The 140026-nt window shown below is 39.9% G+C and overlaps 4 protein-coding genes across 14 annotated transcripts in view; 2 read left to right on the forward strand and 2 right to left on the reverse strand.

Moving 5' to 3' along the window:
• The first annotated feature begins 27229 nt into the window (after positions 1–27229).
• On the forward strand, positions 27230–50845 carry Acsm3 (acyl-CoA synthetase medium chain family member 3). 5 transcript variants are annotated; one of them, XM_028764171.1, is made up of 15 exons: positions 27237–27324; positions 32460–32609; positions 33469–33742; positions 34354–34564; positions 39746–39953; positions 40567–40710; positions 40879–41035; positions 41275–41354; positions 42901–43027; positions 44338–44418; positions 45539–45640; positions 46642–46769; positions 46865–46964; positions 49756–49875; positions 50218–50845. In XM_028764171.1, the coding sequence occupies exons 3-15, from the start codon at positions 33542–33544 to the stop codon at positions 50302–50304; spliced, it is 1746 nt and encodes a 581-aa protein (XP_028620004.1). In that variant the 5' UTR covers positions 27237–27324; positions 32460–32609; positions 33469–33541; the 3' UTR covers positions 50305–50845. The 5 variants fall into 5 exon arrangements, with proteins under 5 accessions (XP_028620005.1, XP_028620004.1, XP_028620008.1 ...); XM_028764175.1 differs by having other exon boundaries at positions 45578–45640; XM_028764174.1 differs by having other exon boundaries at positions 42904–43027.
• Eri2 (ERI1 exoribonuclease family member 2) lies at positions 50809–60086 on the reverse strand. The gene is made up of 9 exons (XM_028764176.1): positions 60026–60086; positions 58327–58394; positions 58161–58244; positions 57173–57300; positions 56572–56728; positions 54069–54169; positions 53724–53805; positions 52683–52771; positions 50809–52482 (listed from the first exon to the last, which is right to left on the reverse strand). Exons 1-9 carry the CDS (start codon positions 60046–60048, stop codon positions 51169–51171), a joined length of 2046 nt encoding a protein of 681 aa, XP_028620009.1. The 5' UTR covers positions 60049–60086; the 3' UTR covers positions 50809–51168.
• Positions 60087–60155: 69 nt separating this feature from the next.
• Positions 60156–112831, forward strand: Rexo5 (RNA exonuclease 5). 5 transcript variants are annotated; one of them, XM_028764236.1, is made up of 19 exons: positions 60156–60172; positions 60506–60626; positions 63253–63365; positions 65190–65316; positions 66517–66613; positions 69816–69959; positions 74780–74868; positions 75823–75938; positions 81441–81824; positions 83233–83335; positions 87346–87419; positions 88148–88262; positions 96745–96849; positions 98145–98282; positions 106971–107063; positions 107578–107794; positions 107993–108180; positions 109078–109196; positions 112579–112831. In XM_028764236.1, exons 2-19 carry the CDS (start codon positions 60510–60512, stop codon positions 112658–112660), a joined length of 2421 nt encoding a protein of 806 aa, XP_028620069.1. In that variant the 5' UTR covers positions 60156–60172; positions 60506–60509; the 3' UTR covers positions 112661–112831. The 5 variants fall into 5 exon arrangements, with proteins under 5 accessions (XP_028620069.1, XP_028620072.1, XP_028620070.1 ...); XM_028764239.1 differs by lacking the exon at positions 60156–60172 and having other exon boundaries at positions 60222–60626; positions 81441–81579; positions 81730–81824; XM_028764237.1 differs by lacking the exon at positions 60156–60172 and having other exon boundaries at positions 60222–60626; positions 106989–107063.
• Positions 112832–119515: 6684 nt separating this feature from the next.
• The window catches only part of Dcun1d3 (defective in cullin neddylation 1 domain containing 3), a 39517-nt gene continuing 19006 nt past the window's right edge, over positions 119516–140026 (reverse strand). For all 3 annotated transcript variants that reach the window (XM_028764214.1, XM_028764213.1, XM_028764215.1), the window contains exons 2-3: positions 123740–124275; positions 119516–121807 (exon numbers count right to left, since the gene is read on the reverse strand). In XM_028764214.1, coding sequence (XP_028620047.1) covers positions 121324–121807; positions 123740–124170 — 915 coding nt within the window. In that variant the 5' untranslated portion in view covers positions 124171–124275 and the 3' untranslated portion in view covers positions 119516–121323. The remainder of the gene's footprint in view (positions 121808–123739; positions 124276–140026) is intronic.

Consider the following 140026-nt stretch of genomic DNA (forward strand, 5'->3'; position numbering starts at 1 on the left):
CACACACACACACACACACACACACACACACACACACACACACACACACTCAATACACACCTCACATTCTCTCTTCACTCACTCCACATTCTCTCTTCACTCACTCTTCACATTCTCTCTTCACTCACTCTTCACATTCTCTCTTCACTCACCCTTCACAGGCTCTTTCATTCACCCTCTCATTCACTCTCTCTCACCACATTCACCTCAAATGCATCTTCATCTTTCTCTTGCCCCAGTCTTTTATTAATACTCCAAAAACAGATAGAAAAAAAAAAGACATTGTATAATCATTGCCAAATCAAATTCAAAAGAATAACCACATCCCACAAAGAACTAAGAATTACAACTGTTCCCAAAGTTTCAAGCTTCCCCATTCCCAGGTCTGTAGCCAAAATAATAATAATTGCAAACTTATCATTATTTAAACTTTAACTTTTAACTTATTATACTTCAGAGCTCAGAGCTCTGAAGTCAGCTACTTGCATTTTCCTGAGAAGCTCTAATGATAAATGACATGGCCAAAGCTGCCAAGCAGTGGCCGGAAAGAGTCAAATTAACCCTTAACTCAGTAGTTCCACTAGCTTTCCACTTCTGTGCATTGCACACAATGACTCTCCTAAGAGTCCCAGCATTTTGACTTAGTTTTACTAGTATAAGATTTTATATAGTCTATACTTCCTTATCTAGAAACCACTCTTAAATGTTGTGCAAAACTTATTTCATAACTTCAATAGATTTTTCCTTTCTTGGGGTCCCAGTGTTGGCTCTATTTCATTTTCTAATAATTTCTTCAAACTTTCTTTGCAAGTCAAGCATTAGTCTGGAACTACCATTGTGCAGTTATTGCATTGTTTCCAAGATGAGAACACACAGCATGTGCCTGGGCCATTAGGACTGTGCTGTGCTCTATGCCTCAATTTTTAATTGTTTAAGAATCATTACAACAAGGAACATCTAGTTTCACAGAATTCACCAGAGCAGAAGGAGGAAGAAGTAAGAAAGTCAGATATGATAGAATAATTATGCCCACCAAGGCCAATTGAAAAACAGTCACCCACAAATGAAATCTATACAGCCATTGTCCATGGCTAAGGTTAGAAGAAATGGGAACAACTGTTTTTTCCAAAGAGCTGCCTCGGACTACTGAGGTGTCTCCATCCAGGCCTATTGCAGGCAGTCCATTATTTCAGATGGTGGGTCCCCTGGAGGGATGTGTCTCCTGCTTCTCTGGGTCCCAGACACCATCCTCTTTATAAGGAGCTGCTGCCGCAGGCTTCTAAGATCTCTCCATCCTGGCCTACAGCAGGCAGTCCTTGTCATTGTATGCTGTCCCCAGCAACAACTGGCCTGGAAAAACATACAATAGTGGCATAGACATCATGGAAACATACAAGCTCTTCCTGATTGGATTTAAATCCACTCCACAAGATGAAATCCATACCTGCCACCACTATTAGGCCAAGAACCCATAGCTAGAAAGGTTATGGGCCCTATGTGAGAATCTGCTACTGTTATTCTGCTAAATGTACATAGCATCAAATTGACACTTTATGACTTATTGTTATACCCATAGATTAGTGAGTAAGCAGCTAGCAAGCAGGTCATATAACAACATCCATCTTTCTCTGCTCTTGACTGTGTAGGCAGTATGAAAAGCTGTCTCAAGTTCTTGCCTCTGTGTCTTCCATGAAATGATGGACGTTAATTTGGAATTATGAGCCAAATAAACTGTTTCCTCTACTATAATTTTTAATTATAACTTTATTTTTTTTTTGGTTTTTTCGAGACAGGTTTTCTCTGTGTAGCCCTGGCTGTCCTGGGACTCACTCTGTAGACCAGGCTAGCCTCGAACTCAGAGATCTGCCTGCCTCTGCCTCCCAGGTGCTAGGATTAAAGGCCTGCGCCACCACCACCCAGCGTTAATTATAACTTTTAATAAAATGAAAATAAATATGTGTCAACATTTTTTTAAAAAAAATCAGTTAAGATTGCTGTATGAAAAGCTGCAATGTCCTTTTTAGAGAGTTAGAAAGAGTTCTGTGGTTTTTTTTTTGGAAAATATTGTAATTAAACTTATCCCAATCTAGCTTCAAATGAATGAGACTCAAACGATGATATTGATGTATTAGGCTCTGTGCAATTACTTGGTGATAACCCCTAATCTAAATCTCTAATGCTAGTCTGGTTACTACCTCAACTCTGCTCCCCCAGTACTTGCTGTTTGAAATTCTCTGTGTTATCTCTGCTCCAGCAGTCTGGTGAGACATGACTCTGGCACAGGCAGCTGGTCCATCATGAGTAACAGAGACCTCCTGTTCTCTCTGTCTTCCTCTCCTCTGAGCTCCCCACCTCCTCTCTCTTTCTCTTTGTGGTCTCTACCTGCGAATCCCAGCACAGTAACTCATACTCCACCTCTCTCTATTCCCCAAGTAATAAGCTGTCACAGTTTTATTTAATCAATAGTTTTAAATTGGGGAGCAAGGTTTGCACAAAGGCAGGCATATGCAAGGATCTGCTAGTCTTGGAACATCTAGATCTTGGGGTATGGAATTTAGTATTTGAATATAAGCCACACCAGACCAATCCCCTACAATTTCCCCTTTGACCTGCTCCAGTGAGTATATGGACAACACAAATTAGATTTGTTTTTTTTTTCTTTTTGATAGGCACCTCACTATGTACCCAAGGTTACCCTCAGAATGAAATTCTCCTGGCTCCCTACCTCTTCAGTGCTGGCATTGCAGGTGTGTGCCAATGGCCCCTGGTGTTTCTAAGTTATCATAGTCTCCTTCCTCCCAGCATATTATAGCTGGGGCAGGTCTGCAGAGTTCTTTAGTCTAGATAGGGAAAAAAAGGAAGGCTCAGAGAAATTGTCTTTATAATGATTTCTATGACTCATTAAAGCCATGTGACTCATGCCTATGGCCTTGATGTTTGGGAGTCTTAAACAGACGTGCAGGCCTGCCTGCACTGCAGAACAAGATCCCATCTCAAAGCAACAACAGAAGCAACAACAACAAAAAAAAAACAACAAAACCTAAACCACAGAAAAATCAGTAAAGCTTTCAATGCAGGTATGACTGAAAGTTGTCAGAGTAGAGCTGAGAAGAGGAGACTCGGGTGATGCTACATCCTGGGAGAATAATTCTATGCAGTTGCCAGTGCTTGTCCTCTCGCCTAAAAAACAGCTCATCTATACCAAGGGTCAACTTCAATTGATATGGGTCTCTACACCAACTAGTTTATATACATCAGCCTAGTTAAAACTCATACAACTGTTTGCATTAAGGCTTGTATCTTATCCCTTTCACATATATGGAATGTGTGGCTCAAAGGAAGTCTGAATGAAAATGGCCCCCTTAGATTCATAAAGAATAGCACTATTGGAGGTGTGGCCTTTTGGAGGAAGTGTGTCACTGGGGTGTGAGTTTTGAGAAGCCAGGCCTAGTGGTCCATTCTCTCTTCCTGATGCCTGTGGGTCAAGAATGTAGAACATCTCCAGCCCCATGTTTGCCTGCATGCTTCCATGCTTCCCACCAGAAGATAAGGGATTAAACCTCTGAACTATAAGCCAGCCCCAATGAAATGTTTTCCTTTATAAAAAAGGAAGCCTCAAATCTCTCAAAGGGTTCACAGAGTCTCTGCACTTATTGTCACACTGTACAGATAATAATTTTTAAAGTCTTGATAAACAGCCTGGCACCGAGCTGAGTAACACTGGCCTTGGCTGTTTATTGAAATAATCTATATCATTCACTCATTTAACTTCTGACAGCAGTCCAGGAGCTCTACTTCCACTCAGTAGGATAAAAATGCTGGGAAGGCTCAGAAAGGTATGGATCATGGGTTTAAGATAACAAATTCAAATCATTTTATTAAGATTTGTTTTTTCGAGGTTGGAGTGATGGCTCTGCAGTTAAGAGCACTTGTTGACCTTGAAGATGACCTGGGTTGAATTACTAGGACCCACACAGTGGCTCAAAACCATCCATAACTCTAGCACCAGGAGATCTGCCCCTATCTTCTGACCTCTACAGGTACTAGGCATGGACATAGTACACAGACATAACCATGGGCAAGACACTCAGATACATACAAATAAATGTGTAAAGAATATTTTAACATTTCTTTTGGGAGCTGCAAAGATGGTTGAGTGGTTAAGAGTATACCCTGCTCTTTAAGAAGATCCTGCTTTGGTTCCCAGCACTCATGTTAGGTAGTTCAAAGCTGCTCAGGGGATCCAAGCCCTCTACTGAGAGCACTTACCCTTAATGCGCACATAGACCCACACAGACGAGCACATACATGTTTCTAAAAACTGACTTACATTTGATTTTTATTTATGTATATGTGTGTCTTTCTGTCTGCTGTATATGCATGTACATACACATGCCCATGAAGGACAGAGAGTATGTAGAATCTCCTGGAGGAGGAGTTACAGGCAGTTGTGACCTGTCAGACAAGGGTGCTAACTTAGGTCCTCTGTAAAGGCTGCAAGCACTCTTGATTGCTGAGCTATCTCTCCAACCCCTAAATTCAATTATTTAGCAAATTCTACTGGGCCTGTAGCACACACTTCAAGGAATTCTTCAATAGAGCGAGCTTCTTCATTAAGCTTTAGTCCAAGAAACGCATACTTCCCAGGGTTCCATTAGACCTGATTTGCTTAGAAAAGTACAGAAAGGACAGAGATCAAATAGGACTTTGGGATGGTTCTAGCTTACAGTAGGCATTGCACTTTGAGAAGGAGTGGGGACCTGGTAAGAGAAGTGAGGTGCATGGGCTGCTGGCAGATGAATTAAGGTGGAGTTAAAGTTAGGTATGATGACTATAGCCTTCCTGAGGGGCATTAGAGACAGCACTTTGACACAAGCTGGAAGCTCAGACATGGGAGAATGTAAAGGACTACAGCTGCTGACTAGCATAACTGATTCAGTAGCAGCAGCAGCCAGGACAGGGCAAGGATCAGGCAGCTGCAGTGGCAGCAGAGGGAGCAAAGTGGATACCAGTCAGCAGCAGGCATCAACGCAGAGAAAAAGCAGCAGCTTAGATTACTGTTAGTTCAGAGATCATCTGTTTGTTATTTATGGTCTGTGGGAGGCCATTTTTTTTTCTGAGCTGAATTTCAAAGAGCCATCGAAAAATAAACTTTCCCTTACATTTTGCCCTCTCTTAGTAAAAGCTTGGGGACCCCAAAATGATTTTGAGTTAAAAGCACGAACACTCTTTCCTCTATCCAGAAAGCTGATGGACATAGATTGATTGTTCAGAGATGTCTTAGCACAGTGAGAAGCACTTTTAAGTTTACATTTAGAAAACAACCATAGAAAATTTAAAACAGTCTCTTAGACCTTTGTAACTTGTATAAACTTTAAACCTTTTTGTATCTAATCATTTACCATGAGACACAGGTGTTGAATCATTGTGCACTCACTGTGAAGCAGATTAGTTTAAAAGAAGATAGGAAGCATTACTTTGAAACCTGTTTTGTGAGTTTATATCCGTTCAGTCTTGTAGCTATCTTTCTCAGCTGGAGGCCGGGGAAGGTGGGGCTTGAGGCCTGGTTCTTACATAAGAGGAGAACCAAGAGGGCAGCTGAAGCCACCCCACCTCACCCCACTCCACCCGACTCCACCCCCTATGCTTGTGGCAGTGAAAGCTACTGCTAGTCAGTCAATATCAGAGACCTGAGAAGGATAAATTACAGCTGGAAGTATAATCCAAATGATCTCTAACAGTTAAAATGACAGACTTCCGCACTACCTAGAGCAGTTACATTAGGCCTGTCTAGGTTCGTTGGAACAGAAATGGTTGGTCTTTGGCTGTGATACAGGACGTTCAATCTTCAGTTGTCAGAGCAGCCTAGGCCTTTGCCTGTCAGACCCAGATCTGAGAGGTTTTTCCTGTAGTGGAATTTGGGGAAACTGAGCTTACTTTGAGCAGGCAAAGTGCAGCAATAAACCCCAAAATGTCCACTTTGTGCGGAGCTCTGGTGGCAGTTGAGGCACAGGGCAGTTTTGGTGTTACCACAATTCAGGTGGAGTTGTTGTGCCCCATCTGTCTTATTAGGGGTTCCCGCTAGGAAGGGGCAGCTCTATTACGGGAAACTTTTTAGAGTCCGAGAACCATCCATCCATTAAATATATCTGATCTTAGGTTTAACCTTGAAAGCACATATAGAAAGCTAAATAAAGTTTTCCATTAAGTGGATTACATAATAGTAAATCAGTTAGTAACTTTTATGAAATTAAGAATTTATACCTTTATTCCTGCTAAGTTTAAACTTTAAAATTTGAGTTAAAGATTTAATTGAATTACCTTTAGCATCAAAATAGAATATCACAGTTTTCTGTATGACTTATTTTACCTAAATAGCTAAAACTTAACAAAGTGAACAGAGACAAAGGAGCTAGACAAATATTACTGTGACCCTGAGTAAGTCTTAGGAATTTATAAATCTTATTTATCAAATATACCTTATTTATTAAACATATTTTGTTACTTATCCAAATTTTCTAGAAGTCTGGTATTGAACAGTTAGCAAATACATAAGAAATCAGATATACATCTTAAAACAGCTTTTGTTAATTTGAGTAAACCTTTATAACTTTAAATTTTTATCATCATACAAAAATCCATGCCAATCCAAAATATTTAAGACCTGCTGTTGTGTCCTTGGTCAAAATGAGACTTGATTGTGGCCTTCCCCAGCCTTGAGCAGGCCAGAAAGACCTTGTTTACCACAATAGACTTTGCTACAATAGGTGGAGTTATCTGACCTGGCTGCCCCTTCCTACAGGAACTTAAAAGAATAGACTTCCCGCTGAGCTTGCCTTGCAACACAATCCAGCTGAAACAAAGGATGGGTTTGGGGGCTATCCCCCATATATACAAAATACTAAATATTAAACTTTGAGCCTTGATCAGAAAACTCTATCTTGGCTCTGTCTTTCTCTCGAACCTCCATCTTTTTTCATTTCCAGCCTCCCTTTCAGGTGAACTCAGTTTGTCCAGCCTGGGCTCCTACGCACAATGATAAACAGAGGGCTCAGGAGGACTAGGAAGTTGTATAATTGTTGCTTTATAGCATGTGGTCATCTTAAGATGGTGAAGGCATATGACATGAACTCTTTAACCTTAGTAAAGAATGCTGCCAACCATGTGGCTGGTGTTTAAAATAATCTAGTTTCCTAAACAAAAGTTCAATCAAAGTTATACATACAATATTAGTCTAGACAAGAGTTCAATCACATATATAGTAAATATTTAATTTTAAATTTTAAGACAAATTTTGTTACAGATTTTACAGATTTTAAACCATATCCAATAAATTTACAAATCCTGAAAGAGTTAACAGTATAGTCTTTTTTTTTTCAGAGCTGCAACTTTATTTGACGTTCAGCAGGTTAGTTCTCATCCACACTGACCATCTGTAGATTTTTGAATGTGGTAACAGGCAATGTGTAGAGCTTGTTTGGTGAATCCTCATCTGCACTATGTTTTCTGGACAAACATACTGGGATGTGATATGGAACATTCCTTATTCCCTTGGCCCAGAAGGCTTTATTGAGCCTGGTGTCAATGCGCACATCTGGAGTCCCCATGTCCTTCAAGGCAAACTTCCAAATTTCTTTGAGTGCCCAAGGAGCACACTTCTTGAAGCCTACTCCACGGATGCATGTTCTGCTGTTGGACACATTTGACGGGCCAAAAGGACTCACTCAGGGCTTGTCCTCCCAATTTCCCAGGTGATCTGACTAGAACTTGAAGACCTCCGCAGAGGGGAGACCCTCTCTCAAGTCTCAGAAAGTCGCAACCACCCAGTAATCTGCTCGAGACACCATGTACCAGAGCAATTGCGAGGTTTATTAGGGTGTGTGACAGCTAGCTGCCGGTCAATTCGTATGCCCACTCAGGAGCTGAATTGACCCCGACAGCAAGTTTGAGAGGAGTTTTTAAGGGGAAAAACCACAAACCAAGGAATGGGGAGGGGGCTCATGGTTGTTAGGTGGCATAACATAAAAATAGCAGAACATTCCAAAGGAACCCAACCTACGTGAGTCAGGGTCATGTGAAAACTCTCTGTACGCTTATCTTTCCTCAAGAATGTGGTCCTGCCCTGTTACTTCGGCCTTGCCCTGTCACTGCGGTTCTCAGCTTGGTTCTACCTGGCTATCTTGCATTCTAGCCAGTTCCTGTAACTAGTCTGTCCACATTCTTAACTTGTTTCATGGCTTGGTTTCTCCATGTCTTTATAAAGAAAGCCTAAAGAATATTTTATATGTCTAAAAAGAATTCTATATACCCAGTATCTATAATTTTTCACTCTACATCCCCCCTTCTCCTAATGATAGTTTTTAATCTTAAAAACGTAATCCCACTTCTAATGTAAATCTGATTACAGATCTTGTATTTCAGTATCTTCATAGTTTCCGTTTCCCTGTCCGAGGGTTTGATATTGATGGCATAGTAATAAAAGCTGAACAGCACTAACTCTCTTTCTAACAAAGGTAACTAATCTGTTTAAGAAGCAAAAAAACAGAATCAAAAGGGGACCAGGGAAAATATCGGAGTGGTAATGTCTAATTCCTGAAGCATATCCTGAAAGGCTGCCTCGTGGTTGTGCTGCACTCCATTGGCCACACGCCGCAGGGTTTCTAGTGTCCTCTGGAATGCTGCACCGGCCTCACCCAGGGGCTTCAAGTCCCTGGAGCTGGTCACCTGCTCCCACAGGTATAGCTCGTTTCTCCACAGGCCAAACATGGTCGGACACCGCAGGCAGCTTGGTGGTGTTGAACTAGAACCACGTCTTTCAACTGGTGTGGCACACTTGGGTCTCCAGTCTCATAGGCCCTTTTCAGCTGTTCCCAGACCTCACGTCGGACCATTTTAAGTGCTTTTATGTAGGCAAACAAGGATTTAGAAAGGACAGCATCAGGATCATTCATTCTGCCTGCCCCAGTGGTACCCCACACAAAATCTCAAAGGGTGTAAGCTTAAATCACTCTAGAGTGTTCCAAACTCAGAACAAGGCAAAGGGAAGGGGGGTTGTCCAGTCATTACCACCGGTCTCCAATGTTAATTTGGTTAAGGTCTCTTTAATTGTTCTATTTAACCTCTCTATCTGTCCTGAACTCTGGGGTTTATAAGCACAATGTAATTTCCAATTAATCCCCAGCTGTGTGGCCAGTCCCTAACTCAGCTGGGCAACAAAGACCATTAACAGACCCAGTTAGTTACCTTGGGTATTACAAACCTTGGAAAGATTTCTTCCAGGATCTTCTTAGCCATCATGTTGGCAGTGTCATTCTTCCTGAAAAATTGTCTACAAAAACTAAAAGATATTTATTTTGCCGGTTCGACTTCTGGGAAGTCCATCTCCTAGTAAGCTCCAGGCCAGTTGCCCCTCAGTCTCTTTCCCATTGGTTAAGGCACAAGCTCTATAGTTTCTCACCACAGCTTTCGCCAAATCAGACAGTCCTTCTTCTTGTGAGAGGATTAATTTACCATCTCAGTTTTTATTACCCCATAAGGGGTTTCAGAGTGAAAGCCCAATTTGTCCATCACTTGATGGTCGTTGGTGGCATATCTGAAACTGGTATCTCGAGTGTCAAAATAGTCTCTGGAACCCTTACTGCTAGAATCATTGCTCCCTGGGCAGCTTTCTAGGAAGCCATGTCAGGCATCTGATTTCTTTTTGCAACAGTGTCCTGAGCCCTCTGGCTTTGGTTCAAAGAGGCTGAGTATTTCTGCAGTTGTCAGCAGCCCTCTTTGTCTGTAGATTGTACCATGTATATGAGCCGTGGCAAAGGCATATAGGTACTCGCTTTCCATCTGCCACTGAATCTCCTGCCATTCGCTTACCTTCTACCATGAAACTGCTGCCATCTGTATACCAGTTCAGACTTCCTGGCCAGGGCTGGTCCTTCAGGTCGCTCCGAGTACCTGTTTCGTCTGCCAGGATATCAACACAGTGATGAACGGGAGAAGAGTCGTCAGTCACAGGCAGCAAGGTGGCAGGATTCAAGATGGCCGGGGGTGCAAAGATCACCCTTTCAGTCAACAACAGGCTCCGATAATGTATCATGCGAGCATTAGTCATCCATCAGTCAGGGGGCTGCCGGAAAGTTGATACTGCCAAAAGTCCTCTCTGGTGGGAGCGAACTGAGGAGGTTAAGTGTCTTGTACTCTCTTATTGACTTTTCTTAGATCTTGTACTTCTGTTTTTTTTTGCTTCTTAAACAGATTAGTTACCTTTGTTAGAAAGAGAGTTAGTACTGTTCAGCTTTTATTACTATGTCATCAATATCAAACCCTCAGACAGGGAAACGGAAGCTATGAAGATACTGAAATACAAGATCTGTAATCAGATTTACATTAAAAGTGAGATTACGTTTTTAAGATTAAAAACTATCATTAGGAGAAGGGGGGAATGTAGAGTGAAAAATTATAGATACTGGGTATATAGAATTCTTTTTAGACATATAAAATATTCTTTAGGCTTTCTTTATAAGGACATGGAAAATTTTCTGAGAAACTGAGCCATGAAGCAAGTTAGGAATGTGGAAAGACCAGTCACCATTACTGGAACTGGCCTATCTGCAAAGAGAAAGGAAAGAATGCAAGTGAACTAGGTGGAACCAAGCTGGGAACCAAGCTGAGAACCGCAGTGACAGGGCAAGGCCACAGTGACAGGGCAGGACCACATTCTTGAGAAAGATAAGCGTACAGAAAGTTTTCACATGATCCTGACTCATGTAGGTTCCTTTGGAATGTTCCCGCTATTTTTATGTTATACCACCCTAGCAACTCCCTCACCCCCTCCTCATTCCTTGGTTTGTGGTTTTTCCCCTTAAAAACTCCTCTCAAACTGGCTGTCGGGGTCAATTCAGCTCCTGAGTGGGCATACGAATTGACCGGCAGCTAGCTGTCACACCCTAATAAACCTCGCTATTGCTCTGGTACATGGTGTCTCGAGCAGATTACTGGGTGGTCGCGACTTTCTGAGACTTGAGTGAGGGTCTCCCCTCTGCGGAGGTCTTCAAAGTCCTTGCTCTTCCTTGACCCACCTTTTCCCCATCTTTCCTTGCAGCCCTTTTACTGGGGTCTGGCCTAGATCAGAGCTGGGAACAGTGTCTGTTGCAACACCTAAATTCCGAGGAATGTCACCTTACATGGGGCTCCACTGTCAGCATCAGGAGCTAGGTCTCAGCTGCCAGAAGTTAGGTGTTTGTTCATTTGTTTGTTTTTCCTTGCATGGGGAATTACTCAAAATGGATTGACCAATAAGTCCCTTAATGGGAGGAAAAGTAAAAACAAGCCTAACTTCTAACACAGAGACAATTGCAAATAGGACATAAAGCACCTAAGCCAGGGCTGATTAAATTCCCTGAGGTATTGGTCATTCATTACATGGGTTATTGTATGACATTCTCTTCTCCTGCTTACCTAATCAATATTTAAATTAATGCTTAATTTTCATGGTTAATAAACTAAAGAGCAAAATTTTAAATTTGGCCCATGTCAGTTTGGTACATCTTTATCTTCTGAGTCTTGCATGGCCATGGAAAGGTCAGTGTGACACAGTTTCCCGCCCCTGGAGCAGAGGCTCCAGGACATGGATCTCTGATCCATGGAGTGCTGATGGTGGCTGTGGGTGTGAAGCTTGTTTGTATAATAGTGTACATAATTTACTGTATGTTCCTCCTTTGGGAAATGGTCTCTCTGCCAAGGTTAATGACTCCATGATAATTAGAATCAGTGAGACTCTGGGAGGTAAGGGTATGTCTAATGTTCCATAGCAAAATGGTAAATGTTGTGACCTTCAGGACAGCCCTTAAGGCAGTAGGAAAGAACTCTCTGAAAACATGAGTTCAAGAACATATAATTTCTCAACTATACAAAATATAAAGATACAATATGAATTATATGAGGGGCTTCACAGACCCAAAAGAACAGAGGCAGCTGCACTATGAACCAGCTTGTCAGAAAGATACAAATACAGATTCCTGAGTTCAAGGTCAGTCTGGGACAGAACAAATTTAGGTTCAGGTGTGGTGGTAGTGGTGAACTCGGAGCTGGATCCCACCTAACTAGCTTATTGTCTGAGCTTAAAAAGGCAGGCAGATCTCCGAGTTCATTTGCTATGTTAAAAAAAAAAGTACATGCTGTCTTTTTCTTTTTCTTTTTCTTTTTCTTTTCAAATTGTAATTTATTCTCATTCACACAGGGGTTATAAACACAGAAAGGGAGAATGTGGGGAAGGGGATGACACTGGAGTGTGGGTGTTCAGGGGGAATACAGATATCTTTCAGAACAGAGTATCGGCTGGGTAAAGGGTTCAGGGGACAGGTCGCTATGGCTCTGCCTATGATTTGCTTATCCTTATCTAAGTTGGTATTATCTGCCAAGGCTACCTATTTGCAAGGTCTATGACTACTCAGGCTGGTAAATTGTCACAAAAACTGCCTGTTTACAATAGCTTATAGCCATCTGTTTCAGTATTTATCCACAGAGACCCAAGACTTGGTGTTAGTATACATGTATGACAGGCCTATTGCTGATTTTAGGCCTATGGCTGATTTTAGGCCTTCAGTGTGTAAGCAGGGATGCCCCTGACATCTCCTCCCTTCTCTAAGTATAGAAGGGCTGTGGCGAATCTAATCTTGCGAAGGCGGGGTAGAGGCCTGACCTCCAGTAATTGAAGGGGACCTTGTAGTGGCTCTGGTCCCCCTGTCGTTGTCCAGTGAGGCATGAGGGCCATACCCGTCCCGATGTCTTTTTCCTGGAGAGGGGATACTTTTGACATCAACCCCTATGCAGTCAGGCTTGTCCCTCAGGGAACCCAGATAGATATTTTTATCTTTTATTGATATTCCCTTGCAGTGCTTAGCCTTGCAGCCTAAGCAAGAATCCAGATCGCCTGTCAGAGGGGGTTCTGGGTGGCCCCTCTCAGCTTGGTCTAGGGGCAGAAGTCCCCTCTTTTAGGTTGGGTGGAGATGGGTTTTGGGAACACCCTGGATAAAGTAACAACCTCATCTTGAGTCTCGTGGTCCTCCATAGCTAACTTATGAAAGTGTATCTGAATAAGTTTTGCTACCAAATTATTTATCTGTTGTTTCACAGAGTTAGTCAGCCTATTTGAGGCCCAGGGACCAGAAGAAATAAGCAAAAAGAACCCAAATAATGGTCCCAAGATGAGAGGAGGTAGGGTTGACAACCCTGGAGAGGCTGAAAACCAATTCTTGTACCAGCACTCATCTTTCTCTTTCTCTCTCTGACTTTTTTCAGGGCCTTCTCTGACTTTTTTCATGCTTTCTTTAACCATCCCTGTCTTGTCTATGTAAAGACAACATTCTTCTTTAAGGGCTGTACACAGTCAAGAGCTGTACACAGCCTTTTCTATTATAATAGAGTAAATCAAGTCCAATAAGGATCTTTGTGATTTTTGGAGGTCTCTTCAGACAGCAAAACGAGGGATTTCTTCAGATTAGTGATGTTAATCTCTAGCTGTTTGCTGTTCTTGTCAGTGGCCCTTCGAAGCTCTGAGTAGCATAAATTCGGAGGCCAGCATCTGGATTAGAACTTCTAACAGCAGACATCACGGGTGATTCATTTTTACCTGGAAAGGAAGAATGGTTTGATTTGGTTTTTCGAGACAGGGTTTCTCTGTGTAGCCCTGGCTGTCCTGGAACTCACTCTGTAGACCAGGCTAGCCTTGAACTCTCAAACTCAGAAATCCGCCTGCCTCTGTCTCCCAAGTGCTGGGATTAAAGGTGTGCGACACCACCGCCCGGCATGCTGTCTTTTTCTAAGAATCAGGGGTCAAAAAATGCTGATTCATGGGATAAGCAAAAGGGAACATGGGGATAATGATTGAATTGTTATGTAAATAAAAGATTGAGCTTTGATCTATAAGAGATGAGCAATCTACACAGCTGTCTGGAGAGCCAGCTCATACAGAACACAGAACTGCCAGCTTGTACCCAGGATTGACTTTGAGTTGTTTCTTCCATTGCTCCCAAACAACCCTTCTCCAAGCTGCGGTTTGTCCTTGGCACTTATCTGCCTAACACTACTAAGGATTTGGTTGGGCTCTCTAAGTAGCTTTCTGGAGACTCTCAGTTAAATTCTATCAGAAATGCAACCATTGGGCCCAGGGCAAGTGGCTGGGGTACAGATTTAACATAGCAAAGGAGACCTGGCCTTTAGGTTCTCCCCCATCTCTCAGTCTCTTGATTTTCTCTCTGCACCTCTCTTCTCTTATTGTACGTTCTCTTTCTCTGTTTCTCTTCTCTCTCTGCTCTGTCTTTCTCTGCATAGCGACTTCATTAAACCCCCTCCTGTGTGGTCTGTGAACTTGCCCTTAAGCTACCCCCAATAAACCTGCCTTTGTATTTTAATTAGGCTTGAATTGGCTAATTTTGTCAGCCAAGATAACTTATCAGTAACCCCTGAAGCATAGTGGAATATTAGCTTACTAAATAATGCTGGTGGTTAAAGCAATAGCTCAGAGAATTAATTAATCCCTTACTCCTTTATCAATTATTTATCCTTCCTTCTTCTTCATTTCCTACTTGAATTACATACTAACAAGATAATGGTATTATAAAAATGTATGCATGTCAATGATCTGTAACTCCATATTTAGAAGAAACTATACAATTAATAATATTGAAAAAAGTATGCCTTAACTTACTGGTAAAGAGCCTATAAAAATTATTGTGCCACTAAATAAAAGCAGGTTGATTATTTGTTCTACACTGATAATAATTGGTCAAATCTCAGTTAAAAAAAAACACAAAACATGCTTCCAACAAAAACTACAGAGTAAAAATTTCATAACATAAAGGAGATGACTATAAAGGTACAAGAAACTTACAGAATACCAAATAGATTTGGCCAGAAAAAAAGTCCTCCCATTACATAATAACACTAAATATACAGACCAAAGGAAGACTATTTAAAAGCTACAAGGGAAAAAGGTCAAGTAACATATAAAGGCAGAGCTTTCAGAATCATACCAGACTTCTGAATAGAGACTCTAAAAGCTAGAAGAGCCTGGACAGATGTCTTGTACCCTCTATAACCACAGATGCCAACCTAGACTATTATGCTCAGCAAAACTCTCAATCACCATAGATGGAGAAAACAAGATATTTTCTATTTAAAAAAAAAAACAAATTTAAGCAATATCTATCCACAAATCCAGCCCTACAGAAAATACTAGAAGGAAAATTACAACCCAAGGAGACTAACGACACCCATCAAAACAGAGTAAATAAATAATCTCACATCAGCAAAACCAAGAGAAGGGAAGTGTGAAGAAGCAAGCATGTGCATGCAAGCAAGCTCGGGCACGTCTGTGTGCACACGTGCACAGACATACACAAACAAACACACACACACACAAGTGCGCACACACACTACCAGTACCACTACCACCAGAAACATCAATAAAACAGGAATTAGCAATCATTAGTCATCAATATCTCTCAACATCAATGGACTCAGCTCTTCAATAAAAAGACAAAGGATAACAGAATGGATGAGGAAAAAGGATCCATTACTCCATTGCACACAAAAAACACACCTCAACATCAAAGATAAACATTATTTCAGAGTAAAAGGTTAAAAAAAGATATTCCAAGCAATTAGACCTAATAAGCAATCTGATGTAGGTATATCTATAGCTAATATCTAACAAAATAGACTTCAAACCAAAATTAAACAAATGAGATGGAAAAGAACATTTCATAAGCATCAAAGGAAAATTCTACCATGATGTCTCATTTCTGAACATCTACACCATATTTGTTAAAACAAAAACTTACTAAAGCTTAAATCACACATTGAACCCCACAAATTAAGAGTAAGAGACATCAACACCCCACTCTCACCAATGGACAGGTCATCCACACAAAAACTAAACAGAAAAAGACTTAAATCAACGACATTATAGCCCAAATGGACATAACATATCTACAGATCATTTCACCCAAACAAAAAGAATGTCCCTTCTCCTCAGCACCTCACAGAACCTCCAAAACTGACCACATACTCGGTCAAAAAGCAAGCCCTCAACAGATAGAAGAAAAGTGAAATAACCCCCTGTATCCTATCAGACCACAATGGATTAAAGCTGTATTTCAACAACAATAGAAACAAAAGAGAATTTACAAACTAATGGAAAGTGAACAACTCTCTACTGAATGATACTGGATCAAGACAGAAATAAAGAAAGCCTTCCTAGAATTCAATGAAAACTAAGGCACAACATACAAAACTTATGAAATACAATGAACATGGTACTAGGAGGAAAGTCCATAGCAGTAAATGCCTTCATAAAGAAAATAAAGAGGTTTCATAATAGCAACTTCACAGCACACTTGAAAGACCTAGAACAAAAAGAAGCAAACATACCCACAAGGAGAAGAACACAGAAAATAATTTAACTGAAGGCCAAAATCAATAAGATAGAAACCAAGAGGATGAAATTAAATACCAGTGAAACAAACAGTTGATTCTTGGAGAAAATCAAAAAGATAAACAAATCCTTATCCAACTTAACTAAAAGAAGGATAAAGAAGATCCAAATTAAGAAAACCAGAAAAGAAGAGGGGACATAACAGCAGTGAGGAAATCCAAAGAATTATTAGGTTATTCTTCAAAAACCTGTACTCCACAAAATTGGAAAATCTAAAAGAAATGTACAATTTTTATTGATAGACATCACTTAGCAAAATTAAATCAAGATCAGATAAGTAGTTTAAATAAACCTATAGCCCCTCAGGAAGTAAAAACTAGTGATCAGAAAAAAAAAAAAAGTCAAGCCAAGCAGTGGAGCACACCTTTGATCCCAGCACTTGGGAGGCAAAGACAGGCAGATTTCTGAGTTTGAGGCCAGCCTGGTCTACAGAGTGAGTTCCAGGACACCCAGGACTACACAGAGAAACCCTGTCTTGAAAAACAAAAAACAAAAACAAAAAATAACTAGTGATCAAAAGTCTCCTAACCAAAAGGAGGCTCAGAGCCAGATAGTTTTTATGCAGAATTCTACTAGACCTTCAAAGAAGAGCTAATGCTAGCACTCCTCAAATTATTCCACAAAATAAAAACAGAAGAAATATTACCAGTTTAATTATATGAGGCCACAGTTACCCTGATACCCAAACCACACAAAATGCAACAAAGAAAGAGAATTATAGAACAATTCCCCTCATGAATATAGATGAGAAAATAAAAGATCGTCCACCATGACCAAGTAGGCTTCATCCCAGAGATGCAGGGATGGCTCATAAAAGTCCTGGAGAAATCAGGGATACAAGGTATATACTTAAATGTAATAATAAAGACAATTCACAGCAAGCTAGTAGTCATCAAATTAAATGGAGAGAAACTCAAGTAACTCTACTAAAATCAGGAACAAGACAAGGCTGTCCACTCTCTCCATATCTATTCACTATAGTACTTGATATCTTAGCTACAGCAATAAAAATAAATAAAAAATGAAATAAAAGCTACATACCACTTGGAATTAAATTTATTCAGTGTTAGGAGAAACGGTGTCCACTCTAAAAGTTCACTGGAATCCTGAAAAACTCAGAAGAGCACTATAAACATCAAGGTCAAGGGTTTCAGCTCAGTGTGAGGGTGCTTACCTAGGATAGGGAAAGCCCAGGGTTTGACCTCCAGAGAGAGTGTATTTTACAGAGCTAATAATGTAGCTCACTGTCTTTTATTTCTATGAAACTTTAGAGTTACCAGCCTAGTTTCTGTTACCATGGTGAATTCAAGTCTGCACTATTTCTTGCCTGTATCTGTTAAATCTTTTTACTAGATAAACTTTGTGAGTCAGGAGCTCCTCTGCTCTGTCCCCCACAGTGCAGACTTGTAGTAAATGCTCAGCGGCTCAGAAGTTCATTTGTTGAGTTCAGAGTTTGTGGCTCTCTTATCAGGTTCAAGTTGATGAAGGAGTCCCCCTGAAGATTTGCTTATCCCAGTTCTGTAAATGGATTCATAAGCTTCAGCAGCAGAAGAAAATCAGTTTTGCTACTGGGGATTCAGAGCCTTCTACTTCTGAAGTGAAACTGTGTGCTTTTGTTACTTGGTCAGGTAAAGCATGATTTATGCCTATAAATAACACTGGGTGGTACTGAGGCTGAGGAGGTGGCTCAGCAGGTACAGTGCTTGTTACCCAATCATGAGGACCAGAGTTGCCATTCTCAGAACCAGGGTCAATCCATACAGGCGTAATGGTCTATATGTACTCCAAGTACACTAAGTGGAGACAAGGAATCCCAAGAGCAAGCTGCCTTGCCAAACTAGCTAAGACAGCAAGTCCAAGGCTCAGTGAGGAGCCTGATCTCAGGTGATAAGGTGGAGAGCAATTGGTTCCTATTGTCAGTCTTGGACTTCCACATATATGTCCACATGTATGAACACATGTCTGCATATAGATACACATGCATGTGTCCACATACCTTCACGCCCACACTATGAATATGTGGCACCTACATAGCACACATACATACGCCCCAACCAGCAAAAAAGAAAAAAAGAATAGAGTATCACTTCCACTATTTACTACTTTAGATTCTAGTTTCATTCTTGTTAACCTAGAATTATATTTGTTAACCTAACTGACCAGAGAAAGAAAATCAACGGCCTCACAGATCCTAACCAAGAAAAGCCAATTAATTTCTACTTTTAAAATCATGATTCTCCAGGCCAATAAGGAGCCTTGTCTCAAAATAAGATGGGTGGCACTTGAGTAATAACACCCGAGGCTGTCCTCTGACATGCACACAAACCCACTTGCACCAACACACATGCACACCCACACATACGCACTTGTACATATATGGAAGACAGTATTTTGAAACAGTTGTCAGCATAATTTCTTAATGGTAATTTCTATAAAATGTAAGGTAATATAAACCATATGAACATTAGTTATTAGCACAGCAATTAAATCTCACTGCTCTACTGTATCTTATTTTGTAGAATTTATATGTAATATGCATAAGCAACCTCAAAATTTCTACCAGTGAACTTCTATTGTTGATAAACACCTTCACCAAAGTGTCTGGATACAAGATTAATTCAGAAATTGGTAGCCCTCCTAAATACAAGTGACACATGGACTGAGAAAAAACCAGGGAAACAACACCCTTTACAATAGCCAAAAACAATATAAAATGCTGGGCGCCAAGACTCCCTTCTGCCTATGAGCAAATATCAGTTAAGTAAACAGCCTGAGTTAAGGAATACTTTATTGTCCTCCTGCCAGGGAAAAATTATTAATCAGATAAGCAACTCGAACTGAGAAATGTTTTAATTGCCTTCTTACTTGTGAGAGAATATTTAGATAAGTAATTTGGGCTAGGAATTTTTGTGGGCTTAGAGAACTTTGCAATTACAGGATGACCCTGGACCCTGACTGCTAGATGACCCTCCTCTCTGCCTGCCTTTATAACAGAAACCCGAACAATAAAGTTTAAGCACTTGATCAGACATTCAGACTTGTGCTTCTTCCTCATGTCTCTTGTTCCATCTTTTGCCTTCCCCTTCCCTAGGGTCTCGTCGAATCCCAGCGGGCCAGGGCAATAAAATAACTTGGAGTACCCCTAATCAATCAAGTGAAAGATTTATATGATAAAAACTTCAAGTCTTTGAAGAAAGAAATTGAAGAATATATCAGAAGATGGAAAGATCCCACATGCTCAGGGATTGGTTCAATTAACATAGTAACAATGGCCATCATATTGAAAGCATTCTATAGATCCAATACAATCACCATCAAAATTCCAGCACAATTATGTACAGACCTTGAAAGTACAATACTGAATTTCTTATAGGAAAACAAAAAACTCAAGATAGTTAAAATAATCATGAACAATAAAGGAATTTCCAGAGGTATAAGCATCCCTGATTTCAAACTATACTATAGAGCAATAGTAATAAAAACTGCATGGTATTGGCATAAAAACAGACATATTAATCAGTGGAATTTAATTGTGACCCAGACAGACTTCCACACATCAATGGACACCTGATGTTTTATAAAGAAGCCAGAAATACACAATGGAAAAAAAAAGCATCTTCCACAAATGGTGCTGGTCAAACTGGATATCAACATGTAGAAGAATGCAAATAGATCTGTATCTGTCACCCTGAATGAAACTCAAGTGCAAATGCATCAAGGACCTCAACATAAAACCAGGTACACTAAACCTGATAGAAGATAAAGTAGAAAATAGCCTCGAACTCATTGGAACAGGAAACAGTTTTTTGAACAGAACACTGACATAGCATGGGTACCAAGATCAATAATTACTAAATGGGACCTCATGAAACTGAAAAACTTCTGTAAGGCAATGAACTCTGTCAATAGGACAAAACAGCAGCCTATGGAATGGGAAAAGATTTTTACCAACTACACATCCAACAGAAGGCTAATATCCAAAATATATAAAGAATTTAAAAAACTGGATTTCAAGAAAACAACCTAATTAAAAATGGAATACACATATAAACAGAAAATTCTCAATGGAGGGAAGTTAAACGGCTGAGAGACACTTAATGTTCAACACAGGGGCTATCCCAAAAGCTGTTGCCTACACATGGGATGTACTCTTCTAGCTAGGCTGCCTTGTCTGGCCTCAGTGGGAAAGAAAGCACCTAGCCTAGCAGGGATTTGAAGTACCAGGTTGGGGGAGATACCCATGGAGGTCCCCACCTGATCAGAGGAGAAAGGGAAGGGGGAGGGGGAAAAGATTGTGGGAGAGGGGCAATGAGCAGGATGTAAAAGTAAAAAAATAAAATTAAGTTAAAAACTAAATAAAACAGTAAATAAAAAAGTAATATTCAGATATCCTTATCTATCAGGGAAACGAAAATCAAAACCACTTTGAAATTTGTCTTAGTTAAGGTTTTATTGCTGTAAGAAGACACCATGACCAAGGCAGCTCCTATAAAGGACATTTAATTGGGGCTGGCTTACAGTTTCAGAGGTTTAGTCCTTTATCATCATGGTGGGAAGCATGGCAGCGTGCAAGCAGACATGGTGCTGGAGAGGGAGCTGAGTTCTACATTTTTATCTACAGCAGCAAGAGAGTGTGTTACATACTGGGCATAGCTTAAGCATAGGAGACCTCAAAGCCTGTGACAGGCTTTCTTTAAGGAGGCCATATCTCCTAATAGATCCATTCCCTATGGGCCAAGCATGTAAACACATGAGTCTAAGGGGGCATAGCTTTTAAACCACCACAAGATTCCGTATTCCTTACACCTGTTGGAATGGCTAAGCTCAAAAACAGCTCATGTTGGCAGGAATGTGGAGCAAAGGGAACACTCCTCCACTGCTGGCAAGAGTGCAAACTTGTATAGCCACACTAAACATTAATATGGCAGTTTTTCAGAAAATTGGGACTCCATCTACCTATATCACTCTTGGGCATATACCCAAAAGATGCTCCATCTTACCACAAGGATACTTGCTCAACTTTGTTCATAGTGGTTTTATTCCTAGTAGCCAGAACCTGGAAACAACCTAGGTGTCCTTCTACAGAAGAATGATAAAGAAAATATGGTACATTTATACAATGGAGTATAATCAGCTGTCAGAAAGAAATGGCATCATGAAATTTACAGACAAATGGATGAAACAAAAAAAAATTATCCTGATAGGCAACCCAGACCCAGAAAGACAAACACAGTATATATTCACTTATAAGTGGATATTAGCTGTTAAGTAAAGGCTAATCATGCTATCTACAGACCCAGAGAGACTAAGTAACAAGGGAGGCACTAAGGGCTATGTGTGGATTTTCCTGGGAAGGGGAAATAGAATAGATTTTGTGGGTGGACTCAGGGCTGGTGGGAATTGGATTAGGAGTTATCAGGTGGTAGGGGGAAATGGCTGGAAATGGAGGGCATTGGGGGTGCGCTTTGTAGAAACCTGGTACAATGGAAACTCCCAACAAGGACTATTACTAATGGAAGATATGGAGCCTGAACCGGCCACCCTCTGTAACCAGGTAAAGCTACCAGTGGTGGGACTGGAATATCAACCCAGCCACCAAACCTTCAACCTACAATCTGTCCTGCCTACAAGAAATTCTGGGGCAATGGAGGCACAGAACTCATGGGGGTGGCAAGCCAATGATTGGTCAAGGGATGGGGGCCATTCACCCATCTCAAAATTTTTAACCCAGAAACGTTCCTGTCCAAAGGAAAAACAGGGACAAAAAATGGAACAGAGACTGAAGGAAGGGCCAACCAGGGAGTGTCCCACTTGGGAATCCATCATGTCTGCAGACACCAAACCCAACACTGTTGCGTGATCAAGAGGTGCTTGCTGACAGGATCCTAGCGTGGTGGTTACTTGGAAGACCTGGTCAGCACCTGACCAATGAAGATGTAAATGCTGGGAGCCAACCATCAGCCTGAGCTCAGGGAACCTGGTGGGGGAGCTGGCAGAAGGACTGGAGGAGCAGAGGGGAATTGCAATCTCATTGGAAAAACAACATAGGCTGGCCTGACCACCCAGTTCTCCCAAAGTTTAGACCATCAACCAAGGAGTTTACCTGGAGGGATCCATGGCTCCAGATACAAATGTAGCAGAGGATAGGCTTGCCTGACAGCAACGGGAGGGGAGACCCTTGGTCCTGGGGAGGTTTGATGTCCCGGCATAGGGGGATGTTCGAGCAGTGGAGCAGGAGAGTGTAGGTGGGTGGGGGAGCACTCTCATATGGGGCAAAGGGGTGGGGAGAGGGCAGATGTGAGATGGGGGTTGGTGGAGGGGTAACTGGGAAGTGGAATATCATGGGATGGGGGGGTTGGTGGAGGGGGTAACTGGGAAGTAGGATATCATTTGAGATGTAAGTGAACGGAATGATTAATATACATAAATAAATAAATAAATAAATAAATAAATAAATAAAGAAAGAAAGAAAGAAAGAAAGAAAGATTGGCCTAATTAGAGCCACAAGAGGGAGCCCATGCCCACTACTGCCCAACAGGAGCCTGGATGGCCCAGAGACCTAGGATAGAAAATCATTCTTTTTTTTTTTAATAAATAAATAATTCCTAATGGTATTCTGCTTTACTCATAGATTGGTGCCTAACCCAGTCATCATTAGAGAGGTTTCTGGCAGCAGCTGATAAGAGCAGACACAGAGACTCACAGACAAACAGTAGACAGAGAAAGAAAAACTGATTTGGAGATCTCCATCCAGTCCCTCCTCTTGGAGCTAGGAGAACCCTGAGGAAGAATTTGTAGGAGCCAGAGGAGTGGAGGACACTACGGGAACATGACCCACAGTACCAACCAAGCAGGGCTCACAGAGGCTCACAGAGACTGGAGCAGCAACCACAGAACCTGCAAGGGGTCTGCGCTAGGTCATCTGCAAATCCGTTATGTTGTTAGCTTGTGTTTTTATGTGACTCCTAACAGTGGGAGTGGAGGTGATTCTGACTCTTTCACCTGCTCTTGAGACCCTTTTCCTCTATCGGGTTGCCTCACTTAAATTTGCTATGAGGTGTGTGCCTGGTCTTCTTGGATCTTGTTAGGCTATGCTCTGTTGATATCACTGGGAGGCCTGCACTAGAGAAGCAGTGGCCCTGGGGAGAGAGGAGTTGAAGGGGTTACTGGGAGGAGTTGGGGGAAGGAAAACTGCATTTGGGATGCATTAAAAACAGAAAAGAAGAAAGAGGGGGAAAAAAGGGAACATTAAGGGTTACTTTGAAACCAACATATCAGGAAAAGAGAGAGAGGGGAGGAATGAGGATAATGTGGTAGAAAACAAAGCTATTTTGATTAAAAAAAATATAACAAACAAAAAAACAAATTTCACAGATTTCACCTACAAAGATCGTTAATAACAAAGCCTACAGCTGGCAGAACTCACTATGGAAGCCTCAGTACCTCCTACTTTAGGAAGACACCAAGAACTCCACTTCACTGCTCCAGCATTGGATACTAGCCAGTGAAATAAGGCAAGAAAGCAAAGCAAAGCAAAGCAAAGCAAAGCAAAGCAAAGCAAAGCAAAGCAAAGCAAAGCAAAGCAAAACAGCATAAATATCTGAAAGGATGAAATAAAACTCACTCTTTACACACAGTGTGACTATTTACATAGTAAATTCCCAGAAATCAAATCTTTAAAACACCAATTTTTTTTAAAGGGGACCAATAAATTCTTTGCTTGCTTGCTTGCTTGCTTGCTCGCTCGCTTGCTTGCTTGCTTGCTTGCTTGTGTGACAGGGTGTTGGGAGCCGCGGCAGGTGCTGACAGCGCCACCTAGCGATGGCGTACTTTGCCAGCACCTGCTGCGGCTCCCAACATCGCGTGTAGTGGTCTCGCCGGCAAAAACATACACACACGCACACACACACACACACACCAGAATCCTTCCGTAGAAACACGTTTATTTCCCTAAACCAAAATGGTGGCAGAAGACGACCCCCAGCCCTGGGAAAAGCCCTTATATACCCTAGAGCGGCGTAATCACCTCTGATTGGCTGTATACTCGTAGCGCGCCAAACGCCGTGGGATGGGCTTAGCTTTGGCGGGCTTTACCATGGCACATGCGCAGTTTATTTGTTTACTAGGAAGAATTATGGCTGACAGCGCCACCTAGCGATGGCGGACTTTGCCAGCACCTGCCGTGGCTCCCAACAACAGGGTCTATCTATGAAAGCCATTCCTGTCCTAGAACTCACTGTATACACCAGGCTAGCCCCAAACTCACTGAGATTCACCTGCCTCTGCCTCTGCTGTGGACAGCATACAATGACAAGGACTGCCTGCTGTAGGCCAGGATGGAGACTTCTCAGAAGCCCACAGTAGCAGCTCCTTGTAAAGAGGATGGTGTCTGGGACCTTGAGAAGTAGGAGACACATCCCTCCAGGGGACCCACCATCTGAAATAAGGGACTGCCTGCAGTAAGTCAGGATGAAGACATCTCAGTAGACCGAGGCAGCTCTTTGGAAAAAAAAAAAAACAGTCCAGGTTAAGTTTAGGAGAAATGGGAACAACTGTTGTGCATGACTGTTTTTCAGTTGGTCTTGGTGGGCATAATTATTCTATCATATCTGACTTTCTTACTTCTTCCTCCTTCTGCTCTGGTGAATTCTGTGAAACTAGATGTTCCTTGATGTAATAATTCTTAAACAATTAAAAATTGAGGCATAGGGCACAGCACAGCACAGTCCTAATGGCCCAGGCACATGCTGTGTGTTCTCATCTTGGAAACAATGCAATAACTGCACAATGGTAGTTCCAGACTAATGCTTGACTTGCAAAGAAAGTTTGAAGAAATTATTAGAAAATGAAATAGAGCCAACACTGGGACCCCAAGAAAGGAAAAATCTATTGAAGTTATGAAATAAGTTTTGCACAACATTTAAGAGTGGTTTCTAGATAAGGAAGTATAGACTATATAAAATCTTATACTAGTAAAACAAAGTCAAAATGCTGAGACTCTTCGGAGAGTCATTGTGTGCAATGCACAGAAGTGGAAAGCTAGTGGAACTACTGAGTAAAGGGTTAATTTGACTCTTTCTGGCCACTGCCTGGCAGCTTTGGTCATGTCATTTATCATTAGAGGAAAATGCAAGTAGCTGACCTCAGATCTCTGAGCTCTGAAGTATAATAAGTTAAAAGTTAAAGTTTAAATAATGATACGTTTTTGCAATTATTATTATTTTGGCTACAGGTCTGGGAATAGGGAAGCTTGAAACTTTGGGAACAGTTGTAATTCTTAGTTCTTTGTGGGATGTGGTTATTCTTTTGAATTTGATTTGGCAATGATTATACAATGTCTTTTTTTTCTATGTGCTTTTGGAGTATTAATAAAAGACTGGGGCAAAAGAAATGAAGATGCATTTGAGGTGAATGTGGTGAGAGAGAGTGAATGAGAGGGTGAATGAAAGAGCATGTGAAGGGTGAGTGAAGAGAGAATGTGGAGAGAGTGAAGAGAGAATGTGAGATGTGTATTGAGTGTGTGTGTGTGTGTGTGTGTGTGTGTGAAAGGAGAGTGCATGTGGTGTGTGTGAGGTGTATGTGAGATGTGTGTGAAGAGTGTGTGAGAGTGAGAGGAAAACGTACAGAGGTGTGTAGGAATGTGGGGGTTCGAGAAAAGAAAAGCTCACAGGAGAAAAGCAGAGTTCGCAGGAGAATGCAGAGTGTGTGCAGCCTCAAGCTGCGAGCGAATGAGCGAGAAAGCAGAGAGTGAGAGAGAAGAGAAACTTTAAGCCTTGAAAAATTGCCTGTCAGCTTGTACCTCAAAAGTAGCCTGTGTATATTTATCATGTGCCTTCCGGATACCTGCTTCCATAGAGAACTCTGATCCTGTGTCGAGGCTGGACCTCGACATGCCTCCCAAGCACTGGGATTAAAAGTATGTGCCAACATGCCCAGCTTATTAACCCCAGTATTTAACTAAATTTGAGTTGAATTTTTATCATATACAATTGGATGAGCCATTTATTCACATATCACATGAAACATTTATTGGATGGCTAACATTTGCTACTAGTTAATGTACACACTGATGATCCATCAGTAAAAAAAAAAACAAAAAACAAACAAAGTTCTTATTTTCAAAGTTGGTGGTTAGAAATGCAAAAAGTTAAAAAAGAAAAAAAAGTTAAAAGCAGGGGAAAAAAATGAAGAGTGCTAGGTTAGAAAAGGTGAAGAAAATGCCTGGGATAGGGTTTCTCATCAAATGAGGATTTGGCCATGGGAAAAGTTACAAGTCGTGGGAGTTCAAGGATCTCAAAGCTGGAACATGCTGGTGTCTTAGGCAAGCAGCAGGGCTGCTACAGCTTCAGCACAGGAAGGCAGAGCAGTGTGGGTCAGTGTGGGTCAGTGTGGGTCAGAGAAGACACCCGTAGCTTTTTACAGTCCTTTGAATCACTGGCAAACTGAGAAACACTGCCTCCACCTCTGAAGGGCTGGGACAACGTGTGTGGGCCTCAGATTCCTGTTGCTTTTCAGCAAGTCTTTGGACACTTTCCCTTGTACTAAAAGCACACACATTGCCTTCCCAGACTACTAACAGTTTGCAGTGGGTACAGATCATTACTTGTTAAGAAGGTTAAGAAGGACTGGCCAGGGTTATGTAAACATTCATGCTCCTCCCTCCAATATATCCACCAATCAAGAAAAGGCACTCCAGGCCAGGCTGGCTCTCTCTGCTAGTCACACCCCTTCCACTTTGATCTACTATCAGCACTCAAGCAGAGGTGAGAAACGGGCTTTCTCTCCCGCTAAGCAGGTCTGCTATCACTCCAGCTGTGTGGGAAGCAGTATCTTCAGTGAGTATCCGATTTCTTTTTCTGTGTAAGACTTCCTGCAACGGTGCAGGCTTTCTTTATAAATGTTCAGCAAACACAACTAGCAACTTCAGAAAATGCTCTGTGAAGCCATGGATGGCAGAGGTGTTTCTCTCAGAATCTTTCAGCTGCTGTGGGAACACTGAGGAGGAGGTGGGGAGAGAGCACTCACAGGACATTGCTGGCAAGAAATGCTAAGTAACCTGCCACTGAGGAGACACTTCTGGTGCTGACTGTCTGGCTCTCACTGTTGCTTGGCCAGCTCACGGAGGGCAGTATGGGTGTAGGTTTAGGCTTTTTGATGAGATTTGGGTTAAATACTGGGTTCATATATTTACATGATAAAATGTTTTGGAAAGAAAATTAAGCGAGTAGAGGCCAAATGTTTCTCTGTTTTCTTCTGCTTGACTGAGCCCTGCTCAATGACAGATGGAAGTTCATCTTCTAAGTATCCAAAAGTACGCAAGACAAGGGATATTCTAACAAAGTATACCGAGGGTGGGAGTTATGGCAAGGTCTTTTTGTGGATGAGAACCATGGAGTTTTACATTGCTTTGAGGCTGTGTATCTACCAAACTACCATTATTATTTGGGCTAATCATGGGGAAGGGCTTTGTGGAGATGTGGGAAGATGGAAGATGCCTCTGCCCTGGCATTTATATGGACCCAAAGTTCATACTTCAGATGAGACTTTAAATTCTTTCAAAAGCATATCCATCCAGACAGTGGTGCCTTTCTTAGAATTTTTCTTAGCCACATTTTGTAGCTTGATGTAACAATCTAGATTTACCACGCAGAAATGATCTTTTCTTTCACCTGTAAGGGATTTTACAAATCTGGAAAGTGGACATTGTAAGACAATAATAGCACTGTAAAGGCAGGAACTGACTGAGCCTTGTTGGGAAGAAAGACATATTATGGGTTTGATGAAGGGGTGTTGATATTACTTTTTTTTTTAATTTAAAAAATGCTTAAGATCATTTTAAGTTCCAATTGACTGGTCAATTTTCTGTTTTTTTTTGTTTGTTTGTTTTTTGTTTTTTTTTTTACGTAACTTTTAAAACGTTCACTTGACATAAGTTTTTTAAAATAATATATACATTGACAATTGCATACATACCTAATGTATTTTGATCATATCGTCCTTTATTACTCTCTCCCATCTCCCTCCATTTCCCGCCAAGCCTTCTTTTCCTGAGAAACCCCTCCCACTCCTACTCACATCTGTTCTGTACTCCCTGAGTTTAATGAAGGTTTGAGGATGAGCATGGGCGGGTGGCTCTTTACCAGAACACAAGTAAGTTATCAGTGGCTACACCAATGTACTTGTGAAAGATTCCAAATGAAGGAGTTTTGTATGGAGCTAGGGGAGGAACAACAGACACTGAACTCTGGTTCTGCTTGGTATCAGCAAGGTGAATACACTGTATTTATCCCCAGTGTAAATACTTGCATAATTGTTTAATAGTCTGTAAACTTGGGGAGATGGGTGCCTTTAACATGTTAACAGAAGTATTCTCAGCATTTGATATAGACCTGTCTCAGGATGAATGGATGCACTGTTCAGTTGGGTGTGTGTATGTTTGAGAGTGGTGTGTTTCTCTGGAATGTAGAATAATAAATCAATCCAAAATGCTAGGCACAGTGTAGCCATTTGCTAGATCTCAGCAAAAATTGTGCATCCCTGGAGAGACTTTCCAAAATAGCCTTGCTTTCTCCTACTTAGCCTATTTTCCTTTTCATGTAACAGCACGTTTTTTTTTTTTACTTCATTTACATGTGTCAGTCATGACAGTAGGGAGGACCTTGTTTCTATTCCCCCAATATGTTGTCTATATATGCAACATTTTAAACATTCGAGCAATACGTATTGGGTAAATAAATGAACCATAGTAACTTTACTGGCTGGTTTTGTGTGTCAACTTGACACAAGCTGGAGTTATCACAGAGAAAGGAGCCTCCCTTGAGGAAATGCCTCCGTGAGATCCAGCAGTAAGGCATTTTCTCAATTAGTGATCAAGGGGGGAGGGCCTAGCCCATTGTGGGTGGTGCCATCCCTGGGCTGGTAGTCTTGGGTTCTATAAAAAAGCGAGTTGAGCAAGCCAGGGGAAGCAAGCCAGGAAGTAACATCCCTCCATGGCCTCTGCATCAGCTCCTGCTTCCTGACCTGCTTGAGTTCCAGTCCTGATTTCCTTTGGTGATGAACAGCAATGTGGAAGTGTAAGCTGAATAAACCCTTTCCTCCTCAACTTGCTTCTTGGTCATGAGGTTTTGTGCAGGAATAAAAACCCTGAGTAAGACAGTAAGCTACAAATGTGTCTAAACCAGACCAAATTGTTGCCCTTCCTTTGTTTCAATTGGACCCAGAAATATTTAGCATACTTTTTAACTATTTTTAAATAACATTTGTATTAGAAGAAATAGCTTCAGTTTTTCATTTAAATTGTAAAATAAGAGGGACAACTCAAGTGACTATCAGTAGGGAAGTAGATTAATGAAATAATGTGGCAGATGTTTGGTACAATTCAAGACAGCTATTTTTTTTAAGGAATGAATAAAGAGCTCTATGTACTGATATGAAAACCACATTATTGAAAATGGATTGGATGTGTGGATAGTGAGAATCTTAGGCCACCCACTGTACACGTACAGGTGGAGGGTAAATAAGAATCAGCGGTCATATTTGAGAAGTCAGGAAGAAGAGTGTCTCCTTGGGTGTAGAACTGCATCAAAATACAGCCATTTGAAGACATTGTACCAAACAGTAAAGACCAAGATGGGTTTGCTTCTGAGAACTTGGTGCTGGCTACCTCCATCAGTCCAACTTTCAGTCTCATGCACCAGGGCTGAAAGGCAAAGTTGAAAGAGACGTGATCCTAAATCTGTTAAGAAGATGGAACACAGCCAAATGGGCAGCTTTGAGGCCTTAACCCTGGGGAAACAGCCTCAGAGAGATTTCTGTTCTCTTTAAAAAGCAGGCTGTTTGTTTGGCCTTGATTTCTGTCATTGTTTTCTTCTCCACAACTATTAGATCAAAGAAAATTCTGGGCAGCCATTTTCCAACCCTGAACCTAGGAAAAGCTCTTTTTGTTTTGTTTTGTTTTGTTTTGTTTTTTGGGTTTTTTTTGTTTGTTTGTTTTTCGAGACAGGGTTTCTCAGTGTAGCCCTGGCTGTCCTGGAACTCACTCTGTAGACCAGGCTGGCCTCGAACTCAGAAATCCGCCTGCCTCTGCCTCCCAAGTGCTGGGATTAAAGGCATGCACCACCACTGCCCGACTAGAAAAAAGCTCTTACCTTGGGAAATTTTCTACTCAATTTTCCTATCTTTCAAACTTCTCGTTTTATGTGAGTTCAGTTCTGAGCCATCAGCCAGACAGATCCTCAGTACGTTCTGCAGCGACAGAAAGGTACTACGCCATCTCTTACCAGTGCACAGAGGCCAGAGCCACACTTGACTATCAAGCACTTGAAGTACAATACCTGTAACAAATAAACCGATTTTACTTCCTCATTCTATTAGTTCTTTGAGAATTTCAAACAATGTGTTTTGATTATTTTTTCTGCCATCAGCCACTCCTCATGAATCTACAAGGACACAATGTTTCCTAGACACAGCAGGGCAGGTGCACATAGGTATTCACAGTAATTTGTCACAGCATGCACGAGGTCTGAGCAAGTTCAAAAATTCCAGCATGCAGGAGGGAGGTTGGCACAAAGTTCCAAACCTTAGCTGAGGAGCTATTGGCAATGAACTGATTTGAAACTTGTATTTATATTAACAGAAACTGCCTCATGTGGATGATGCATGCAGTCATGTAACTTTTGCTAAGGCAGCAGAGGCACCTCTTAGGTCAATTGTAACTCTGCAGTTAAAAATTCCCCCTTCTGAAAAAGTCATTTATTCAGATAATAAATATAAATTATATATATATTCTCCATAGAAATGTGCCTGCCTCTGCCTCCCAAGTTCTGGGGCTAAAGGCTAACATTATTTTTCAGTTAGTTTTAATTTCAGTTAGATCAGAAAACTGGATCAAAACTCCATATACTATGAGTCAAATGTGGCTATGGTTCCTAGGGACAGAAGCATGAGTGTGACAGACAAGGCCTGAGTCCTCTCAGAATGTACAGTCTCACACTATCAGACAACTGTTGGCCATGAGTTATCCAGCCTCCTGCTCATTTTTAACAGCTTTATGGACTAACAGTGGTTTTCACATTTTTAAATAGTTGAGGGAAAAAAGTGGAACAATTGTAATACATGAAAAGTGCATGAAATTCAAGTTTCAGTGGTCACTAATAAACTGTTTGGAAGAACTTGACCACATTTGCTTTTTTATGTATTACCAACATCTATGGCAGAGTCCAGTATTACAATAGAGACAATATGACACAGGAAATTCACCATTTACCAACCCTCATTCCATTAAAAAGCAGAAGGTGCCATGAAGACCGTTTCACATTGCTGAGCTCAGTCTTGGGTAAACACACCTCTCTGACAGAGGTTCTTTCAGTCTCTCTGCTCATAAAAGGTGAAACTGAGAGTCAGTGACTCACTGTCCATATAGGGTCAAAATGACTAGGCAGCAAATAGACCCTACTCCATGATTGTCTGACTCAACAGACAATAGACTTACCCAACATGCTTAAGACTAGCATTTTACTCAGTTGAACGCAGAAACTTGTTGTGTGGAGAATCTTGTTAAGATTTAAATCCACTAATTCAATCGATCTTCAGTGGGACCTAAAGATTATACCCTTCTGAAAAGTGTCCAAGTACACTGTCACAAGTGCAGTGGTTCATAGATCATAGGCTCTGAATGAGTGGATCTCAACTTGGATCATGCATTACAACTCTCAGTAAAATGTTAAAAATATCATAGGCCCACTCCCCAAAATGCTAACTTCATTGGCCAAGGATCCAGGCATTACAGTTTTTATAAAAATCTTTCCTGGTGATGCAATGCATAAAAGGGATATCAAGTCACTGCTCTGCTGGAATCTTGTTGGCCCAAAGTAAAACCATTCAAATGAGAGTCCAAAGTCCCAAGTTCGAACCCTGATGTAATAGGGTAAAGCCTGCTGCTTACTTTGCTTGAGGTTCATTTTCTTTGCAGGTGAAAAACAAGCAGGCTCAAGCTGGATGATCTCAGAGAGCTCAAGATCACTCACTCGTTAGGTTCTCACCCAAGGAGGTGAGGTACCAGGAGCACCTGGGATTCAAATGCATCCAGTTCATCAACACAGTGCCTAACCACCAGATTCATGTAAGATAAAGCTGAACTAATATCTGGGGTTTTTTGTCTTATTTGAACACTTTATCATTATAGAAATGATTCCACATAGCCAGGCTGCCCTACTACACAGCTAGAATCACTTTTAAAATTATGGTTTAGTGATTGTGAGAGTAGTTATGTTTTACTATAGGAAAATTGTGGGAAGCTGAAAGAGCAGAAACTCAGTTACAGTACCTGTAACACTAAAACTGTATTTTTAATAGCCTCAGCCAAGTAACTGACTCTGTGATCAAATGACTTCCCACAGAAGAAAAGAAGAGTAGGTGGCTGGGAAGGATCTCGCCTCAGAAGCCCTATTATTATATCTCCAAGTGTGGACTGGATGGTAGTGTGGGCTCCTATTGGGAGCCTGGGAACCACAGCCTATAAACCAGACAGACTCTATACGCGGACAGCGCTTTCAGGCCCAGCTGGTACTGGCTACCCTCCCTTCCCTCAGCTGTACATAATCTGTGGTGTTTTCATATGACTTTAGATCAGACGCCTCTGTAGAGTCACAGAAAACTGAGAAGTGCATGTAGTATGCAACACTGGGGTAGTCAGGAGAATGGGTGGGCCCAGGTAAATCTGGATTTGAATCCAGATAATGCCTCTTATTACTTTCTCTATTTGTACAATTAGATAGTAACAATACCTACTTTACAGGGTTTCTCTGAGGATTTAATGACAACAAATAATAAAGCATCAAAGCACAGCATTTGGCACATAGGGATGCCCAGAAAATGATGCTGAGAGGGTACCGAACAATTATGATAAAACTTAGCTGCTTTGGGGTCTTTCTACTTTGCGAACTAAAACCAAATACATGTCATTTTTACCTGTCTTTTAGCTGGATTAATCTGCATGGAAATCTCATATGCCACAGCAACCAACAACACTGATACTAGCTAGTTCTTGTCACCATGGCGATGTTACTTCGTGCTAGGTGTTTTAACCGCCTAGCAATTCCTGATCCTATGAGAGTCTTGTATAAAGATTACAGAACAGCAACCCCTCAGAACTTTTCCAACTATGAGTCCATGAAACAGGACTTCAAAATAGAGATTCCAGAGTATTTCAATTTTGCAAAAGATGTCCTGGACCAATGGGCCAATATGGAAAAGGTATGGAGCAAATGACACTTGGACTACAGTGTCTCAACTACAAGCGATCCTAGCCCCCAGGGGTAGTCAGCAGTGGCTACAGAGAGTTTCACTGCCATGAGGGGGTGATCAGTGGAAGTCAGTAATTGCAAGAGACATTTGAAGGGAGAAGGGTACTGCTGAAGTCCCATAATGTATAGAACCGTCCCAGAACATGGACTTTTCTGGTCCACAATGCCAGTGGTTCCATCATGGCTGCTTGAGAAAGCCTAGGTTATATTAATGTATATCTTTTTGTTTCTTTCCCATTTTTAAACAAAAAAGGAATAAAAAGTGACTCTAAGAGTCAAAAATAGCAAGAAATGAAATATAGATACATCTATGAAGGGATGAAGGGATATAAGAATTTTAACTGTTGTGTGGAGGGAATCATGATAAATGAGAAAGGACCTGGTCCCAATGATCTGACATGGCCCTCATCATGTAGAAATAGGAACCTCAGTGATTTGCACTTACTCCATGTATGTCTTGACTTGTGAGTTTTCTGCAGAGAATTTGTTTCATTAAGTCAGCTGAAATACAATTTAACTATATAACAACCTCTAAGTCCACGACTGCTCTGCTTTCCTCAGGCTGGAAAGAGACTTAACAATCCAGCCTTCTGGTGGATAGATGGAAGTGGAGAAGAGGTGAGATGGAGTTTTGAAGAACTTGGGTCTTTATCCAGGAAATTTGCCAACATACTCACAGAAGCCTGTTCCCTGCAAAGAGGAGACAGAGTAATGGTAATTCTGCCCAAGATCCCAGAGTGGTGGCTTGCAAATGTGGCCTGTCTGCGAACAGGTTAGTATGTCACACTCCTGATCACATTTTAACAAGCCAGGCTTATCCTCACATCTAAGTAACCATGAGACATTTATCTGGGCACAGTGTGTTTAGCAGCATTTAGTAACTCTGCTTGCAGACATGCTCCAAGGGTCTTAGGTACATCTTGAGAGGATACAGCTATTTGCCCACCATTTCTTTCATGTCTCTACCATTAGGCTTCCTGACCCTATCATGACAAATACTTTCTGCTAATGTTTGTGGTCATTCCCATCTCGAGTTTTCTGCATGCTGTTTCCTATTCTTGGCATCTCTTTCCCTCAAAACTAAGTACATGTCCAACTCTTACTCAACTTTCTAGTACCAGATTATTATTATTATTATTATTACTTGCTGTTTGGTTTGTTTTTTAAGATTTAACTATTTTGTGTGTATGATTGCTTTCCCTGTATGTGTATCTGTGTGTTATGTGCATGCCTGGTGCCTATAGAGGCCAGAAGAGGGTGTCATCAGATTTCTGGGGCACTGGAGTGATGGTTATGAATCACTATGTGGGTACTGGGAATAGAACTTGGGTCTTCTGCAAGAGCAACCAGTGCTCTTAACTTCTGGCCAACCTCTCCAACTTTCTCAATCCTCAGTTTAATGTTGCCTTCTCAGACAACATTACCCTGATATCTCACCCTAGCTACTATTTTCTTTAAGCACCTGTTTTAGTTACTGTTCTTTTGCTGAAAAAAAAAAAGCATTTAACTCATGGTTTGCTTACAGTTCCAGAGGGTTAGTCCATTTTCATTATGGTGGGAAGCATACAGGTATGATGGTGGAACAGTAGCTGAGATCTTACATCTGATCCACAAGTAGGAAGCAGAAAGCAGGCAAGACTGGACCTGGCATGTTTGAAACCTCAGAGCCTACCCAGTGACATACTGCCTCCAACCAGGCCACAACTCCTCCAACAAGGCTACACCTCCTAATCCTTCCTGAATATTCCACTAACTGGGAACCAAATATTCAAATATTTGGGCCTATAGGGCCATTCTCTGTTACAGTATATTTGGTCACGCTGTGAACCCGAGATTGTGTTATTTACTGAAAAACAAAGCAAAACAAAACAAAACTGTTTCTAGCTGTGGTGTGGCTCAGCCCTTATCACACACTGTTCATCCCTCTGTCCCTTAGTACATACCTTTAATCCCAAACAATGAAGGTAGTTTGTGAAGGAAGTACCCATTTTTGAAAGTGATGTCTAATTGAGTGGCAGACAATGTGATGAATCAGAGAAAGATTTGACAGAATAGACTATGCCCAACTCTCTAGACAAGATGGAGGAGGGAGAGGCAATATAAGAGTGAGCAGAGCAGAGGGAGAGAGAGAGAGAGAGAAAAGGAGGCAGTTTTACCAGGGCAATTATAGAGAGACAGGTTGGAGAGAGAGAGAGAACAAGCTAGATACAGGTGAAAACAGACAAGCCAGAGAATTGAATCAGTCAGCTTAGAGAGGAGTTTGAGCCAGAATAGCTGGATTGAACCAACCAGCCAGAGTTCAGAAAGACCTAGGAAGGAGTGAGCTTATTCAGTAGCAAGTCTCAGAGGCCTAGATTAGATTGTATGGAGGCTAGAAGCTTCAAGGACTAGGTCTAGGTTAGCAGACAGGCAGTAAGCCTTAGAGATGATTGCATCAGATAAATAAAAGTTATCTTTACAATTTAAACATTGTGGGCATCGTATTTGCCTATATATAGCCTGTAATTTCCATGAGACTAGGTATGCTCTCAAAAGGCCATTACTATAGCATATCTCTGCAACTACAGATATAGTAAATGTTCAGTAAAATATCTGGTGAATTTATGTTTGATTGTCACAATATATAACAGTATTTAATGGCCACACTTTCATTAGAGAATAGCTAAAATATTTTAATCATATAAATATATAAATTATACATTGGGAAAGAGAGCCAATTTTTAGATACTTTATTTTTTAAAAAAATGAGTGAATACATTAACATTACTTAGGCTCACTTTCTTAGTAAGGCACTGTTTAACTGGCAGGATCAGGTATACATTCATATTAATTCAATAAAGGGAGCCAATTGAATGGCTGCTGGAGAACCTTACAGAGGGAAAAACAGTACAGAAGGAGCTCAGGGGTTTTGTAAGCAGACTTTAGCCAGAAGCCTCTTCCTCTGTTTGTTCTATAGCCAATGTGCCTCTTGTCTGCATTTTTCTTATGTGCGAACTCTTTAACTCCTCCCCGCTATCATTCCTGTTCACTTTGCTAGTGTGCAGCTTTGATTGCTATTCAGACGCTTCAGGCTCGGACCCACGTGGCCCATCTGATAATTCACTCGGTATCTTTAGTACTTGAGTAGAATCTGATGGTAGAATTTCAGAAGAAGCCTCTCAGAATAAGTCAGGGGCAACTATTCCTGATTCCAACATGATTCCTGGGGCTCCGGATAAGAAGGCAGGTAAACTCTTAGAGGATGAGAGGAAGACAATAAGCCATGAATTCAATAGTACAAGGATGTTAGTATTTGTGGCTCATAGTCATTTGTTTTCTTGGTCATTTTTCCCACTTAATGAATAAACAGCTAGAGGCTGGGGAAATGACTTGGGGACTAGTAGTGCTTGCTGCTTGGTTGTGAGGACCAGAGTTTTGGATCCCAGTACCTACTTCAGGCAGCTCACAAATACCTGGAACTCCAGCTCCAAATGATCTAATGGCTTGTTCTGGCCTCTGCAGGTGCCTGAACATACATGTGTACATAAACTCACAAAGATAAAGACACATGGACACCTGCACATAAAAACAAATCTTAAGAAATAAATCACTAGTTAAACATTGAAGCTGAAGTCCTAACTCAATAGGATTGCAGTTGCTTATACATGGCTTAGGGTTCTATACACCGATGATAAGATAAAGGAAGGCAAAGATGTGACTAATAAATCCGTCAGTCTCGATAAGGGCTATCTAAGGGAGTCTGTGGGACAGAGAGAAGGACTAGAGTTTGCCAGGAACAAATTCTGTGGCTCTACTCAGCATCTTCTGAATCTAAAACTCTGACATGCAGCCTGGGCATCTATGTTTTCACACAGATTTCAGGGATTCTGATTCATGTATCACCTGGGAAGGGTAAAAACCACCCAGAAGTAAGTACTGTCTACATATCTCCTAAGGATTGAGAGCTAAAAATGGTGTATCCCAGAACACAGGTGTATGAGAAATACACAGTATGTAGTTGAGTAGATCAAAAACAAAGATAGATGACAGATTCCCTTCTTAGAGATATATTGTGTGTGATGTGTCTGCTGTGTGTGTTATGTGTGTGTGTGTTATGTATGTGTGCTATGTGTGTTATGTGTTATGTGTGTATGTTGAGTGTTGTGTGTGTATGTGTGTGTGCGTGCATGAGCGTGTGCAAGTATGCAAGTATACTCGTGCAAGTATGACTGGCTCTCCTGTGAGTTGCCATGTGGGTGCTGAGAACTGAGGTCCTCTCTAAGAGCAGCCAATGCTCTTCACTAATGAGCCACCTCTCTCCAGTCCAGATGATGTATAATTTTTGTTTTCAAATTAATTATTTTTTATTTTTAATTTGTGTTTATTGTGTTGTATCAGTCAGGATTCTCTAAAGAAACAAAACTGAGAGAATGAATCTCTATTCATATACAGACAGGACTTATTAGAGTGGCTTTGAAGTCCAACTATGGTCTGACTACGTCAACAACGCCTGACTTGCAATGAAAAGTCTAAGAATCCAGTAGTTGTTCAGTCCATGAGGCTGGATGTCTCAGTTAGTCTTCAGTATATGCTGGAATACCAAAGAAGTAGGCTGCAATGCCAGTGAAGGTTTGCCAGAGAGATTGACAGCAAACAGGCAAAGAATAAGCATCTTCTTCTTCCACATCCTTTATCTTGGCTGCTACTGGTGCTTCAAACTTGTTTTTGAGATTGTGTCTCATTATGTAGTCTTTGCTGGCCCAAGCTGATCTTGAGTTCAAGACCTTTTATAATAAACAACTATTAAGAAATATAGTCTAGGCCGGGCAGTGGTGGTGCACGCCTTTATTCCCAGCACTTGGGAGGCAGAGGCAGGTGGATTTCTGAGTTCGAGGCCAGCCTGGTCTACAGAGTGAGTTCCGGGACAGCCAGGGCTACACAGAGAAACCCTGTCTCAAAAAGCAAAAGCAAAAACAATAACAACAAAAAAATTAAAACAACCTGCTGACTCCTCTGTTTTTGTTTGTGAATGTACCCTTTGTATTAGATGACAAGTTGGGTGCTCACTCCTGGAGGAGCCAATTCTCCCTCTCTCAGCAGCAATTCTTTGTCTAGGTGTCATGAACTCATGAGATTTCTCCTCCTTCCATGTTAGCATGTCTATTATTCAGGCAAAATATCCATTCATTCTTTGGGGGAAAAAAGAGCTAAGAGCTAAAACATATTGTTTTATTCTAAACTTATTACATGCATTCACTAATTTAATCTTTGAATAATTCTATAAGGGATATATTTTTATAATTCCAATTTTATAAACAGAATCTGAGGCAAACAGAGGTAAAGGGTTTATTTGAGGCATAAGTTTAGGGGTGTCTGGATCTAGGACACCAACACATTGGACCTTACCTCGTAATTTACTATAGCCAAGAGTAGAACCACAGAAAAGAGACATACCTCAAGGAAAAGAAAACCATCAGGGCACTGTAAGAGGCCCTGGACTGGAGTAGTTACATGTCCAGGTTTGGAGTCCAGCTGTGTGCTCTGAATCCTGCAGTTTCACTTATATTCAGAAGCTATGAGGCAAGTCATACATAGCTGCTTACTCTAGACATGTTTGAACAGGGACTGAATGAGTTCAAATATACAAAGTAGAATAATATCTAGCACCCAAGCACACAACCAGTGATCCATATTATTTTTCAACCAAAATTCCTCCAAGCTCAGTGTTATGGGTGATCTTCAAATACAAGATAACCAGTCAGCATTAATGCTCTCATGTTAGGGCCAAGGGTCACAGACCGGGAGACCTCTTGAAAGGCAAAATCAGACAATGGGAGACAAATAGATTTCTCCCCTAGTTAACTCTGTAGCTCATTCTGAGACACAGAATGTGAATGTATTAGTTACACTATCCTAACGATCATAATAGAAGTTAACCTTGCTTTTAAACATTATTTCTTTTCTATTCCTTTAGGGACAGTTTTAATTCCAGGAACCACTCAGCTGACCCAGAAAGACATCCTCTACAGACTACAGTCTTCAAGAGCAAAGTGCATTATTACTGATGATGCTTTGGCCCCAGCAGTAGATACTGTGGCGGCTAAATGTGAAAATCTCCACTCTAAATTACTTGTGTCTGAGCACTCCAGAGAAGGTTGGGGGAACCTCAAGGAGATGATGAAGTGAGTACCCTTAATTTTAGAACAGTGACCTACAAAGAAAGGTAATAATGAAAAATCTATCCAACTTAGTAGCAGTGAGGTCAATGAGAAGAAAAGCAGTAAGTAATGAGAATAATCAGTGATTATTGCAAAACTAACAGTTGGCAGTGCAAGCTTTGTCATAAGAAGGGGTCTGAATGAAGGAAAGTAAATAAGTAAAAACAAAGCATTCGCTGAGATACGGTTTACAGGAGGCTTATTAAGGAGTTCTCTTGTGAAAGATAGAAAGGATGAAAAATTGGGCAGGGGAAGAAATTAATTTTCTATGTATTTCCTATGAAACTCTCAGCTAACACACTGGGAATTCTGGGCTTTGGATAGATCCTCAGGGCTGTGACAATCTACATACTCACAATGATCAGTTTTGGATGAGGGCTGTCCTAGCAGACACATGATCTTGAAGGTGGCTGCTCACATCTCACAAGTCAAAGGATGGAAACAGAGGGAGCTGAATTACCTTGGGGCTGAATTCAAGTCACTGATTCAGACACTAAAGAGGCCCAAAGCAGATGGGTTTTTAAATCCTCCTTAGAGGGCAGTCATTCATAAAAACAGTGTAGATTGTCCTTTGCAGATATGCCAGTGACAGCCACACCTGTGTGGACACAAAACACGACGAGATGATGGCCATCTACTTCACCAGTGGGACAACTGGGCCTCCCAAGATGATTGGACACACCCACAGCAGTTTTGGTTTAGGACTGTCTGTCAATGGAAGGTACTTTCCCAGAACTGTGGCTATAGTATAAAACCTGCAAAAAGAATGATTTGTAGACTGGCTTTTAAAATTTGTTTTCCAACAAATTAGATACTTTTGTAAATGTATATATTTACAAAATTCCTACCAATTCAACAAATTTATACAACAGTGCTATTTGTATTCCAGGTTCTGGCTGGATTTGATAGCCTCAGACGTGATGTGGAATACTTCAGATACAGGCTGGGCAAAGTCTTCATGGAGTAGTGTTTTCTCTCCATGGACCCAAGGAGCGTGTGTTTTTGCACACTATTTGCCCCGTTTTGAATCAACTTCCATCTTGCAAGTAAGGAAGCATAGAGGAGGTTCATGGTTAGAAACGTGTTACATTAGTGGCACTGACGGGATCGGCAACTAAGGTAAACACAGAGATTGGGAGTTTTCAGATGTCTACATCTGCAAAGCCCACAACCACAGGAAAAGATCTGAGTACATTTCCATGCAAACAAACAGCTTTATGTTGTGCTGTGCCTCTGGTCAATTAACACTGCAATTGAGACAGAGTTTTCTCTTTCTCAACTGCAGACCCTCTCCAAATTCCCCATCACTGTCTTCTGTTCTGCACCAACTGCCTACCGGATGCTTGTACAGAATGACATAAGCAGGTAAGACATGTTCATAAATGGATATTCAGTCAAGGGTGGAAGGAAGAGGAAGTTAGAAAATGAAAGACCCATCTGTCCAAAACCACAGATCTGGCCAGTCAGAACAGTACAGTTCAGTGTTTTCTTTCTCTTCCTCCTTTGAGTTCTTCCTGACATTTTGTAGATGGTTGCTGTGTCCAGAGAAAGTTCCCGTAAACTTGGAGAGGGGAAGGAAGTTAGACAATGTCTAGAGCTCTGAATGCAAAGATTATAAAAAGAGGAGGGTATTTAATCTTTGGGGTGACCGATATTATCTGAGCTGAGATAGTAGATAGGTTGCTCCTTTTTGCAAATTCTCGGAGAGAACAGAAGAAAGAATGAATACTTTAAACCTACTGCGATTCCATTTTAAATACTTGATTGTTGCGCTGAAAAGAAGATATTGTTACTGTATTCACAGCTCAGAAATTCATGTGTTAATACAAAACACAGCTCTTGTTCCAAAGAGAGTAATATATAGTTTATTCTGAGCCAAATATAATTGACTACAGGCCAAGGACATGGATTCAGATGTGGAAGCGATTATATAAACTTTCTAGTCATGGAACAGAAGGAAGGCATAAATCAATGCATTTGCCCATACGCTGGTGAGGGCATCAGTTGGTAGCCTACCCGGGAGCCCAAAAGGGATTTTTTTCTTTAGGTTTCTAGCGTTATAATAGTCTTGGTTTTAGAGTTTGTGAAAAACGGTAGTCTTCTAAGTTTAACAATATATTCCCCCCGAAGTTTTACCTAATAAAATGAGGATAAAATTAGATACATGATTTAGTAATAAATGACTATTGAGAGTGCTGGGGATAATTTTGGCCCTCCATCCTTGACATTTCATCTCACCACACTCATGATGCACTGCTGTTCAGCCTGGAAGGTCTTTCACACAGATGTGGCATCTTCAGAGAATTTTAGTTCACAGTTGTGAGATAATTTTTAATTAATGATTTAAAATAGCATTATTGAGCTGTGTGTAGTAGTGCACTTAATCCCACACTTTGGGAGGCAGGGAATGAGTTCAAAGCTAGCATAGTTTACACAGCAAGCTCCAGGACTACATGTCTATAGGTGTGTGTGTGTGTGTGTGTGTGTGTGTGTGTGTGTGTGTATGTGTGTGTGTGTGTGTGAGAGAGAGAGAGAGAGAGAGAGAGAGAGAGACAGAGACAGAGACAGAGACAGACAGACAATGGGGGTACCTTCTCTAAAGATGGTTTTCTTTGCAACAAGTGATCATCCCCGGGGAGGGAAAAGAAGAGAAAAGGAAACCTGGCATTACAGCGATCTTCTTATGGCATCAGATATTACTTTAGAGTGGTCTGCTTATGGTATCAGGTGTTACTTTATATTAGAATGATTGCATATGGCCTCCAGTGTTATTTTCCATTACAGCTATCCGTAATAGCTACATCAGGCATCACGTGCTACATTGTATCAGAGCAATCTGCTTATTCTGTATTCCTAATTCTCATGTTTGCCATGTCTCCTTCTCTACCTAACTCACTCCTTGTTTTTGGAGAAGCTATAAGTTCAACAGTTTGAAGCACTGTGTGAGTGCTGGGGAACCCATCAACCCTGAAGTGATGGAACAGTGGAGAAAGAAGACGGGCCTAGACATCTATGAAGGATATGGACAGACAGAAACGGTATCTGCTCCACTGAAGACAGGGCTAGAGGGAATTTGTTAGATAAATAAAAGCCAACGTGTCTAATGTGTCCTTATGATCACTGGAGGGATAAGGAAAGGTGTGGTTGGGAAACTATTTTATAAAAATAAAGAAAAGCTTGAGAAAACCTAATTTAAAAAAAAAAACCCTGTGTAACATTTTTAAGAAAAATGATTAACTGATCAAGGTGAGAATGTCTCAATGGTTTGAATGAGAAAAAGGCATTGGATCTATGTGACGGGGCTCTTTAAAGAGTCACAAAAGTTAAAGCTGCTGCGAGTGAGTTTCTGGTCCCCTGAATTATTAAGTCTGCTGGGCGGTTCCTTAGAAAGCGGCTGCTAAAGCATTCCTGTGAAGCCTGCACACTAAAGGTAGAGGGAGGAGGATCAAGTTGTTCTCAGCTACATTGTGAGTTTAAGACCAGCCTCGGCTGTGTGAACGAGCAAATACATAAATAATAAGGTAAAATAAAATGGGCTCTTTAAAGAACTCATGCAGATAAAGACTGTAGGGGGGTTGTGGCCTAGTGGTAGTTCGCTGTCCTAGCATGTGAAGCCTCAGTTCAAGCCTCAGCACCACCAAGGAGCTCCAGAGATCAACAAAAAGTGAAAACAAAGTGGTTATTTTGTAGCAGAAAGGGAGACAAGATGATCAGACAAAGGGAAAAGTGGAGCAGTTTTCACTGGCCAGGCCTCATTTTTCTTTTTTCTTTTTTCTTTTTTTTTTGGCTGTGCTTTATTTTACTTTTTAATTTTTTTAAAAAATGTATTTATTATGTATACAGCATTCTGCCTGCATGTATGCCTGTATGTACACCTGCATGCCAGAAGAGGGCATCAGATTTCATTATAGATGGTTATGAGCCACCATGTGGTTGCTGGGAATTGAACTCAGGACCTCTGGAAGAGCAGACAATGCTCTTAACTTCTGAGCCATCTCTCGAGCCCTGGTACCTTATTTTTAATGTTCAAACTTTTAAACCCTGAGAATTATTACCTGGGAACATTGAAATTCCAAAATTAAACAACTATAAAAACGGATGCATTTTTAGACACAACCGTTGTGTTAATCTAAGTGAAAATGTTAACATATTCATATAATTTATTGTCTTACATATCTATTATGAATAGTGGTAAACTGTCAATCTCTACATTCCAAGAGAGCAGAGATCTGATGAGTTTTATGTTGACCCCACTTCACAGCTAAGTTCTTTGTTGACTGAATGTACAACAGAGTATACACATTTTATATTGCTTATAAAGTCACTGTACTTTGTTCTCCTTTCCTAGGTGCTGATCTGTGGAAATTTTAAGGGGATGAAAATTAAGCCTGGCTCAATGGGAAAGCCTTCTCCAGCTTTTGATGTGAAGGTTTGCATGTCCCCTTCCAGAAGAATGTTTGCTCACCATACCCATCCTTACTCTTTAGATGTGATATACCTTAAATTCTATACCAAAAGAGAACTGGGTGAGAAACGTTGGCTTATATTGTGCCATGGATTTTGGGCAATTACAAGAATTGACCCATTTAATTTCCAGAAAAATCCTAAGATACATTACTAATAAGAGCAGGTGACTATGCAGAAAAATTCAAGAACTCAGCCAAGTTCACGAAGCTCAGGCCCCTAGAGTGGGAACACAATCTCAAGCAATCTGGCTCCAGTATCTAGACTCTTGGTCACAGTACGTGGAGGCAGGACAGGACCTGCTGAAGGGATCAACTAGGTCCACAGTGGCACAAGTTCATAGTGGTTACAGCACTCCTCTCTCTGCCTGCCTCCAGGCCTTCTTTAACTATGGTCCTTATTACCGTCTGATGCCGGGGTGGGGAAAGCATTGTATTTCCCCATCTGTACACTTTGGACAGGGTTAAAATTTTTTCAGGTCAACCCAGCTTCAAAACTTGGATTTACAAAGGATTTACACTAACATTTATATAAAAAAGAAGAAGAAGAAGAAAAAGAAAAAGCAACAGTGGTAAAAGGGATTAATTTCCAGAGGACAAGGCCCAGACCTCTACTTAATTGAAGCTTAGTTGTAAGATGAGGATCAGTGTTTCCCCAGTTCATCAGATCATACAAATGACAAGGGTGCTTGTTTGAAATATTCTTTCTTATTTCTCTTCTCTGACTTAATAATATGACACAAGAGTCTAGAATCCATGCTTAACAAAGATATATTGCTCAATAACAAAAGCAGGTTGCAAAACTTTGTAAGTGATCCTAGTTTTTTCTGTCTATAAATGTCCCAAAGGACATTACTAAAATATGATTTGGGTGGTATAGGTAAGGAGAAATTCTACTACTCTTTCACATTTTGGCAATTTGCATTTTGTACAGTAATAACTTGGGTAAATAATACATTTAAGGACTTAAAGTCTATATAAAATGGTTTTAAGCTGATATTCTGGTCCAAAAGATTCAAAGCAAAAATTTCAGATGTGGCATTAAATAAAAAATCCTCTTAAGTAAACTGACATATTTTATTCTAGATTTTAGATGAAAATGGCACTGTTCTTCCTCCTGGACAGGAAGGGGATATTGCTGTCCGAGCTCTTCCTGATCGACCATTTGGCCTTTTTACTCATTATGTGGTAAGAGCTTCATTTTAAAAATGTTTTCTATTTATTCCTCAAAAGTGTAATTCCAGCATTTGGGATACAGAAGGAGAAAGGCTTCAAATTCAAAACCATCCTCAGTTACTACAAAGCTAGTTTGAGAGCAGTCTAGAATACCTGAGACCCTATACCAAAAGTATTTGGTCACTACTCCTGTTTTTGTAAAACAAACCTAGGAATTTTGTCCTTCCTTGAGAGAGTCATTGCTCTGAATAATAGTCCCACAGACAGATAATTCAAGAAACAATGTCCTTGCCAAATAGCACTTTGGTGCCCTCTCCTTGGAAGTGAACCATCCCAGACAGCTCTTAGCTATGCTTTCCTAGTATCAACTAGCAAATGGGACACACCTATTTTTCTGACATCTGATTAGCTCTCTCCCACTCCAGAGGAACTAGAGAAACAAGAAATGGGGCCACAGGGTAAAGTAAAGAAACTTTCTTATCTCTAACCATGGTATACAAATTAGAACATTTATATCAATATACTAAGAGGTCCAGATCATACCTGCCAGTGACCTCGATGGAAGGTAGCAATATTTTGTTTGTTTTCCTCTTATGCCAGTTATAGAACTAGTCTTTTCTTATGCAAACCAAGCCAAGCCAAAGAACATTTCTGCTCTGGAGTAAGCATTGCGCTTTCTTTTAACCGTCTCTTTCCATGGTAGTACTAGGTATTATTTAGAAAAAGGCTTAATTGTGCCTACTCTCTAAATCTTAGGGATGCTGCAACATTTATCTTATAGTCTACATAAAACATTCTCTAGGAGTTGTACCAAAGTCTTTGTAACTGTAAAGTATTTCTCTTATATTGGGATGGATCCATGCTTGAAATTCATTCCTACTTGACTCTGACTCTTCTTTGCTCTGAGGCTTCTCAAAGGAGCCAAACTTTCTTTTTCTTTGAACATTTAAAAAATGACTGGACAAAAGAGTCACATTCATAATAATATGAACAACATGCTACTTGTTTTATAGGATAATCCTTCAAAAACAGCTTCAACTCTCCGAGGGAATTTCTACATTACTGGGGACAGAGGATATATGGATGAGGATGGCTATTTCTGGTTTGTTGCAAGATCAGATGATATCATATTATCTTCTGGGTAATTTTCTTTTCCATATACGCATGTCTACCTATCAAGCATTCTGGGGGTGAATCTATAGCTCACCCTTATGAATTCCTGTCATGTTTTCCTAGTTACCGAATTGGACCATTTGAGGTAGAAAGTGCCCTCATAGAACATCCTTCCATTGCAGAATCAGCTGTTGTCAGCAGCCCAGACCCCATCAGAGGAGAGGTAAAAAAAAAAAAAAAAAAAACCCAAAACCTGACCATCTCGACTTTCAACTTCATTGATCATCTAAGTGCACACTTCCTTTGTGTGTTACATGCATATACGTGGGTGTGACTTCCCTGTGTAGGCACAAGTGGATGTTAAGATACCTTCCTCAGTCACTTCTTCACCCTATGTTTTTGAGACAAGGTCTTCCCCTGAAACTGGAGCTCACTGTTTAGGCTAGGCTGGATGGTGGGCCAGTAAGCCCTTGATCCCTGTCTCCTCCTCCCACTACTCGGGTGACCTGTATTGCTATGCCTGGTTCCCCCTGCTCCATGGGACTTGGGATGTGAACCCAGCTTTTTATGCTTAAACAACAAGCACTGTTCTGTCTTCATAGCCCCTAAACACATACTTTAAAACAATATTTCACTTAAGTTACTTTACTTATTAATATTGCCCTAAAACAAGAATGGCTCTCCTTCCAAGGTTTTTTTTTTTCCCAAGTGATCTTTGATGCCAGATGATAGCCCACTGTGTTCATGGATGACCCTGAGCTGGTTTAGCCCTTGGGCAGTGTTTATGTTAGTCCTATTTTACTGTGAAAGAGACTATTTGAGGTAGATGAGAGGAGAGAACAGATAGCTTTAAAAGCATCTCTTCACTACATCTCACTCACAGGGTCTTAGCTCTTCCCACACCTTGTATCTCTACCAACTCCATCTGCCTAGGCAAATGCTTATTTGGGATAGGGTGAGCAAGGAGCAGAGTTGGCTTGGCAGTCATCAGGTATCCCAGAATATGATACAGTCAAGATCTGTAGGTGGCTTACAGTTCCTCTCTAGCTGTAGGGTCTTGGTATAGTGTTGACATTAGCTGGAGTGAGGAGGAGAGTTTGAACTTCCCAACACTGGTGGGCTGCAATACTTCCTGGAGGATAGAGATGGATGCCTCAAGGTATCCATGCTCAGCAATGTACTGCATGCTACATGCAGCCTTTTACTTTCTGTGGCAGGCCTGTTCTAGCAGGTTTGGCTCCTTCTCTAGGAAAGGGCTAACCAGATCTTTGATTGGGTAGCACATTCCAGAAAAATTGATCAAAATCAGATAAAATGAAGACTTATGTATACTATCTCAAATATAAGTGTTTTTTGTTTGCTTGTGACAGTCCTTAAGCTTACTATGCACTGTTTACTGTTGCCTGTTTTAAGAATTTCTAATACACTTAAGCCAAACTACATTTGACAATCTGCATGAATTTTAACTTATTCTCAGGTGAATTATCTAGAAGCAAAATAAGATTTTAAATGAACATTTTCTTAACTGCCACATTAATATTTTCTCAGTTGATTTTTCCGGGAAGATGTAACTCAATGCTGGAGTTTGCTTGATATGTGCTTAGTATGAGATTTAATTCCCAGCAACTCCCTGCCTCCTCCGCCTCCACTACCACCAATGGTGTGTGTTTAATTATATTTTTCTTTCTTAAAAATGATTTTTAAATTTTTGTCTTTGTTGATGCATTGCTGTTTTTCCTACATGTATATCTGTGTCAAGGTGTCAGATCCCCTGGAACTGGAGTTATAGACATTTGTAAGAACTACCATGTGGGTCCTAGGGACGAGCAGCCAGTAAAATTTTAGTTACAAGCTGTCACTGCTTACCAAATGGCTTTTCTAAATGACTGTTCCAAATTTTTGATTAAGCTTATTTCCCCCCTGATTAAGGAGTAAACAAAATAAACTTGGTAAGATTTTAGTTTCTAAAGTACAGAGTACTTAATCAAAAGAGTTGTAAGGGCCTCTCTGGACTATAGGTCATGTTGAGAATCTGGGTTTGGTGCTAAATACTGTTTGCCTCAGACAGAGTTATGCATCTAAGGGAAGCAGTGAGTGATAGTGCTGGCAGTGCCCAGGGAGGAATAAAATAGACATGATCCCCCTCAGACTTCTTCCTTCTCCATTCAAAGGTCCTAAAACTCCCAAAACAGTTCTGGGTAGGGCTGATTTTGGGGAACAGGATTTGTGGGCATAGCACCAGCCATGGTCACTTCTTCTTATTGCTTATGTAAGTGGGTCAGAACAATAGCGAAGAGGCTAACGGTATTATTATAGCCTTGTATAAATAACACATGGAAAAGGTTGGGTGTGTCTCTGGGTTCAATCCTTACTGGGGGAAAAAAATAAGTATACTAGTGTAATCCAGTACTTGGGAAACTGAAACAGGAGAACCACTGTGAATTCAAGGCCAGCCTGATATATATGACAAGACTCTGTCTTAAAAAAAAAAAAAGAAAGAAAGAAAGAAAGAAAGAAAGGAAGGAAGGAAGGAAGGAAGGAAGGAAGGAAGGAAGGAAGAAAGAAAGAAAGAAAGAAAGAAAGAAAGAAAGAAAAAAGAATGCATGGTCTGAGTGAGCTGTTCCCTTCAACAAGGGCTGAGCTGAGTAAGGCCTAGAAGCTGGGCTGTTACACAAGAGGTTGTACTTAGTGTGCTGCTGTGTTTCTAAGCGCAAGCCAAGGGCAGAGGTCATCAGACTCAGATCAGGACACACAGTTCAAAACACAGTCAGAGCAGGGGTTCAAGAGTGATCCCGAGCAAAGGAGGCTGCCCCAGCATTCTGGTACTGAGAAAGACTGATATACAGACCAGCCAGGTGACGTAGGAGCATGAGCACTCAGTGAGACTGTATTACAGCATGCCACACACACTGGTGGTTCACTCCCCCAGGCAGATTCCCACTCAGAGAAGGCAGACAAGACATGCCAAGACAGTGAATACATAACAGATCTGATGTTTTACACATTTTCTTTAGGTAGTAAAGGCTTTTATTGTCCTGAATCCCGATTACAAGTCCCACGATCAAGAGCAACTGAAAAAGGAGATTCAGGAGCATGTGAAAAAGACCACAGCGCCTTACAAATACCCCAGAAAGGTAGGCCTCCTTGCTACAACTGAGATTTGTTCGGTGCTTTGGAAAATTTTCTATTTGTTTTTTTTTATTTTAAATGACCTTTCTCCTTAAATATGCTATGCAAGAGGTTTTAAACAGAGCTAATGACAATAGTTAATCAAAAATTCTGAGGCTAAACTGAAGCCCCCAACATAATTCAGTCAATTAGCTCATAATATTAATGTAAAAAAACAACAAAAAACAAAAAACAAAAAACCCAACTTCATCCTTTCATCTAGAATTTGAAACTATTGCGTAACGGACGTGACCTGAATGAAGTTTACAAGTGCTAGACTAACTTCTTTTTCCCCTTAATACCAACAGGTAGAATTTATCGAAGAGCTGCCAAAGACCGTCAGTGGGAAGGTCAAAAGAAATGAACTGAGAAAAAAGGAATGGACAACAATTTAAACTCATCCCACTCATCACCTGCGTATCTACAAACACAGAGTCTACGAGTCTGCAGGAACCACGGATTACGTGGGCAGACTGCTTCTAAACTGAATTTAAAGTATTTTGTAGTTATGACAACAGAGACCTAATTCTGAAATCAAATAATCACTGAATCCTTCTGCATTTAAGTCAATGTTCCTGTAACTTGCCAACATAAAATGAATGTCATCAGATGCTGAGATGTCTTAACATTTATTTTAGGAGCAGTTTCTAAACCAAACCTCTGCCACACAGGTTTACAAAACTTAACTGAACAGTTCTAATATGGTAATATACAAATCAGAACAAATCTTCAAACTTTGAAAAAAACCTTATTTTTAGGAAATTGTCATAATTCTTAGAATATTTACCTAAAACTTGAATAAGAACTTTACTAGTCATATTTTTATTCAAGTAATTTAAAAATAGTTTGAAAATTGTTTGAAGGTTAAAGTACAAGAGACAGCTGTCTCTATGGCTAGTTATTAAATTTAACCTAATAAACATGATTGTAAAAATAGCTTTTCCTTGTAGTCCTTTATGATAGTTTGACAAATTCAGCAGATGTTAATATATAAAATATATGACATTATCCAAATGTTCATCCATGGAAATCTAGGAGCAAGGATTACTACATGAACAGATGACAGTTGACAGACAACTACTTGGCAAGAGTGCACATCATACAAGACACTTCCCTTCTGTTTGTAAGAACTGCTTCAGCATAGCTGCAGTACTCGGATATGCTGAGGCTGTGTAACGTAAACCCTACTGCTATCTTTCCTGCATAAAAGTCAGATAAGACTTATACTGAAGTAAAAGACAGTTTAGAAGAAAGTTTTATCAATGTCTCATTGAAGGTCTGAGTCGTAAAGAATTTTTAACAGGAAAATTTAAATTTCTGTCATGACTATGGCTTGTTTCTGGAGAGCTGAAAGTGAGTCCTTCTGAGGAATGAGGTAGAGCTTTGCCATTGGTTTTTTCTTTTTGAAGTGTTTGTTCCCATTTAAAATAACCACAGCATTTTCTGTCTTCTTGGTATTTCCCAACAGGGCAACAATAGAAGGCTTTCCCATGGTTTGGCCCATTATTAGAAACAGTAAGCCGCTTAGATCTTCTGCCACACTTGCATAAAGGGGGTGTCATCTTTCCAGTCTTCCAAAGCTCTTGTAGATTAACTGTGGATGTTAATACAGAGGGAGAAACTTTACAAGTTGTTCCAGGGGAGCAAATAGATGATGCTGGCTTTTCTTCATGAATAGTGAAGGTCTGCTTTTTGGCTTGTGGGAAAGCTGGAGGACTCAGTGAATTCCTTTTAGTACCACCTGAAAGGAGAGGCTGTTTCCTCAGAACTGAAGGATGTGATGCATTCGCATGAACACTGGTGAAAGGAAATGGTTTGCACTCGGGTAACTTAAAAGCAGAGGCATCTGAACTTGCTTTGTGCTTGGCTCCATTTATATTATAGACTGTACTGTGAGGACTCTTATACACAATAGACTTAGATGTCTCAGAGTTTTGAGGAGTTTCCTTAAGGTCTTCAAAGTTTTCATAACTAAGGGTTTCTGGTTCTTCTGAAACCAATGATCTCTCTGCAGAATTAAATGAAGTATACACATTTGTATCACTAATAGGAGGCATACAGTTTACGTCTAACTCAGCCTGAGATGCTGGCAGTAAAACCACATCTTCCCACTCAGTCAACATTGGTAAACAGTCAAAAGTATGACCCATTTCTACATCAGAAGCAAGATTAACAGACGGGATGGTTGTAGACACAAGTACCAAGTTGGAGTTGAGTGTTGAGGACTTGGAGCTGTCGTTTGATGCAAGCTGATCATTTTTACTTGGTTTCTGCATATTTAAGGTGGGGGAACGAAGTTGTTCCACAGACATGGAGGACTTGGTAGTGAAAAGAGGCAAGCTATGTTTGACATTGTAAAGATCTGCTTTCATGTTGCTTTTTAATTGTAATTGGTCCTTTATACAGGAATTCACACAAACTGAATTCATTTGAGCATTTTCCTTTACTGTACTTTGGGGCTCCTTTTGATATATGCTGGGACCCTGGATACTAATGTTGCAGGCAGATGCTTCTTCAACTTGATCTGTACCCAAATTTCTGGCCAAAATCTTGGGATTCTTCTTAGTGAGAACCTATGATCCCACAGACAAATCCATTGCTTTAGCAATTGTATTTATAATTTCTTCCATAGACATAGACATTATATATGACAAGAAAAGAAAAAATGCCATTGGTGCATAAATGACTACACATATGAAATCAGCATTTTAATGAACATGACTACTACCCGAGGCCTCAAAATGACAAAATAAAGCGACAAGATACCACTAACCTTGTTCAAGGACCTGGTAATTTTCATTAGGCAACCATCCCTGATCATTTTCCAAGCAAGAAGAGCAGTATTCCGAGAATCATCTATGCCTGAGGAAATAAAAGTATCAAACACTGAATGCCATGGTACTACCATAAAGAAATAACAGAAAGCAAATTACACTTAAATAGAAATTGGGGCATACTGTTACTTTTATGACCACCTGCTGATTTTAATCATCATAAATTGGTCTATGGGAAGTCATGAAAGCATTACCAATAAAAGATAAACTGGCTTGTATTTACACAGGTGAAAATTTGTCAGCCTGCTTCAAACATGTGACAATCGGTCTGTATGGACCATCATTCGTGAAAAATTAGTCATGTTCATTTTTTTTCACTAGGTCATCATATTATCTGGGCACCTGTATTTCTAGTTGATGTGTTCAGTATTTTCGTTATTTACGTATTTATTTTTAAACCAACTAGAACCACTAGATGGTGGACTTCATCTAAATTCAAGAAACTGATAATTCAAAAATCAGAAATAATTTGAGTTTTATAGCTTAAGAACATTTTTTTCCAAAAAAAGAAAATGTCTTTGGGCTAGGACAGGGAAATTGGCTCAGATATTTTGGTCATCCTGATAAGCCCTTAGAAACAGTGATCATGGAAGTGTTCACGGAATTATGTTTAATGCCTTGCTTGTTCTTTGACTATTTGTATTTATTGTCTTGCTTGTTCCTTGACTATTTGCATCTATTGTATTGCTAGACCCTCAACCTAGAACTGACCTTAATACATCCATGTAATTAAAATGATATAAAAGCAAATAAAGAAGGAGGAGGGTGGGGGTTCTAGGGAGGGGAAATGGGGAAAGGGGATGACATCTGAAATGTAAATAAATAAAATATTCAATTAAAAAAATTGTCCAAAAAAAGAACATTTTTTTCCAGCCTGCAAGCTATTAATAATGATAGTACCTCCTAAATGAAACTAATATGAAAAGTTTTACAAATGTTAAATGACTTACATAATGAAATAATTATCAGTTTATACGAACCAGAATGTTCTCTTCCTGAAAATTCTATTCCCACTTCCTGCAAGGCACCACTCAGTCCTTTGGGTTTTCTCTTATAAAAAAGCTAATCAAAAAAAAAAAAAAAAAAAAAGACATTTCTAAAAATACAATGACTACTATAGAAGTTACAAAGTTATTTCTTATATCTTTTAGTGCTATCAGGTTTAGAAGTTATTACTGCTGTGCTGTCTCAATTATTTTAAGATACAAATTTATGTGAACATTCCAAAAGAAAAATACCTTACTTATAAAATTCACACCAATAAGATAAAGTGTAACCACTTTCAACAGAAACAAAGTGAGCATGCACCCACCTTTGATTCTTACCTTGTAAGTTGCTCTGAGATCAATCCAAGAATTTAGGAAAACAGGTTTTAACAGTTGCTTTCTTCTACACTCATACTCTAGGCAAACGCCCAAGTCCCAGTCTGCATTATAGATACTAAGAGTCAGTAATGTCAGTGTGTTTCCATTTACAAATAAAATACAAAATGAGATACGATAGAACAGTAAGATTTAATTTCTGCACTAATAACTAGTGGTCATATATTTTATATTACCTTACATCTTATAGGAGTTACCATTAAGAAATTATGTTGATGACTGTTTCAAAATACTATCTTCTGTGTATGTACAGGTGTGTATGTGTGGGTGTGCATGTGGGTTGGTGCAAGTGGGTCTGTGTGAATGTCAGAGGACAGCCTCAGGTGTTATTACTCAAATGTCACCCATCTTCTTTTGAGACAGGGCTCCTTTTGGTCCTGGAGTGGCAATACAAAGCATCCTGAAGGTGCTGTTTGACAAAGTTCTGGTGCTTGGATAACCTGGACAGACCCTTCACTGCCCTTGGTGGATATTCACTGCATACCTTTTGCTATACTTATGTTTCTTACTATTAAAGGCCTCTCTCTGAAAGCTAGAGCTGGGATTTAAAAAGAAGCAAGTGTAAACAAGAATGAAATTAATGAAAGTTCCCTAGAAAAAAATTTACACAGAAAATTGAGTTTTTCCAAGAACTTAATACTTAAATATTTAGATCATTAATGAGTATTGTTAGTAAGCATGAGATGGAGAATTTGAGAAGAATTATTAAAGAAGAAAAACTTGGGGAAATTCTAGAAGCTGACAAGCTGTAATTGATTTGCTAGGTTTTTAATGTTCAACTTTAGAAACAAGGAACTTGTGTGAATGAGATTTTGATCATGCAAGTTTATGACAAGCCTTGGTACCTTCCAGAAGCCAAAAGCAAGCAGTTTAAGGAATCCTGGTGTTCTTCTGTTCTTAATAGAATTGTAATTAAGATAGGAATCATATTGAAAAAAAGAGTTCAAGATAAGATAGGAATCATATTGAAAAAAGAGTTCAAGATAGAGACACAGAGGAAGGCATCCTGGCTCAGTGAACTGCCTGGCTTCCTGAACAGGCTTGTCAGATCAGAACTTTACTGATAGAATGCCCTTGCTTAAGCAAAGGGAATGAACAATACTTTAAGAATCAAAGAAAAAGGACGATGGTTTATGTCAAATATAGAAGAAATATAGAGGAAGGAAAGGAAGAATTAAATAAGGGTTTTTATAGAAAGCTAAGTTTGATGTAATGGGAGTGGGAAATAACTTTTGATCTATTAATCTTACGCCAAACTGAAACAGAATCAATTCAAATAGAGTCCTCCTGTCCACCATTTCTGTAACTGCAAGGCTTCACAGGACCAATCTTAAAGAAGTCATTGAGTTTAAAGAAAGTTGATCTTATCATAATGTTAATTTTTAGTTTTAATAAAATTGCTGTTTGCTCTTTGTTCCTGTTAATAATCTTATGAAATCAAGGAAGAATTTAGAAGAAAATGAATTTTGAAAAGCACTTCTGAGGAAATGATTTTATGTATAAATAAAGCTGGAAAAAGACAAAAGTTGTCAGAGTAGGAAAAGCCAAATCGAGATGTGCTTCCTCTCTGTCCTGCCTCTCATGAAGTGAAGGACTCTCCTGTGTCTGATCCTTCCTTCCCTTCACCACTCTGCATCCACTCTTCTTCAGAAACTGCCTTCAGTGGTTCCCAGCACTGAAGAATCATTATTTAAAAAAAGAAAAGAGCCAGGCAGTGGTGGTGCATGCCTTTAATCCCAGCACTTGGGGGGCAGAGGCAGGCAGATATCTGAGTTCGAGGCCAGTCTGGTCTACAGAGTGAGTTCCAGGATAGCCAGGGCTATACAGAGAAACCCTGTCTCGGGAGAAAAAAAAAAAAAAGAAAGAAAAGAAAGAGACTTGGCTTTTCTTGGTTAGGATTGTGAGGCCCTTGATTTTCTTTCTCTGGTCAGTTAGGTTAACAAATATAATTCTAGGTTAGCAAGAATGAAACTAGAATCTAAAGCAGTAAATAGTGGAAGTGATACTCTATTCTTTTTTTTTTTTTGCTGGGTGGGGCATATGTATGTGTGCTATGTAGGTGCCACATATTCATGGTGTGAATGGGTGAAGGTATGTGGACACATGCATGTGTATGTAATGCAGACATGTGTACATATATGCAGGAGTCCAAGACTGACATTAGGAACCAGTTGCTCTCCACCTTATCTCCTGAGATCCGGTTCCTCACTGAGCCTAGGACTTGCTGTCTTAGCTAGTTTGGCAAGGCAGCTTGCTCTTGGGATTCCTTGTCTCCACCTAGTGTACTTGGAGTACATATAGACCACTATGCCTGTGTGGATTGACCCTGGTTCTGAGAATGCCAACTCTGGTCCTCATGATTGGGTAACAAGCACTGTGCCTGCTGAACCACCTCCTCAGCCTCAGTACCACCCAGTGTTATTTATAGACATAAGTCATGCCTTACCTGACCAAGTAACAAAAGCACACAGTTTCACTTCAGAAGTAGAAGGCTCTGAATCCCCAGTAGCAAAACTGATTTTCTTCTGCTGCTGAAGCTTATGAATCCATTTACAGAACTGGGATAAGCAAATCTTCAGGGGGACTCCTTCATCAACTTGAACCTGATAAGAGAGCCACAAACTCTGAACTCAACAAATGAATTTCTGAGCCGCTGAGCACTCAAAGTTTATCTAGTAAAAAGATTTAACAGATACAGGCAAGAAATAGTGCAGACTTGAATTCACCATCGTAACAGAAACTAGGCTGGTAACTCTAAAGTTTCATAGAAATAAAAGACAGTGAGTTACATTATTAGCTCTGTAAAATACACTCTCTCTGGAGGTCAAACCCTGGGCTTTTCCCATACTAGGTAAGCACCCTCACACTGAGCTGAAACCCTTGGCCTTGATGTTTATAGTGCTCTTCTGAGTTTTTCGGGATTCCAGTGAACTTTTAGAGTGGACACCACTTCTCCTAACACTGAATAAATTTAATTCTAAGTGGTATGTAGCTTTTATTTTTCTTTTGCAAACTGATTTTTTGAGCTTCTAAAATTTGCATCATACCTGTTTTATCCCTGTCAGTTCTGTGCAAAATTCAGAAAGAATTGGATGTTCTTGAGGCTGAACATAAGCATGAAACTCAGATTCAATCTCTCCAGTTGCTGTACTCAACAAAACTGCTGGAAATTCAACTAAATAAAAGAACCATGGGTTAATACTTAAATATATTTTATTTATTTACTATTGTTTATTATGTATGTATTTATTTATTTACTTATTCCTAGCTAGTGTGAAAATCTATACAGAGCAGTTCTCTACCTGGGTGTCACATACCCTTTGGGGTTCAAATGGCCCTTTCACAAGGGTGTATATCAGATATTCTGCATATCAGATATTTATATTATGACTCATAACAGGAGCAAAATTACAGTTGTGAAGTAGCAATAAAAATAATTTTATGGTTGGGTGCCACCAAAACATGAAGAACTGTATTAAAGGGTCATAGCATTAGGAAAGTTGAAGCTGCTGATCTAGATTAAGCTGGTTTCAAACTCAAAAAGATCCACCTGTCCCTGCCTCCTGAGTGCTGGGATTAAGGGTGTGTCCCACCATAGAGGCCTCAATATGTGAATCATCTTAAACATGCACGGCTTTTATAATAGCATTATTAAACAAATCAATTCCAGCAAAGTCTTATTAGAATAACCAAAACAGTGAGAAGCTGTGCTAAGGAACAAGTCAAAATATCAAATTAAGTCCATTCTGGTTTACAACTAAACATGAAGCCATCATGTGTTAAAATGTACCTTATTATTGCAAAGTCATTTTTTTCAGTTTCTGCCTAATCAAAGTTTTAAACGTAATCTTAAAAGAACTAGCTACTTTGCATAATCACATTCAGGTATTTAGTATTTTATTCTTTTGTAGGTGAGAGTTTTTATATTAAACTATGAGCTTACAGCATTCTGTTTTCCTATTGGTTGGCTTTTATCTAGGATGTTTAAGAAGACTCAAAGAGCACTAGCATCCGCCACTGGCAATCCAAACTTACTTATTTCAGGGCTATTGTGGTGCTTCCCATTACTCCAGCACGTAGACTCAAAATCAACAACAATTAAGTAGTCATACAACTGTTCTGCAAAAGACCATAGTGTTCTTAGGTTTTGTCAATGTTTTAAGTACAAGGCTTCAAACTGTAAAGTAAACACGGGACTTACTGAATCTGTTTCCTCCTGGATTTCCACTTGCTGGTGTAACTGACTTTCTCCTAATTAGTCCAAGCCGCCTAAAAATGCAAAACACAGGAAGAGCAATAAACTCATTTACACTCCAGTTAGAATATGCTATCAAAGTAATAGCCCTGAATAAATGGCAAAATCCTCACTAATGTACTGTAAGTGTAGTTGGGTGTGGGGGCATATACCTGTCAGCTCGCCAGTCAGCAGGCCAAAGCAAAACTGAATTTAAGAATAGCTTATAGCACATAGTGGGACCCTGTCTCAAACAACAGCTGTGTACTGACTGAAGGAAACTGGGGCTAGACTTTAAAAGTCCTGAGTCTTTGTGCTAATTGCCATCTTCTCTGGAGTTTAGTGTCCATTTTACCTGAATGGGCTTCATAAACACTAATCTTACCTGTTCTCATTTTATAGCAGTACTTAGAAACTCAAATAACTATAAAGATGCACTAGAGAGCTTTCGCTATTTTTTATATTTTTCAAGCTTTTGCTATGTTCTAAAGGGATAATGCCTGTTCCTAAACTCTGAAAATCTAGGGGAGGAAGTAAGATTATTAGAGTACTACTGGAAGGTAAACTATGATAAAAAGACTCCCAACAGTAATACACTGTAGTCCAAAGAAGGAAAGGTCCCAAGTGTTGATGAATACACCTTTAACTAGGCAGACGCCTGGAACGGTTATTTGGCTATTTGAAAAAGACAAGACGTGAGGCCAATGTAGGGATTTGGAATGAAAAACTAACATTCACCAGTCACTTCTTCAGCAAATAAACGGTGAGCTCTTTTAAACAATTCTAGGTGGTACATGTTTACAACCTGTATTTTATGCACGAGAAAAGTAAATAATTTGCCTAAAGATGCCTATAGTATGTTATCCTTTGATAGGACTTTTCACCCCTGAAATCCATGCTATTCATTAATACACCAGATAGGTGTTGGTATCAGGCCCGAACCCAGTAACATCATGACTAGGTGACACCCACATGGTTGCCAAGGCAACCGCCATACATTCCCAGAATCCACCTGGGTACCTCCCACCCTTACCTGCAAGAGGCTATGTCACCGCCCATATAAAATAGGCAGACCCCTCTAACCTCTCCCCTTTTCTCTTTTTCTTCTCCGCCCCCCGCCCCCTTGCCCTATCTCCTGAATAAACCCCACTTGGAACCGTTTGGTTTGGTGTGGTCTGTTTGGATCTGGTTTTGCTGTTGTTTTGAGACAGTCTCACTATATAGCCCTAGCCTGCTTGAACATCGCCATGTGGACCAGGCTGGACTCCAACTTGCCACGATGGTATTATAGGCCAATTCCAGTATGCCTGGCAAGTTCACACTGTGTCCCACAAATCTCAAATGTGCAGAGCTTTTCCAAAAAACGAGAGTCTGTAGTAATTCCGACAATAAAACCGGACTAGAAAGGTTACTTGGACGCAGTGGGTGCTGTGGCACCTGCCTGAGAACAGTGTGCAGAGCTGTCACATTCCAGGCGTTCCCAAGGGCCTAGAATGAACAGACCTGATGGAGCACGCCATGCAGAGGACCCGGGGTTTCTCAGGCTCCTCCAACTTGGCGCGGATAGAGAGGGGCTCGAGACCGAGAAGATCAAGGCCCTTTTCAGTTCCAGCCCAAACAGCTGAGGATGACCGCCGCCCACCCTGAGGGGGAACCCCTAGCGTACCGTGCCAGCCGCTTGGTTGCCATGCCCAAACCTCAGATTCGAAGAGTTCAACGGCCGGAAGTCGGACGCCTTCACTTCCGGTCTGTTTAAACGCTGGCGCGCCAGAGAAGGCAGGAGCATTTAGAGCGGCGGCGGCGGTCTGCAGCGGTCTGTGGGGCGTAGCCTGGGGGCGGTTCGGGACCTGGGGGGCGTGGACAGAGGCTTGAGGAGGGGGAGCCCTTCGCTCTGCCCTCGACGCGCCTTAGGGCTCGCTTCGAACTCCCCGACTTTGCAGGGTTCGCAGACTTCTAGTCCGCACGGAGGGAAAAGGCGTAGGTCGGCGGCTTTTTCTGCGAGGGCCAAGCGTAGTAAACTGGTTTGAGCTGCTTCGAGGGAAAGAAAAAACCGTCGCTCCTCTCCAGCGCTTTGCTGGAGGGAGGCCGGGACACGGTTTCCTGGTCGCTGCGGGGTCCTCAGCTCCAGCTGATCTTTCTCCTACAGCCTAATGGAGCAAGAGGAGGAGGCGAACTCCAGGAAGAGGAAGGGGGCCCCAAACTTGGCCTTGGCTAAAGAGCTGGATGGACCTCCGTTGGATATTCAGGACCAGCAGCCTCAAGCCAAGGTGAGCAGAGTAGAGCTCCCGCAGGCGGGCCCGAAGTCACTTGTGGCTGGGAGTCACTTTCTCCAGCACCTGAAGGGTCCCTGCCCATGGATAAGGGCTCACCCACTGACCTGACTGAACTCTGCTGTTTTATTTGTAAAATTGGGATAACAGGATACCACCTATTCCAGGCTCTTTCGGTAGTTTAAAACTGACAGTGTCTGGTACACAGAATATTCATTTAACAAATATTTATTAAAATCCATATAACAGAAAATGTTCCAGAAATATCCATGTATATCTAAACAGGATTCTCCGTTTTCATACAATATTTATGAAGAAGTAAAGTACGAATGGTCATTTTGGTGGGGAATTTATCCTGGTTAAATTATTAGATGGTATCAGTAATAAGAATGCCCTAATATTTTTATTTTTTGGTGTTTCATCAAAAAGAGAATTTTTAATATAAATTTTTATTATACATTTAAAAATGTGTTTAGCCTGAACCATTTTCTCATGTTAAAGTTGTGGTTTTGTAACCTATTTCTTCAGTTCCTTCTTGTAAAATGGGAGTAATGGTAGTCCTCACTTAAAAGTTCTAAGAAATAATTTAGTACAAATAAATTTCTCAAAACTGTGTATGGCTAAGAGTTGGTAGTGTGGCTCAATAATAGAGGACTTGCCTTGCATGTGTCCTGAATTCAGTCCCTAGGACAGTCACTCAAAACAGTGGTTAATAGTAAATACTTAACCTTAGCTCAAGGCCATTGTATAAGTTAGGGTTTCTATTGCTGTGATAAAACACCATGATCCCGTGACCAAAGTCATCTTGGTGAGGAAAGAGTTTATCTTAGCTTTCATGTCCAGATCACAATCCTTTTTTCACTAGAATTCAGGACGAGAGCCAGGAGGCAGCAGCTGACGCAGAAGCCAGGGAGGGGTACTGCTTACCAGTCTTCTCCTCAGGACTTGCTCAGTCTTCTTTCTTATACCATCTAGGACCACCTGCCAAGGGGCAGGCACCACCCACAATGAGCTGGGCCTCCCACATTGCTCATCAATTGAGAAAATGGCCACAGGCTTGCCTAGAGGCCAGTTTATGGAAGGCCTTTTCTCAGTTAAGATTCTTTCCTTTCAGATGACTAGCTTGTGTCACATTGATATAAAACTAGCCAGCACAGCCATGAAGAAATTAGCAATAATTGTCTGATGTTTGGTGGCAGCATAGCAATCTCTCATTGGTCCTCTCAATCTCACAAGATAGAAGTATAGTTATTCTACAAGTAGGAAAACTGTGTCTTAGAATGGCTAAGGAACTTGTCCAAGATACTTGATGTCAGGTAGTATGATGCTTGAACTCCTAAACATAATATTCTGCTTTGTCCCAGAAAAAAATGAAAGTAATAATTATCTCTGAGTTGCATAGGTGTTTCTTTTTTTTTTTTTGTTTTTGTTTTTGTTTTTCGAGACAGGGTTTCTCTGTATAGCCCGGGCTGTCCTGGAACTCACTCTGTAGACCAGGCTGGCCTCGAACTCAGAAATCCGCCTGCCTCTGCCTCCCGAGTGCTGGGATTAAAGGCGTGCGCCACCACCGCCCGGCTGCATAGGTGTTTCTATTGTGTATTTATTTCACCTTTTTCTATTATCTGAATCTTTTATAATAAGCAAAAACTACCTTAATCAGGCATAAGTACAAAACCTTTTAAATTTAAAAAATTTAATAGACAAATGTTTAAACTTATTTTTAAAATTTGGCTTATTAACACTAATTAATTGTCAAAATTAGCTAGCTTTGGTTTTAGTTAGATGTATCCCTTTTGGAAAAATATTCATCATCCATTCATCATCATCTTTTAGAATAAATACTTGACAAAGCCTTCTTAAAGGAACCAAGGAGCTTCCTTAAATCTTCTGTTGCCATAGGATAAATCTGATTGTGATGGGTTAGGTGACACTGATCTGTAAGTTGGTTACTTTGTCTCCACTCTACCTGTCATGGCTTGCAATATACAATTTTGGATCCAGCATGGCTTGGCTCCAGAATTTAAAGAGGCCATCACCAGAACTACAACCCCTAGGCTACTAAAAGAGGCCATCACCAAAACTCTAAACCAGTGTTTCTCAACTTGTGAGTCCCAACCTCTTTGGGACCCTTTCACAGGGGTTGCCTAAGATCATCTGCATATCTAATATTTACAGTAGAATTCATAACAGTAGTAAAATTGCAGCTATGAAAATAATTTTATGGTTGAGGTCACCACAACATGAGGAATTGTACTAAGGGACTGCAGCATTAGGAAGGTTGGGAACCACTGCTGTAAACCCTAGGGCACTGGCTTCTGTGTATTTTTAATAGCACTGGCCCCGGAAGTGTTTTTCCCTAATGGAATAGAGTTCTTGAAAGCATGCATTGTATTTTAATCATCCTACTGTAAGCACATAACTATGACTAATACACAAACTGTACCAGTGTTTATGAAATATTCTAACAACATCATACCACAAGTAACTATTTTAGACTTTTGTTTTCAATCAATTAGAACAGTCTTTGTGTTTGTGTCTATATTAAAATTATCAGAAACTTTATAATTTCCTTTTTGCCATTCCTGAGCATCATGGCTTGCTGTATTCTAATTTGTCTTTGCAGAAAGCTCGCTTATCTACCATTTTATTTGCTGACAATTGTGAAGTAACACATAGACAGCTGTGTGAGTTGCTGAATTATGCAGTTCTGGGTAAATCTGCTGTTCCTAAACCCAGGTATGAGATAAACTATGCATAGATCAGAGGTTTCACACTGGTTTCTAGAGGTCCATGTGTAGCTTGTTGACATAGTAGATGGTAGTTAGATTATAGACAGACAGACAGACAGACAGACCGGAAAAAGTTCAATAATACAAAATAGACACATATATTTTGAAATTTTTGTATAAAAATTCAGTTTGGTGATTTCTTCAAAAAACTTAAAAAACTTAGCAACCGTCTCTCTGTTTTCTCACCAATCAACATCTTTGTCAAAACTGAGTAGCAGTCTTTAGATAAGGGTGGGTATACTCTAGTGTCCTACCTGGTATACTTTATTCATTATATTTCTCTGGCTACTATAGATACCGTAATTTGCTTCCCCTGATGTGGACTTCACATAATGTTATCTTAATAATTCTGGTTAGCCATTTACTTTTCTTATAAAGAGCAAAGAGATGATATTATTTGAATGCTTCCAGTGATGTTAGTGATGTGGAAATTATATTTTTTTATACCGGTCTTACTTAGAGTTTCCATTGCTATGATGCAAAATCATGACCAAAGTAACTTGAGGAGGAAGGGGCTTATTTTATTTGGCTTATACTTCCACATCATAGACCATCATTGAAGGAAGTCAGGATGGGAACTCAAACAGGCCAGCAACCTGGAAGCAGGAGCTGATGCAAAAGCTATGGAGAGGTGCTGCTTACTGTTTGCTCATCATGCACAATTGCTTTCTTATAGAAACCAGGACATTTGGCCCAGGGATGGCACCACCAACAATGGGCTGGACCTTCCTCCATGAATCACTAATTAAGAAAATGTCTTACAGCTAGATCTTATGGAAGAATTTTCTCACTTGAAGTTCTCTCCTTTCAGATGACTCTAGCTTGTGTCAAGTTGACATAAAACTATCCATCACAATACCTATTGAGAGTTTCCGATTCACAACCTTCCCCACCCTCACCCTCACCCTCACCCTCACCCTCACCCTCACCCTCACCCTCCCTGGTTATTATAAATTGTCTAGATTTCTTAGCCCATCTTCTTTGTCAAGAAATACTGCCATCTGTTGGGGCATAATGGCACATGCCTTTAATTTTAGCACTTAGGAGGCTGAGGCAGGCAGATCTCTGAATTTGAGAGTAGCTTAAATTACATAGTGAGTTCTAGAACAGCCAGGGCTATGTAACAAGACCCAGTCTCAACAAATGAATAAATGAATGAATGAACTAACGCAAGCCAGCCTGTCATTAAACTGAAACCAGCCCTCATTTGATGTGCTGGTTTAGGAGGGGTTACAGAATATGTTAGAGATAAACCTTTGTAAAATCAGAGTTCTGATTTAAAATAAATTTTTAAGTGGAAGGAGAGAACCATCTGCCACAAGTTGTTCTCTAATTTCCATTCTGCCATACACAAAAGATAAGTGTCAAGTTTTAAGGACAAGTGCATTGCATTTTACTTGACATTTGATTTGAATATAACAGATATTTATTACAAAGATTTTTATTTGAATTCTTTGAAGTAAAGATTGTCTTCCAGTTACCGGAAGTTAGTGGTTGGAAGTGAAAGGTTGCATTAGTTGTCAGTCACTCTTTCATACTTTTTTTTTTTTTTTTTGGTTTGGTTTTTTGAGACAGGGTTTCTCTTTATAGCCTGGGCTGTCCTGGAACTCACTCTGTAGACCAGGCTAGCCTCGAACTCAGAAATCCACTTGCCTTTGCCTCCCAAGTGCTGGGATTAAAGGCATGCGCCACCACTGCCTGGCCACTCTTTCATACTTGTCTTCTGTAACTGTCTGAAAGTATCATCTTAGCTTTTTTTTTTCCCCCACAGCTGGTGCCAGCTTTCACACCAAAAACAACTAAACAACGTGGTGGTTTTTATTCTGAAGGGAATGAGTCAGCTACATTTCTACAGGTTCTATTTGGAATTCAGATTTCTCCGAAAGACATTCAGACATGTAAGATAAGAAAAGTTTGCATTAGGGGCTAAGTTAGAGACTCCTATCCTGAGACTGGGGCATCAATCTGATAATATATTTCTCAACAACCTAGTTAAACAAACAATAGGAGGTTTATATAGACAGAAAAAGTACTAAGAACCCTATTTAGATTAGAATTTTCAGTGATCTTCTTTGGTTATCTAGCAAAACAGTTATTCTCCAGGTATAGTATATAGCTTCTAGGTTGATTCTATTTTATTTGTAATATGGAAATTTTGTAAATGGCAAAATTCACATAAAATCTGTTTTGTAACTCTTAAAGCATAATGTAGGGCCTGGTGGTACATAATTATAATTGTAACACTTGGAAAGTTGAGGAAGAATTGAATCTAGCATGGGTACAAGAACCTGTTTGAATTTGAATCCAAGATGACCTATATGGCCAGACCTTGCTTAAAAACAACAACAACAACAAAAAAACCTAATCTATGAAAAGAATTAAAAATTAGATAACATTAGAATACTATCTGGAGCTTAATAGCACATGCCATCTAGAAAAGAGGCATGTGCTCTTTTGTCCCTTAGCCTGCTTTGTCCGTATATCCTGAAGGCATTTGAGTTCATGAGCAAAGCCTAACCTACTTTGGTCTTGATTCTCTTGCTTTGGGTCTTCACTTCCACTTTATAGAGTACTTTCTATATGACTAGCCCTCTTTAGCAATCATACCATGCTCATCATGTTAAATGGCCACAGTTGTCCTTTAAGAGACAACTTATTTTATTTTTAAGAAAGTGAATAACTCACCAAAGCTAATGGCTAATAAACTGTAGAATTGTTAGCCCAGATGTGCCTGTAACTAGAACTTTCCACCTGTTTGCCCCGCTCAATCATCTGTCCTGACTCTCTAGTATGCTGTCCAGTGAAATAAAGAAATAGAAGTCCCTGAAAACATTTAAGTTGTAAATTTCCCTAATGTTGACCTTTTTACAATGTAGAGTGAGAGAAACTTGTTGTAGGTAGCAATTTTTAGAGTAAATGTGGCTCTCTTACTTTCTTACTCTCTTTCATATTAAGGAAATAGTTCTCATTGTACAGTTACAAACTATTAAAGCCTAGATTTTTATGAAGGTCTGAAGCAATAATGAAAGTCTAGATTTTTAAGAGTATTTTGTCTGCTTTCAAGCATTTTTGAAAAGACTTATTAATATATTTTTCAGAAATTCAGCTTGCCTCCTCCAACATCTAGTTTTCTATTTGATATCATTGGGCTGCAAAAGAAAAAGTCAGCTAGAGGTTGTCCTAGGACTGTCGAAGGTATGACTTCAATTCTTGTTTGAAGTTTGTAAAAAGATGTTTACTCTTGTGAGAGATAATAATAACAAAATCCCAGTTCTGATTAACTTAAACGACAACAAAAAAAGTGTCTTTTTCTTTCTTTTTTTTTAAGTAAGAATTTTAACGTGGGCAACTAGGCACTGTTAGTTCCTGCCTCAGAAACTGGTCAAGCTGCATACCTAAGGATGTATGGCTGTCACTAACGTTGAGCTCTTAATTACTGTGAACAATTGCTCTTGATGGTCACTGGATCTTTGTACCTACTAGGGTATATGTGAGAAGAAAAATCTTACCTTTGATATGGATATTATTCACATTAAAGAACCGATGGGAAATATAGTTGGTCCTGATTTTAGTACTGTAGCTGTGAACTGCAGGTACAACAGTTAGAGCTTAAAGGTGATGATCATGACCATGATAACAATGTTTTCAGACTTGCTTATGTTCTGTGACTATGTTATAGTTAACATTTTTAAAAAAAAAAAACAATGTGGGTGATAGAATAGGAATTATCAAAATTCAGACACAGTAAAGGTACATATTGTCCAATAATACTACTTTATTTTAAAAAACTAATAGTTAAGCAACTGAATAATTGCACCAAGGTGACATAAAAAGGAAGGACTAATCGGGTGGTTCCCTCCTATCTCCTTTAGAATTGTTTTCTAGTTTCCTTTGTTATGGTGATAGCTTCTAATTTTGCTACATTTCCATTGTTTCCCTCTCCTTCCAGTAGATTCCTACATCATATTTGCAGTTGTATTTGAGTTGACATGTACTATCCTTTAAATATCTTTAAATCATAGAATATCATTTTAATATTTGAGGTTCAAACAAAGGTTCTAAGTTGACAGCTGAAAGATAAGGATTACTAGTGGGTGCTGAAGGGAAAGGAGGTGGTAGTGAGAGAAAAGGCCCGAGATGCACTTAGGCCTCTGTCTTGCAGGCTTTACGTAATGATTTTATTCTATAGGTATTAAGGAGCCAAAGGGGCTATGATTATAGCTCTGTTCTCTTAAAGATTTGATTTCATTTTTCTATCCAAGTCCCCAATGCCGAGTCTGTAGCACTCTCATCTTCCTTTAGTCTTTTCTTTGGACTGTTATCTATTTTTCAAGTTTACCTGCCAAGTTTTCTATAGATGACTCCTGTGTCTTCATCTCTAGATTTGATGTCTCAGAATACAGACTTTATTGCAGTAGTTGCCTCCTGAACATTGCTTCTTGGTTATTCTACTTTCTTCTTAGTTATATTATAGCTAAGACCATCTTATTTCATCCATAAAGAAGAGGCTTCCATCTTTAGTTTCCATGTTAGTACATTTTTTCTCTTTAATCATCAGTCATAATTTTGGAGTTGCTTTTATTTTGGTTTCCCATCTCCAATCTATATGACTCATTTAATCCATTTGTTTCTGTAAATCCTACTCAGATACCACTTTATCAGAGAGACCATTCCTGATATATAAGCATGACAATGGCCATTTTCCTCATCCAGTAACACCCCCTTCTTTTATTCATAGTTCTTATCCCTATTTGATACACATTCATTTTTTGTTCATCTTCTCAATTTGAGCTCAAATTTCAAACCAAATTTTATTGGCTAGAATAATGCCAGTGTGCAATGTACATTGTACAATAATGCCAATAAACACTCAAATATTTTCTTGATGGAATTATTTTATATTTAACAATTTTTTTGTATATGCTACTAACTTTTTGGCCCTCTTACTATATAGACTTTAGTTAAAATATTTTTTGCCAATATTACTGTACAGCCTTTTCTAATTTTTCTCTGCTCTGTTGTTCACAGGTATTTGAGGTTGATAAGATACTCTTTATATTTTGTTGCTTCCCTTTTCAGGAGCTTTTATTGTCTCAATTACATATTGAGTGATGAACCAAAGTTCAGATTCTTGACTCTGCCTGCCACACAAATGGTGTATCATTTATTTCATCTCCACTCTCAACTTGACACATAGATCTGTTTCTATATACTAAACTGTCACAACCAACCCAAGTTTTTTGTATTCCTATCTAACTTAGAGTGCCCTCTACTACTGTGATAGACAAACTTTTGGAGCTTCAAGGACCAGATGTCTATCTTAGTCAAAAAGGATGATGTTTGAAGGATACATGTTGCCTAAAAAGCCATCTGGAAGCTGAGTGCCTTCAGTGAAGAACTATCCTTGTCCGTTTTTATGGCTTCCAACAGAGGAGGGTTTCAAAGTGGTTGGTTCTTTTTATATTTTAGTTAAAATTCTAGACACAAGCAAGTGTGATCAGCGTAATTACTATTGTCCCATTTCAGAATGCAGTCTCAAGGTCTGCACATGGATCCTGTTCACTGATGTTACCTGGTTTAGGGAACAAGCTGTGTTGCTTGAATAGAAAGCAGGAGATTTGAGTAGATAAAGATAAAATGGGCTGTTTGAAATGGGCAGGCACCACTGAGTCTAACATACCATCGGTTTCAATTCTACCTTCTCAAGATTTGGCAATTTGTTTCCTTTCTTGAAGTATCTTTGACCACTTCAGTCCTGAAGTATATTCTTTCTTTCTTTCCCTTTTATGAAAAGCTTTATTGTTGTTAACCCATTTGGAATTAATTGTCTCTATTCTTGGTTTGTTTGTGGGGTTTTTTGTTTGTTTGTTTGTTTGTTTTGTTTTGTTTTTTTTAAAGACAGGATCTTACTATGTAGCCCAATTTTGTTTGGAAGTTGAGATCCTTTTGGCTCTCTCACAAATCACATAGGTGCCTCACCATGCCTAGCTTCTCTTTGTGTTTTTATAACTGTATGAAATCACACACACACACACACACTACCTCTCAATAATAATAATAAACAACATTAGAGGACATGCATCTATACAGGTTAAACACAGGTAAAAAGATACTATGATTCAGCGTGAACTTGTAAAGTAAGTGTGTGTGTGTGTGTGTGTGTGTGTGTGTTTGTGTGTGTGTGTGTGTGTGTGTGTGTGGCGTATGAGTGCAGGCACATTTGTGCCTAAGTATGCACAGAAGTCAAAAGGATTACTTTCTTCTACAGAGGATTCCTAGAGAGAATTCAGATCACCAGGCTTATGCAGCAAGCTCCTTTATCCACTGAGCTATCTTGCTGGCTCTCCTTGAGAGTTTACACATTCTAATACACATTGCAATGCCTTTGTTATTTCAGGACCTTTAATTTCTGCCACTTTACAATCCAGCATCGACCTACAGAACGACCCCATCATTCAAAAGTATGGGTATAAGAACGTGGGCTTGACTAGATGCCTTCTGACAAAAGAAGAAATGAAAACATTTCACTTTCCGTTACAAGGTTTGCTTAAACTTAATCTAATATCACTAACTTCATTTAAATACCTTTGTTGAAAATTATTTTTTTCCTCAATGCTTTTGGGATAGTTTATTCTATCTTGTAATTTGGAAATACTTTTAGTGTGGAATGTGTACTATGTTAGGAAAAGTGATGATTTTAGATTATATATAAAGGCTATAGATATCAGTAAGATGTTTAAAGAGAAGATTCTTTTTGTTTCTTTTCTTTTTTTTTCATTTCTGATAGTATACTAGAAAGAATCAGTATTTCTCTAACATTTTAAGAGTTCTCCAAGCTGAGGAGGTATCTCAGTTGATGCATGAGAACCATAATTCAGATCCCATGGCCTCTTGCTTATAATTGCAGTACTCTGAAGGTGGACACAAGGGATCTCTACAGCATTCTGGTTAGTCAGATTTGCCAAATTGGTGAGCTCAAGTCAAATGGGAGACCCAGTATATAAGATAAAGGCAATCAAAGAGTACAACATATTCAAACTCTGAACTCCAGGCACATATGCCCACAAACAGACACATGAATATATGCAGGCACAACCACACTTGTAGAAAACCAATACACTTTATTGCATTAAACCCTCATTGTTCTTTTTTTTATTTTTTACTTTTGTATTGAAAATTTTTTTTCTATATAGTATATTCTGAGCATGGTTTCCCCTGTCCGAACTCTTCTCAGATTCTCCCCCAATACACACACACACACACAACTCCATGCACTTTCTTTCACCTTATTTAGTAACCAAACAAAACAAACAAGCAGTAACAACAACAATAACAACAACAACAACAACAATAATATCAAAGAAAGCTCAAGAAATACACATACACAAAGAAATTTCATAAAATCACAAAATTGGAAACTATAATGTATAAGCAAAAGGCCAATAAGACAATAATACAAGATTAACTCAAAATCAAAAACCAAACAAACCAGTAGTTCTCCTATATACAGAAAACCAAAAATAATCCAATTTAAAAAGACAGGATATAGAACTAAACAGAATTCTCCATAGAGGAATTTCAAATGGCTGAGAAACAAAGAAATGTTCAATATTCTTACCCATCAGGAAAATGCAAACTAAAACCACTTTGAGATTTTATCACACCTGTCAGAATGGCCAAGATCAGTAACAGACCACATCCTGGTGGGTATGTGGAATAAGGGGAGCCCATTGCTGGTTGATAGGAGTGTAAACTTGTACAGCCACTATGGAAATCAAATGGAATCAGTATGGTGGTTCAAGATTAACTTCAAGATTCCACTATTACCACTTGGGCATATACACAAAGGATAAACTATTCTGGATGGAACTAGAAGAGATCATTCTGAGGGAGGTAACACAGACCCAGACAGAGAAACATGGTATATACTCACTTGTAAGCAAATACTAGCTATATATAAATAATGACAAAGCTACAGTTCATAGACCTAGAAAGGTCAGGTTAAGAGAAGGGATTAGGGGCTCTCCCTGGGAGGGAAAAATAAAATAGATTTCACAGGTGAACAGAGAGGCAAGTGGAGCTGTAGTGGAGAGAAAGAGTGTAGGGAGAGACTATTGGATTTGGGATGCACTTGGGAGTTGGTGTGGAAACCTAGTGCAGTGGAAACTTCCTGGAATCTATGAAGATGATCCTAAGGATGGCACCTAATCCACTACATAAACAAACTCAAGGAAAAAAAACCCACATGATCATATTACTAGATGCTGAGAAAGCATTTGACAAAATTCAACACACCTTCATGGTAAAAGTCTTGGAAAGAACAGGAATTCAAGGCCCATACCTAAACATAGTAAAAGCAATATACATCAAACCAGTAGCCAACATCAAACTAAATGGAGAGAAACTTGAAACAATCCCACTAAAATCAAGGACTAGACAAGGCTGCCCACTCTCCCCCTACCTATTCAATATAGTTACTGGAAGTCCTAGCCAGAGCAATTAGACAACCAAAGGAGATCAAAGGGATATGAATTAGGAAGAAGTCAAAATATTACTATTTGCAGATGATATGATAGTATATTTAAGTGACCCCCAAACTTCCACCAGAGAACTCCTAACCCTGATAACTTCAGCAAAGTGGCTGGATATAAAATTAACTCAAACAAATCAGCAGCCTTCCTCTACTTAAAGGATAAGCAGGTTGAGAAAGAAATTAGAGAAACGACACCCTTTACAATAGTCACAAATAATATAAAATACCTCGGTGTGAATCTAACCAAACAAGTGACAGATCTGTATGACAAGAACTTCAAGTCCTTGAAGAATGAAATCGAAGATCTTAGAAGATGGATATTTTCTTTATGTACATTTCAAATGTTATCCCCTTTCCCAGTTTCCCCCACCCTGGAGAAATCCCCCTATCTCACCCCCCTTCCCCCCTGCTTCTATGAGGGTGTTCCCCTGCCTACCTACCCATTCCCACCTCCCCACCCTGGCATTCCCCTACACTGGCATCGAGCCTTCACAGGACCCAGGGCCTCTCCTCCCATTGATACCAATAAGGCCATCCTCTGCTACATATGCAGCTGGAGCCATGGGTCCCTCCGTGTGTACTCCTTGGTTGGTGATTTAATCCCTGGGAGCTCTAGGGGGTCTGGTTAGTTGATATTGTTGTTCTTCCTATGAGGTTGTAAACCACTTCAGCTCCTTCAGTTCTTTCTCTAACTTCTCCACTGGGGACTCTGTGCTCAGTACAATAGTAGGCTGTGAGCATCTGCCTCTATTTGTCAGGCTCTGGTAGAGCCTCTCAGGAGACACCTGTATCAGGCTCCTGTCAGTAAGTACTTCTTGGATTCCATAATAGTGTCTGGGTTTGGTGACTGTATATGGGATGGGTCCCCAGGTGGGGCAGTCTCTGGATGGCCTTTCCTTTAGTCTCTGCTCCACACTGTCTCTATTTCCTCTCTGTGAGCATTTTTCCCCCTTCTGAGAAGGATGGAAGCATCCACACTTTGGGCTTCCTTCTTCTTGAGCGTCATGTGGTCTGTGAATTGTGTCTTGGGTATTCCAAACTTTTGGGCTAATATCCACTTATCAGTGAGTGCATACCATGTGTGTTCTTTTGTGATTGAGTTACCTCACCAAGGGCTGGAGAGATGGCTCAGTGGTTAAGAGTACTTACTGCTCTTCCAGAGGTCCTGAGTTCAATTCCCAGCAACCACATGGTGGCTCACAACCATCTGTAATCGGATCAGATGCCCTATTCTGGTGTGTCTGAAGACAGCTACAGTGTACTCATATACATAAAATAAATAAAATCTTTAAGAAACCTGTTCTCTACTAATGAGAGACAGAAAGGGGGTGGATTGGGAAGTGGGGTGTAGTACCAGCAATTTAAGCTTATTCCCCACTAGCTTACAAATAAATGAGACACAGACTATGATTATTTTATTTGGCTTTGACAATTACTGGGGGTAACCCCTTGTCTACTCTTCTAACTGCTGGCCTGGCTGCCTCCCCAGCAATGTACTCCAGATTCTTGGTGTTTTTCCTGGCCATGTGCTCATCATCCATTTCTCTTTGAGGTGGCTTCCTCTCTTCTCTAATTCCTCCTCCTCTTCTCTTCTCTGTACCCCAGCTCCAAACCTACCTATCTCTAATCTCTAGAACCAATTTTATTTAACCAGTAGTTTTATATCAAGGAACAAGGTTTGGCTAACAAAAGCTTGTAAACATGAGAATTCACTCATAGGCCTAGTTCCCTTCAGGTATAGAATTTAGCATTACAATACACAAAACAGTAAACCAAACCTCAACAGAGGGGAGGTGGGGAGAAACTAGGAGAAGTGGTTGGAGAAGGGGAGGAAACTATAATTGAGATATATTGTATGAGAAAATCCATTTTCAATAAAACTAAATAAAAAGAATATGGTAATCTTACCAGTGACCATTCTACTGAAGAAAATGTCTCTTTCTTCCCTAGCAACTATTAACTACCTGTAGACCTTCAGGAAGATTTTTTATTCTTTTAATCATTTTAGTTTTAGTCAATTGGAAATCTCTGGGTACTAGGAGGTAAATACTGGTCCAGAGGTTTCATACTCTCCTTTAACTCTTGTCAGATAAAATCTACATGCTACTTCAGCCACTTCATCAACTATGTGAAAGTAAACTCTTTAACGATTCAAATGTTTTAGACCCCTGAGCTGTATATACCTAGTTTTTGACTTAATGTATATAATAGAGTTCCCAGAACCTGTATTGAATCTCTAAAGGGAATTTTGAGGTTATGATTCTAAGAAATTGAAGAACATTTCTGAATAGTGACTTCAGGAAAATCTCAGGGATAGAGTTAGGTATAAGGAAAAAGTTCCTCAGATTTCTACCTTTTATAGTCTTTTTAGATGTGGATTTCACTGTGATGAAATAACTCTTTCCTATTTTCACTTGCTTTATTTAGGAAAGAAACGTGCCACATGGAGTCATTTACACATGTTATTCTTTCTCTCCTAGTATCTACATGGGGACTGCCCAGTAACTTTGGGTTTAATTCTCATAAGAAGAAGAAGTTTTGCTAAGTAACAAGGAATTCTAGGCCCCAGGCTCCAGTTCTCCAAAACAGCAGCCTACAATATTCACTCAGAATGTAACAATGAATGAATGAATGAATGAATGAATGAATGAATGAATGAACAAAACTTACAAGAGAGATTGCTTCTTATTTAGTCTTTATAGTTTAAGTAACACAGAGAATGATCCCAGTACATATGTTATTTCAGTTTCCCTGGATGAATCTCAAAAATGGTATTTATTATCTCCGATACATAGCATCAGTAAATATTTACTTCCTTTTCTTCCTAGGGTCTCCTAACTGTGAAAACTTTATCCTTTCCAAGTATAGTGCTTTCATAACAGATAGCAGTCCCCTCTTTGGACTTGACTGTGAAGTGGTAGGTAATACTTTTGATTTTTAAGAGCATGTTCCAAACAATAATGTAAGATGAGGTTTTGAGGTCAGCGCACCAGTGAACCCATGCCTTTCAGTTCCAGCTTTTGGTTTAGTATCTGAAAGTAGGCCCCTTTAAAAAAATTGGCTTTGTCTTCCAAATGAAAAACTGGTTTTAAGTTTTCTAAGTAGTTTCTGTGTTTAGTAAAAATTTTTTATTACCAGAAAAGATTGATTTTTTTGAACAAATATTCTATACTGTGACTGCCACAAAGACTCAGCCTTAATTACCATTGGCCTGGATTTTGTGCATTGAAGATTAGAAATAGGATTTCCCTCCTAATTTAGTAACTCTTCCAAAAACAAGTACATTCTTTTCCTGTAGTGCTGGCAAATAGTTCCTTAATTCTTGTTAGTTTGTATTCTGATCCTCCCTGTTAATATTTCACTTTGAGTCTCCTTAACCCCTCTTTGCCTCAGTTTATTCCCCTATAAAGTAGGTAATAATTAAGGCTATGCTATAAATTTAGAGAATGATTAGTAAAAGTGGTGGTTCTTAGCCATAATTGTGGATAATACATAGTTTATAGATGATAGGCACATTGTGATTGATACTGTTATCTCCATTAAAAAAACTGAAACAGGATCTCAGGATCTCAGGTTGACTTCAAACTTTGATCTTGCCTTAGCTTCCCTGGCCATTCATCTTTCTCAAAATAAATAATAATAATAATAATAAATTCCAGAGCAATTGTATTGCATTGCTTTCATTAAACATAATGTTCAACAAATACCCTAGCTTCAATTTCATTCAAACTGGATCCTGTAGTAAGCAAACATCTTTGCAGTTGCTGGCAGGAATCCTTGTGGCTGAGGGTAGGTGGTAGCTGGTACAGTGAATATAATAAGGGGAAGCAATGACTTGGGTTCAACAGCCTGAATGTATTTTGTCTTTTAGTGCCTTACATCCATGGGGAAAGAACTAACACGCATCTCACTAGTTGCTGAAGGAGGCCACTGTCTTATGGATGAACTTGTCAAACCTGATTTCAAGATTCTGGACTACCTTACGAGGTATTCTTTATCTCACCTGACTGGTTCTTCCTATAGCTATCATTCCAGAATAAAATATGACACTCATCAGGAATTGCCCACAGCTTCTGCTATTTGGGTTTTATCTCTTATTTTCAAATAAACGGCTGCTGAAAGTGTACTGTCAGTGTGTAATACATTACCCTGGTTCTTCACTTTTACTGTGATAAGTCAGCAGAATATTATCTGCATTATCTTAAAGTCTTGAAGTTGTATCTGTTTCTTAGCAACTGCCACATAGCTGGAGAAGTGGTCTTGTGTTCTGGCAGCATCTTGTTTGAGTATCTGCATGCAATCATTTGTCAGTCAAATGATCTTAATGCTTAATCTATCTTGACTCCCCAAATAAACCTTTTTTTTTTTAATGACAGAAATTTGAAGCCCTAAATTTTAGTCTGCACCCCAGCCCCCTTCTTAATCCAGGGTCTTACTATGTAGCCTGATTTGGCACTTACTATCTAGACCAAGCTGGCCTTTAATACGCAGAGATCCACCTGCCTCTGCCACCCAAGTGCTGGGGTTAAAGTCTTGTACCACCACTCCTGGCCAATTTTAGTCTTTTGATTTTTATTTTTTCAAAGATTAGCATAAAACCTCAGAAGTACACAGTGAGTGGACAAAGGAAAGAACAGTGAAACATTACCATTTTTGTTACCTGAAGTTGTGCCCAGGCATTCATGTTTACTTAGGCATAGAGAGACCTAATGCCAGTGATAAAGGCTGTTCTAGTAGCAGACTTGATAATTGAATTGTTTTTCTAGAAAATAGTCATATGCAGCAAAAGATATGTGAAAGCAGGTTTGTCATAGTATTATTAAAAAGATGAAGATATAAATGTCTTTTTAAAAGACAATGCAAAATCAATTAGAGGATTAGGTTTTTTTAAGCTGCAAAATAGAATATTCTTACCATTTAAAGGGATATGCTAAAATTCATTTTTTGACATACAGATATAATCACAAAACAGCTCATATAAAATATATCTGTAAATGTATACATACCACAAATGTGGAAGGAGCTGAGCAGTGGGGGCACACAACTTTAATCCCAGCATTCGAGAGGCAGAGGCAGGTAGATCTTTGTGAGTTCAAGGCCAGCCCAGTATACAGAGTGAGGTCCAGGATAGCCAAGGCTACACAGAAAAACCCAGTCTTAAAAGAAAAAAATGAGTGGATATTTACTAAAATGTAAAAAGTTATAATCTTTGGATTATAAAGCTATAGCTATTTTATTATTTTTATTGTTCATTTTTGAGCTTATATATCTTTAAAATTTATTTATTTTGTGTATGAGTGTTCTATCTACATATACACCTGCATGCCAGAAGAGGACATCAGGTCACATTATAGATTGTTGTGCGCCACCATGTGGTTGCTGGGAATTGAACTCAAGAACCTCTAGAAGAACAGCCAGTGCTCTTAACTGCTGAGTCATCTCTCCAGCCCTTGAGATTGATTATATTTTAATTCTATCATTTCTCTCTTCCCTTTTTTCCTTCCAAACTCTCCTATGTTATTGAAGACCAGCCTTAGTCCATGGTGGTCTGATAGGATGCATGGGATTATTTCAATCTTCTTGTATCTGTTGAAGCCTGTTTTGTGACCAATTGAATGGTCAGTTTTGGAGAAGGTACCATGAGGTGCTGAGAAGAAGATATATTCTTTTGTTTTAGGATGAAATGTTCTATAAATATCTATTTAGTCCATTTGGTTCATAACTTCTGTTAGTTTCACTGTGTCTCTGTTTAGTTTCTGTTTCCATGATCTTTCCACTGATAAGATTAGGGTGTTGAAGTCTCCCACTATTATTGTGTGAGGTGCAGTGTGTGCTTTGAGCTTTAGTTAAGTCTTTTTTATGAATGTGAGTGCCCCTGCATTTGGAGCATAGATGTTCAGAATTGAGATTTCATCTTGGTAGACATTTCCTTTGATGAGTATGAAGTGTTCCTCCTTATTTTTTTTTGATAACTTTTTGTTAAAAGTCGATTTTATTCAATATTAGAATGGCTGCTCCAGCTTGTTTCTTAGGACAATTTGCTTGAAAATTTTCCAGCCTTTTACTCTGAGATAGTATTTGTCCTGTTTGCAGCAAAATGTTGGGTCCTGCTTACATATCTAGTCTGTTAGTCTATGTCTTTTTATTGGAGAATTGAGTCCATTGATGTTAAGAGATATTAAGGAGTAGTGATTGTTGCTTCCTGTTATTTTTGATGTTATTTTTATGTTTGTGTGGCTATTTTCTTTTGGGTTTGTTGGAAGATTACTTTCTTGCTTTTTCTAGGGTATAGTTTCCCTCTTTATGTTGGAGTTTTCCATCTATTATCCTTTGTAGGAATGGATTGCCCTTCTTCAAATTCTTGTTTTCTTTGTCTATCAATTGTTATTGCATGCATATATCTATTTGTATATACATATAAATTCCCAAATATAAGTTAATATAATGTAAGAGAAGTTTTCAGACTTCTCTGGCATTAGACAATCAGTTCATAAGCTTTTCCCTGAAGAAGACCATCTCTTCCACTCTGAGCTTTTCTCAGTTGCCTGTAGTCATTTGTGTAGGGTTGAGGCCTCCTGGTCTCCCCTCCCCGAAACTCCTCTGCGGTTTTCCATGTTCATTGGTGATTCTTTGTTAAATTTACATTTGGGCAGTTATGTTGGTGAGATTTTATAGGTGTTGCTTCTGACATCACTCAGAGACAATCTCACATCAAAGTTCTTGATCAGCTCTTACAGTCTTTCCATTCTTTCTTTCACAATGTTCCCATAGCCATAGGTATGGGAGTGTGTTGCAGATGTATCCACTGGGACTGGGTTCACACCTCTGCATTTATTTGATTGGTTGTAGTTTTCTGTAGTAGTATCTATCTGTTTCAAAGAGTGGTTTCCTTGATTAGGGGTGAAAACTATACTTATCTGTAGGTATAAGAACAAACATTTATAGATTATTGTTAGGGATTATGCTGATTGTAGGTTAGGGATTAGTGGTTGTAGATTCTCTTCTAGTAGCCAATGAGATCACTAACACTGATTAGTTAGCTAGGTTTCCAGTACCAGAAATGATATCCCTCTTGTTGAATGGGCCTTAAGTCCAATTAGAGAGCTGTTGATGACCACCAAGATATATGGGCCACTACTGCAACCATTGGGTTATCCTGACATGCTGATGATATGGTTGGTAACCATCATAGCTATTAGTTGTCTCTCTCCTTTGGAAGTTTTCAGAGTACCTTCTAGTACCATGGTTCTCGGGGGAGAGAACATTTATGTCAGTTTCAGGTTTTAGGAAAACCTCAGAGGTTTCTTGGTCATGTGTCTTCAGCTATAGGGACTTAACTTCTATCTCAGTGGGTACCTAGGGTAACAGCAACAGGCTGTATGTTGTATGAGTCTCTTTGAAAGACTTGGCTAACAACTCAAAATAGTGCTTCTCATGTCTGGCATTACGGTTTTTATTAGGTGGTCTGTGGCTCTTGGAGAGGGCACCTTCAGCCTAGATGAGAAAAATGTATTTATACATTAAATTGCATGCATTATAGGTTTGTTTGTTTATGTAGTTAATAGGATGATTCCTTTTTAGCTGTCCATATTATTATTTTACCTACTTCCCACCTTCTTCTGTATTTACCTCCCACCCCATCTCTAAGAAACCTCCACACACTTTTTATTACCCTGATCAGATTATTTGAACCCTGCTATTCTGCTCCCTATTGTTCCCCAAACCTGCTATCCTGGCAATGCTTCTGTTTTATTCTCTTGGCTTCTCTGGTTGCTATAGGCTATGTATTCACATCTGAAGATTTGGAGCTAGGAGCTTCCAATACAAGAGAATAAGCCACATTTGTGTTTCTGGGTCTGGATTACCTCATTCAATATCATCTTTTCTAGTTTCATCCACTTATCTGCAGAGTTCATGATTTTATTTTATTTTTTACAGTTGAACAGTATTCTGTAGTTGTAATAGTAACTTTTTACTCGCCAGATCTAATTGTCATCTGGGAGGCTTACTACTGAATAAGTTAACTCCATCTAGCTCTTTCTGAATTCTGGCTGTCTAGTTCAACTCAACTTTTCTGGCCCAAACTCCTCTCTAAGCTGACTGATTCAAACTGGCTTCTCTAAGCTTCTCACTGAATTGTTCTTCTTGGCCTCAAACTAACTCTGCAATCTGTTCTAATCTTCTGGCTTATTCTCATTCTCTGGCTCATTCTGTCTTCAACTACATCCTGTCTCTATAAAATTGTCCTAGTAAACTGCCTCCTCTCTCTCTGTTCTGTTCTCTTAAGTTTCTTCTTTTTCCTCTCTGTTCTTGTGAGAGTTGAACGTATCCTCTCTCTGTCTCATTTTGTCAAATCTTTCTCTGATTCATCATTTTGTCTGCCCTTCAATTAGATGTTACTTTCAAACATGGCTACCTTCTTTTATGAGCTAACTTTATGAACATTGTTTGAGGTTGAAGGTGTGTACTAAAGATGTGTCTACATTCCAGCTGGATCACAAAAACATGTTTTTTTTGTTTTTTTTGTTTTTTTTTTTAATGTGATCTCTTGCCATATTAGCCATGTTGCTGGATTAAAATTTATTTCTATATAGTATATGTATACCACATTTTCATTATCCATTTGTTAATAGTAGGGCATTTAAATTGATTCCATTTCCTAGCTATTATGAATACAGCAGCAGTGAGTATAACTGAGCAAATCATCTGTGGAGTTGGATGTCAAGTCCTTTGGGCATATTCCAAGGAATGGTATAGTTGTGTCGTAGAGAATTTATTTTTAGCTTTTTGAGAATTCTCCACACTGATTTCAATGGCCGCAGCAGTTTGCAATCCCGCCAACAATGAATGGTGGTTCCCTTTCCTCTTAGCTCTTCCAACATTTGATGTCTGTCATTCACCTTTGCTATTCTGACTGAGGTAAGATGAAATCTTAGTTATTTTGATTTATAGTTCCCTAAGTACAAGGGCAGATGAACATTTTTCGAGATGTTTCTTTGTCATTATTTGTTTCTTCTTCTGAGAACTCAGTATTCAGGTCACAGCCCCTCCTCTCCTTTTTCAAAATTGGTCATTTGTTGTTTTTTAACTCTTTGTTTTTTGTTTTGTTTTCTTTATATATTCTGGATATGAAAACTTTGTCATATATATAGCTGGCAAAAATTCTGTCTTATTCTATGGGCTTCCTTGTCACCTGTTTGATTGTTTTGGCTCTGCAGAAACTTTTAGGTTTTATAAAGCCCTGTTTGTCACTTGTTGGTGCATTTGTCTTGGGCAAATGGAGCCTATGTAGTAAGTCCTTTCTTACACCTACATCATGTCGAATGCTGTCCATATTTTTCCTCTGTTTAATGATTTATTTTCTAAACTTTCTCTGCTTATTTAGATCTTTAGCTTTTTCTATAATAGGTGTTATTAAGTATAATTTTTCAAAGAGTTTCTTTGGAGAAAAGTTGATATTTTAGTTTATTTCTCTCTCTTTATTAAAAGTTTTTCAGGAGTCACAAAGGAGAGTCTTAACCCAGTGACAACGAAACTCAAAGATGTACAGAAGCTATTAAGAGAACTGCTTCCTCCTGATGCTGTGTTAGTGGGCCATTGCCTAGACTTGGATCTCAGAGTATTAAAAGTGTGTATCTGCTTTAAGATTTTATTCTGTAGTACAAAAACATGGTCCATTCAACTGAGATGTAAAGACCTGGGCTCCTTACTCCCATCTATGCTCCCTGTTTATTCCGTTAGCATAAGATGCAATTCACTCATTCTCTTTCCTCCTCAGATGATACATCCATATGTTATTGATACCTCATTGCTTTATATTGGAAAACAAGGCAGAAGATTTAGGCTAACATTCCTGGCCAAAGTTATTTTGGGGTAGGTTTATGTATATTATAATGTTTTCCTGATAGACTGCACATAAGTTAGTATATATTATCCAGTTGAGTCTCTCTTGTCTCTCTTAATTTATAAACATTACTCCCTCCAGTTCTTACAAAATGAAGAAATTAAGGGAATGTAGTTGGCCCTCACAATGTGAGCACATAATCCCAGCTGTCTTGAAGGCTAGATTAAAAATTCCTAAGTTCAAGAATTTCTGGGTTTATAGAGTGCTTTCAAGGTCAGCTCAAGCAACTTAGTGAGACCCTGTCTAAAAATTAAAGTTTAAAAACAAAAATGGTATTTAGTTGGCAATATTACTCAGTGGATAAAGGCATTTGCTGCCAAGCCTTATGGCTTGTATTCTATTCATGGGAGAACTTACTCCCATGAGTTGTCTTCTTCCTATACCCCAACCAAACACAAATTATACATGCCCACACATATAAATAAACAAATACAATTAATTTTTTAAAATGTGTTTATTTATATTTTATGTACATTGCTGTTTTGTCTGCATATATGTCTGTGTGAGGGTATTGGGTGTCCTGGAAGTTACAGACAATTGTGAGCCGCCATATCGGTGCTAGGAATTGATTCTGGGTCCTCTGGAAGAGCAATCAGGACTCTTAACCACTGAACCATCTTTCCAGCTCCTTAAAAATATTTTAAAGGAGGTTAGAGATAGAACATTTGCTTATCATGTGTAAGGCCTTAGGTTCAGTCCCCAGTATCATAGAATTTCAAAATGTAACATAACTATTGAGTAAATCTTATAGTTTTGAAGCATATAAGTGCATGTTTATTACAAGATGGTTCAACATGAAAAGAAGAAAAATTGTAGAGGACTGGTTAAATTTGTTACTTGTGTTACTGTTTAAAGGATTGAGATAGATCTGTATATGCTAATGTGGAAAGCCCTAAGATATTACTTAGAATAAAATAAGAGTTGCTGAGTAGGATACATATAGATATTGGTATTGATATATATTGGTATACTAAATTAGATCTAGTGGGTATATTATCAGAAATATATTTCTATTTAAGATTTTTTCATAAACAACCAAGGAGATACTTAAATGTATGGATAGTTGCATATGAAATAATAAACTTCTGGAAGGAAATTTAACTGTTGCTACATCTTAGAATGGCTGGGGAGTAGGCTAGAGACTTCATTGGCTAATCTTTTATTCATGTAGTCCACTTCCTGTGATCAAAGCCATTCCTGGTTGTTCTAGATGCCCAGTACCTCTGTTAAGGACTAGCAATTGAGCAGAAAAAAGGAATCTTGATTGTTGTGATACAAATCTGATTGTTATAATGGTGAAACCTTACATTCTGTGTTTAAAAGAAATAACCATTTGAAAATATTCCCAGATACATACATTTCATCTTCACTTTCTAGGAAGGATATTCAGTGTCCTAACAAGCTTGGTCATGATGGCATAGAAGTTGCTAGAACAACTCTTGAGCTGGTTCAGTATTTTCTTAAGTATGGGCCAAAGAAGGTTAGTATCTTTGACCAGTACCTTTGGCTTGCTTAATATCACAAAACTGATAGATCATTATTTCTGCTGTTTCTTTACAGAATTATTGATGTGATTAAGGTTAGTGTCTTAGTTAGGGTTTTATTGCGTGAACAGACCATGAGTTGGCAGACAACTCTTATAAGGACAACATTTAGCTGGGCAGTGGTGGCTCACGCCTTTAATCCCAGCACTTGGGAAGCAGAGGCAGGCGGATTTCTGAGTTCGAGGCCAGCCTGGTCTACAGAGTGAGTGCTAAGATAGCCAGGACTACACAGAGAAACCCTGTCTCGAAAAACAAAACAAACAAACAAACAAAAGGACAACATTTAGTTGAGCCTGGCTTACAGGTTCAGAGGTTCACTCCATTATCATCGATGTGGGAGCATGGCAGCATCCAGGCAGGCATAGTGCATGAGGAGCTGAGAGGTCTACCTCTTCATCTGAAGGCCACTAGGAGAAGACTGACTTCCAGGCAGCTAGGATGAAGGTCTTAAAGCCCATGCCCACAGTGACATACTTCCTCCAACAGGGCCACACCTTCATATAGTGCCACTCCTTGGGCCAAGCATATTCAAATTAAGATCCATATCATTAACATAATATACTAAGTATACACAGCCTCTGAAGTTGGGCTTATCTATTTTTAAAAGCATGCTATACAGTATTTAGTTATATAACTGTCAGTTGCTCTGAACAACTTGTTTCTAAATCTTTAAAATGAACATATGTGGTTTGCTCGGTTAGTATTGAGACAGATAACTATATATACAGCTCTTAACACAGTGCATTGAATACACTGAGCGCCATGTTGGTGGTGGTGATCATTGAACTGATGCTATGTATGACAGTTATTGTGCTCTCTTGGAATAGGTGCACATTCCATTGTTCAGTGGGTATAGATTTGAAAAGGACAGTTTCTGAAAGACCGTAAAATTATTTTTCTTGTTGGTGTTGTTGGTGGTTTTCTTGAGACACTGTAGGAATATCCATGTAAAGGTTGTCTTTGTATTGGCAAAGAGTTGAGTACAGGCTCTACATTGATATTGTTATTTTTATGAAGCATAACCTACTTCTCTGTCATCTGATTGGTCAATGAAAAGCTGATTTAGCCACTTAGCTGGGTTGAAGAGAATAGGGTGGGTTCCAGGTAGAGAGAGAGGTAGGAGGAGAACCATGAAGGAGAGGAGAGGTGGCCATGAGGCAGAAGGTCCAAGAGGAGTCATGAGCAGGTCACCAAGAGATTTACTATGAGGATACACATGGGACAGAGCAAACCAGGGCAAGGTTCAAATTGTAAATCAAGTGGGGCCTGTTGGTGGGAGGTAAATAGCTTAGAGGGTTAGAATAGCTCAGAACCTCCCCAGCTCAGGCTTACAGCTTATTGATAAAAAATACCAGGTGTCTGTGTCAGTTATTCTAGAATGAGCTAAAGAAGTCGTAGAAACACCCTGCAGTTATATAGTAACAAAAAGGACATAGCAACCCCTTCCTCCAAATTACCATTACAAGTATACCATTACAAGTATATCTTACTGTATACCCTGGTTGGACTGTAACTTGCTATGTATATATAATCAGACTGGCTTCAAATTTGTAGTGATCCTACTACATTTTCCTTCCAAATACTAGGATTAAAGGACCTGTAGGGACAAAAATGTGAGGGACATAATTTTGATTAAACGTAAACTGAAAAGAGAAAGGCAAAGGTAGGTAATCAGATAACAGTACAGCCTCATCTCTCTGGAGACTGAACCAGACAGACCCATTCTTTAGAAGAAAATGAAAAGGGAAAGAAAGTAAAGAAAGGAAATAAGCAATATAAGAGGAAACTAAGCAGGATCCAGTTGTCATGCCAAATTGACACTGAGTCTTAGATAAGAGTAGAATGAACACGAGGGGAGATTTGGATGGAGCTATGGAAAACGAAAACTCTGATGGCTGGAGTTCAGTTTTCACATTTCATGGCTGTCAGAAGCCCAGGCCTCCTCTGGTAGCTCCTCTGTGATAAGAAGTCCTGTTCTTCCCTCTGGGTCTGTCTTTGGATGATTGAATTACAGACACTGGTTCTGTCTGTGAGCAGTACTTCATAGGTAAGAGTCACAACTACTAGTAACACCTCTGTGTGTTCTTCCAACTTTGGGGTTGTGAATGATGGTCACACCCCTATATAATTCTACCAATGCCCAGTGGGCTGCTTGAAGTTTTAGTAGTTTATAAGGATACTGCACAAGGGTCTGTCACAAAATTTCTCTGATTAGTATAGTTCTTAGTGCTTTGTCCAAGGTAGGGTTATTGAGAGACTCAGCTTCAGACTCACTGCACTATTGCTCTTCTTTCCATAGTCTGTGCAGTTTGGAGTCTGTTGTTCTGATCCAGATGCTGCTCCTTGTTCCAAGCTCTGCCCTGTGCTCTTCCTAACGTCTTGATGGGCAATAGCAGTGGTAGGAGACTGATGAGTGTGGTGATGTTCTTGATTTTTGGGCCCCTTACTCTAGAGCTGTCTGAGGGTTCCTGATGCACTTGACCAGTGCTGGTGGGTTCAGTTTGGCCTTTGCCAGCTCTCTCCTGTTTTCTAGTACACTGATCACTTGCTTCTACAGGGTAATTGAAATCAGGATAAGTTCTTCCTAGAGCCAGTGATCTGCAACCTTCCTACTGGTCATGGTGAAACTGCCTCTGCCTCCCAATATGCTAGCTCCTGTTGGAGCACCTGACTGAACCACACCTCCTTCATTCTTTAAGAATGGTTGTGATTCTTTTGTTTTATAGCAGATTTTACTAGTATGCATGTACTAATAAATCACAGAGCAACTCAGCAGTGGTTCTTCTGGACATGGTAGGACACAGGGAGACGCTGAATAGTTTGGTAGTTTGGTAAGTATATGAGTGTTTTTGTGTGCATGGATGTCTGTGGACCATGTGCCTGCCTGGTGACTGTGTAGGCCAGAAGAGAGCATGGGATCCCATCCCCTGGAATTGGAGTTAGAGATGGTTGTGAGCCACCATGTAGATGCTAGGAACTGAACCTAGGTTCTCCATAAGAGCAATAAGTGCTCTTAACCACTGAGCCATCTGTTGAGCCCCCAAATAGGTTATTTTTTAAGAAATTATATCTCATTTTCCAAGTAGACTTCCCTCTTTATGAATAAAAATTAGACTTTTAGCAGTTTTATATTACTGTACTGACTTTTTTGATGTTGCTATAAAAGTCATTGTTTTTCATTTCTAAAAAGTTACATGTTTTCAGAGAAATACATTTTTTAGGGACTGAGTAAGGAATGATGATGAGCCAAAATTGCCTTCACTTTTCACTCAGCCTTTCTTGGCTCTTTAAACTGTTAGTAGCTGGTGACAGATTGCTGTTCTTGGCTAAGCAGCCATAAGCCATCTGATACTATTGAAGCCAGCTTGTTCTTAAGGCAGTGGCATAGCCACAAGTTCTAAAGAAGCAGAGAATATCACTTAAGTGGATTTTATTTTCACCTCAAATGCTATACAAAAACTTAAAATGACCCCCCATAATTAGACATCCAAATTCAAAATTCACATAGTTGGGATTGATCATAAGATGCCTTCTCTAACTAAACAGAGAAGGGGGAGATGCCAGAAGCCAGGACCCTCGCCCTTACCCTCACCCCCTACCTTTCCCCACCTGCACAATGTCCTCTGAAGCTTGGCAACTGCAAGATCCTGCTTAGCAACTGCAGATAGACTCAAAGCAGTGTACCATATCATCTTAAGAATAGCAGGGAGACCATAACTCAAGCAGTGTACCATATCTTCTTTAGAACAGCAGGTAGATCATAATTCAAGGCAGAGTACCTTATAGACCATGACATGTTTCAAGGCACAGGCCAAGAAGATTTTGTACTTTTCCACCACCTTGCCCTTCTTACCCCCTCCCCTTGTAAAACATGCTATAAAAAAGCATTAAAAAAAAAAAGAAAAAAAAAACTTAAAATGATTCTTAATGCTTTATTTTCTTACAGATTGCAGAGTTGAATCTGGAAGCACTAGCAGCCAATCAAGAGCAAGGAAACAAGGAAGGAGCTACAAATATGAGGTGGTATTTTACATTTAAAATAAGAACAAAGGAAAATGAAGGATGTATTTTTTAGTTTTCTGAATATGATCAATGTCTAAAATGGTGTTTTTCATTAAAAAAAAAACCACAGAAATAATTGAACTAAGTATTATTAGAAGAGATTATAGAGCCTTTAATCCCAGCACTCAGGAGGCAAAGGCACACACATCTCTGTGAGTTCAAAGGCAGCCTGATTTATATAGTGTGTTGTAGGGCAGCCAGAGCTATGCTGAGAAACTCTGTCTAGGGGTGGGGGTGGGATGAATGAAGACAATGTTAGATTTGTTGGTATTTTTTTAAGTTAGAAGACTTAGCCTGTAGCCTTTGATGCATTGCCCAGATTGGAGAAACACACACATACATGCTCAGAAAGGGTTTGATTTGAAAGCATAAATGAGTGTGTCAAATCCTTAGACTGTTGCTCAAATCTTGATAGAAAGCTTTAGGTATATTCCAAAGAGGAGGGGGAAATTAGGATAACACCTTCTAATTAGATTTTCTGCAGTGATGGAAATATGCTAGATGGTGTAACCACTAATCACATGTGACTAATGCAGTTGATTAACTGAGCTTTTAACTTAAATTTGTATAGCTAAATATTGCTAGTGACTACAATATTGGACAGAAGTATAGGCTCAAAAGTTAACTATCAAGTCATAATCTAAAAAATGACTATTCTAATTTTAATCTCCTTTACTTCTTTACAGTGTTTTAAAATGCCTGGACTCAATGGGTCAGAAACTCCTTTTCTTGACCCAGGATATAGATAAGCTTTCTTCTTATAGAAACTGTCAAACTATTAAGTGCTCTTCAAATAAAGAGGTGAATGACCTGTTGTACCTTTGTAGTATGTATTCACAACATAGGAGGATACAGCACTTTGCACAGTCCATGAAAGTACCAAAAATTTTGCACCAGTTACCGTGGCTAAAACGAGCAAGTCTGACTTCTGTCTCCAGTGTTTCATGGAGCACTCTTAAGTCAGCTGCCTCATAGGAGCAGACCTGCTAGCTGTCAGCATCTGCTTCAGCGACCAGCAGGCTTGGCCCTGCACACCACTTAGATTTGTGGTTCTGGTGTATGGAGATGTTTGTTTTGGACCCTGGCTGTATCTTTTTATATTTCATCTGTTGCTGTTCTACATGTAATATGGGCATCAGTGTTCATTTGTCTTCCCTACTCACCCAGCTCTGGGATTAGAAATGTGCTGACATTTCTGGCTTTTATGTGAGGCCAAACCAGGTAGGTCCTTGTGGTTGCTCAGCAAGGTGCTGCCCCTCCCTGAAATGTTACTTTTTTTGATCATTTATTGTGTATGTTCCTTTTCTTTTCCTTCTGTTTTTAGGGGGAAGGGTGGTATGCGTGTTGGTATTTTACCGTGCAGTTATTTTACATGCAGTATGACTGTGAACCTCTTTCTAGTTCCTATGGAACCCAGAAGAAGGAGAAGGTATCAGATCTAGAGAGACTGGAGTCATAAGTAGTTTTGGACTCCTATATGGGTGCTGGGAATTAAACCTAGGGCTTCTGGAGGAACAGCCAGTGGTGTTAACAACCAAGCCACCATTTTAGCCCCATAATTGTTTTTGTTAACTAAAAGGTTTTTTTGAGAATTTCATCTCTGAATACTATATTTCTTTTTTTTACTGGATAATTTATTTATTTACATTTTAGACGTTATCCCCTTTCCCCATTCCCTCCCCCCTAGAAACTCCCTATCCCATTCCCCTCCTCCTGTTTCTTTGAGGGTGTGCCCCCACCCACCCACTCCTACCTCCCTGCCCTCACATTCCCCCACACTGGGGCATCCAACCTTCATGGGACAAAGAACAAGTATATCTCTCTTCTACTTAGTGTTGCTGATAAGTATTTAGGGCTTGACTAGTTAGGATTGGAACCTATTAGGGAGCTCATCCCTGGAGAAGATTGATTCTGCTTCTCCCAGATTTCCCCCATCCAAGTTAGCATGTCAACGGGTGTGGTCAATATGCAGATACTGTTTAGGCATCCTTATTGTAGAGAATTCACAGGTACAGCTTTCGGACCGGGTTTAGAAGATACTGTCTTACAGCAGGCATCCTGGTCTTTGGCTCTTGCAAATTTTCTGCAGTGTTCCCTGAGCCTTGGGTATAAGGCTATGGTGTAGATGTATGAACTGGGGCTGAGACCCATAGGCAGTTGTTCTCTGCATTCTGACCAGTTGTGGATTTCTGTAATAGCCTCTTCCTGCTTCAGAAAGAAGCTTCATTATGAGGGTAAAACCTGCACTCACCTGTGTTAAGAGAGTACGTATTTAGTATGCATGTAGAGATTATACTGGTTTGGGAAAGTAGCAGGTAGTAGGTTCTTCTCTTGGATTTATAAACTCACTAGCCATAGCCAATTGGCTAGGTTTGTTGTGCCAAGTATGAATTCTCTTCTATTGAATAAGCTTTAAATCCAGTAAAACATCTTTAATCCCAATATTGTAATACCACTATTAGATCAATAGGGATAGCTTACCATCTGCAAAGCCTAGAAACCATGATAATTGGTGAACCCAGAAAATGATAATTCTAAGTTGTGCATATTAGTGGTTGTGTTTGGATTTATAGTATACTGGCACTGATAGTTATATATTACAATTTACCTTTATATAGTAGCATACCTTTTCATTCATGTATAAGAACCCTGTACCACATACTTGCACTCCTTTCCTTCTGTCCTTATTGCTATGGTTGTTATCATAGCTTACTCCTGTATGTATTATAGAACCCACTCTATATTGTTACTATTTTTGCTTTGGCTGTGGATTATTAAAAAAAGATTTGGGGGGCTGGAACACTGGTCAGTGTATCAGCAGACTGTCTGCTTTTTACAGAGGACCCTGGCTCTGTTCCCTGAACCAACATGGCAGCTCAAAACACCCTGAAACTCTAGTGCTAGGGGATCTGATACCCTCTTCTGTCCTCCACCAGCACCAGGAACATAATGTGGTACACATACCTATATGCAGACAAGCATTCATACACATAAAAAGTAAAATAAATATAACTTTTAGTAAAAAGATACAATAGGTATATTTGTCATGTGATTATCACATCTAATGGTATTTATTCCTTCATATAAATTTGAATTTTAATCTGGACAGAACAGAGTCTATAGATACTAAATTCTTAACAGCTTTTGTATATCTAAGTCATTTTTTAAAAACTTTGATGTTTGGAACGTATTTTGAGTGATATTTGTTTTTTTGTAGTACTTTAAAGATCTTGCTACATGTCTTTTAGCTTCTTCTATCAGATTTCTTACTTTACTGTTCTAGTTTTCTTTCTGTTGTTATGATAAATAACCATGACCCAAGACAACTTAGGGAGCAAAGGATTTATTTGACCATATGCCTCTACATCAGCCTGTCATTGGGTCAATCAGGGAACTTGGAGGGAGGAACTAAACAGAGGCCATGGAGGAGGACTGCTTACTGGTCTGCTCCTCATGGCCTCCTTCTTTATACAGCCCAGGACCACTGCCCAAGAATGGTAGTGCTCGGGGAGTGGGAGGAATAGGCTCCCGAACACCAATCACCAATCAAGAATGTGCTCCACAGATCTGACCACAGGTCAGTTTGACAGAGGTAATTCCTCAACTGTAAATGTAACTCTGGGGTTTTATCTACTTTCCCCTTGTTCCCTAATTAATGACATGGAGACCTTATATTTATTAACAAGCTGCAAGCATTATAGCTGGGCAGATACTCATCTATTTTAACCTGACCATGCTGGTCTGGACTATTTACTTCCCAGCCAGTTCCCAGCCACATGCCTCATTTCATGAGTCTTGCCTGGGCTCTCTCTGTTCTTTTTGTGTCCTAATGGCTACTCCCTTGGCGACCTACTCGTGACAAATCCTCATGGTCTTTCTCCTCCTTCCTTCTCTCTCTCCCCCTCTCTTCATCTTTCTCTCCTCTTACCCCCGCCCCACCCCCTGCTTGGAATCCTGTGGGATCAGAAGTCCTGCCCATGGTCAACACTTAATCAATCAGAGGTGACAGAAAACCTTTACATGTCATTGAGACAGGAGATACTCCAGTATTCTGGTCTGCAACCAGATCCCTGGCACAGAAATCAACACCTGAAATACACAGTGCACAAAACCACCTCCCAACACTCAACTGAGGCCACCTCTTTCTAGATGACTCCAGCTTGTATTAAGTTGACAGAAACAAAGCAAACAAAGAAAAACAACCAGTACTCTGAGTTTATCATATTTACTAAATTAGAAAAAAGTTACTATTTCTTCCAGTTTTATCTCTTTACTTTTGTCTGGGGACTCCCACTGTCATTACAGTAGGGTGCTGAGAGTCCTACAGATCACTGCGATTCATTTTCTCCCAGGATTTCCCCTCTCTGTTTTATTACAGATAATTTTTCATTGTCATTGTCTTCAGGCTCCATCATAAATTTAGTTATATTTAATATGTTAGTAGTTACATCTAAGAAACTTCTACTTCAAACATTCTAACTTCAATCTTAAAAGTTAAATAGTCTCTCATCTCTTCCATGCCTCTAATAATAGACTCAGACTTTTTTCTCCTTTCTTCTGGAATATAGTCATAATAACTATTTTAACACTTTTACATATTTGATTATTCATGTCATTTTTACATTAGCTTTTAAGTTCTTTCTATTCTTGCGAATTGTGTTTTTATGCTTCTTTGCATGCCTGGTAGCTTTTGTTTGTCTTCCATCTCAGATACAGTGAATTTTATTTGATTGTTATAATATAGTTTTTGTATCCTTGTAAATATATGTGAGCTTTGCTTTGAATGTGGTGGTTTTATGGAAACAATGTTCCTTTAGGCCTTTGCATTTAATATATTTAGGTAGAACCATGACAATTTTCACCCAACTTCTGATATAAAATCAAACTTTGTACTTGATGGTACAAGGATCATGAGATTCTGTGCTCTAGTTTGGGAAACTCTAAAACTATTCTTCACCTTGTGTGAGGTTTTGGAAATGTTCCTAGCAGTCCTTTAGGATGTTTTGTTTTGTTTTTCTGAACCTTACATAGTTTACTTACATAGGCTCACTACAGTCATGAACATTTGAGGGTTAAGTCTCTTTGCAGGTCTCTGAAGTTCTGTATATAGCTCATCACTCAGTGACGCTCTAGCCAGCAGATTTCCCCATTTCTCTGTGGCCTGGAAATGTTCTCTAGGCAGCAAGCTAGAGAGATTACATGATTCGTTATGATTGTTTCCTGTCTCTCGGGGATTATTATCCCTCTTTTTCTAATGTCCTAAGAATTACTCTTTTTCACTCCTCTTTTCTGATCATTTCTCCACCTGGCATAGGCTTTAAGGACTTTGTGGGCATTTGCATTTATATGGTTATAGGTACATGCATGTGTGTTTGTACATGCATGTTGAGGTCAGAGAACTTAGGTGTTTGAGACAGCCTCTCTCGTTAGCTAAAAAACTTTGCCAGTTAGGCTAGGCTAGTTATCTGGTGAGTTTCCAAGAGTCTGCTCGCCTCTGTCTTCCATCTCACCACCACTGGGATTGCAAGCACATGCCAGTGACGCTAGTGTTTTGTGTGGGTTCTTGATAGTGAACTTGGGTTTTGATACTTGTAAGGAAAGTGATTTACCAACTGAGACATCACCCAGCCTTCATTATTTTTTAATAGACTTTAATTTTTAGTTAAGTTTTAGTCTTGGGAAAATTGCCTACAAAGTACAGTTTTCATTTATCCTCTGCCTCTATACATGCACAACCTCTGCCACAGTCAACAGTCTACACTAGACTGTTGCCATCGGTGAATCTACACTACACATCCTAATCACCCAAAAATCCATTATTTATATTAAGGCTCACTCTTGATGTTGTATGTGCTATAGATTTTGATCAATGTTTGATGACATGTATGTACCACTATAATATAGAGTAGTTTCATTAAAGTATCCTAAAAATTTTATGATAATTGTACTATGCTAATTCATTCTTTCCTCTAGAAACCACTGATATTTTCATTGGCTCAATAGTTTTGCCTTTTCTACAATATCCCATAGTTGGAATACATACATACATATATGTGTGTGTGTGTATATATACACACGTATGTGTGTGTGTGTGTGTGTGTATGTGTGTGTGTGTGTGTAAGCCTTTCAGATAGGCTTATTTTAGTTAGTAATGTTCATATTTCCTCCATGTTTTTTCAATGCTTTTTAATGATTTCTGTTTTTAATGATTGAAATACTATATTGTTCATTCTGCAATTTTCATATCATGGGGTCAACCAACCATGAACCAGAAATAATAACTGTATATGTGAAGATTTTTTTCTTTCTTATTGTTCCTTAGCAGTGCAGTAGAACAACTATTTACCTAGTATTTATAGTCTCTTAAATAATATAAAGTAATCTAGAGATGGTGACTCAATGTATATGACAGAGTGTATACAGATCAAATGTAAATATTTTATATTAAGTAGTATAAGTAATCTTAAAGATAGTGACTCAAAAGGTATACAGGAAAGTTTATACGGATCCAATCCAAGTACTATGCCATTTTATAGTAGAGTCCTGGAGCGTAGCCTGGTGGTGTAACCTCAACATTCAGAAGACAGACATTTAGAAGGCAGAGGCAAGAGTTCAGGATATTCATAAATCTATGTTTTTCCAGATTCAGTTTATTAAATTACATTTTGTTTGTTTACTTAGGCTGTTTCGTTGTCTCTTTGTATGCTATGTGAGTTTGTTATTAAGACAGACATTTCAAAAAGTAACCAGTTCTAGTCTGAGGAGATGATTTCACAGGTAAAGCACTTATCACACAAATTAAGTACCAGCATTCAGATTCCCTTGTATTATAATTGTTCTGTTACTATGATAAAACACTGATGAAAATTCAGCTTTCGGGTTATAGTGTATCCTTGAGGGAAGTCAGGTCAGGAACTTGAAGCTGAAACCCTGGAGCACTGCTTCTTGGTGGTGCTCTCCAGCTCATGTTTAGCTATACACCTTGGACTACCAGTCCAAGGAATGATGTCACCCACAGTATGCTGGGCCCGTCTACATAAATTAATAGAACAGTTCCTCAGACATGCCCAGAAGACAATTGACTCTAGGCAGTTCCTCAGTGGAGACTTTGAGATGACAGTAGGCTATGTCAAGGTGAAAATGAAAGTTAACAGGAACACCATGTAAAAAGCCAGGCAGAGTGGGGTCTGCAGAGAGACAGAGACAGATAAAGATGCCTGGAGCACGCTGGCTGGCAAACTCGATGAAACTGAGAACTCAGGGTTAAAAAAATACCCTGCCTCAAAGGGACTGAGGGAGATACCCTAATCTCACTCACCCTCAGGCCTCCACACCAGCATGCACACATGTGCGCATATACCTGCACACATAAGCACCACAACAAGCAAAATGTCTCTATACACACATATGCAAGAGAGAAGGAGGGAGGGAGGAAGGGAGGTAACCAGTTCTGGTTTTATAGTCTGCTTCATGCAACATCTCCTATATTTCAAGATTTCATCTCCTGCACTTTAAGGTTTGTTTTCTGGAAATCTAACTGCCTTTTTTTTTTTTTAACTATCTCAAATTCTCTTGGCAGTTTGCTGCTCATAATTTCTTATACCTCATGGCATCTTCCTGTGGAAGTACATCTCCAATATGACGTAGTAATCTTTTAATGATATCTAAACAAGTCCTCTAGTCCTGTCAGGTCTCCTAATCCAATGAGAAGAAACCAGTTTCTCAGTCACCCCATGGGTTCTCCAGTATATGGGCACAGAGTCCACTTTGTTTACATTCTAAGAGAGAATCTCTGGAGTGGAAAGTTGTCTTACCATTAAGCCCCTGTTGGTTCAGAGAACCAGAGGGGGGAGGAGAGAGAGGGAGAAGTGGGAATATAAAATACTGCAGTGTCATTTCCCATTCACTAGCATGTCTTACCCTTCAAGTGCTGAAGTTAGAGGCATATATCCCACCACTCTGTTTACAATACTTGGGGTTTAGGGTGTCCTGTTTAACAAGACTACTTTTATGGTGTTAGGGAGAAGAGATGAATTTATAATATTAGAAAAGGTTAGCATATGTCCTCTCTCTTTGCGAGAGCTTTAATTTACCTTTTAATTTTCATCTCTGCTGCATCCACGAAGGGCAGCACCCTTTTTTCTGTACACTTCATGCTGATTTCTGGATGCTAGGCTTGTAGGTAGGTAAAAAATATCAATAAAAATATCATAAAATATCAATGTTGTGACATTATTTGCATTTACTGGGACTTTTTCTTTCTAGGGGTGCTTTTGTTTGTACTTCACCTAATTCTTTCAGATCATTGATTTTCCTCCTCCCTATACACCCCTGTCACCAATGACTCTTAAGCATCCTTTCTTTTCCTTCTTTCTTTTTCTTTCTTTCTTTATTTTTTTTTGTTTGTTTGTTTTGTTTTTCGAGACAGGGTTTCTCTGTGTAGCCCTGGCTGGCCTCGAACTCAGAAATCCGCCTGCCTCTGGCTCCCAAGTGCTGGGATTAAAGGGGTGCGCCACCACTGCCCAGCACATCCTTTTCTTTATTCACTGACTTGCAGCAATGTGTAATGACGGGAGCCCCTGTTGAAATTTATTTTCTTACTTACAAGTAATTTGAAGATTGTGTAGTAATCACTTTCCATAATACTTAAAGTATGGGTTGTATGTGTTAGGTATTATATATGTGGCTTTTATGTGATAGTAGAGAGTTGAACCCACCGTCTCATGTATGGTAAGAGCTGATCCACTAAACTTTATCCACAGCCCTTTTAGTTTTGATACAGCGTCTTACTAAGTTGCCTGGTCCAACTGTGAACTCATCTATATTGTGGTCTTGAACTTGATATCCTCAGCCTCTGTGTGGTTGGGGTTATAAGCCTGGACCTCTAGGCCTGTTGCAAGCAAGTCTTGTATTCTTAGAAGGGGTGCATTGTTTCTGAGGCTCTACAATACTAGGTTGACCTGTGATGTGGATGTATCAAGTTCCCTTCCATCTCCCTATTTCAGAAATTTGTTTCATATGTTGTTCTGGACAGAGAGCATAGTATGATAAACTGGCAAGGACAGATACTATTTGGGGTCTTAGCCAAAAGGCCAAGAAGCAGTGATTTAATGGCTTTTCTAAGAGACTGTGCTGTTGCCATTTTTCTCTAGACCTAGAAGCCAACTAACTATGTATTACTTTGGGGTATGAGTAAAAGGCAAGTTTATATTACCGTGGTTCTTGGAGTTGAGTGAATACTGGGTTTCTAACTCTCGTCATCTGTGCTGTCTGTTCTCTTCAGGTGCTTGAGCAAGCCAGAGTGGAAGTTCCTTTGTTCCCCTTCAACATTGTGCAGTTCTCTTTTCAACCCTTTCCACCCCTCTTTGCTGAGGAGATGAAAAACAGTGTAAGTAGATGGATTCTGCTGAAGTGTTTGATAACTTACAACCTCTCTTCATAAGGAAAGTAATGCACACTTGATTAAATTCACATCTCTTTTTCCAAATTATTTCAATAAATATTAACATTTGAAAAACATGTTTTATAAAACAGGAATCAGACTGATTACATTGTTTTGCAACTTCACTTTATGCATGTGTTTAATGTATGTGTATATGTATACAGGTATGTGGGTGTGGGTGAGTGAGTGCATATGGCCATGCATGCACAGGCAGAGACAAGGTCAGAGGCCATCATTAAATATCTTCTCTAGCTTTTTTTTTTTTTTTGAAACAGAGTGTCTCACTGAATCTAGATGTCACTTATTTGGTTATCCTGTTTCTACCTGCCAGCACTAGGATTCAAGACGTGTCATTTACACCTAGGTTTTCATGTGGGTGCTGGCAATCTGAACTCAAGCCATCAAGCAGGCACTTCATCCATTGAGCTGTTTTCCCAGCCCCTTGTTACAACTTTATATTTTATTTAATTTAAAATGCATCCTCTATGTTATTACTTAGTTTATTTTTCTTATTTTTAAAGTATGTAAGGTGTTCTACTGTGCGGTATATCTATTATTGAGAGCATTTGTATTTTTAATTTTTTTCTATTATAAATAATTTTTTCTATTATAAATTATGTTGCATCCTTGAATACAAACTCTTTGTCTTATTTTATTTGTTTCTTGTTTTTTGAGATAGGGTCTTTTTGTAATCCTGGCTATCATGAATTGATCTACCTCTCTGTCTCTGTCTCTCTGTCTGTCTGTCTGTCTGTCTGTCTCTCTCTCTCTCTCTCTCTCTCTCTCTCTCTCTCACATACACACACACACACACACACACTTTCTCTCTCTCTCTCTCTGGAGATGAGGCTAGCTTCATATAGAGATCCTCCTACCTTTGCCTCCCATCTATGCCTACATCTATGGTAACTTTTTAAAGGTTTATTGATTTTATTTTTTATGTATTAATTTTTTCTGCAAGTATGTGTGTGTTCCACATTTGTGCTTGGTGCCCTTGAAGGTCAGAAGAGGATAATGGGCTCCCTGGAACTCGAGTTATAAATGGTTGTAAACTACCATGTGAGTGCTGGGTACCAAACCTAGCTCTTCTGCAAGAGCAACAAGTGCTCTTAACCACTAAGCCATATTTCCAGACCTTTAATTACTGTGAACTTTAGACATTTGAAAGGTAAGACATGCTTTGCCTTATGGTTTCAGTTCCTTTTCACATCCACCTCTTTGTTCTGTTATTTGTCCTACAGATGAAGACCAAGTGGACAGAGATGTCAACTGTCTATGCTGGGCCATTTAGCAAAGATTGTAACGTTGGTGCTCTGAAGAAGGTGTTTAGTAGCTTGGGCCCAGTACACTCAATAACTCTTGTTCTTGAAACTTACAGGGTAAGATGAGAAAATTAAGGTTTTTGACTTAGAAGAATCAGATGATTGTGGGGGCTGTGCAGCTAATGGTGCAATGTGCTTGAGTGTCCCCAGCTCTGTGTCTCATAAATAATCAGGTTTTCTAGAGCTTATGTTTTTGTGTATTTATAATTTTTATTTTGTTTTGCTTAAAGAGAAATCTGCCATGAGGGCCAGACAAAAATATGTCTGCTGAAGCCAGGCGTGATAGCACATGCCTTTAACTCCAGGAGGCAAAACAACAAAATCCCTGCTATTTGAATGTAGCCTTTGTGTCTTCTGATTGTGACCTCACGACATTCCTAATCACTTTTTATTTTAGACAGAGGAGCTCATTGCATAGCCTGTGTTGGTATAAGATATGAAACCCTCCTGGTACTGCCTTCTGAATAGCTTCTGAATAGCTGCCTTCTGAATAGGTGTACACCACCACACACTACCGAGCTTCAGTTTTCACTTTCTTCCTTCCTTCCTTCCTTCCTTCCTTCCTTCCTTCCTTCCTTCCTTCCTTCCTTCCTTTCTCTCTCTCTCTCTCTTCCTCTCTCTCTTTCTCTCCCTCTTTCTTTCTGTGTCTTTTTCTTTCTGTCTTTTTTCTTTCTTTCTACCTTCCTTTTTTTCTTTTTTAAAGAAAAAAGCTATGTAGTGTATTATAAAGGTACTGTAGCTTGCTTTTCTTATTTTAATTCCCCAGTCTCTTAAATTTTATATATTGGATTTTTTATTAATTTATCTATTTACTTTATATCCTGATCACAGCTTCCCTTTCCCTCTTCTGTTCCAGTCTCTCCCTCCCCTCCCCACACCCTCTTCCCTTTCTCCTCAGAGAAGAGGTAGCCTCTCATGGATATCAGCTCACCTTGGCATATCAAGTTGTACTAGGACTAGGTGCATCTTCTATTGAGGCTAGACAAGGCAGCCCAGTTAGGAGAAAGGAATCCAAAGGCAGGCAACAGAGTCAGAGACAGGCCCTGCTCTTGCTATTAGGGGTTCCACATGAAGACCAGGCTGTACAAATGTTACATATGTGTAAGGAACTATGTCCATTCCCATACATGCTCTCTGGTTGGTGACTGAGTCTCAGTAAGTCCCTATTGGCCCAGGTTAGTTGATTCTGTAGGTTTTCTTGTGGTTTCTTGACCTCTATGGCTCCTTCAATCCTTCCTCCCTCTTTTCCAAAGATTCCCCATGTTCTGTCTAATGCTTAGCTGCAGCTCTCTGCATCTGTTTCCACTAGTTGCTAGGTGAAGCCTCTCATATGATAGTTACCCTAGATTCCTCTCTGCAAGTATAGCAGAATATCATTAACAGTGTCAGGGGTTGCCTCTCTTCTATGGCATAGGCCTCAAGTTGAGCCAGTCATTGGTTGGCCATTCCCTCAATCTCTGTTCCCTACACATGTATTGTAGGCACGAAAAATTACAGGTCAAAGGTTTTGTGGATGGGTTAGTGTCTCCATCCCTACTTTGGAAGTCTTGGAGATGGGCTATTCAGTCTCCATACCCTCTATTGCTAGGAGTCTTAGGGTTACCCTCATAGATTCCTGGGAGTTTCCATTGTCCTAGGTTTCTAGCTCCTCTCAAAGGTGCCTGTTCTCTCTCCCTCTGTCTTCTCAACACTTGATCCCTCCTGTTTTCCTCCCCACCCCTTCTCGTACCCAGTTTTCTCCCTCAGTTGATCCCAGTGTTTATTTTATTTCTCCTTCTCAGTGAGATTCAAGCAATCCTCCCTTGGGCCCTCTTTGTTACTTAGTTTGAGTCTGTGGTTTATAGCATGGATTAGAAGTAAGTACTTAGAAGTGACTACATACCTAGTTTGTCTTTATGGGTCTCGGTTACCTTACTTAGGAAGATCTTTTCTAGTTCTGTCTATTTCCCTGCAAATTTCATGATTCCATTGTTTTTAATAGATGGGTAATATTCCATTGTGTAAATGCACCACATTTCTTTATCCATTCTTCAGTTGAGGGACATCTACATTGTTTCCAGTTTCTGGGCATTATGGTTAAAGCTGCTATGAACACAGTTGAACAAGTGTCCTTGTGGTATGGTGGAGCATATTTTTGAGTATATGCCCAGAAGTAGTGTAGCTGAGTCTTAAGGTAAACTATTTCCCATTTTCTAAGAAACCACCAAATTGATTTCCAGAGTGGTTATACAAGCTTGCACTCCCACCAGCAGTGGAGGAGTGTTCCTCTTGCTCCACTTCTTCACCAACATGAGCTGTCACTTCAGTATTTGATCTTAGTCATTCTGACAAGCCTAAGATGGAATCTCAGAGTCTTTTTGATTTCATTTCCCTGACATTGAACATTTCTTTAAGTGCTTCCCAGCCATTAGAGTCCTCTGTAAAGAATTCTCTGTTTAGCTCTGTACCCATTTTTTTAACTGGGTTCTTTGGTTTGTTGATGTCTAATTCCTTGAGTTCTTTATATATTTTGGATATCAGCCTCCATCAGATATAGGGTTGGTGAAGATCTATTCCCATTCTGTAGGCTGCTGTTTTGTCCTATGTCAGTGTCCTTTGACTTACAGAAGCTTTTCAGTTTCATGAGGTCCCATTTATTAATTGTTGATTTTAGTGCCTGGACTGTTGGTGTTCTGTTCAGTAAAATTTCCCCTGTGCCAAGGCATTTGAGGCTAGTCCCCACTTTCTCTTTTATCAGATTTATTATATTCAGTTTTATCTTGAAGGCTTTGGTCCCCTTGGACTTGAATTTTGTGCAGGGTGATAGATTTGGATATATTTGCATTCTTCTACTTACAGACATCCAGTCAAATCAGAAACATTTGTTGAAAATGCTTTCTTTTTATTTTCTATTGTTTTGGATTCTTTGCCAAAAATAAAGTGTCCACAGGTGTATGGGTTTATTTCTGGGTCTTCAAATTGATTTCATTTATCAACCTGTCTGTTTTCAATGCAGTTTTTATTACTATTACTCTGTAGTACAACTTGAGATTAGGGATAGTGATAGCTCCAGTTCTTTTATTGTATAGAATTGTTTTAGCTATCCTGTGGTTTTGTTGTTGTTGTTTGTTTGTTTTTCCATATGAAGTTGAGAATTGTTCTTGCAAGGTATGTACAAAATTATGTTAGAATTTTGATGGGAAATGTGTTGCATCTGTATATTGCTTTTGGTAGGATGGCCATTTTTACTGTTAATACTACCCACCCATGAGCATGAGAGATCTTTCTATCTTCTGATATCTTCTTCAGTTTCTTTCTTCAGAGACTTGAAATTCTTGGCATACAGGTCTTTCACTTGCTTGGTTAGAGTTACACCAAGATATGTTATATTATTTGTTGCTACTGTGAAGAGTGTTGTTTTCCTAATTTCATTCTCAGCCTGTTCATCTTTTTTTGTTTATTTGTTTTGGTTTTTTGAGACAGGGTTTCTCTGTGTAGCCCTGGCTGTCCTGGAACTCACTCTGTTGACCAGGCTGGCCTCGAACTCAGAAATCCACCTGCCTTTGCCTCCCAAGTGCTGGGATTAAAGGCTTGCGCCACCACTGCCTGGTGAATTCATCTTTTGTATAAAGGAAGGCTACTGATTTTTTTTTTTTTTTTAGTTAAGTTTTTATCCAGTCACTTTGCTGAAGGTATGTATCAGCTGTAGGGGCTCTCTGGTGGAGTTTTTGGGATCACTTATGTATACAATCATATCATCTGTGAATAGCAATCCTTTGACTTCTTCCCTTCCAATTTATATCCCCTTATTATTCTAGATAAAACCTCAAGTTTTATTGAATAGGTACAGAGAGTGGGCAACCTTGTCTTTTTCCTTATTTTAGTAGAATTGCCTTAAATTTCTCTCCATTTAATTTGATGTTTATCAGCTTGTTATATATTGCCTTTATAATGTTTAGATATCCACCTTGTATCCTTGATCTCTCCAAGACTTTTATCATGGAGGGGTGTTAGATTTTGTCAAAGGCTTTTTCAGCATGTAATGAAATTATCATGTGGAGTTTTTTCCTGTTTATTCATATGGTGGATTACATTGATAGATTTTCATATGTTGAAACACCTTTGGATCCCTGGGATGAAGCCTACTTGCTTGTAATGGATAATGTTTTTGATGTGTTCTTGAATTTGATTTGCTGAAATTCTTTGTTAAGTCTTTATGTGACAGTGGCTTCATTAGTTGGCAGTGTTCCTTCTGTTTCTGTTTTGTGAATTAGTTTGAGGAGTATTGGTATTTGCTCTTCTTTGAAAGTCTGGTGGAATTCTGCACTAAAGCATCTGGTCCTGGGCTTGCTTTTTTGGGGGTGGGGTGGAGGAGACTTTTAATGACTGCTTTTACTTTCTTAAAGGTTATAGATCTATTTAAATTGTTTACTTGATTTTGATTTTATTTTAGTAAGTGGTATCTATCAAGAATATGGCTTTTATTTAGATTTTCCAATTTTGTGGCATACAGGTTTTTGAAGTAAGTCCTAATGATTCTTTGGATTTCCTGTGTGTCTGTTATGTCCCCTTTTGAATTCCTGATTTTGTTAATTTTGATATTTTTCCTGCCTTTTAGTTAGTTTGGTAAGAGTTTGTCTGTCTTGTTGATTTTCTCCAAGAATCAACTTTTGGTTTCATTTATTCTTTGTATTGTTCTCTTTGTTTCTAATTTATTGATTTCAGCCCTGAATTTGATTATTTCCTGCCATCTATTCCTCTTTTTGTTCTAGAACTTTCAGGTGTGCTGTCAGTTACTAGTATGAAATTTCTCCAATTCCTTTATAAAAGCATTTAGTGCAGTGAACTTTCTTCTTAGCACTGCTTTCATTGTATTCCGTAAGTTTGAGTATAACGTGCATTCATTTTCACTGACTCCTAGAAAGTCTTTAATTTCTTTATTTCTTCTCTGATACAGTGATCATTGAATAGAAAGTTGTTCAGTTTCCATGAGTTTGTAGGCTTTCTGTTGTTGTTCAATTCTAACTTTAATCCATGGTGGTCTGAAAAAATACAAGGAATATTTCAATTTTCTTGTATCTTTTGAGATTTGCTTTGTGATTGAGTATATGGTCAATTTTAAAGAAGGTTCATGAGGTGCTGAAAGAAGATATATTCTTTTGTGTTTGGGTAAGTTGTTCTGTAGATATCTTGTTAGGTCCATTTGATTGATAACTTCTATTCGTTTCATTATTTCTTTGTTTAGTTTATGTCTCTATGATCTGTCCATTGGTGAGAGTGGGGTATTGAAGTCTCCCACTATTAATGTTTGGGGTTTTGTATATGATTTAGTAATGTTTATGTAGTACATATAGAAGGTGTCCTTGCATTTGGGGCATAGATACTCAGAATTGAAATGTCATCTCAGTGGTTTGTTGTTGTTGTTGTTTTGTTTTGTTTTTGTGTCCTTCCCCATCTCTTTTGCTTAATTTTGGTTAAAAGTCTATTTTACTAGATATTAGAATGGCTATTCCAGTTTGCTTCTTGGGTCTGTTTGCTTGGAAAAATCTTTTTCCAGCCCTTTACTTTGAGGTAATGTCTGTCTTTGTTGATAAGGTATATTACTTGAATGCAGCAGAATGATGGATTCCGTTTATGCAATCACTCTGTTAGCCTGTGTCTTTTTTTATTGGGGAATTGAGTCCATTGATGTTAAGAGGTATTAATAACCAAATGATCATTAATTCCTGTTATTTTGATGTTGGTAGTGGTAGCATGTTCATGTGTGGCTGTGTGCACAATATGTGTGTGCATGAGTGCATGCATGCATGCGTTTCACTTCTTTTGGTTTGGAATTCTCTCCTGTGGTTTTGGAGGTATACTTATCCTTATTGGGTTAGAGTTTTCCTTGTATCTATCTTCTGTAGGGCTGGATTTGTGGATAGATATGCTTTAATTTGGTTTTGTCATGGAATATCTTTTCTCCATCTATGGTGATTGAAAGTTTTGCTGAGTATTGTAGTCTAGGCTGGCATCTGTGCTCTCTTCGAGACTGCAAGATATCTGCCCAGGCCTTCTGGCTTTTACAGTCTCTGTTGAGAAGTTGGGTGTAATTCTGACAGGTCTGCCTGCATATTTTACTTGGCCTTTTTTCCCTGCAGCTTTTAATAGTCTTTCTTTGTTCTGTGTATTTATTTAATGTTTTGGTTATGGTTATTATGTGGCAGGAGAATTTTCTTTTCTGGTCCAATCTATTAGGTGTTCTGTAAGCTTCTTGTATGTGTATAGGCATATCTTTGTTTAGGTTGGAGAAATTTTCTTCTATGATGTTATTGAGACTGTTTTCTGGGTCTTGTAGCTAGGAATCTTCTCCTTCTTCTATTCCTATTAACCTGACGTTTGGTCTTTTCATAGTGTCCCCAATTTCTTGGATGTTTTCTGTCAGGAACTTTTATATTTAACATTTTCTTTGACCAATATATCAGTTTCCTCAATCGTATCTTTTATGCCTGAGATTCTCTCTTCTATCTCTTGTACTCTGTTGGTGATGCTTGCTTGCTTCTATAGTTGCTGTTCTCTTCCCTAGGTTTTTCATCTCCAGGATTCCCTCAGTTTGTGTTTCCTTTATTGCTTCTATTTCCATTTTCAGGTCTTGAACAGTTTTATTCATTTCCTTCATCTGTTTGTTTGTATTTTCCTGTATTTCTTTAAGGGATTTATTCATTTCCTCTTTTAAGGCCTCTATCATCTTTATAAGGTTGGACTTTTATGTCATTTTCTTGTTCTTCTGCTGAGTTAGGATATCTAGGGCTTGCTGTAGTAGGATAGCTGGGCTCTGGTGTTGCCATATTATCCTTGATCTTGCTGATGGTGTTCCTATGCTGACTGTTAGCCATCTGGTTGTCCCTGATGCTAGCAGTCCTCCATTAATACAGGTAGAGTTGTGGGCCAGAAAATGAAGTGCAGGGGACAGGGCACAGGTTGCCACTGCTGGGTGTGCCCTAAAGGAACATAGCAGGTAAGGAGCCTGGGGAAGAGTCCTATCTGATTGTCCAAGGTGCTAGCAGGCCTCCTGGAATTCCTGTAGAGCCATGGGCCAAAAAATGGAGTTCAGAGGACAGGGTACATCTCTCTATTGCTGGGACCCAGCAGGCAGGAAATTTGGGAGGAGGGAGGCATCTCACCTGGTTGTCCTTAGTGCCTGCAGGCCTCTGGTAATGCAGAGGTATGTTGGGATGGGGGACAGATAGATGTACAAATGACCAGGATTTTTTATTAACATAAATATTCTGAAGGATTTTAATTATTTAAAAAATCTATTTCAATAAAAAGAAAAAATTAATTATTTAAATACTTATATATCATCTTAAAATTTATGTAGTTCAAAAGATTAAGTAAATAAAACCCCATTTTTAGGTCATAAGTAGATCAATTACTGAAGTTGATATCTGAAGTAATAGCATAAGTATAAAAGACAACATGACAAGAATCAAAGCAGGAGCAGCCTAACAGTCTATAGAATGATAGTATGATGACACATGGAGGCAGAGGCAAGACAGTTACTGCATAGTCAAGGCCTGCCTGATCTAGTTCTACATCAGCCAGGCCTACAGAGTGAGACTCCTTCTCCAAGAGGAAAGCAATAGCTACAGAAAATTATGTAGTAAGTAGTAAAGATGGAGCCTCCCAGGGGGAGGACTCCATCAGCTAAGTAAAAGAGAAGGAGAAAATGTCACTGCATTTTTTTTTGTATCTTTAGAAAGTGGAACTTAGGCAACTCATAACCTGCTATAATAATAACTATGAAAGTGAAAGAAAAACATAAGGACTGCCAAAGTTACTTTTTTTGTTCTTATAGCTAAAAATATAGATATTATCTCTGAGAATAGACTTAGAATTGGGAACTTTGTGGCAAGGCTGTGACAACTTATTTTTTCCTGCTAGCTTTGTTGTCGTTGTTGTTGTTTGTTTTTGTCTAATACACATCAGCTGGAATTTCCATTTCTAACACTTTAAGTTTGCATAAGTCCACTGATATTACACAGCCTTCAGGACTGTCCTTCTGTAAAATCTTTCATCATTCCAAACTGAAACTCCCTACAAGTTTTGAGTATCAATCTCTTATTAGATATGTAGCTTGTAGATATTTTTTCCTACTTTGTGGTCTGCCTTTTACAATTGGGTAGTCCTGATGTGTAAAAGCTTTTAATTTTGATGAAATCCAGTGTCATTTTTCTTTTTTTGTTACTCACCATTGGTGTCATTTTCAAAATTTTGTTCAAAACTATTTTTCATAAAACTTCTGTAGGAGAACTTTTCTCCACGATGACATGTGTCTCAGATGATGACAGAGATTTAGCTACTTTGAGTCATAAGGTAGATAATTTGAAGCCAGTGGAAGAACAGCTTCTCAAGTGGACTGGAACGATGTCTAAAAATCAAGCTAATCAGACATCTGGGGATTCCTCCCTTCCTATGACATACATGAATGACCTTAGTGCTTTGTAATAAATATGAAGAGCGGGTGAGTGGTGCATTTGTTAGTTTTCCTTGTACTGCCACAGCAATGGGTTTTGATTTTAAATGGAAAATGAAAGTTACTGTCTTAAAACCAATTCCTGAACTTTGGTGATTTTATTTAAAGTTGACTGACAATCTAGAATCCAGCACCTGTCCGGCCCATCACATTAAAAGGCATCCACTATGGTCTAGGTCCCTTTCTCAGCCCCCTTTATTAGCAGTTTGTGTTGAAAAGTAACAGTGGCAAAAACCTTGTTATTTCTGCAGCCTTACTTCTCTATACAGTATGAAGTCCTGGAAGCTGCTCAGCTGGCGATAGAGACCATGAATGGCACTCTATTAGAAGGTTCCTGTATCAGGGTAAGGTGGCCAAAACTAAAAACCAGCCCCCTTCATCTAGGCAAGGTTTAAGTAGGGACATTCTGGAGATGCCCAGGCATGAAACAGTGTAACAAATGCCTTCAGTCAAGACTCAATATTTTTAGTTTTATAAAACTCAGTCTGGGATAGACTAGAGTCTTCACTGTATTCTTCATTAGTTGTCCTTATCCCTGGAAGGTCTGTTTGGAGTGGCTATTATGACTCTGTCTGTTCCTTTAGCTTTTAAGGAGGTAAGATGGTGGGACTGTGAAGTTCTTTTGGTATAAGTTAACAAAATTTCAATGGAGGGAGGAGGCAGGCAACTGGAGAAAGTAGATATATATGAAAATATGTATTTATATGTATGTGTTTATCAGTTACATCCAGAGTCAGTTCTGTGAAGCACTTTATTGGCCTCCTTATAGATTAGGAAGCTGCAAAATTCACTTTTTGATGTACAGCATGACTGAGTGTTAGTTAAAATGATGATTTTGTACCATCTTTCCTTGGTTAGGTACACAGGCTTGTGACAGAACTCACCCTTGAGTGTGACACCCTTGTAAGAGAGCTAGAGAAAGATTCTGAGAACCAAGGTACTATATATGTGGCTGGAATCGGTGAGACCTTTAAAGAACACCTGTTGGAGCAGTCCAACCTCTTCCCTGACCTGGAAGCTGTGATCCTGCCTAAAGAGGTTAAAAGCAGAAAGCAAAAAAACTACTGTTTCCTGAGTAAGTCTTACCACTAAATGCATCCTTGAAGGAAACTGGAGACAATACGAACATAGTATCAGAAAAGGGATCCATCAAACAAACTCTCCTAGAGTAGACCAGGGTAGAACTCCTACTTCTGTCCTGTCCTCATGCCTTAGCTGTTGATCTGCTTTCTTGGCCCTTGATAACAAATGTTGGGATTTTTTTTGCTCTTAGAGTTTAAAACTCTCAACAGTGCCCAGGTAGCCCTTGAAATTCTCAAAGGCAAAGACTGGAAGTTGAAAGGCAGAAATGCCCTAACCCCAAGGCACCTTCAGGCATGGCTCAAGGACATACATCCCGAACCAACAATGCCTATGGGGCTTCGAATTGTACCTCCTCTCTTGGAGAGACACATCTTCAGGGTAAGTGAGTGTGTCCTGGGGTCAGCGGGTTAGGTAGCTGCTTGAGTGTCTAGTTCTGGACCCTGACCTTCTGTCTTTGGAGCACAGTTAGGAAAGGCTTGCTTGTTAGCACTATGTCTATACTTAAGGATTTTTGTTTGTTTGTTCTTGCCCTCAGCCCCATCTCATGTCACTCTCCAGCCAGCTCCAGCCTCCCCAGATCTCATATACTTTTGCCCCCTTAATATCCACTAAAATCCCATTTTTATTCTTCAGAGTGGTTCTCTAAGGAACTTTGAGGGATAAGGGTAGGAGACTGGAGAGCTGGCTAAGTCTTTAGAGATCTAGTTCAGGTTTTCCCAGAGTATGGTTCATATACAAGGTAAATTTTGATTGACGTAGGTAGACTTTATTGCTAGCCCCACTTCTGTAGTTGAGGACTTCCAATTTACTGTACAGCCGTGTCAGATAATGAGATTAGGCAAGATTAAAAGTGGAAATTTCACTCGTTTTAAAGGAAACGTATGTATAAAAGAGGCATGCGTAGAAGTGTACAGATAGAAGGCTGCTTAAAGCTTGGGAAACCTTGCTCTAATGTCATACTTCACAGGTGAGAGACAGAAGTTAGAACTGGTCAGGGACTCATCTCAAGTCACAGAGGCGCTTAATGGCAAAGGCCTGGCAGGAGCCCCATCAGTGTCCAGCTCCCTGGCTTGGGTCCCTCTTGGAAGACCACTTAAAGAACCGACAGCAGCTGCCCTTCCCCACAGTGATCCTAAACACTTGAGGTTTTTAAGAGTGGGCTGCAGTTTCAGATTTTTTTCCAGAGCTTCCTATGGCTTTAGAACTTGAGAAAGTGCCACAATTCTTTTAAAGGTGAACAGGAGGCTAAGTGTTGATATATGTCTGTGGTCCTAGACTCTGAAGTCAAACCACCCAAAGATAGTAGCCTGGCGCTGGAGCCGGAGGATTGAAAAGCTCTACCACAGCCTGAGCCCAGGCACCTTCTGCCTCATCCTGATGCCAGGAACCAAGAAGTAAGATTTGATGTGTTGTCCTCATGATTCTGACCCTTAGAATTTAGCGGTTCCCAAGGAAAGACCTGTAGGTGAATGATGTCCAAGAACATAAAGAGGATTTACATGAATTCTTATCACAGTTCTCATAGCTAGACAGTGCATTCCTAGTTTACATGCATGCTTAAACTTATTGGGACTTCTGATACTGTACATTGCCTTTCAAAGGCTTAGGTTCTCTAGTCTGAGGTAAGAAGTAGGTACTTAATGTGACAACAGGACAAGGTGTTCTATCACAGGGCCCAGGCTTAGCTGTTACCAGGCCTACCCTCCTCACAGATTAGAAGTATGTTCTTGACTTCCCTGTTCTTTTCCTCATTGCCATCTCTGCTTTTGAAGCACAACAATTTTAAACTTTCTGATTTTAATCCTAACAAATACTGAAACAGGCTGTATTGGTCTCATTCTAGCTCCTATCACATACTTTTAACAAGTGGCCAAGCTAGCTGCAAAGATGGTGTACATCTATAGTCATAGCAGTTGAAAGAATGAAGCAAGATTACGAGTTCAAAGCCAGGGGTACATTGTAAAAACATATCTGAAAACAAAATTCTCCTGTGAGGGATTTGCAATAAATCAGTGATCCTTCAAAACAAAGTATGATAAATACTTTAAAAAATTAATGTTAAATCCTAAAATACAGAGTGCAGTTCTGAGTGTGTGTGTCCACGCATGTGTACACACACATGCCAGAGAGAAGAGAGACACAGAGAAAGAGCTTTTATATTAAGCTATTCTTTAAGTTGCAATCTTGCCAGTTCAAATTGTGTTGCTTTAACATAAAAAGCTGGGTTTAGTAGTACATATAATCTCAGCACCTGGGAGGTGGAGGCAGGGGAATAAGGAGTTCAAGGCCAACCTCAGCTACATAAGGACTTTGGGCCACTGTGGGCTACATTTAGTCCTATGTCAAAAATTAAAAATATCTCAAGATTCTGATATTCTAGGAGATGCTGTGCTACAAATAATAATTTGAGTAATATCTCAATTTGGGGGGAGTTTTCTTGTATGATCTTGTTGAAATTCTGGTCTGTCATTAACTTGGGATTCCTGTCCTTTATCTGTGCCTATGATTTGTAAATTTGGTCTTTTTTGGTTTTGGAGACAGGTTCTCTCTACATAGCCCGGGCTATTAGGATTAAAGATGTATGCCACCACATCTGGCTAGATTTGATCTTCTTATAATGCCACAGAGTTCTTTATATTCCTTTCATGTAATTTTGTTAATTTTTCATATGCTTTACATGTGTAGTCTATTTTTATATGTATGTGTGTGTGCGTGCATGTGCCACACGAGTGTGAGTGCAGCAGAGTCCCTGGAGCTAGAGTTAGAGACAGTTGTAAGCTGCTTAATATGGGAACTAACAACTGAAGTTGGGTCCTCTGCAAGAGCAGTGAATGCTCATAACCACTGAGCATCTCTCTATCCTTAAGTCTACTTTATCTTCAAGTCATCATCTCTCTTCTTGATCCCTGCTGCTGGTAAGGCTTTCCTGAGAGTTAAAATTAGGTTATTGAGTTTTTCAGTTTCATTATTTCTACCTTTTACTGAATTTAGTTTTCAGATCTTGAACTGTCTTGTCATTTCCTTCAGCCACATTCAGTGTTTTCTCAGATTTATTCCGATCCTCTTTAAGTTCACTGAGTTGTTTACTGTTTTCTGTAAACTCTTTGAATTCTTTGATGGTGTTTATGGTTTTCTTTTAAATTGCACCCTAGGTAGTTTTTATTAGAGAACATTTCTATAGGACTCAGGGGTTTGGATCGGGACATAATGTCTTAGCCTTTGATATTTATATTTTTGCAATGGGACTTGGTCATTTTGTTGGTTATATGTCTGATTCTAGGCCACCTCTGTTAATTGGAAATTTGTTTTGTTGGCCACGCTTGGTTGGCTTCAGACCAGGTATCGAGAGTTGGGAGTCAGTCCTTCAGATACTGCATGTTGATTTTGGATTAGATGAACAGGGATGACTCCACTTCAGTGGTAAGCAAGAGATGTAAATGGGATAGCTAGCTGTTGTACAAGGTGAGCCAGCTGGGTGAGCCAGGGGAGTATAGGGCATGTCACCATCAGTGGGCCTGAGGCTTAGGAACAAGGCAGCTAGGTAAGTGTTCAGGATACTCACCAGAGTTAGCTAAGACTCAGGATGGCTAGGCAGGCAAGAGTCTTGGGAACTCGGCAGACTGGGCCAGTACACAGGATGCTTACTCCAGTCTAAGCCCATAGGTTTGGTGTGGTGCAGTGGGCAAGGATCCAGGAGACTCACTAGACTGGCACATGAGGATCTGTAAGCCATCAATAAGCAAGTATTGTGCTACATACATAGACTCTGGGCCAGAATTAAATTATTCACATCTTTACTAAGCACAAACATTACAGTAATGCCTCTGTTTAAGTAATTTACCAAGGTCGCACAACTAGTGTGACTAGTCAGGCTTTAACTCTAATGATCTGACTCCAGAGACATGCATAAAAGGCTAGTACTTACTAGACAGCAAGTTAACCATTTGTGTTTTGCTCATTTTCTGCCAGCCTTGTATCCAAAAGCTCCATTAGTTCCCTTAACTCAGTCCTGTAATATTCATAAAAATGCGGCAGTGAACTAACAGGTATCAAATGACTCCTGTTTTAAGCACTGTTCCAAAGACATGCATCGTTAAAGAAGTATAGAAAGATTTTCAGATAGTACTAGCAAAGTCTTTAAGTAAAATGAAAAGACTAACATTAGTTTCTAGGGACTCTGAGGACAGATTTTCATTACTGAAACCTGGCTGTTACTTGCTACTGTAGGATATAAACAACTTATATCTGAGCCTTTCCTTGGAAGACAGAATGAATACTTGTATCATTGGGCTGCTTTTAAGTTTTAAAAAGACAAGTGTTTAAAATTGTCTGTACTTGATTTGTAAGAAGTGCCTGGTGAATGCTGATAATTACTATGCTTCTTTAAACCTTGGTGATATCGTAACAATTTAGAATTTTATATTAAAAAAAAAAAAACCTGGCTTATCTGAAATGTGCCATTGATCTCTTGAGCAGCAGAGCTAGGATATGAATCAGGCTTCTTCACTGAGCTCCCGCCATCAGGCAGCTTTCCAAAAGCTGCCTCTTGGTGTATGGCACTTGTCTACTTAAAAACTTACTTCCTCAGCCAGGGGATGGTGGCACATACCTGGGATCACTCGGGAAGCAGAAGCAGGTGGATCTCTGTGAGTTTGAGGCCAGCCTGGTCTACAAAGTGAGTAGCCAAAGCTGCACACAGAGAAAACCTGACTTGAAAAAACAAAAGGAAAAAAAATCCACAAAAACTCAACATGTCTTTGTGTTTATTTATTGCAGTACTTTTGGAGCACACCCTGGCCTTGGATTGATGAAAATAAAAGAGGAAGAGGAAACTGACAGCCCGGGCATGAGAGTGTGAGTCTCTCCGCATTTTCCAAGTGCCATTTCCCATGCAGAGAATGTGACTAGGCTACAGCCCTTTCTTGATGGCAAGCCTCTCCCTCTTGCAGACAGCTTTGGTAAAAAGTTGGAATACCCACTAAAGTATATTGTCATGTTCAAAATTCCAATAAATGCCTAAAACTCAAAACATTTCTTCCTCTTAGATATGGTGAAGGGGAAAGTGAGTATTTTGTGCCTGAGTTTATTTACACAGGTACTGATTAGTTCCTGTAGCACGACCATTAAATGACATACTAAGACCAAGAGAAGAAAATCCAGCTAGTTTGTCAAGTTTCTGTAAGTAACTAGCCTGGCTAAACTGTTGACTCCTTGGCATCTATTATAAAGTTAAAAAGGGGATTGTGGACAGAGAAAGGCTGAACAAAACATCTGGCAAGAGTAAAGATAGTGGACAACTCTTAGCTTTGTAGTCAAAACCCACTTTCATCCCTCCCATGTTTGGGCATCCCTCCTCCTTGGGATACAGCTGCAGCCTCACTCTTCACCAGCAGGTGTCCCCATCGGACCAGGGCACCACTTGGAAACTTCAAACTCAGAAAAACAGTGCTAAGTTTTAAGGTGACTCTCACAGGTAACAACACTGTGTTGGAAAGATGGGACATGGGTCCACAATTCTTAATCTTGTAGATATTAACTGATTCAGAGAAAGTAAATCCATCACACCAAAAACCTTGCTTTGTATACACAGATCCTGTAATACCACTTGAAGAAGCGAGAGTAGTAAGATGGTTGTATTTAAGAAAAAAAAAAGGGGGACATAAAGTAGATGCCACAGGGTTATTACAAAGGAATGAGTGTGTGCACATGCCCCTTCAAGTCCTAGCTGTTTTAATTATTAGGTTGCTCAGTTTACATTGAATACTATTAATTCACAAACAGAGATGCTAGTATCTCATAGAATTATTTGGCTTTTTGAGACAGGGTCTCACTTTATGTAGCTGACCTAGCTGTCCTGGAACACTATGTAGACTATGCTGGCCTCAAACTCTAGAGATCCATCTGTCTCTGCCTTCTGAGACCAAAAGCATTTGCCACCTCACCAGGCTCCCAGAATTTACCATGGAGATGAATGAAGTTGAGTTCATAGTTATACATGTGTAGGGGTGCAGAACAGTCCTGTAGTTTTGATTCCTGATGTGTAGGGGAAATACACAAAGCTATGCATACGATTGTAACCCAGCTTGGAATGCTATGCCAGGATGTTAACAGTATTTCTCTCTGGTTAGTATGACTACTAGTAAATCGTATTTTACAAAAGGCTTTGATGTATGAGGTTAAGAACTAAAACCAAACAAAACAAAATTCAAGCGGGCTTGGTGGTGCAATGCACTCTGGAGGCAGAGGCAGGTGGATCTGAGTCTGAAAGCCAGGCCACCAAGGCTACATAGTGAGGCCCTGGTTTTTACTTAAAAAAAAAGAAAAAAAAGTTCAGCATTATTATAGTTAGAAAGAAAAGAAATAGTTCTGAAACTTTCAAGTTGGGCACTTATTAGGCAGTGCTTAACCCTTAAATGTAGCCTCTGTAAGTGGGACCCTAAGTGGAACCAAGTACCAATTTGATGTGAAAGCAACAGTCTCCTGGAGTCCCTCCACAGGAGGAAATTTGTCTTGTGCTAGCTTTAGTTTCTTTTCCAGCTGGGGTCCAATTAATATCTACCCCTTGAGGCTCCTGTCCTGAAAGTCAATGCCTCTCCTGGACATAGACAGGCCTGGGTTAGAACTTCAGTTCTGTTGCTGTGTGTTTGGGTCATTCTGAGTTCATTTCCACAGCTGTATAAGATAAGGAAATACCTACTTTTAATAAGTGTGAGTCTTCGAAGTTCCATTTGTGGGACATGTCAAAAATAGCAGTGAAATGGTAACTATTTTCCTATGAAACCCTGCTTAGAATGGGAGGTCAGAACAAGTCCAGCACAAGTGCACAGTAGGTGGCAAACCTTAGCGATCTGGCAAACTGTCCCAAGAAGCCATTAAGGCTTCTGAGCTTCAGGCTCTCCTCTAGCTCCCAAGACTCAGCAAGGCTACTTCCTTCAGAATGCATGAGGGTTTTCCCCGGGCCCCACTGCAAAGCTGAAGAAATGGGCCTGGCCCACAAGCCTCTGAGAATTCTGCACACTGTGTTCTTCCAGCTGATGCTCCCACCTTTTAGAAACCAAAGCTGCCAACTTGGCCTCTTGCAAAACACACATTCCATTCATACGTGCGTTTGTACATTGTTCCTCCCACACCCTTCTAGGCAGTCAATGCTGAGCTGCCAAGACAGCTGCCCAAGGAGCAGGCTTAGGGAAAAGGCAACTCAAGAGGTTTTTATAGAACTCAATTTGGGTTTTGAGTTCCTGTCCCTATTTTGGGATTGTTCAGAACACTAAGCTACATTTGTTTTTATTTCCTTGACCCTCTGAAAATGACCTCTTATAAAAATAAATAGGAAAGTCAGTGTACGTTTAGAGAATAAAAAGACATCTAACTACCCAGAATCAATGACTGCCAATATTTTACAAGCCTAGGTTTTTCTGTCATTATTTGGATTTTTCAAATATCTGCATAATATAGTAATATAAGTCATAATTTCTGAAACACTACTTTGTTGACTCTGAAGCTGCAGTTATGTCCTTGCAGTTTCTATGAGAAAAGCTACTGTATTAATGTATATTAGTGGTTCTTTTAATTACAGAAAGATGTTTCTGTTTGCCAGCATTGTCTCAAATCTTTGCCACTGTGATTCATTAGAGAACAGTTTTCATATGTTCAACTATTTTCTGGAGTACCATTTAGATTGACATCCAACTTTTCAGAAGCTTCTTGGCCATATTTTCGTCAATGGCTGGTATATATATATGTTGCCTATTCTGATGCAAAGCCATCTACTTTTCTATGTTGACTTTTAAGAGCTTCTTATGGGTCAAATATGGTGTCCCTTTGTCAGTGCTTCTAGGTTGGTTGGTGGTGGCAGCGCATCCCAGCATTGAAAGGCAGAGGCAGTCGGATCTCTGAGTTTGAGGCCAGCTTGGTCTAGAGTGAGTTCCAGGACAGCCAGGGCTACACAGAGAAACCCTGTCTCGAGAAACAAATATGTGCTTCTAGTTTGCATTTTAAGGCATGGAAAGCTTGTAATTTAAAGTCCTGATTGATTCAGGGATCAATTTAAGTATCCACTGGCCAATTGTGTTTCTAATGATTTGACCTTTATTCTTCCTGACACTACCTTGACATATAGCAGCTTCCTCTCATATATAGATAAATTTATCCAATTATCTACTTTGTCTCTTTTATAATATGGGTCAAAACCCAGGCCTAGAGGGATGACTTCCAGAGCCAACTTAGCCATCTGCTTTGAGGATTTGATAAGAGAGGCCAGAATTAAAGTGACTCTTCCCTATCCCTCTGGACTACTTGTTAGCATACTTTTTCAGTAGAAGTCCATTCCACGTGCAATTAAGCTCATCTGGTAACTATAAAAATTATTTGCCAATCATTTTAATTGAAAATAGGATTTTATCACTTTGTAATCTATTCACCATTCTGTTGACGTCCAATCAGCTGTCTTCCTTTCCACTCTACTACTCTCCAATCTGTAAAGCCCTATCTGTACTTGAGAGAAGAAAGAACAAAACACAGAAGAAACAAGCCCAAGAGTCAATGAGAGAACTGTGGAGCAAGGGTAAGCTACAAGTTTTCTAGGGAGTGTAGTCAAGCTTAGAAGCCCTCCCCAACTGAAAAGGCTTCCCCACACAACTCTGTGCCCCACCACCACACAATGTACTTAACATCTTTTTGATGAACCCTAAGGAGGCTTATGGTTCGGCACTATGAGGTATCATGGGTGTTTCAGACTTTTTCCTAAATTCTAACACCAATGGAGATACCTGTATTTTGCAGATGAATAAAAAATAAACTTAATCATTGCAAGCCTGATTAGACCTAGGGACCTTCCATACATTTGACACAGAGCTCAAAACTATCTTTTCATTTCTCATGGGAACTGTGTTACTTAAGGTAAGAAAGATGATTTCAGCAATGGGCATATAAGCAAGCATTCATATGCACAGAGGTCATCATGTGTTTGGAGCAAGACTCCTACATGGGTCATTTTCCCAGGTTGTTAATATAGCATAGCATCACATTGGAAAAGGTTCCCAATGGGTTGATAAAACTTTACCTCAGAATAAATTCACTGTCTTTTTTTTCTGCAGAAATATCAATAGTTAGGTAAACAAATTTATTGAATCCAACAGCAGATAACCTTCAAATTTAAAAAAAAAAGAAATGATACTGTAGACATCAAAGACAAAAATGTATATATCAAGTTAATATTCAGGGGGCTATTTGAAGAGTGCAACAGTGCAGAGAATACTAAAGTATTAACTTTTGTCAAGTTTGTACAACCTCAAGAAACTTACGCTGATCACAAACCAAGAGGGATCCACAAAGGTGGAGGGTCACATGAGCAATGGACTCATCACCTCAGCGGCTTAAGACAGGATATATGCAAGACCAATTCAACCAAGCCCTGTCTGCCTACTGCTTCAAATTCCCTCTTCAAAACCTAGAGCCATATTCAGTGCAGCAGGGAAGAGCAGTTAATCAGATTCTGAGGACTGGGGACCAGTATTAGAGAAAAGCTAATTCTTCTGTAGCAAATATATTTGTGCTGAGAGAAAAACAGCAGCTGCTGAATGGCTTCTTTTGGCAATGCTCAGGATATGTGATGGAAGTATCTATGAGAGCAGGCTGGGTTTCCAAGAGAAAGAGAACACTATGCCCCAACATGGCAATCAGAACTTGATTTTTCAGCTAATCAAACCACATCAGCATCTGTGCTCAAGCATCCTTCTCTGGAAAAGAAAAAGAGGAGGTAGGTTGGGGGGATACCCAGTGAGCATCCCCACCATGTCATCCTGGGACAGGTCAAATTGGTATGGGCTGAAATTACAGCTTACCAAAAAAAGACACTCTTAAGAGGAGTGTAGGAAGACCCCACCCCTACATGACCCAGAAGAAAAGATCAATGCTACATGACCTTAAATAATCCTAATCAACATATTTTGATAATTTTGTCCTTTCAAGTATTTAAGTTAAATACTGCTTCAGTCCTCCAAGTAAGACTTTTGTCAGTTAGCCATCCTAACATACACAGGAGATTAAGAAGTCTAAAGAAGGAGGCAGGGAGCGGGGAGCTAAAAACTTTTTAACAGTAGTTCTCTTTCCATCCCTTATATAACTGTATAACTAGGTCTACCTGCTGCACTGAAAACCCCACTTGAAATACAGCAGGCTGTACATTCCAATACACATATCTTTTGCTTTGTTAGTTTTTGGACATGTCTTTATCTTAGCAATTTCCCACCAATGTGTAGTCTTAAGTACATAATTTGGGGGGGTTGGGGGGAGTGTCCCATAACCTGATCTGGCCTAGAGACCAGACCCTAGGAGACAGTACTGTTTCAAGCTAATTCTATGTGCAGCTTAATTCTTCACTGTGTCCATCTAATATGAACAGCATTGCTTTGAACATTTTCTATTATCTTTCCTTTGACCCAAAGCTTTGGCTGAAATTTGGATTTTCAGCCAGCTCTGGAGACCTCTTTATCAGATGGGTACATATAGACTTCTGAACCCAGCACACATGATGGCACATCTGCCACAGTGAAGAGAGAGCTGCTGAGGCAACCCCCAGAAGTACAGCAAAGTGTAATTATGAATGATACATTCAAGTTTGGCAAGGAAGACTGGGGGAAAGAATTCAATAAAGTAACTTTTTATCTCATACCAGCTTGCTAAAGGAATACCATGGAAACTCAAGCCGCTTCCCCAAAGTAAGCAATTTCCAACATATTCTGTGTAATAATGCTTAGGCATTGCAGAATTCCAAAATGGCACCCACATATTGTACCTCCCCACATTACCCGAGTCACAAAGCTAGCTTACCTGGGGGGCAATTTGGCTTCCAGCCACTGCTCATCCACCCAATAGCAACAAGCCTATCTGAGGTTGAGTGAAACAGAGGCTTTTGTTTCCGAGAAGTGTTAACTACAAACTTTACAACTCACTGAGAATCTATTGGCAAATCAAAACTACTGCATAGAGAAGCCGAAGTCCCTCCCTGACTGTTCCTTGTCTGTGGTTTCTCAACAGATGATTAAAAATATAATCACGATTTCTAAATGGCTGGGGGTTGGGGTACAGGCATTGGGGTTGAAGAAACTGAGCAGTTAAAAAAAATCTACCCAGTGGGGAAGGAATCTAGTTCGTTGAGTCCATGGGGCCTGTGGCAGATTCCCTCTCTTGGCACTTCCCTGCCATACACCCTTTCTTATCTGGGACAGAAAGTCTTACCCTAACCACCTCTTCCCTCACTGGACTTCTACCTAATCCTGAATTAGGAACAACTGGCTAGATGAGATCTTATCCAAATGCTGTAATGTAGCTGTGCCCTCAGAAACTGATGGGCTCCTGGATTCTTACTCAAGGACTTTGTCTTATTCTGGCTAGAAGGGGCACATCTGGCCCAACAGCCACTTGGGCCTTCCAGCACTATCTTAAGTCTGGCTGATTTTCATCATCTCATCCCTCAAAGGATAATTTGTGAGGCTTACAAAAATGTTCCCTGTGTCAATACCAAATTTAGGAACTATGACTGTCATCTCCTTAAATAATCATCTTTATAAAGATAAGTGCCCAGAGCTATAAGACTCATGAAGAACTCAAAGCATGCAATTCTTACCCAGATTGAGAAACATATACCCAGGATTTGGGGCAGCCTAATCAAGGGAGAAAATTCCAAATATTTAATAGACACTTTTTCATTGTATCAAGAGTATAAATATTTTTGTAATTTTTATTTATTAAAAGATTCCCTTTTAAATCTGTTCCGAAATGTTGGAAGCTGAACTGTACAAGCTCCTGCCACCCACCTTCCAGTACATTTTTGAGGATAGTTTTAAGGGGAAATTATCAAGATGGTCCTCTAGTGAAACAGGTAGGACAGAGTCAGCTCTTTAGGCCCCAATGGCAGCTTGGCCAAAGCTGGCCTTGTAGAGTGAGCATGGAGTCTAGAGAACTGGTTCCTCCTTCCTGCAAGCAAATTTATTAATGTTCTTTTCAGTGAAAAAAAATCTAAATTAATATACAACAGCCTCCATTTATGATGCGCCCTGGCATCTTCTTAGACTACAGATTGAAGGCAGCTCCCTCTTTCATGGCCAGTTTTAGCAGACGAACAAAGGGATATAGATACATATATGTGTATATATATATATTTTATAAAGGTAAAATATATACATATCTTATATATGTATATATACATATCTGGGAGTAAGGGAAAGAGAAGAGGGTCATGTAAACCTAAACAGTCATCACATTACCCCAAATGAGCTTGACATTAACACAAAGATAATAAATAACTCCTGGGGGTTAAGTGACAACGTGGGCGCAGCAAAGAGGGAGAGGGCACACATTTAATGATTCAATACACATGGATAATTTGTTTGGCAGAGTTCAGGCCAGCCTCAGGCTTCTGCACTTGCCAGACAAGTAAGCTAATGATACTCAACAAAAACTAAAGAAAAAATAGTTTGAAGCAGAGCTCCATGCCACAGCTTCCTTTCAGGTCAGCTGGCTGGCAGGCACACTTTTCTCACCACCCAGAACGGAAACTTTGGCTCCACGGCAAATGAAAAAGGGGAAAAAAGAAGTATTTCCACTTATGACATGAAAATACAAAAACATCAAAGAAAACTATCAAAGAAGTCTACTTCCAGCAAAACTGAGGTAGCACTGCTTTCTCTGCATTCAATGCTTAAGTGGTTTTCAGTACAATGCGTCCTAACAAAACAAAACAAAACTGCTCACTTGACTGACAGGTTCAGCATGATGATGGATAAGTTAAACATGAAATGCAATGGGTCAAAGAAGGAATGAGCAAGAAGTGAGGGAGAAGTGAGGGCTTTGGATAAATTAGCTCAAAGGGATGGGGTGGGGGTCAGACTGCAAATGCTCTTGACTGGCCTTGGCCTTGGCTCGCCAAGAGCTCCAAACTGTTTGGAAATTAATGCAATGTGGCTAACAGTTAACACTGCTATATTCATATCTGTGTAAATCTTTTAAAATAATAATTACAACCTAAATTCAACCATGTAAACAGCACTACACACAGTACAGACCTGCCCTGAAAAATAATATGCAAAACTGAGATCTGGCACTGTATCATTTTGTAATGTTAATTCAACCTAACAATCCCACTCCCCAACCCGGGGCCTACACCCCCCACCTCCATAAAAACAAAACAAATCTAATAAAGTGTGCAAGAAATGGCAGGCTTATTCTATCTGAAGGCTTCAAAAAAAGGTACACAACATGTAGCCAGGTTCAAATATTTTGGAGGATTTCCTACTCCAAAAAAGAAATAATCAAAATAACCCACAAAAAAAAAAAAAAAAAAATGAAGAAAGTGCCTAAAACATGATACAGCATTTTAGAGCCCTTTCAAATACAAGGCAGAGAAAGGTGTAAAGTAGAAAATATCCGGATCTTCAGTAATTTCCAGAAAGGTCCAATTCCTCACTTGGCTGCAGGGCAGCAGGCAGATAGATCCTCAGTGCTGCTCCTGGAACAGAGCAGCTAAGTCTGCTCTTCTGGACACAAGCCCTCGGGCCCTGAGCTGAGTGCACCTCTCCCTTCCGCTTCTCTTTTCCTTCTCTCCATTTCCCACTCCACAAAGGTATCAAAGAGACTCGGCCAGGCCTCATCTTCACTGTAGTTGCTGAGGTCAGGGCCAATCACCTGAGTGAAGTTAAGAAACATGTTCCAAGTGTCCCGGGAGATGCCCTTGATTCCCGAAGGGTTCTCTGTTAGGAAATTTAGCCACTGGTCCAATACTGGAGGATTGTTCTGTGTAAATACTAGTTTCCACAGGGCAATGGCTATTTCACGATGCAGTGACCGCTGCCCTTCTTCAGAGTCCAGGCCAAACTGAAATGTAAACCGGTAGAGATCCTTGAATTTATCTTCTTGTTTGGCTTCTGTTAAGAGGCTAGGGAACCGTGCACAGATCCCATCAATGCTGTCTGCACTTATTGCTTTACAGCCATCAAAAAACTCCTTCCTGCGACAGGTAGGAAAAGGTATGATTAATAAGTAAAAATGATGCAGTATATGATGAGGCAAGACAGCACAGTTAACAGCAGCTAATCCTCCCAACCTGCAGCCCTCAGAAGGCAAAGATAGGATCTTGAGTTCTAGGCCAGCCTGGTCTACTAAGGTCAACTAAGGCTGTACAATCAGACCTTGCTTCAAGAGTAGATAGGTAGATGGGTGGGTGGGTAGTTAAGATGAGTGGGTGGGTAGTTAAGATGAGTGGGTAGATAGATACATAGGGCCCAGTTTAATTCCCCCAAACTACATGGCAACTCATAACAGCCTATAAATCTAGTACCGGGGATATAACACACATTTTTTTGCCTCTGAGGATACCAGGCATGTACATCAGAAATATACAATGTAGGTAGGACACTCATACACATAAAATTAAAATTAAATAAAATATAAAATAAAAATACAATACAATAAAATAATGGGAAAAAACAACAAAAAAATGTGCCTTTCAGGGCATGGCAAGATGGCTCAGTGGGTAAATGTACTTGCCACCAAGAATGATAACCTGATTTTGATCCTACATGGTAAAGAAAACCAACTCCCTCAAGTTGTCGTCTGGCCCCTTCACATTTAAAGCATGGCACATGTGCATGTGCACACACACATACATGTACATGCATACTACCAAAACTGTAGTTAAATTTTTTTTTTTAACTATTTGTTTGTTTGTTGTTTTCTGAGGTAGGATCTCACTATGTAGCCCCTCCTAGCCTTGAGTTCTCTACCCTTGTGCCTCAGCCTCCTGGGGACTGGGATTACAGACAGGTATCACCACGCCCAGCTGCATCTGTACTTTTGAATATGTAGTTTATAACAGGGCTTCACACTGATTATCTCAGGGGCTGTGGTGGTGAGGCATCTCATCTATTGAGCAGGTCATATAAATTAGCTGGGCTTTTAAATTTCCTTATGCCAGGCCAGGTATGGTAGTTCACACCTTTAATCCCAGCACTCAAGAGGCAGGCAGAACCTGCAGTTTGAGGGCACCTTGCTCTACATATCCAGTTCCAGGCCACTAGGGCTACATAGTGAGACCTTGTCTTACAAAAAAATAAAGTCCATTCTTACTCATAATCCTGCATTCTTTAAACCACAGTCTGCCATGACCCTGTCATACACTTATACACAAACAAACAACCCCAATATGGATCCATAACTCTAACAAATTATGCAACTGCTACTTGATACCTGGGGCCAGCTGTCCTTGCTGCACAGAGGCCTGGCTTAAGGAAACAAGCTGAGAACTCCAAGAGTGGTAGAGGTAGAGCCCAGAGACAGTTACTCCATGGACTCCTAAGTGCCTAGCAGACTACAGGTAAACGACTAACCTGACATGTGGAGGAGTAAGAGGCCTGTCCTGAGCGGCTGTCAGTGGGGCTGAGCAGCAGCTTAGCAAAAGGGTTCACACTGCTTAGTCCTTAGTTAATTTTAGGCCATGTACATGCATACTCACAAAACTATAGTTTTGTGTCCAGTAACTAGGACTGCTTCTTAGTGCTTTTATGAATCCAAATGTGACCTATCAATCAGGTAGCACTTTATTTTGTGAGGAAAACACAGAATAGCACATATCAGACAAGGAAGCTTTACAGAGATACAAATCCCTGAGTCTTACCTACCGAGAGAGATATACTCATTAGTTCTGCTACAAGTTTCAGACACATGATAGAAAAATTAATTCCTTAGGAGAATCTAGGGAGTTCTCTGGACTAGGACTACAACTCAGAACACTTAAGCTTAGAGAAAATGGCCAGAAAAGGGATGAAGACCACTTGCTCCAAACCTGTGAAGCCATCCCAGTTCTGTCCGAGTTGGTACCACTATCCAATGTCATGCTGTCCTCCTCTGCTCCCTTCCTGACATGAACGCATCTGTGACTCACCTGGTGAATTTGCACATGGTAGCAGCCTGGAACTTCCAGGCCAAGAGCAGCACTCGAAATTCCGTAGGATCAACACATAGGTCATTGCAAAAGCGCTCCATGCCTTCCTCCAAAATTGCATCCTCCCGCTCATCCTTGTAGCGCCTGAATAGTTCTTCCAACCTCTGCAAGGAAGACTCCTCGGCATTGGTCTTAGACTCCCTCCCAGCATCTCCAGAAGAAGTTGGCAGCTGGCAGGCCTCTGTGGCAGCCTCTGCTTTCTTGGTCCCATTGACAAGAATATCCCCAGCTGGTTTGCCACAAGGTGGCACCTGCTCCTCACGGTGGCTAGTCCCCCGCCTGCTGTGTGACTTGCTGCTGGGGTCCCGGTCTCCATTCTTGCTGCCCAAGGTTGATGAAGGATTCTTGCACTTGGTGACACACTGGCCCATGGTGGTGGTAGCCTGGCCTCTAGAGTGGCCCTCTCTGGATCAGATGCCCTCGCTGCCGCTGGCCCATGTACTTCAACATGCCATCAGTTAGAGGAGCCAACCAACCTAGAAGGAAATTACAAAGTAGTTACCCTCTGGGCAGAAGAGTGGGATAAAGACACTGCATCCCAGAACTGCTCACCAGTGATCACTCTATTTCACTGAGCTAACATAACAATGAGCCAAGGGAGAGAACTCTACCCCAGCTCACTATTATCTCTCCTGTAAGTCAGCACTGTAGGATGCTTACCCTTGGATATGGTGGCTAGGGGGCATATGGAGAACCATCATGAGAAATTCCTAAAATCCTTAAGTTATAAGAGACTGATTCATTTGCAGAACACATCAAAGACTATAGTTCTAACAGAATGTTCCAGAGGAAATCTATCTTATCAACTTTTGCCTTTACATAAGAGTTATCTGGACCTGAGTTAAGCCACAAGTTCATCATCTGGTTCGATACCTAATACCTACACATTCAGATTTCAACAAAGATTGCCACAATCTTTTCCTCCCAGCATAACACAAGTAACACCTTGGAGGATAAACTACTTTGGCCTGGTAGCCATGGCAACTAATTGAACAGAACAATACAGAGGTAGCTAAGTCTATGATAATGGTAATGGATGGAATCAAGCAGAGTTAAAGGAGCCTCGCCTCACTGCAGCCATTCCTCCCTCCCTCCCTCCTCCCCTCTTGCAGATGCTATATAGTACAAAAAATTAATGGAAAGCAGGACTCCATGATAAAGCTTCCATCAAGTCCTCAGCAATAAGGTGCTGTAGTTATTTTACGGTTACTCATGCTGCTGAAAGTAATCCCCATCTGCACTTCGTAAGGGAGGTTTGTCAAGAAGGATTCTAGTGGAATAGAGATAAGAGGCCATATCCAAGCCACCTGTAATCTCATAATGGTCTGTCTAATGGTGAAGTAAGAAGTGTCAAAACTACAAGCAAGGGCCTAGCCAAACAGCAAAGTGCAATGTGCCTGGGTCTCTGAATTCACACAGGTGTACTGTCCTAGCTCCACCCTGTTCCACCCACCTACATGGAGCCTGTACTCCAGGCACTTTCCCAAACTAGGTGTGCCTCCACACCCAATACAATCTCTAAGAGATAAAACTGCTGGATCACTGACATTGAGCAGTACTTGTTAGTAAGTTTTTATATGAACTGCTAAAAATGTGTGAACAAGAGCAGAAGCAATTTCCAATACTGTCTACTTAGGACTTGTTCTTAACCATCAACTATTTTGTTATAGTAGAAAATCCATTTACGATTTAATACTTGCAAAATTCTGCTAACTGTTAGAACAATGATAGCCACTGACTGTTAGAGCATGTGGATCAGAAGCCAGAAGTGTACCATAGCAAAGAAAGCAGACACCAGACAAAAATCAGTGTCAGTCCAACACCGGCCTTTCACTTCTATGGAGCCTTCACGGCCCTTCATGGTGCAAATTCAGAGCTGGTAATAGGGCAAGGGGCAGTTGTTAAGAAAAGCTGAATAAACAAAAATAAAAAAATAAATAAAAAAAAACAGCTTCCACCAAACAGTGCCTGGACAAACTGGAGTTATCTTCAAAGGAATTCTCTCTAAAGGAAGCAGAGAGTATAGTCATCTAAAGGGAACCACAATCATTCCTGTAGTTAGGCAGACTCCTACTAAGGGTGTGTCTTATTCTCCACCCTTAGAAACAAAAGACATGTCTACACATGCTCTCAAAAGAAAGGCAGTTTCAATTTGCTTAAACCAAAACAAAACACACAAAGAAACTCTTAAAAGTACTTTGACTGTGAAAAGTGACAGACCCAAGCATGGCTTCTCACAGGCTGTTCATACTCTGAGCATGTAGTAAGCCATAAGTGAAACCTATTCAAATCTCAAAAGGCAAGGGGTTAATTCTTGGAGACCATTGTACAAGAGAAGCAACTGTTCGAGCAGAATTATCTCCAAACAAGAAAGACTGTAGCATGTGGAGGGTCTGGTTTCCAGATTTGTGTTTCTAAAGACTGGATTGCTGAAAGAAACAAAAGGCCCAAACTTACACAAATCCCACATGCTCACAGACTGGCAACTAATTCCCAGGCTGGCTGACTCACCAGTGTTTGCTGCTCAGCTCCTGCTGCAGGAGGCCCAGCACCCGGTGAGGTAAGAGGATTTCCTGCCCTGCATCTGACCCACCTACCCAGGCCACTCACCCCACCCCCACTGGACAGATGCTTGAGTTCAGCAGCTCCCTCCAAAGCCTGGCACCAAGGCCTGCAGGTAACGGCAGAACAGATGGGACTCCCATAGAGGCCCAAAGCTCATTTACTCTGCTGTGCCTCCATGTAAAAGCATCTTTTGATGACCTGATACAGCGGAACCAGTTGAAACCTGAAGGCTTTTAACATGCTCAGCAGATGAGAAAGAGGGGAAAATCAATGTGGACAGATGATCAATCAGCCAGTGACAGAAGGTCAGCTTTCTCCCATCATGGCTCCTTTCTTTGAAAGGTTTCCATTCCAGTGGGATTGAGCAGTGGTCTCAAGTCAGAAGCCAGTATAGTATGTTCTTCTCTGCTTGTAGGTACTGTTCCTCGATTGCTTGTTGATTTCCCCTTTTTCTGGGTTTCTCCAGGTCCTGTCACAGCAATCAGCCCTGTGTTTTAAGAGGCTGGCAGAACCTTCAGTCTTTCAAAGTTTCACTTGCTGTTACCTAACAACAGCAACCATCAATTACTGAGCATTTGATACAGGGCCAAACTCTATGCTAACTAAGCACTTTAAGAACATTAGCTCATGTGCCCTTCTCACCATAACCCCATTTAAAGACAGGAAAACTGAGGCTCTGCATATAGTAAACTTATCCAACATCACAGAACAAACAGAACCTGGAATGTTTCGTTCAAGAAACCATGACCTGTATAACTGAGCCCACATCTGTCAAAGCACCATGGGACAGCATACTGAGGAATGGGCTCTGAGGTGAGGAACAGATACAGCAACCTCAGAATATCAGATTTTAACCACAGGCACACGCGCGCGCGCGCGCACACACACACACACACACGCATGCACACACACACACACTCACTAATAATAATAAACAAATTTAAAATTATAGTAAGAATAGCCCAGGCATGTGTTTAATCCCAGCACTTGGGAGGCAGAGACAGGTGGATCTCTGTGAGTTCAAGGCCAACTTGAACTTCATAGTGAGACTCAAAACATAAAAAAATCACTGACCATATTAAAAAGCCACATCACTGACCATATTAAAAAGCTCCAAAATCCCAACACATGGAGAATAGGACTCTCCACAGGAAGGGATTTCCTTGTGATTGATCCTCAATAAAATCAAGCTGTGCCTGGTGACTACTTTGAATTGCTAGCCATGCCCTGACCTGAGGCAGGCTTTCTGTTTCTTCAATCCATCTCTATAGGTCTGCAAAGACAGGATCTCTAGCTTTCTAGGTAATTACATTCAGTTAATGACAGTGTTTTCTCAAGTGTCTGTGCTCCCTCCCCTGCCACCTGCTGACAGCCTCTGCACAATCTAGACCTTCCAGTGCCAAGTTTACAAAAACAACACAATTAGTAGTGAATACCACTTTCTATTTGCTATATTGTATATTGTTATTATAACAGTAGCATAGAAACATAGCTCTCTGAAATAATTATTGAGTTCCAGGAAACTCAATGGCAGCACACTGAGGTCAAGAAGCCTATCTAGGAAGAGAGAAAACAGTCCAGTTATCAAGAGGCTGGGTGAATCACAGTGATGGCAGCTATTAACCAAACCTGTTCCACTGCACCTCAGAGGACTGTTGGGTGGAGGAAATGAGGCAATCCATGCATCTGGTACACAGAAGCAGTCAGTGAAGGGTCCGCCTCTGTAATCATTATTATTACTGCTATCACACAGTCACTGACAGACCGAAGCTTCCTTTACCGAAGGAATTGTTCTTCCGTAGCCAGCCCAGCTCTATCATGGCAAGTCAAATGTGTCTTACAAGTGACAGTTCTCCTGCTTTAGCTCTGTGGCACAAATGGATCAAACAGAGCCAAGGACAAAGAGAGGTGGGAGAGGGGTGGCTGAAAACATAAGTGGGGGAGGGGGAACCACTCATACATACAATAACTGGGGAACCTATTCTAAGCCTTTATATCCTTTGGATATGTATTTATCAGACAGCAATTTTGTTCAGCTTACAATGGGTCAACATCAGTCTCTAGCTATTCTCCTTCAGTCTTAGCACCAGCTGCTTCTGCGTTCTTCCCTCCCTTCTCTGCACATCAGCCTCTAGAATCCTCTTCCCTCTGTGCCACCCTGGCTGGCATTCCTAAGGATAGGCTTTGCTGCCTGCCCAGCTCAGCCCCAGTCTCAGGCCTGAAGCAGACCTGACCCCAGGGGAATCCTTACAAGTATGGGGTCCCTGAAGGTGCTCTAGCTTCACCTGTGCCTATCTCTTTGGTAGTTCCATGAGGTAACATCCAGGCAAACCTGTCTTCAAGTGGCTTGCTCTTGGTTTTTCAGCCAACCCACCGTGGAGGACCAACCTACACTAAGACCTGGTGTAAATGAAGACAGAAAAAAAAATGGAGACATAAGAGAACTACAAAGAAAGCTTGAAAGAGACTCAGAAGGATACTAACTGTAGGCTGGGGCTACAGCTGCACTTTTATAACAAGCCTAAGAAATAAACTGTGATAGGCTCTATATATTTGAAAACTACACAATAGTATACAAAATAAAATCAACTTGCTGGACTTCATTGAGATTTCACAGAAAGGTGGGTCTTGTTTGGGTTCTTAAATGACAATAAACAAGAAATGGAAGGGAAGAAGGTCAATATGGTTGGTCCATGTAATTAACATATAGTAATAGCTATATCTTGAAAATCATTACAGGGAGCTGAGGAGATTGGCCCATAGTAAAGTGCCAGCCACAAAAAACATGAAGATTTTTCAGTTTGGGTTCCCAGCGACCACATAAAAGCTGAGTGTGGTAACCCATGTCTATCTATCCCCAGTGCTAGGGAGTGAAGACAGGGAAGCTTCCTGGGGCTTGCCGGCCAGCCTGTCTAAGTGAATCAATAAGCTCTACGTTCAGTAATAGACCGTATCTCAGAAAATATGGTGGAGAAAGACACTGACCTTTGACCTTTTTACATGCACACATGCAACACCCACACTTGATGTGAACGGTTACATTTCACTCATTACATCTCTGTAAGTTAGATAACATTTTTCATTTTATAAAAGCAGGAAATGAATAACATTCAGGGAGTTGGCTTGAAGTAAGCAGTCTGACTCCACATTCTCTGATCTCTATTGCTGGCCTTGCTTACTCTTCTCTGCTATGATGCCAGGGCATGCCAGACCCTGTAGAAAGATGATGATGTACCAAGAAGAAAATGTTCTTTATCAACAAGTAAACGTATTCCAGAGGGTGAGTCTCTATGCAGAGTAAATTCCGAGGACCCTTGGACTCTCATCCAGTACTTCCATAAGTAATGTATCCCTTCAACAAACCACTTGGCCTCTCTCAGTTTCTGTGACTCCAACATTACAACAAGGGCCCTACATTTGTCTTTTCAAAATATAATATTCTAGGGCTACCTTCACATTTTTGCCATTTAAAAGAAACTGCAGTTCTAATCTGGAACCCTCTGAAGACAAGAAATTTTCCTCCTATTATAATGAATTTTCTTGCAAGGAGAAAAACAGGTGACTCCACTTCCCTTTCCTTCCTCATTTTAGTTTGAACTCTTCAGGGTCAGCAATAAGATCTTGACTGGAGGTAAGCAGCTGTGTCCCAGCCCCAACCCCCTGCAACCCAGTAAGCAGCCCAAAGTAAGCTGGCTCTTTGCTGTAGGTAGTTAGGTCAAAAAGCTTGCTCAGTCAGAGAAATGCTGGCTGCTGATAGGGAGCCTGCCACCCCGAGGAACAGCCTTGTGAAACAGGTAAGTGGACACCAAAAACATGTCTGCAAAGTGTCAGATCTGCCCTAAGACTGTCTTAAGCAACCAACCCAGTGTCCTCTCCATTTTGTTCCCATCTAGAGTCTAGTCTGCAGCAAGAAGCGACCAACACGGGCATTCCCACATAACATGTTTGTCGTGCTAGCTGAGTTCATGTTCTTGCCTCTTATCAAACACTGAAGCCCAGAACCTGAGTACATGAAATCCTCAGTTTTTCGACAGTAGTTGGAAACTGAGGCAACCATGCTAGCTGAAGCCATCCTTTAAGCCCCAGAGAGTCTCTAGACAAGACCACAGAGACTCCTAGTCCCACCTGGCAGCTTACAGGTTCTGAGTGACCTTTACAAAAAAGACTGAAAAGTGGGTAGTGTCCAACTGTAAACAACTTCTAGAAACTAGCATACATCATGAGGAAAGACTGATGGACTGCTCCTCTCACTTGGAACTTAGGCTTGAAGAAGATCACCTTCAGAGATTAGGTGTTACCAGAGATACTTAGTAGGGAAAGCAGTTCCCTGTGCCAAAACAAACAAGACCCGTCTGTTTCTATGCCCATGCTTTTTAACAGTGTCTGTCCTAAAATGCCCTATACTAGCCAGCTAAAACTGCAGCTCCAGTTAGAGCTGGGTAGGACTTGCTTCACCAAACAATCTCAAAAACACAAAAGGAAAGACACATGAAGGTAGGAAAGATACAATATTTTTTAAAAGGAAATATATGAACTAATTGTATTTCTAGGAAATAACCTTGAGTCACATGACTAACACCATCCAGCTTGTCCCCCAAACCGTTCCTTTACTTTTATTAGTTTGTTACTGGCCCTTAGGTGTCACACTTTAAATACAATCACATCCTGTACAATGAAGTTTCTATCAGTAATGATGGTGGTCCCATAAGATTATTACGCAGTTCTTAGTGCATACATAGCCACCCCAATGCTGTGGACACAGATAAGCACCCTATACTGCCAGCTGTAAAAAGTATACACAGCACATACACTTATATACAGAATATAACATTTTAACACAGTTACATTATGGCTACATACTGTCAATGCTGCTTTTCTGTTGTTAAAAGGTTGCTGTAAAATGGCATGCTGTATGACCCTGGTAGCAAGTTCATACATGTCACATGTACCATGTCCCCTGACTGCATCAAGATACCACATGAAGTGAATGTGACCTATGTTTAAGGATACTAATGGCATCCACACAATGACAAACTCATTCAGAATCCATCCCCTAAGTCAATGACTAGATACTAATAAGACTATATATATAATTAAGGCCTGAGGACTGAAGCCAGTATAGTTGGCTAGACTGAGGGCTACTTATCAAAAACAAGCAAGCCAACATAGACACATACCACATAATTTTTCAAACACAAAATAATGAAGTATTTTGGTCTCTAGGCTTTAGAACTGAGTTGTATGCTTACCCAAAATAACCAAAACTATGCCTTCTCATACCACAGGTCCACAGTGAATTTTTTGCTTTTTTCCCCCCTCATCACAACTATTTTAAAGTAAGTCTAACTACCTACCTAAACACATGCAAAGGTGGCATGATTGGGGGGCAGTGGATTTCTAGGTTGGCCACTGTATTGTTACTTTTCTAACTGGTGTCACCAAATACCTAAAGAAAGAACTTAATGGGATGAAAGACTTATGTTGGCTGTTCCAGAAGATATGGTCAGTCCACTACTGCAGCAGGATGAGTTGTAGGCAGCTCCTCACAAAATGGCAGATGAGGAAGCAGAGAAGTTAGACTGGAATCCAGAGCATGCATCACCTTGAAACCTCACTCCCAGAGACCACCTTCTGCTGGCAAGGCCATGGTCCCAAAGGTTCCACAACCTCCCAAGTCCTCCAATGAGCACCAAATATTCAAACACATGAACCTGCAGGGGACATTTCAGATTCAAACTGTCACTCCTTTGTTTTTCCCTCAGTGTCCCCAATACATTCTTTGTTTAAAGGCAGAAGGCTGTCATGGGTTTGTGGTTCCTGCAACTATAATAAACATGGCATGCATGCCTGATACACCACTTCTATGTGTGTGGTCTGTTTGCTTCCTTGGGATGGTACTTCTGTAAACCTCCTTGGGATGGTACTTCTGTAAACTGCTGATTAGACATTAATTCCCTGCTTCCAAGTAGGAAGCATATTGGTATCTGCCACCCAGAAATTTAGCTGATTATAGCTAATTAGTCCTCAAACATCTGATTCACACATGAACTGCTCACTTTTTGGTCACCTTCTAAGGAGTTCAGAAAAATACTTAACTGAAGATAAGATTACATTTTTGCATTTAGTAAAAGGCAAGAAAGCAGACTGTGAAATGAGTCAAAAGATGAGGAAAGAATCTGATACAAAAATGATAAATGGCCGGGCGGTGGTGGCGCACGCCTTTAATCCCAGCACTTGGGAGGCAGAGGCAGCTGGATTTCTGAGTTCAAGGCCAGCCTGGTCTACAGAGTGAGTTCCAGGACAGCCAGAGCTATACAGAGAAACCCTGTCTCAAATAAACAAAACAAAAACAAGCAAACAAACAAACAGATAAATGACTGCCTGCAAATGCCTTAAAGGGATACATAAATGATCATAAGTGCACAGCTGTGGTTTCTAGAGTCATGTGACTTCTAAGTAAGCCTCAAGCTCATCACATGGTAAGTGATCAATTTCCTATTGCTTCCTCATTCCTTATAAAGAAAATCTAAATCCATTATAAGACCACACGTACCAACTTCTTCCTAGAGGCCCAGGATGGAGGCTGACTGCTAATGCCAGCAGACAGGAAAAAGAAGGGACTAAAAAAGACCTGCACAGTAAAAGAATTCTTCCTTTCAATCACATCAGTAACCTAGTCAGAAACATCCATGACTACTGCCAAATCAAAAGTACTATATACTTATTCTAGAAAGTCCAGAAAATGCAAATAAGTCTGTGTTGGAGGATGGCTTTGTGCACTGTATATTCAGATGCTGGTTTCTATGCCCAGACATCTTGTAGTCCTGATGCTGGCATTGCCAACCATTTCCAGTCTCAATGTTATGTAAAAATCATTTTCCATCACCTCTAATTGGTTAGTAAAGGGCTGATCACCCAATAAACTGGGCAGAAGAGAATCCCAGTAGGGGGTCTCAGAGGAGAAAGACCAGGAAAGAGAAGAACCAGGAGGATTTACCTTGAGGTCTTGACAAGAGAGCAGCCACGAGGCCACACATGTGACAGAGTGAGCCAGGGCAGGACTCAGACTACAGGTAAAGGACCACATGGCTGGAAAATAGGCAGCCAGAGAGGGTTAGAAGATGAGTACCTGCCCAGCATAGTGCATGTAGTTTGTTATTAAAAATACCAGATCTCTGTGTCATTTATTTGGGAGCTAAAATGGGGGTTAGAGTAGGTGTACAAAAGCCTTGTTGTTACTTGGGAGCTAAAGAGGCAAAGCAAACCCCTCCCCCAACAAATTACAAGTGTGTGTGTGTGTGTGTGTGTGTGTGTGTAAGAGAGAGAGAAAGAGAGAGAGAGAGAGAGAGAGAGAGAGAGAGAGAGAGAGAAGGCACATGTGTATGAATTATTCCAGAATGCCAACTAACATAAAGAATATACTTTGGGTGTTTTAGTAAGCACATGCAGATATCTCTCTCTCACACACACACACACACACAAACATATACATGTAATATATACATTAAACTTATAAGTAAGCCATATCGTACATCCTATTTTGCAGCTATTTCCACTCAACATCTTTCATAAACATCTTTCCCTCTCAAAAAAATTACGTGTGCTAGTAAATGTACAGGGAGTGTGTATATATATGTTCATTCACATGAGCTCCTCAGGCACTATCTACCTTGTTTTTGTTTGGATGGCTGGGTTTTGAGATCTTTTTTTTTTTTATGTGTATGCATATGTGTCTGTGTAAGGGTATGTGCATGTGAATGCAAGTTTGCACAGAGAGGGTGTCAAGTCTTATAGAATTATAGTCCGTTGTAAACTGCCTGACACGGGTACTGAGAACAGAACCCGTTCTCTTCAAGAGCAGTATATACTCTTAACCACTAAGCCATCTCTCCAACCCATTTGTTCTCAGACAGGGTCTCTCACTGCCTTGTGCTAATCAGGGAAGCTAGACAGTGAGCCCCCCTGGACCTGCCTAACTTCTCCTCCCTAGCTCAAGGATTAGACACACATGCCACCATACATGTTTGTTGTGGTTGTAAAAAAATATTTATTTACCTGTTGAGTTCATGTGTGCATACATTCTGTACATGGGAGTTGATGCTATTCTTTCCACCACTGTGGGTTCAAGAATCAAACTTAGGCCATTAGGCTTTGGTGACAAGTACTCTTACCTTGCTAAGCCATTTTGATTGATGGCCCTACTCTTTGATTTTTGTTTTTTAACCTTGTCTCCATAGTTTTACCTTACACATTGCTGGGAATGCTTCCCCCCTTCCTGATTCTCCAATCTTGTTTCTTTCTTTTTTTTTTTTTTTTGGTGTTTCGAGACAGGGTTTCTCTGTGTAGCCCTGGCTGTCCTGGAACTCACTCTGTAGACCAGGCTGGCCTCGAACTCAGAAATCCGCCTGCCTCTGCCTCCCAAGTGCTGGGATTAAAGGCGTGCGCCACCACCGCCCGGCTGATTTTTGTTTTTTAAATATGGGTTCTGAGGTTTCTGAATTCAGGTCTCCAAGCTTGCATGGAAGGACATTACTTGGCTGAGCTACCACCTTAATCCCTACAAAAAATTTAAATATTGTTATCGCTGTTAATGCTCCAGACAGTTACATCCTACTATTCAATCTGTCAAAATTCTGATACTGTATTCCAGAAGGAGCAAAGAGACTGAGATTCCCTGTGTTAAAACACTGTAAATAGCTTACTGTTTCAATGGTCAGACACTGTGATTTGTTGTTTTAATTTCTTACTCTCAGATGCTAACTTGCTTCCTGTAATTCACTATTACAGACATACTAAGGTAATAAGTAGAAAATAAAGTTAAAAACCACAACATTAATAATTATTTCCTGGGAATAATTATTTCCTGGAAATAAATCCCAAGAAGAAAAATTGATGGATCTAATATTATATAAAAATATTTTATATTAAAATCTATTCTAGCAATTGATACATACTTTCGACATATTTACCAACTAATTCGATTTCCCTTACAACAAAACCGAACAGCAACAACACCTTTTCCAGAAGCATGGAAGACAAATAAGAAAAATCCGCAGGCAGCATGTAAAGAAGTATCAGCTTTACTGTGAGCACAACAGCTTAACAGTTGTTAAACAATGGGACAAGAAACAAGAGGCTCAAATAATCATCCTCCAATTTCATCTAAATTTCTTCAATGTATTTTTTAAGTATTAGACAAACCTTACCCTTTCCACCCTCCAAAAACGAAAGATGGTACATTTGAAAAATCTAATGAGTCCTCATCCTTTTAGCACTGGGCTGAAAGTCTAGCTCTTGGACTAACCAGAGCCAATGACTCATCTGTACACAGGGCTGTGGACCCTTGGAAACATCGAATGGATTGCATTTACACCACAGACCTGTCATATGGACTTTTGAGCTATAGACTGAATCAAAGGACATTATAGAATGTATTAGAACCATGAAAATTTCCACACCATCTAGCCTCTTTATCAGATAATTACCCAAGTTTCACAAGTAATCCCCACCCCTCTAATTAACTCCTGGTATAAGACTGTATGTATGTGGGATTCATAATGGAACATGTGACATAGGCACTATGTTGCCTACATGCCCCTGGCTTCAATGACTATTATCAGGGGTACACAGGCACCCAGGTCAACCAGAAAAAAATTTAGCACTGAAAATGGTCACCATACCAGAATGACCAGGGAAGTAAAATGCCTACGGAAGAAGGTGACTCTCTTTACCTGGTGAGTTTCAAGTCTAATGCATACAGAACTCAAGAATGAGGTGGAAAGCAATACTGAGAACCAATACTGAGAAGTTACAAACTTGGTTTTGAAGACATCATTTACAGCCTGAATCCAATGGCTTCAAGAAAGGAGATCAAAGCCTAATGTTCATGAATACGCCAGTCAGTGATGTCTGAAAGAGTTCTCACAAACACAATGAACACTTCTCAGATCTCCTACTTAAGCAGCACAGAAAGGAAGATCCAATGCTTAGACTTACTGATTCATGTTCCTGGACCAGCTTACAAGGCCACAGTTTCAACCCAATATGTCATGGTACCCTCCTGGCCCATGAATGCTGTCAAATTCCATTACAACTAGGTGAGCCATTAGGATACTATTTATATAAGATGGCATGACTAACAAGTTAAAAGAACTATCCTATCCCTCCTCTAAATACAGTTAGAGTACTTACTCCTGCCTTCTATTGTGGAAACATTCTGTCTCATCTTCATGTTCTCAAGGAGGACCCCCACCTCCTACTCTCCAAGCATAATGTGATAGAATGGACAGTAAACTCTTCAAGAAGCCTTTGCACAATAATGACATGACCAATCTTCTTCTAGCTCAAAAGGTATTTGATCTAAACCACATCCTATGAAACTGAAAAACTAGACATGACCAGAGTTCTTGGTTTCAATTACCCAAACAATTTCCCTTTAAGTGCTAAGAACTAATTTAGGAAGAATTCAGGTTTCTAAGACAGAGACTAAAAATGCTCGCTATGGCTGTCTTTATTATATATATTCTTCTATAAGGGTTATATATGATCCATATATGTATGCATGTAGATACACATTGCTTATATGGCACATGGATACATTAACATGTATACAGACACAGATACTATTATCAAAATAGTGTCCAACATACAATGAAAAGCAGTAAGCAACAAGTTACTGCAGGCTTTCAAAGGTATCTCTTGCTGGGAGTGCTTTTAATCCCAGCACTCAGAAAACAGAGGCAGGTGGATCTCTGTGAGTTCAGGTTTAGCCAGGACTATAGAGTGAGACCCTGTCTCAAACAACAACAATAAAAACAAGGAGGCTACTCAATTCTTGCCTATTTTCTGTCCTGTCCAAATTGATACCACCTAAGGGTCAATGCAGCACTGTCTATTTTGGTTGCCCTGACAGGTCTTATTTTAGAAAATTCTAAGGCAAACAAAACAGTAGATCCAAAAGTTTTTCTTCTGGTCATTGATACATCTGACAACCTGAAGGCAACTACAGGCCCAGAATAAACCACACACATAAACACATGCTCATTTTGCATCTAGTAACAGAGGATTCAGAGTTTCATGCAACTTTCTGAACTATCCTCAGTTTTGCATGTACTTCAATCACATTCAATGTTTTCACTCAAAAATCAGCAGTGCAAATACTACAGCTCCCTCAGCTACCCCTGAAGTCCTATATGTGCCTTCTAGGAAGAATGGGACATGCTTTGTAAGAAAAAATAGCTGGGCTTACACATTTAGGCCTTCCCAGCTCTCCATCAGACATTGCACCTCAGCGTTCTCACCTAAAGTTTGGGGGAAGCCAGAAGAGCACTTGTACCAGATGTGCCTCAAATACTGAGATGGAGTCAACCAAGTTATATGGCATTCTACTCTAATCTAGGACATTTATCTTTGTCTGTTTGCTTGTTTTTGCTTTCTTCATTTTGATGGTTTAGATTTTCATTTGTTTTGCTTTGTTATTGTTATTTGCTTGTTTCTGTTTTGTTTTGCTTTTTGAAACAAGGTCTTGGCTAGCCTGAAACTCAAGGAGACCTGCCTGCCTCTCTCTCCCCAGGGCTGGAATTAAGGGCATGTGGCACCATGCCCAGCTGCTTTGGTGTTTTGGTTTGCTTTTATAGATATAATTAGAGTCCAGGCTGACCTTGAATTCATGTTCCTACTGCCTCAGCTTCACAAGTGCTAGGATTATAGGCTTGTATCACCAGACTAGTTTTTATTCTCTGAGAGTCTCATTTGTTGACTTATCTTTTCCCCCAAACAATACAAATTATATCCTGTGTTCCTCAGTTCTTAGGCACACAACAAGTGTTTGCTACATACTTGCTGATGAACCACTGATAGTGTGGTGGTCTGGATAAAAATAGTCTGGCTTATATATGTGGATATATTGTCATAGGCAGTATTTGGATGCTTGGTCCCCAGTTAGGTATTTAGAAAGGACTGGGAGGTGTGATCTTGCTGGAGAAGGTATATCACTGAAGTTGAGCTTTAGGTTTCAAACACCCACAAGGCCCAGTCAGTCTCAGTTTCTCTCTGCCTGTCTATAATTTACAGATCATGGAGAAGCTGTCAGCTGCTGCTCCAGCATCATGCCTGCCTGTCTGCCACTTTGCTCCCCAGTCATAATCATGGACTAACTCTCTGAAACTATAAGCAAGCTTCGAAATAAATGCTTTCTTTTATAAGTTGCCATAATCATGGTATCTACTCACAGCAACAGAACAGTAACTAAGACAGTATAGTAAGTGCTCATGTTGCACAAGGCACTAGTCTGTCACTTTACTGAACTAACATATGATGAATCAGGAATGCTTAGCTCTTGCCCTAGTACAATTATGCCTAACGAATCATAGTTATTTATACCAATTCTGATGAAATGATATCAACAACAAAGGGAACTGAATCCTACGGATACAGAACTCAATTTCATTTCTTAAGAACTGGTTCTTAAAGTCATATTTCTTTGAGTCACTGTGGTGACAATCCTGGAATTTTCAAATTTTTTCAATTTTTTATAAGAAAGTGTTTTCATTTTAATCCAGGCATGGGGATATGGGGCTGCTTCAAACTGACTGCAGAAACTGACTATTGTGATTTGCCTCATGCTCTAGCAGAGGCATGAAATTTACCAACTGGAGATGGTTTCTGAGATTGTGTGACATTTGGAATTCTGGAAATTTTTCAGAGGGTACATAAATGCTCGGCCCCGAGAAGAAGCCAGGGAGTTTGGCTACAGTTAGAAGTCATACGCAAAGAAAAAAAAAAAAAAGAACAAAAGGAACGAAATTAGATTCTGGGATCTTTCTCCTTCTCTCCTCTATCCTTCTTCCTCTCCTATTTAGGGGATGGTGTTGAAATTGTGTGTGTGTGGGGGGGGGGGGAGAGCTGTGGATAAATGTGTGAAAAAGAATCCACGAAGTAGTAAAAGACCAGCTACCAGACCTCTTTCCCTACAGTACTCATCACCTTCTCTGAAAAAAAAGGGTGTGTGTGGGGGGGTTATCTTATTATTTCAATTATTCTCCACCTCATCAGTTTCTCAAATAATGTGATACAAACAGCTTCTCATCCAGTAGTAATATGACTCCATTTCTTCACTCCACAAGCTAATTTTCACCTCCTGTAGTGAAATCCAGAATTTGAGGCTGAAAACATGAAGGTCCATCTGTCTCTTCTGATCCATATACCTCACTCCCTTGAAGGAGGAAAATGTATCACATTATTCACAGAAATCATTTCTGCCACTTCTCTTACCAAAGGTGCAAGCCAAAAAGTTAACTGAAGCCACAGTCACACAACATGAAGACCTGATGGCAACATTCAAGGGCTGGGTAGCCTCCCTGGCTTCTATGTGTGAAAGCATCTTATTTAAAGAGTTTTGGAACCAGGATCCTTGTTTTGAATACTATATATGCTTTTTAAGATAGGGAATCAACTACTTAAAACATGCCATTTTACAGTTCTTGAGATACTTGTTCCCACTATGTTATTCGCAAAAAAATCAATGATGCTGGGCATGGTGGGGCATACCTTTAATCAGGAGACAGAGACAGGCAGATCTTTATGAGTTCAAGGCCAGCCTGGCTTACATAGTAAGTTCCAGAACAGCTATGATTATAGAGAGACCTTGTCTCAAAAAATGAA

Source organism: Grammomys surdaster, unplaced genomic scaffold, assembly GCF_004785775.1.
Source record: "Grammomys surdaster isolate TR1022 unplaced genomic scaffold, NIH_TR_1.0 142, whole genome shotgun sequence".
Taxonomy (NCBI): Eukaryota; Metazoa; Chordata; class Mammalia; order Rodentia; family Muridae; genus Grammomys; species Grammomys surdaster.

Excerpts from the sequence above, each read along its gene's own strand:
- Acsm3 (XM_028764172.1), top strand. The coding sequence starts at position 33,542 with ATGGCGATGTTACTTCGTGCTAGGTGTTTTAACCGCCTAGCAATTCCT. Across the intron at positions 33,743-34,353 it reads AATGGGCCAATATGGAAAAG|GCTGGAAAGAGACTTAACAA; the intron begins GTATGGAGCAAA and ends TGCTTTCCTCAG. Across the intron at positions 45,641-46,641 it reads GCCTTTTTACTCATTATGTG|GATAATCCTTCAAAAACAGC; the intron begins GTAAGAGCTTCA and ends CTTGTTTTATAG.
- Eri2 (XM_028764176.1), bottom strand. The coding sequence starts at position 60,048 with ATGGCAACCAAGCGGCTGGCACG. Across the intron at positions 58,395-60,025 it reads GCAACCAAGCGGCTGGCACG|GCGGCTTGGACTAATTAGGA; the intron begins GTACGCTAGGGG and ends TTGCATTTTTAG. Across the intron at positions 52,483-52,682 it reads TTACCAGGTCCTTGAACAAG|GTTCTCACTAAGAAGAATCC; the intron begins GTTAGTGGTATC and ends GTGGGATCATAG.
- Rexo5 (XM_028764236.1), top strand. The coding sequence starts at position 60,510 with ATGGAGCAAGAGGAGGAGGCGAACTCCAGGAAGAGGAAGGGGGCCCCA. Across the intron at positions 107,064-107,577 it reads TAGAAGGTTCCTGTATCAGG|GTACACAGGCTTGTGACAGA; the intron begins GTAAGGTGGCCA and ends TTCCTTGGTTAG. Across the intron at positions 109,197-112,578 it reads CTGATGCCAGGAACCAAGAA|TACTTTTGGAGCACACCCTG; the intron begins GTAAGATTTGAT and ends TATTTATTGCAG.